This window comes from Brachycentrus maculatus, unplaced genomic scaffold, assembly GCF_059751285.1.
Source record: "Brachycentrus maculatus isolate JH-2025_06_01 unplaced genomic scaffold, ASM5975128v1 h1tg000015l, whole genome shotgun sequence".
In the NCBI taxonomy this organism is placed as follows: domain Eukaryota; kingdom Metazoa; phylum Arthropoda; class Insecta; order Trichoptera; family Brachycentridae; genus Brachycentrus; species Brachycentrus maculatus.
In genome coordinates, this window is record NW_028280769.1 from 381,703 (window position 1) to 525,881 (window position 144,179).

At 35.2% G+C, this 144,179-nt stretch overlaps 6 protein-coding genes across 19 annotated transcripts in view; 1 reads left to right on the top strand and 5 right to left on the bottom strand.

The window, feature by feature from the left end:
• Positions 1-307: 307 nt before the first annotated feature.
• LOC148313314 (uncharacterized) lies at positions 308-46,496 on the bottom strand. 4 transcript variants are annotated; one of them, XM_088264642.1, is made up of 14 exons: positions 46,322-46,468; positions 21,321-22,447; positions 21,012-21,287; positions 18,331-18,367; positions 16,186-16,308; positions 14,261-14,909; positions 12,371-12,493; positions 11,718-11,843; positions 9,452-9,589; positions 7,665-7,923; positions 5,388-5,530; positions 2,915-2,981; positions 2,513-2,685; positions 308-931 (listed from the first exon to the last, which is right to left on the bottom strand). In XM_088264642.1, the coding sequence occupies exons 2-14, from the start codon at positions 22,236-22,238 to the stop codon at positions 412-414; spliced, it is 3,552 nt and encodes a 1,183-aa protein (XP_088120768.1). In that variant the 5' UTR covers positions 22,239-22,447; positions 46,322-46,468; the 3' UTR covers positions 308-411. The 4 variants fall into 4 exon arrangements, with proteins under 4 accessions (XP_088120768.1, XP_088120771.1, XP_088120749.1 ...); XM_088264645.1 differs by having other exon boundaries at positions 308-928; positions 46,322-46,461; XM_088264623.1 differs by having other exon boundaries at positions 21,012-22,447; positions 46,322-46,496.
• Positions 46,497-49,015: 2,519 nt separating this feature from the next.
• On the bottom strand, positions 49,016-60,406 carry LOC148313315 (uncharacterized). Of its 3 annotated transcripts, none has more exons than XM_088263980.1 (3): positions 60,352-60,406; positions 53,470-53,534; positions 49,016-52,639 (listed from the first exon to the last, which is right to left on the bottom strand). In XM_088263980.1, exons 2-3 carry the CDS (start codon positions 53,525-53,527, stop codon positions 49,476-49,478), a joined length of 3,222 nt encoding a protein of 1,073 aa, XP_088120106.1. In that variant the 5' UTR covers positions 53,528-53,534; positions 60,352-60,406; the 3' UTR covers positions 49,016-49,475. The 3 variants fall into 3 exon arrangements, with proteins under 3 accessions (XP_088120106.1, XP_088120090.1, XP_088120097.1); XM_088263964.1 differs by lacking the exon at positions 60,352-60,406 and adding an exon at positions 56,547-57,368; XM_088263971.1 differs by lacking the exon at positions 60,352-60,406 and adding an exon at positions 56,956-57,266.
• A 122-nt stretch (positions 60,407-60,528) lies between these two features.
• On the bottom strand, positions 60,529-78,339 carry LOC148313316 (uncharacterized). Of its 8 annotated transcripts, none has more exons than XM_088263901.1 (9): positions 78,065-78,339; positions 77,668-77,755; positions 76,310-76,448; positions 74,838-74,958; positions 73,118-73,227; positions 70,738-70,831; positions 69,395-69,452; positions 65,870-66,013; positions 60,529-64,830 (listed from the first exon to the last, which is right to left on the bottom strand). In XM_088263901.1, exons 1-9 carry the CDS (start codon positions 78,170-78,172, stop codon positions 62,420-62,422), a joined length of 3,273 nt encoding a protein of 1,090 aa, XP_088120027.1. In that variant the 5' UTR covers positions 78,173-78,339; the 3' UTR covers positions 60,529-62,419. The 8 variants fall into 8 exon arrangements, with proteins under 8 accessions (XP_088120027.1, XP_088120036.1, XP_088120056.1 ...); XM_088263930.1 differs by having other exon boundaries at positions 64,695-64,830; positions 73,129-73,227; XM_088263924.1 differs by having other exon boundaries at positions 64,695-64,830; positions 70,738-70,826.
• A 186-nt stretch (positions 78,340-78,525) lies between these two features.
• Dysb (dystrobrevin binding protein dysbindin) lies at positions 78,526-85,366 on the top strand. The gene is made up of 3 exons (XM_088264658.1): positions 78,526-79,179; positions 81,349-81,510; positions 84,359-85,366. Exons 1-3 carry the CDS (start codon positions 78,663-78,665, stop codon positions 84,460-84,462), a joined length of 783 nt encoding a protein of 260 aa, XP_088120784.1. The 5' UTR covers positions 78,526-78,662; the 3' UTR covers positions 84,463-85,366.
• A 10,061-nt stretch (positions 85,367-95,427) lies between these two features.
• On the bottom strand, positions 95,428-104,904 carry LOC148313318 (kanadaptin-like). Its single transcript, XM_088263992.1, has 9 exons — positions 104,545-104,904; positions 103,923-104,055; positions 101,535-101,727; positions 100,912-101,065; positions 99,655-99,826; positions 98,699-98,847; positions 97,869-98,038; positions 96,966-97,166; positions 95,428-96,391 (listed from the first exon to the last, which is right to left on the bottom strand). Exons 1-9 carry the CDS (start codon positions 104,798-104,800, stop codon positions 95,747-95,749), a joined length of 2,073 nt encoding a protein of 690 aa, XP_088120118.1. The 5' UTR covers positions 104,801-104,904; the 3' UTR covers positions 95,428-95,746.
• Positions 104,905-111,437: 6,533 nt separating this feature from the next.
• LOC148313319 (inactive dipeptidyl peptidase 10) overlaps positions 111,438-144,179 on the bottom strand; it is a 481,738-nt gene continuing 448,996 nt past the window's right edge. For both annotated transcript variants that reach the window (XM_088264681.1, XM_088264673.1), the window contains 14 exons: positions 143,482-143,576; positions 130,732-130,859; positions 129,450-129,613; positions 127,809-128,029; positions 126,654-126,756; positions 125,999-126,120; positions 122,972-123,222; positions 121,160-121,655; positions 119,684-119,919; positions 118,183-118,303; positions 116,982-117,055; positions 115,955-116,115; positions 114,476-114,687; positions 111,438-112,656 (listed from right to left, as the gene is read on the bottom strand). In XM_088264681.1, the coding sequence (XP_088120807.1) occupies positions 112,513-112,656; positions 114,476-114,687; positions 115,955-116,115; positions 116,982-117,055; positions 118,183-118,303; positions 119,684-119,919; positions 121,160-121,655; positions 122,972-123,222; positions 125,999-126,120; positions 126,654-126,756; positions 127,809-128,029; positions 129,450-129,613; positions 130,732-130,859; positions 143,482-143,576 (2,528 nt within the window). In that variant the 3' untranslated portion in view covers positions 111,438-112,512. The remainder of the gene's footprint in view (positions 112,657-114,475; positions 114,688-115,954; positions 116,116-116,981; positions 117,056-118,182; positions 118,304-119,683; positions 119,920-121,159; positions 121,656-122,971; positions 123,223-125,998; positions 126,121-126,653; positions 126,757-127,808; positions 128,030-129,449; positions 129,614-130,731; positions 130,860-143,481; positions 143,577-144,179) is intronic.

Sequence of the window (144,179 nt, forward strand, 5' to 3'; positions counted from 1 at the left end):
TCAAACACTTTTCAAGTAACTTTCACCACACCGTTAAATAAACTAAGTTTAATCACTACACGGAACTACGTTTCACATTACTTACGTTAATCAATTCAACATATCGCCTAAATAAGTCATTAGGTATATTTATTAACAATGGCAGTAATCGGTGTTAAATTAAAAATTATTATAACAAGCGATGTTACTTTTTCACTCATGGAAGACACTCGAAGGAATGAGATTCAAAAATATCCGTTTTCTGCCACTTTTAAATAACCGCAGCTAAATTGCGATTTGAAATACAGCTATCCTGTTTTCGAACAGTTTATCAACATACGTAATTAGTTTAATTATCACTTTTTGAATTTTAATTCAACTAGAATCCGAGTTCTTACTTATTGTTTCATTATGCTTTTTTTAAGATCGCTTTTATACGGCTTGTAACTTACGACAGTTGCAGAGCCATTTTATGATTCTCGCGTTCCTTTCTACGATGCTCGGAGGTTCGCACGATCTGTAAAGCCTCGGGTCCTTAGGTCCCATGCCTTGGACCGTGTAATCTCCGTTATTCGCGATCAGATTAGAGTCCGCGATGCTTATTTCGGAAAACACCGGGCTGTCGCTGGACTCCGCGACGTCGTCCGCCAAGTACACTTTGGGGCTGCCATTTGCATTCAAGTTCACAACTTGCAAATCGTGGTTGGGCGACGACTTCTTGACGTTGTTCTGCTGGTCCATCTTGGGTTTGCTCCTCGGCGGCTTCTTGAGGGAGTTGAGAATGATCTGCTGGTAGGACTCGTCGTTGAGACCGAACTGGTCGAAGAACTTGTCCAGTTGCGACCGAGTTATTCGGTCGGGGGACTCGTTGTCTGTGCTCGAAGGGGGAGTGGTGGAGAGCGGCTTGTCCATTATGGGGAGGGTGGTCTTACCCTCGCCGCGATAATACCTGCTAACAATACACACAAAAAAAATCATCAATTTATTGGACTGGCCCAGAATTCACATTGACATATCGCTCACTACTTTCAACAACGTCATAAATAAAAAAAAAATGATTTTTCAGGAGATCGTTTTTTAAATTTAAAAATATAATAAAATATATATAAAAATAAATACTAAGCCACTTATTGAACTTTTTACTGTGCAACAGATCTTTTTAGGTAAAATCTGAATGTTTTTTCTCCATTTGTAAAATATTTAGTATATTTAAAAAAAATAATTAAACAATACCTTTTCACAGTGCAAAAACAACACTTTCTGCCCTGTAGCGGGTAAATATTAAGTTAAAAATATGCCACTTTTGCTGGGATATAGTACATTTTCTGGGCATTCCGAAAACATGCACAACTGAAAATTGTCAATTTTTTATTAATGACGTTCTTGAAAGCAGTGAGCGATATGAAATAAACAAAAATAAAATAGTACCGTGTACAAACAAACAAAAAAAAACCTTACATTGAGCAAAACTTAAAATTCAAATCATCAAAGTGTCGGGTTGTGGTCTCGTGGTTAGTGTCGCGGACTCTTAAGTCAGAGTTTCTCGGTTCGAACCCACTCTACCACAATTTGATACCTATTACTAATAATGAGCCGCTTAGGCTCACAGAAATACATATGTAGTATGAAATTGAAATATTTGTGTAAATAATAAACATACAAATATTTCTCTTTTCTTCATAAAAAAACTCTCATCTGCACCCAATGGTGCAAAGGGCACTGCATCATATAAAAGCAGTGTTATCTTGATCATTAATATATGAAGGAAAGGTGATCAGCCCTACGCCTCAAGTACCAGTCCAGGGTAATATTGAATAAATATAAGAGTGCGAAAATCACCTATATTTATTTGACACCCCCCTGGTAGCCGAGCATGCTGACCATTACACTACGCAGGCGGAAATTCTTCTCCGTCTTATTCCTCATTGCTGAGGGTTGTGACCCTTGCAGAAGCAATGACTCTTCTCCAGTTATCCCTTGACTGCGCTGCACGTAGCGCTCCAACCACTGAGGTGCCTGCTGCTGCCTTAATTTGATCGGTTTATCGTGTGGGGGATCTTCCTCTCCCTCTCTTTCTCTCCAGGCTACCGATCACAACTAGTCGTTCCAGGCAATCCTCGCTGCCATGCGCAACGTGTCCAAAGAACTGGAGAATCCGTCGGGTACAGGTATTAGCCAGAGTCAAGCCATCCAAGCGAAGTTCCTGGCAACGGACTCATTGGTGCGTCTAGCTGTCCATGGAATTCGGAGCATGCGCCTCCAACACCACATTTCGAAGGCATCAATTTTTCTCCTTTCTGCTGCTTTTATGGTCCATATTTCAGCAGCATAGAGAAAAATGGAGTGGACCAAGCTCCTGACAAGTTTCATCTTGGTGTTGTTACTCACACCCCGGTCTTTCCCGATTTTGTCTAGCTTAGACAAGGCACTTTTGGCGATAGCGATACGACGTCTGATCTCTCCTTCACGCAGGGGGAAATAAATATATCTAAATGGAACAAGTAAATTGATGTTTTTATCGGGAGTGCAGTACCTGTCGGAGATGTCAGACTTGGAGCGGATGACGGGGCGGCGCTGCTTGTAGCGCAGGCAGCGCTGGCGCCTGAAGTTGCCCAGCCCGGGGGGGCTCGCGCCCGGGTCCTCCGCAGGGGGCGCCCCGGGGGCGGGCTCCTCCGCCGCGCGGCTGTAGCGGGCCGGCACCATCTGCTGTAGAAAAAAGATAAAAAAAATTACATTTATTTGTTAAGACTGAGATATCCAGCTTGTCTCGAGCGTTCAAATCAGAATCCGTTCATCCACGCCCGATTTATTTTTAAATAATTCATATTGGATTGCATATTTTTATGACAGATTGAAAAGTTGGAGTAAGATGTAATGGCAGTGACCATGGAACGCAAAGTTGATGAAAAAAAGTGGTTAATTTTTATTTGTTTACCTGATTATAGGCTGAAGTGGAGCGATGCGGCATCATGTGCCGACTTTCTCTCGATCCGGAATCTCTTCTAAAAGAAAAGAACAAAAATATTTATATGTAAAATAACCACCCTTCTTTTGGGTTATTTTTCAAAAACTGGGTAAAATACCGTTGTTTTTTTCATATGATTACCAGATAATTTATTCAAGCAATAGAACCATTTATGACTATTTTTATATCTTTTAGTTCCCAACATGTCGCCAGATATTTTTTTGTAACAATTCTATAAAATATTTTTACAAATATATTTTAAAACATTTTGAGTGTGTCCAAATACTTGTTCACAAAATCTGGATTATCTCCAATTACAGGAGTTATTTTCATATTATTTTTTGACATCTCATCAAAGATGAAGAAGAATATGGAAGTCTGGGCATTTACAGGACTGACGACCGTCATAGGCTGGTTTAAGTGATCACTTTACACACGTGTAACATTCACAAATTCTACCCATTATTGACAACCACACTACTCAAATTCTTGGAAGCTCTGTATATATGAACCAATTTAGAAACCTTGTTACACGTGTGTAAAGTTATCAGTTAAACCAGCCTATGACGGTCGTCAGCCCCGTAATTGTCTGGTCAAATTATAAGGTTAAATAATAAAAATGAAAATGGTATTTTATGGTGTTTCTCATGTGTGTGATTATAATCCAGGATTCGGACCTCACATACTAATATAAGAGTTTCTGCTTAGTAAAAAGCTTCTTTACATCTCATCAATAGATGTCTCTAGTGAAGTTCTAGTGATTCAAGAACAAGGTTTCTAAATTGGTTCATATATACAGAGCTTCCAAGAATTTGAGTAGTGTGGTTGTCAATAATGGGTAGAATTTGTGAATGTTACACGTGTGTAAAGTGATCACTTAAACCAGCCTATGACGGTCGTCAGCCCCGTAAATGCCCAGACTTCCATATTCTTCTTCATCTTTGAAGAGATGTCAAAAAATAACATAAATATATTTTGTGTTTAATGTAATATACTTTTTTTCTTTAAACCCTTATCCGCACCCCAATGGTGCATAGAGCACTGCATCATATAACCGCAGTGTTATTTTAATTAACAAGTCCAAGGTAATATTGAATGAATATTAGAGTGAAAAAATCACTTATATTTATTTGATCCCTCCTCTGGGAATCGAACCCGGGACCTTTAGAACGGTAACCGAGCATGCTGACCATTACACTACGGAGGCGGACAAACTGTGTTGAATGTAATATACAAATCAACGTAATGTTGACATGTTCTGCAAATGAGGTAGCCAGCTACATATATTGAATTAGAGTATTTCAATTCAATTTCAATTTATTCAATAATTAATATATACATTACAAACTAATATTTAAGGCGTATAAATTAAAAAAACAAATTAAAAAGTAAGCAAGAAGACTCTTGTTAAATGTGTAGAAGAATCCCGCTTCGGAAGACTCCTTCGGACACATGGAACAGATCAATATCCAATGTGATATTGTTCAACATAGCGGTAGCTCTTCCTTCAGGCATAACCATCGGCAGGTTGGTCCTGTGTATAGGAATGTGAAACAATCTATGCCGACGCTGTCTTAGGTAACTATCGGGAACATACAGACCAATGCTCCGGATAATTTCAGGATTATCGATCATACCGCGCAACAATCGAAAAAAAGACGAAAAGGAACCTTTTTACAAAAAATAACATGCAAATTAGAAATAAAGATAGATTACATAGAAAATAATAATAAATGATATTTAATAAAAATAAAAATAAAATAATAAAAAAATACAAAACTTGGTGTAATTTTTTTTTTTTAAGTTCTGGGTATACTTGCGTTCGGGCATTAATATAGCGATAATATATAATTATATCACACTTATTTATTTTTTTACAAAAATGTTGTTAATAATAGTATATTACCACTCACCGAGATTTTTATGTCTACCGGTTTCGAGACGTACACGTCTCTTCATCGGGACAATCACTACCACAGCATGCAAACAATACCACCCTTCACCACCATAGCACCATTTACACATTTAAAACTACACAAGTGAGTTGTTATATACTAATATTATGTCCACCTCCGTAGCGCAGTGGTCAGCGCGTTTGGATACCGTGCTGGAGGTCCTGGGTTCGATTCCCAGGGGGGTCAAAATAAATATGGCCGATTTTCACTCTCATATTTATTTAATATCACCCTGGACTGGTACAAGAAGCGCAGGGCTGATCACCTTGCCTTCATGCAATTAACGATCAAGATAACACTGCGTCGCTACGATGCAGTGCCCTATGCACCATCGGGTGCAGATAAAGGTTAGAAGAAGAAAAAAAATAATAAGTGAAAATGACTAACCACAAAGTAAATGCTTTAAATATTACATTTTAATTAGTGTATTTACTGAAATGTATCTGTAAGATTAAAATAAACGAGTGACTAGAAGCAGCAATGCTCACCCGTAGAAGCCCTCCGAGCCGTAGGACCCGTACCCTTGGGGCTGTCCATCCTGGAACTGGAGCGGAGGGATGCTGGCCTGGAAGTGTATCCCCACCAGGGTCTGGCTGCGGCCTTCCTCCATTCCGGCAGCAACTCTCGTCACCTGAAACATGCCCGATATCATATAAAGGATGTTGGAAAACTATGCTTGAAAAACTGTTAATTATTGTTTCGGCATTCACTTTGTGGTAAGACATGATTACATTACAAATAAAACACTTGTTTTTTACCACTTGAGTATTATATTGTTGCGACTAGTTTCGGCTACAGATGCTTCTATCTACGGGTATGAATATAAACAGTTTATATTAGAAACCCGTAGATGGAGGCATCTGTAGCTTCCGAAACTAGTCGTAACAAAATAATGCTCAAGTGATAAAAAACAAGTTTTTTATTTGTAATGGATCAGTATCAGACGGGAGGAATATCTAATTTAACATACTCAACCTATAGAGGGCCCTATTTGTTGATGTCTGGTCCACCCTCCCATCCCCCCTTCCCTCATATTTGTATAACACAAATGGCGGTGTAGTGGTAAACAAACACTCCACACTACTACTATTACAGCTCTATAAACCGAAGACAATAAACCAAATGACGTCATAATACGTTCCATGTCGGAAATTTGATGACGTATGCGAATGCACGTTTTTCGTTTTATTCAAATATCTATAATATAATATTAACCGGATCCACGCGGCTCGCATAACCGTATATGTTTTCATAAAACATTCCCTGTACGCGGCTGACATAACCGTTTGTGTTTTTACTTTACTCCAAGTTTCGAACCTCAGTTCAACTTAGAGGGATTTTTTCATGGTGTGGAACTTTGGATAAAATAATACGTCAATCCTTGGCCTTATGACATCTGTTGAAATATCTGACTAATAATTTGTAACATCACAAGGATAAATAAAAGAACAGATCCCTGATTTTTCTTGCGGTCGGTAATTAGTCCGCGCCATAATCATGACCTATATCTGTCTCACTCTCGACGCTACGCATCGCCAGTGGGTAAGAGTGACACACGATGCGTGCTTTGATTTATTTATGTTACTATCTTATTTGTTTATACGATATATTTATATTATATTACGATATATTTCAAGAATAATGTGACACTAGTGTATTATAGAGTACCAAAAAGGCACAATGAATCCCATTGAACGTTTTTGTTTAGGAAAATAAATCCTTTCTTAACTAAATACATGATAAAAGTAATCATTTAAAAAACGGCGAAATACCGCCGCGCACGGGCGTCTGTTAGGAACAAAGTGAACGCGATTAAAAGGTTAAGTTTAAACCTTAATATTTCCCTTAGTTCTCTACAGATTTCAATAAGAATGTTATCAATAGTCTTGTGATTTTTCATATTACAAAACATGACAAAAATCTATTGAAAAACTGTACATAAAAAAACTATCTAACTAACCGTCACCTCGTTTCACCGCAAGGGTAGGCAGAGACAATATTCGCATCTTCCATATTCAAATATCTCTTCATACATACCAGCCAATTATTTCTAATCTGAAAACTAAGTTTTTCTAATACACTCCAAGTTTGCCTCGGTCTTGCTCTGCTCCTATTTCTAACATTTGCCTCAAAAAATTGTTTCACTATTTATTCTTCACTCATTCATTCCACATCCCAAACCATCTCAACACACCTTATGGAAAAATTCTGAGATGAAGATCGGCAGCAGAATCAAAATACAAAACTTGTGTGCGATTATATTATGACGTATGGGATCAATACTAGAGTGGACACCGTATGCACAGTAAACGCGCTTAGAGTGTCAGGAAATAAAAACTCTAAGAAGCATATCTGGCAAGAGTCTACGAGACAGAATAAGGAACGCCAGGATGAGGGAAGCATGCGAGATCGAAGATGTCGTTAGGTGGAGAAGGCAATGAAGGAGACAATGGTTTGCACATGTGAGGAGAGTGGAATCATACAGACTCCCCCACAGTGCACTATACGGCCAACCCCAAGGCAGACGACTGCCGGGCAGACATCATTGACATCGCAGGAGGTTAATCCCTCTTAAAAACAGGTCACAAGGCCTACACCAAGCAGAAGAAGAAGATAATGCTTACCTTGATTTTTTTTCATTATTTCATTATTTCATTATATTATTATACCATTTTAAATTTATCACATTTCAGGCTTGGATCAAACCAAGCCTGGATCTTTCCACGGATCGCTGTGTGCTGTCATATTATAGAATTTTATATTACCGTGGTTCCTTGCATGCCCCTGGCGCCGCCGAAGTTGGCGCAGATCTGCACGGTGGCATTGAGGTTCAGCTGCGGATGCGGCGCGGGGGTCGGCCCGCCCGCCTGGTACAGCAGCGGCGGGGCCAGCTCGCCCTGGCACTGCGACCTGACGGAGCCCTGGTGCGGCGTGGTCGCCCCGTCTTGGAACTGCGGCGGCGCGCTCACGCGGCACTCCAAGTGCGACGCGTCCAACTCGTACCCGTCGTAGTAAGAAGAATATCTGAAACGGCAGTCAATTACAATTCATTCAATTAAAATGTAACTTTGTTTTAAAATCACTAAAAATATTTCGTCCGCCTCCGTAGCGTAATGGTCAGCGCGCTCAGCTACCGTTCTGGAGGTCCCGGGTTCGATTCCCAGAGGGAGGTGTAATAAATATAAGTGATTTTTTCACTCTCATATTTATTCAATATTACCCTGGACTGGTACCTGAAGCGGAGGGCTAATCACCTTTCCTTTGTGTGTTAACGATCAAGATAACACTGCGTTTATATGATGCAGTGCCCTATGCACCATTGGGGTCAATTTTTAAACTGTACATTTATTACTAGGAGATGTTGCCCATCAACTCACCAAAGGTCAGATCCAAGAAACTAGCAAGTTTGTGCCTGAGGCGAATTCTTCTAACCCTTATCCATACTCCAATGGTGCATAGGGCACTGCAGCATACAAACGCAGTGTTATCTTGATCGTTTACACACGAAGGAAAGATGATCAGCCCTCCGCTTCAGTCCAGGGTAATTAATATTGAATAAACATTAGAGTGAAAAAATCACTTATATTTATTTGACCCCTCCCTGGGATTCAAGCACGGGACCTCCAGTACGGTAGCCAAGCTTGCTGACCATTGTACTACGGAGTAAACTGTACCTTTATTATTACTAGGTAATTTTGACCAAGATAGAAGGACCTACAACCTGAGGACGAGGAGAGCTGAACCCAACAGTCAACATAGATAGTAATTTCATTAATTGATTCGGCAGTCACTTTGTGGTAAAATCTATCCATTTTCAATTAATGTTTTACTTAGTAAATACCACTATTTCTTAAAATCTACTGTGACACGTGTTTCGATGCGGTGTTTGAAAATGATGCGGCATGCATCGAAACACGTGTCACAGTAGATTTTAAGAAATAGTGGTATTTACTAAGTAAAACATTAATTAAAAATTAATAGAGTTTACCACAGTGACTGCCGAATCAATTAATAAAAACACTATCCCTATTAACACTATTGGGTAACCGAAAAAATAATGGTTACAGGCACATCTCTAATATTCATCCACATTTAACCAAGAATTAACAATAAATATGGGAGTCGAACACTGGAATATATCGTTCCAAACATTTTTAATTTGTTGCCGACGGATGTTAGAGGTCAAAATAAAATGAAAATGATGCGGAATGCATTGAAACACGTATCACATTAGATTTTAAGAAATAGTGGTATTTACTAAGTAAAACATCAATTAAAAATAGATAATAAGTTGGGATGGAGCCAGAAAACAGGCTTTCCATTCCACTAGAAGAGGGTTCGGCATTTTGTGTCCTGGCTTGGTTTATGATACCAATGACCTTCACTATTTTTATCATGTATGATAACGACCTCTCGAGAGAGTTCCATATGACCCAGACTTCAATATTCTCCTTCATGTATGTTGAGATGTCAAAAATGTAAATTGGACATGCTTCTTCTAATATGTCTCTTAGAAGTGGGGTTTTAGGTCTGTTAAAAGAAGAGATCGTACCGGTGTGAGCGAGAATGTTGCGTGGAGGAGCCGCTGTCTCTCCTCTGCTGTTGAACGGGAGGCATCCTGAGGGACGGGGGCCCGCCCGAACAGTGTCCACTGGAGCCCCCAGAATCCCGGGCGTAGCTGGAGCCAGACCTGTCAAATTATTTCCAAAATTATAATCATTGCTACACTTTGCGTATGTTTTGGACTCCATTGTGTACTGATAGTTCAGTTTACGCTGATAGGGTTTTATTTGCTATAACTAGATTCAGTGCACCATTCACTCTGTACCCAGCATTCACTATCCTTTCTATATTTTTATCAAACTTTCCATCCCTGGAAATCATCTTTGAATCTACGAATCTATATTAACTTTTGACGATTTTCATCTTCTCCAAGCAGATATATCAAATATATGTGAATGGGGAAGACAAAACAAACTAATGTTTAATGTTTCTAAGTGTACGGTCACGTCTTCCACTAGGGCCCGAAAAACTCTATTTTATTGGGATTTGGGGGCGACACGAGCTTAAGTACTCTCTTATGGTAGAGAAAGTCCAAAAGAAGTTTCTGAGGTATCTCTACATGAGAGAGTACGGCTATTATCCTCGGCTCTACCCGACTGAGTTTCTCCAGGGTATGCTTGGCTACAATAGTTTAGAGACTAGAAGGAATGTGTATTTGATTACGCATTTTTATCCATTGTTGCGCGGTATGATTGATAATCCTGAAATTATCCGGAACATTGGTCTGTATGTTCCCGATAGTTACCTAAGACAGCGTCGACATAGATTAGGAAGTGAAACAATCTATGTCGATGCTATTCATATTCCTATACACAGGACCAACCTGCTGATGGTTATGCCTGTAGGAAGAGCTACCACTATGTTGAACAATATCTCATTGGATACGTTCCATGTGTCTGAAGGAGTTTTCCAAAGTTGGATTCTTCTACACTTTTAGCAATCATATTCTTGCTTATTTTCTACTTTTGTTAATGTATGCAATTTAAATTTAAGTTTATAATGTGTATGTTATCTATAAATTAAATAAATTAAATTGAAAAATTTAAATTGAAATTGAAAATAAAGTCATTAGAGACTTTCAAGTTACCGGCCCTTCGTACTTGAGTAGCAATATAGGTGCAGCACTCTAGACATACTTCACTAACTTTTAAATAAATTTTTAACAAAATTAAGTAATTATAATAATTTTGGTAGACGACCCCGGGCCAAAGAGATGGATCGATAGCTGGGGATCGATATCGCAAAAGGCTAATCCCTCTTAAAAACAGGCCACAAGGCCTACACCAAAAAGAAGGAAGATAATAATTTTATGTAATAATAATGTGTTCTTCAGTATTTGCATGCATTTTAAATGCTTTCCTACAAATGTTTTTCTTCAAATCTTGTTCCGGATTTCCCATGATTTCCGAGGTTCCACTGTATTATTTTTTATTTGTATTATTTCACTGTATTACTTATTATTACGTGCATAATCGAATGAGATTATGTATACAGTGAACCTAATGAGATATTTCTCATTCAAATCCTTATCCGCACCCCAATGGTGCATAGGGCACTGCATCATATAGAAGGAAAGGTGATCAGCCCTCCGCTTCCGGTACCAGTCCAAGGTAATATGTATTGAATAAATATAAGAGTGAAAAAATCACTTAAATTTATTTGACCCCCCCCTGGGAATCGAACCCGGGACCTCCAGTACGGTAGCCGAGTGTGCTGACCATTACGCTACGGAGGCGGACAAATGAGATATTTACACTACAGATATATGAGATTCTACTGTTTATACAGCTGTTCGAATACTAAGTCTCTGATGAGGTATCAAGAATGTATTTTGATAGCAATTCCTCCGAACAAAATCATATGTACCTATAGATAGTATGCTTACATTTTTTTTATTATACATTTATAAAACATAGTGGAATGACATGATTATTTTATTAAAATTAAACACTTGAATATACCACTTTAATGAGTTTTATTTTTATTTACGACTAGTTTCGAAAACGACAGATGTTTTCATCTTCTGGTACAAATTAAAACTAACAAACAAAAATATATTTAGGTGTATATATAGGTTAATAAATATAGGGAGGGGGTTAAGGAACAAAATCTTTTGTAAAAGGAAACATTGATAATAATGGTGACGTATTTTGAAACTAGTCGTAAATAAAATAAAACTCATTAAAGTTGTATATTCAAGTGTTTAATTTTAATAAAATTACCATACAATAATTATTACTAACAAATAGTCTAACCTGTTGTAGTAATATGTATCATCCAACGTGAGTGCGCTGGGATCACTGTTGTGGCAAGATATGGAGCGCCTGGAATGAGCGTCACTGGCTTTGCTGGAGAATACTGAAGATCTGTTGGATCGTCCGCTGAAAAATTTACTTTCTTTTATTAAAAAAATAACCTCGACTAGAAAGTAATTTCATATTTATATAACAGAACAAACAAAGGGTGACAGCATAAATATAATTCCTCTTACATGATTTCTGATGATGTTACTTTACAAAAACATCCTCGTTTTTATGAAGGATTACTATCAAGATTAATAGCTAAATTGGTAGCTACATTAGAAATTCCCTTTGGCAACCTTTCACATGAATTTTTTTATTTTATTAAATTGATGTATTATGAAGATAGAACTTATGTTAAAATAATTTAATAAAAAAAACACCTATTTGAAATATTTTTCAATTATAACAAAATTACACACAAATATCCACAGATGTCATTGCTATACAAGTTACATCATACTAACTGACAGATAGACTTTGACGTTCATTAGTGTCCATACTCCTTTGAGGAAAATTCGCACTGACGTTCTTTACGTCCATACTCCCGGACAGGTTAATTTACATACAAAGATTTTTCGAGGAATTTTTTTATGGTGTAATTTTACCTGGTAGCTTTGGAGTAGGAACTGAGAGCCTCGCTGGAGCGCATGGCGGGGTCGAGGCGTGGGATGGTAGCGTCGCACACAACACCGAGATAGTTAGTACCACCTGATGCGCCCGACAGTCTCCTAAAAAAGAAAACAGTCATTACGCAAATCAAACTAATATTTCTAAAGAGAACACTGAACTGTTGTTTAACCTTTCCCTTCCTATGCTAAAATAAAACGCGCGTCCCGGTGTTGGATAGTCACTACATAATAAAAATAAGCGGTTTTAAATTGGAAAAGTACGGACATTCATAGCTAATTCCCTTAATTAATTATAAATTAAGTCAAAAATTATAATAATTTAGATTTATTTGCTGAAAACATTAAAAACTCATCTGACAACGCTCACGAAACAAGCATAGGTCCGCTCTTGTCGGGAGCTCAAGAGCTACCGACCGCTAGCTAGAGAACATTGAGCTTTGAGCTCCTCACGCTTACACAGTGCATGTATGCAAGAGTGAGATGCGAATATAGTGTCTGGGTTCCCGCACACTCTTCACGCGCTGTTTATGTATATAATACCTCCGATGTACCCGATAAATTCTGATTATTATTAATATTATCTTTTAAATCAATGCGTAAATATGTTATGGAGGAATACCTAAAGCTTTAGCCTTGTATTTATTATATTTATAGAGATATTATGGTTATTGGAAGCAATGTGTACTAGTTAATAGATTTATATTATCCACTGACACTTCGTGATGGAATTGCATTTTTAATATATTATTAGATTAAAACCAATATTTTTAGCTTTTCCACTTTTTTTATTTGACCAGCGACCGGGTTTCGTCGTTACCGACATCATCAGACTGGTCTAATGATGTCGGTAAGACTAGTCTGATGATGTCGGTAACGACGAAACCCGGTCGCTGGTCAAATAAAAAAAGTGGAAAAGCTAAAAATATTGGTTTTAATCTAATAATATATTAATGTGTACTAGGTACACAACACCGAGAAAGGAAGGTTAATTTGATTACTCATCACTGATTTAGCGCCCTTTCACACCCATCGTCTCTAGCCCAATAAATATAATGAAGAGAAGAATTAAAAAAAATTATCGATAAAACTAGAAGGCAGAAGGATGCTAAACATATCCCTTGGGGACCGAAAAACTAATGTTTGGATAACGAAAAAGACCAAGGTAACAGATGTAGCTCAAAGAATCGCGGAATTAAAGTGGAACTGGGCAGGTCATGTGGCACGCATGTCTGAGGATAGATGGACGAAAAGGGTGCTTGACTAGAGGGCTAGAAGCGTGGGTAGGCCCCAGACAAGATGGTCCGATGACATTAAGGGAGTTGCAGGCCTGCACTGGAAGAGAGTCGCGGCCAACGGACAACTGTGGAAGTCCAAGGTCTTAGTTTAATACTGGACACAAGAAAAAAGCTGAGGTAAGTAAAAAGAAATATTGATAAAAGTAAGAATAATTTCAGTACGTAAATTAGTTATGGGATGAAAAAATTAAGAGTAAGGGCGTTTGTCCACTACAAGGAATTACACGGACAGTCACGACAGACACGTTACAGTCCGGCACGTCAGTTAGCGTTTTAAAACGACGATTGGCTTGGATTGGCATGTGCTTTTGTCCATATTTTTTCAGATCGGTGCTCTTGATCGGTGCGCGAACACATTGCGTGTAAATTCGATCACGCTTAACTGTCGTAATCGCTCAAAACCAGACTGCCAGACAGTCAAATTCCGGGTAGTGGACAATCGGCCTAACTTTGACTGCAAATTACTTGGGATGAAAAAAACAAAGAATAGAAATGATAAGAGAAAAACATCTCATGGATAGTAAGCAGAGGATGTGAAAAAACTAGTCACACTTGAAGCGTTGCAACTGACCTTTCTTCTTCAGTATAGTGCTCCGCCTGCTTGTGAAGATCCGGTAACGACTTATGACTGTTGATATTAATGGCGTAGCTATTATCGGGAGCCGCCTTCATCGTGTGTGAATGTGAATTGGAGCGGACATATCGGTAGTTGGATCTCTCCGTGATGGCGTATTCCGCGGGCGGGCTAATTGTGCTGAAATCCTCAATCAAGTCCGTATCGTCGTAATACTCCGATTTCGGATCCAAAACGCCGTAGTCAGAACCATCGTAGGCATCGACAACTGACAAGATTTGCCGTGCGTCAATTTTCTCAGGACTTGAGAACGGGCTGCCGATTGAGAAACTGTTTGAGAACACGTTTGCCGGATCGGAACGCGACGGTTTCGGGACGACGAATGAATCCGGGAAGAATATCCTGTTGTCTCCGGAGCTCGAGGGTCTGTTGAGGCTCTTGGAAGGGAAGGTCACCGAGTTTGACGTTCTCGAGTGTTCCGGGTCCGATTTGACCTGGCCCTTGGAGCCAGAAGTTCCCGACGAGGAGTTGCCGGAGAAGGTGCCCGAGTTGTAGTGAGATCTGGTGGCTGAGGACGGGTGCGATGGTATCTCCCACTCGCAGCAGTCCCTCGGAGCTCGCTTCTCCGTGTAGTAAGAGCCTGGAGCTGAAACAAAACACTAGCTCTATAAGACATAATCTACATCGATGAAGAAGAAGCTGGAGCCAGACAAGTATAGAAGTAAAAATAGGCAGTTATACATTCAGAAAGTGTGAGTTCAACGTACCATCCCAACAAAATGAATGATAAACAAGTGTGGATGAGTATTGGAGATGTGCCTGTAACTGTTATTTTTTCCGTTACCCAATTGGGATAGTCTTTGTTGTTTTTTCTCAGTATATATATTTTTTCCAGTTAGAAATTTTAATGCAAAATTATAAAATATAAATATGAGGAGGTAAAAATACACAATATACAACCAAATGTGTGTACTGAATGGCGTAATTAGCTTTCAGTGATCGAATCCAAAAACCAAATTAATTAACAACATATTTTAAAGAAGTGTCGGGTTGTGGTCCCGTGGTTAGTGTCGCGGACTCTTAAGTCAGAGTTTCTCGGTTCGAACCCACTCTACCACAATTTGAAACCTATTTCTATTAAAAAGCCGCTTAGGCTCACAGAAATAGTATGAAATTGGAATATTTGTGTAAATAATAAAAATACAAATATTTGTCTTTTTTTTTTAAATTCTTTTTCTTTTTAGGACTAAGTCCTGTCATTCTCCGGTCCGCTCCTGGGAGGTGGAAGACCAGCTATCTCTCCATCGTTTAGGTGGTCTTCCTGGGGGTCTGATCCCGCTTATGCTGCTGTCCGCTGCTATCCTCACCACCCGATCCGAACTCGCTCTTCCCACATGATTTCTCCAGAAACGTCTTCTTTCTCTTCCCCATCTCACAACATCTTCAACATCGCAGATTTTTCTTATTTCAGAGTTCCTAACTCTGTCGCGAAGTGTTAGGCCTATTCTTATGTTATTTAATTCAGCTTTTTAATTTGATCACCTATCAGTAATTTTGTCCGCCTCCGTAGTGTAATGGTCAGCACGCTCGGCTACCGTTCCGGAGGTCCCGGGTTCGATTCCCAAGGGGGGTAAAATAAATATAAGTGATTTTTTCACTGTAATATTTATTCAATATTACCATGGACTGGTACCTGAAGCGGAGGGCTGATCACCTTTCCTTCATGTGTAAACGATCAAACACTGCGTTTATATGACACAGTGCCCTATGCACCATTGGGGTGCGGATAAGGGTTTTATTATTATTATCAGTAATGAGTACGCATAATTACATTACTGCGCATTGACTAGTCTGATGATGATGATAATAACGTGATTAACAAGTGCCTTTTTTAATTTGAAATAAAATAGAATAAATCTTACCATTTCTAGATTCGTGCATAGAATCGTTGGGTGATTGCATACTAGTGGAACCGAGTAACCGACGCAGTTGATTCTGTAGTGGCTCTCCTCCTCCTCTTCTATGACGTCCTGACAATGTTGCATCTAAAAAAATTAAAATATATTAAAATGTGAATTCTAGGTTTGTCTCCAATTATTTATTGAGTTATTTCTATTGATATATGCATGGAAGTTTGGGTATTTACAGGGCTTACGACCTATCATAGATTGGTTTGAATGATCACTTTATACACAAGTAGCATTCACCATTCTACCTATGACTGACAACCACACTACTCAAATTTCAGTAAATATGAAAATATGATTTAAATCATATTTTCATATGGTGTACGGAGTGCGTGGAAGTTTTTGGCATCGTAAGGGAAGGCTAATCAACTATAACCTAACTATGAGTATTTCAATGTTTTAGAATTTAGTACATAAACCCTGATGATGACAAGGTTCTTGTCGAAACCGGTTGGATGATGTGTACTAATAAAAAGTGGTTAAAGTTGTTTTATTTTATAAAGTTTATAAAATGTGCCACAAAGTATCTGCGAAAAACATTCAAGATAAGAAACATTCTTTATTCAGACAGTATTGTTAAGAAAATACATAGTTTTTGTGCTGCAATAACCAAGAGATAATTAACATTCAAATTTTAATGCTTTAAAGTGAGACAGAAAGTCTTCTGAATGCTATTGTTAAATTTAATGCACTGCACACTGAGACAGTAAAAAAGAAATGTAAGTTAATTAGCATTTTCACATAGTTTTTAATGTGTTGACTTTCTAGTAATGGAGTAATATGAGAGGCATTTATGTTTATTGAAATAAAAATATAATTCAGTTGCTAGTTTCATATTAACACATTTGCAACGGATGACTCTTGACATGTTGATCGCCAATAGGATTTTCAGAAAATGTACAAAAAAAATTGTCATGTACAGTGAAACCTGTTAGATTGAACACCTTCTCTGAATGAACACCTTTCTACATTATATACGTTGAACACACACAAATCTATTTTCTCACTAATTCACCTTTTCTGAATGAACTTTTATACTTTGAACATTGAACATTAAAAATAGTATTTATCATTGAATTACACACTGTTAGAATGAACATTAAATAATTTAAGATAAGCTAAATATTGGTAAATTCTTTGTCCCACTTTACTTTTTTTATTCTTTCACCTTTGGTTATTGATAAAAAAGTATATTCACAAAAATCTACCTGGTAATATAGTCTGCCTACTTGGTTTGCTTGGTTTGATAGTGTAATTGTGTCCGTTTTTAGCATTCCTGGTACCGTTGGATTCCTCTCTATAATTTTTTATTTACCTGTTAAATTGAACACATTGAACGTTTTTTTCAGTGCACTAGTGGTGTTCAATCTAACAGGTTTCACTGTATGTCCAACTCAACCACATTATTGCGTAAAATGTACCAATAAAATACAACATTCTGAGTGTGTCCAAATACTTGTTCACAAATCTGGATTATCTCCAATTATAGGAGTTATTAATGCATCCTATAATTGGAGATAATCCAGATTTGTGAACAAGTATTTGGACACACTCAAAATGTTGTAAATAAATTAACTGGTCAAATTATAAGCTTAAATAATAAAAACGAAAATGATATTTTCTGGCGTTTCTCATGTATGTGATTTTGATTAAAAGTTTTTGATTCCAGGATTCGGACCTCACATACTAATATAAGAGTTTCTGCTCAATAAAAAGCTTCTTTTTATCTCACCAATAGATGTCTCTAGTGAAGTTCTAGTGATTCAAGAACAATGTTTCAAAATTGGTTCATATATATAGAACTTCCATGAATTTGAGTAGTGTGGTTGTCAATAATGGGTGGAATTGGTGAATGTTAAACGTGTGTAAAGTGATCACTTAAACTAGCCTACGGCAGTCGTCAGCCCCGTAAATGCTCAGACTTCCATATTCTTCTTCGTCTTTGATGAGATGTCAAAGAGTAATATCAATAAAATATATTTTTAATTTTTGAACCGAGTATTACTGGATAAGAATGGAAGACCATTTGTCACATGAACTCCTATAGTTTTCACTCAATATCTGTAGCAATTAAAAACAGAAAGAGATATATATACTCACAGTGAGCTCCTGTGGAACTGTTCATGGCGGAAGTGACCTGAAAATATAATTTTTTTAAACATTAGAAAAGTATTTAGTGACTTATGTTTTAAACATTTTAAGATTCTTTGGTTTTTTATTTGAATCGGCTATTGAACAAAAAATATTGTATCATTATTATTACTGGTAAATGCTTTAAAGTCAAATCAAAACCATTGATTTTAACCCTAGAATACAAAACTATCGTAAAAATTACGATGGTAAATTGACGATTCCTGGAGTCGTTCCCGCACAGTACCTTCTAAATGTAGCTTTAAATTTTTGTCATTATTGCGTGATCTCCTAAACCCAAAGAATGTTACTTTTACTTTTAAAATAATAAAAGTTTTTGATTATCTTATTCTTTCCTCTTATATTGCTATGTCGTATTTTTTACGAATGTTTAGGAACAACGTCACTTGTAGGATAGTTTAGTAATCTAGGGTTATTTAAACAACAGAAACAAAATTGTTCCTGGTTTGGTCCCGTGGTTAGTATCGCAAACTCTTGAGTCAGCGTTTCTCGGCTTGAACCCACTCTACCACAATTTGACTGTTAAAAAACTTTAAGTATGCGTTGAAAATTTCAGGATATAATTTTTTTAAAGAAATTGGCTTTCCATTTTTCAGGTATATAGGAAGTTCGTTTTAGGCAAGTTTTACTGTATTAGTATGATTGATCTCAGTGGCCATAATTTTTTTTCCAAAATGAAACCTAACAGAATCATTTTTTATTTATTGTTTCGGCATTAACTTTGTGGTAAGACATGTTACAATAATTAAAGAAAACACTTCGTTTTTTACCACTTGAGTTTTATTATAGACTACATGTTTCAGAAGTTAAACTTCCATCATTCAGGTCTGTATAATAACATATTATACAGACCTGAATGATGGAAGTTTAACTTCTGAAACATGTAGTCTATAATAAAACTTAAGTGGTAAAAAACAAGTGTTTTCTTTAATTATTGTAGAATCATTTTTATTGAAAAGATAAATATTTGTGTTTTTACTATTTTCAATACTTCAATTTAGTACTGTTTCTAATAATGAGCCACTTAGGCTCACAGAAATGCCTAAGCAAGTGTGAAATTGATGTATTTTTGTAAATAATAAAAACACAAATATTTCTCTATTTAATAAAAATGTTTCTGTTAGGTCTCATTTTTAAAAAAAATGATGGCCGCTGAGATTAATCATACTAATAATAATAATAAACCCTTATCCGCACCCCAATGATGCATAGGGCACTGTGTCATATAAACGCAGTGTTATCTTGATCGTTTACACATGAAGGAAAGGTGATAAGGCCTCCGCTTCAGGTACCAGTCCATGGTAATATTGAATAAATATTACAGTGAATAAATCACTTATATTTATTTTACCCCCCTTGGGAATCGAACCCGGGACCTCCAGAACGGTAGCCGAGCGTGCTGACCATTACACTACAGAGGCGGACTTGTCTACATACCTGGAAAATGGAAAACAAATATCTTTGAAAAAATTTTGTTATTTCCTAAAATTTTCAACCCATACTTTTTTTAACAGTCATAAGACAATATGCGTAACAACAAATGAGCTGCTTTAAATGGATGGTTATTAAAAATTTGTTTTGAAATAATATGGTGCCACCTCCGCAATACATAAATATAAACCCACGACAACACAATGGGCTTGTTAATGATTTCATCATTATATTTTATTTTACAACATTTTGAGTGTGTCCAAATACTTAATGTAATACTTAATATCACTCAAAATGTTGTAAATAAATTATCTGGTCAAATTATAAGCTTAATAATAAAAATGAAAATGGTATTTTCTGGCGTTTCTCATGTGTGTGATTATAATCCGGGATTCGGATCTCACATACTAATATAAGAGTTTCTGCTTAATAAAAAGCTTCTTTACATCTCACCAATAGATGTCTCTAGTGAAGTTTTAGTGATTCATGAACAAGGTTTCTAAATTAGTTCATATATATAGAACTTCCAAGAATTTGAGTAGTGTGGTTGTCAATAATGGGTGGAATTGGTGAATGTTACACGTGTGTAAAGTGATCACTTAAACCAGCCTATGACGGTCGTAAGCCCCGTAAATGCCCAGACTTCCATATTCTTCTTCATGTTTGATGAGATGTCAAAAAATAATATTTTATTTTCGTGCAATAAGTAATGATTGCTGTTGTATTGGTACATTTTGACTGCAATGACGCGATAATTTGTTTTGTATTTTATTACAATATTATTTCAATCTTGAGTACACTGAACTCCCTTTTTACAATATTTCAAAATAACAATAAGGTCAACAAAAAAATTCAACATTCTTTCTGAGATTTTTTTGTCTACCGGTTTTGAGACATATCCGTCTCTTCGTCAGGACAATCACTACATCAGCATGCAAATAATACTACACGTCACTACCAAAGCACTATAAGAGCGGTATTTATCAAGCAAAGCTTGAATTAAAAATGGATAGGTATTACCACAAAGTGATTGCCGAATTTATTTATGATATGATTTTATTTTAAATAAAAAAAATTGTTACATACTTTTGATTATTATTTTGTTTGCAAAAAAAATAAGACTTGACACTGGCAGAAACATTCTTTCACTGGGTGATTGCTAAATAAAAAAAAGGAAGAAGAAAAAGTAGGTCTCTTACCCTAAGAGGCAATTCCTGCTTCCTGTCCAAAACAGTCTCCGACTTGACATAGAAGGCCTTGGATTCCGCCAGCAGCTCCACGGCGGACTTCCTCTTGCTGTTGGCGTTGGCAGAGAGAGCTGCCGCTCCGTAGCTTCTGGCCAGGGAGCCGTCTCTCCCCAGCGAGCCGATCATCTGCTGCTGGCCCGCCATCTGCTGCGGCCCTGCGAACTGCTGGGGCCCTGCGAACTGCCGGTCCGTCAACTGCTGCGGCCCTGCCGCCTGCCGGCCCGCCACCTGCTGCGGCCCTGCCGCCTGCCAGCCCGCCACCTGCTGCGGCCCCGCAACCTGCCGCGGCCCCGCAACCTGCCGGCCCGCCAGCCCCGAGCCGGCCCTGCGCGGCAGCTTCAGGCTCGAGAAGATGGAGCTCCTCAGTCGGCGCACCGACGAGGCGACGGGCGAACGGTCATCGGCGCTTGAGAAAGGAGGCGAGTCGGGAGAGTCGTAGTCGCTCTTGCTCAGATAGGCTCCGATATCTTCTATGAAGTCAATCGACTCGGGTTGCCTTCTTTCTTCAAAGCTGCGTCGGAATTTGGGCAGAAGCTTGTCGATCACCGCATCCTCCGCAGACACACGACTCAGTAGCTCTACCTTCTCGCGAGAGACTCTTCTAGCTGCACTTTCCCCGGACTGTTTGACCTGAGAATCCGCGCGAAGCTCAAACTTTTTCCTAGCCTCTTCGCATCTGTTCTTCAACTTGGATCTCAGGGCGCTCGAAATCCTCCCTTCGCACGCGCTGACATCCTCCTTCCCGACGTTTTTCGGCGGCAAATTGGTGCACGTGGTCTGAAACTCGAAACGCTTCGAGTGATTATCTCCCGGATTCGCAAGACCGGGTTTGTCTGGTATGATTTTGAACTTGAGCGACCTTTTGGTCGACTGTTGTTCCTCGCTTTGGCTGTCTAGGTTTTTGGGTAATTTTACTGTAGGAATATCAAGCTTGGCTCTCGGGAGCGAAACGCATCGGTCGACATTCTGGTACGGAAGACTCACGGCCTTCCTCTCTTCGTAGCTCGTCTTCCTTTCTTCATAGTCTAGCTTGTCCCGGGCGGGCTGTCTGGGATGATCCCGGGAGCGGAAGACGGGCAGCTCAGAGTAGGAGTAGCTGAAGTCCTCTTCGAACCTTTCCGCCTGCTGCAGGTTAGTCCTGAAGATCGGCGGGATGAAGGAGGAGAGCGTGGCCGCCATGTTGGTTCAATATCGCGCGGTTCGGGAGAATCATCTGGCCAATTTGGAGACAGATCGACGGACTGGAAGTAGCTGTCTGAGATAGCCCGCGATCGCCTGAGATTTCAAGGTTAGGTCGTCTGTTGAACGGGTTCACCATATCGCCCGATTGTCCCGTGACAATGCCTAGTACAAACGCATCCCACCCAGCCTCTCGTCGGACGAAAATTCTGAAACAAAAATCGGGTTAGTTAGCTTTTTTTTGACTCGGGCAAAAACTCGCCTACAAAGAAAATTAATTAAAGGCCGGCGACGGTAGGTCTCGCTGTTGTGATGCGACCGATCCATTGTGCCTTTGAGGAGTTACGCTGAAGAGAGTCACAAACAAAGGACAATCGCGACGTGATTAACAAAAGGCGTATGGAGGTATTAAAATGACGATAATAACACGATGTTTATCAAACAAAACGTTACAATGAGTTTTTGTTTAGCAGTAGACGAGATAATGGTGAAACGAAGAAGAAATTGCTACTTTGCACAAAAAACATCGCGCTTTGATGTTTTCACTCATGACAGGTCAAAAGCCCCATAAATACCAATACCTCCATATTCTTCCTCATCTATTTTGAGATGTCAAAGTGGAGAAACCCAGGTTTTGGACACACGATTTAACACAGAAAAACTGTTTATTTGTTAGTTATATGTTAGACTTAGGTACGTTTAATAAAAATCTAATGAAGGCAGTAAAAAAGGTTTTATCACACAACCCACATTTGTAAATAATCGATTTTTATATTATTTTAATTCCCGTCGGCTTACCTTACACAGGTGTCGTATGGGCGAGTTGTTTTATATGTACAGTAGAAGCCGATTATAACGCTCATTTATATATAATGCGGGTTTTTTGTTATAACCTCTAAGACTATATTTTTTAAAAAACCACATATTTATTTCGAAGAAAAACTTATTTTTCAATACAAAAACGGTTTTAAAAAAACAATTACGTCAAATGTTACCTGGGTTTAAAGAAAAATTAGTTGCTATTTAACAAAAACTAGTCCTTAATTCTTATTTAAGAAAGAAGGGTGGATGACCAAATATTTCCAACATGCGTTGTAGCGGGTACGCCGAGTTGAAGAGACGAGCGGATGATACAGACGGGTGGAGACTGACCATGAAAGAAGCGAACCAATCATCACAAAGATGAAGAAGATAATTGAAAGTGAATAATAGAAAAATGGCGCAAGGACTTGAACACAGATTTTTTGAGTCTACTAAGTTGTATTTTATTAACAAAAAACACATAAAAAATTATACTGTGACAATTGTTTCGCCTTGTTAGGGCATTATCAAACGAATGTGAAGATCAAATGGACTACGGTCCTTATGTAGCTATACAATTCTAAGTGACAGTTTTAACACGTGCAGCAATAATTTATGGGAGATAACAGTAGCTAATGGGAGATGTAGGTACTTATGTACCCTTATATTTATTTTCTGGGAAAGGAAGAATTTATTGACATGGCCATATTTTAGAGAATTAATATTTTAAAGCTTAATACAATTGTTGGTAATATTATTTTTAAGAATTTTTATATGTAGATGTAATTATTAGTTTATCAATGACGCATCATGCAAGCGTTTACATAGAGAGAGATGATGTACAGTAATAGTCTATTTAAATATATTTAGCAGTAGTGAAGACCTAAGGTTAGTTTGTTCATTAAGTAGTGGGGGATGTAGGTATGTACCCTTATATTTATTTTCCCCTATTTATTATCAAAAAAAAAAACTGTGTTTGATTTAAAATTAATACATGCATTCAAGGATTTTTGTACAGAATTATGAGTTCGTATCTGAGAGGATACGGTAATCGTGCGTAACTAGTATAAAGTGGAAGTAATTGATATAGCTGCTATTTGACTAGGTTAATTTGCTTCTAGGATATGTTGTGTAATCTGAGGTCATAAAATACATTCCAGCCAATCAAACGCTCGCTAAAAATATTTATCTCGAAAAAAATCGGCGTACGTCATTATAACCCGATCAAGGAATAACCTACTTATAACTAACTTTATTTAACATCTCATCAAAGATGAAGAAGAATATGGAAGTCTGACGACCGTCATTTTTACTTAATTTTTTTGTTACAAGATTTCAAATCAAGACTAAAAAATGTTGACCTAAAATATTTTTTTAAATTCAGTTAATTGATTCGGCAATCACTTTGTGGTGATATCTATCAATTTTTAATTTAAGTTTTACTTGCTAAATAACAGTTCTCTGTTTGCCTCAGAAAATATCACATTACACAATTCGCTCACTCCTTTCAAGAACGTCATTAATCAAAAACCTTGATTTTTCAGGAGAACTTTTTTAGTTTAAAAATAAAACACAATTTATTAAAAATAAATATCAAGCCACTTATTGAACTTTTTACTGTGTAACAGATCTTTTTAGGTAAAACCTGAGGGATTTTTCTCCACTTGAAAAATATTTCGTACATTTAAAAAAAATATTAAACAACGCCTTTTCTTCAAAATGCAAAAACAACATTTTCTGCCCTATAGCGGGTAAATATTAAGTTAAAAATATGCCACTTTTTCTGGGATATAGTACATTTTCCTGGCATTCCGAAAACATATACAACTGAAAATTGACGATTTTTGATTTATGACGTTCTTGAAAGGAGTGAGCGAATTGTAATGTGTTTTTGTGTACTACAAATGCACGCATGGTGTTGTGTGGAGGACTACAATTTTTATTGTATAATTCCCATCGCTACAATGGTGCCAGATAGAGAAATTTTTCCCGCAGTATCGAGTATATAGCCATTTTAAAGACTTATTTTTTGACATCTTATCAAAGATGAAGAAGAATATGGAAGTCTGGACATTTACGGGGCTGACGACCGTCATAGGCTGGTTTAAGTGATCACTTTACACACGTGTAACATTCACCAATTCTACCCATTATTGACAACCACACAACTCAAATTCTTGGAAGTTCTATATATATATGCACCAATTTAGAAACCTTGTTCTTGAATCACTAGAACTTACAATGATTAAAGAAAACACTTCGTTTTTTACCACTTGAGTTTTATTATAGACTACGTGTTATAGAAGTTAAACTTCCATCATTCAGGTCGGTATAATAACTAAAATATAAAATTGTTCTATAAATAAGGAGAGGGGAAAGTAAGGAGAAGGGGTTAGTCAAGGGACGGAATTTGAAAACAAAGGAAAAATGGAAAGCAATGGTGAAGAATTTTGAAACAATATATTATTTAATAAATTATCATTAGAATTCAGTTTTTTTGTATTTCTAAATTTTCAAGATAATTCATAATTTGGCCTTTATATGGAACAAGGTGTAATAATTTTAATTTATGAGAGTGAAATGAGTGATTAGTATCTATTATGTGATTTGCAAATTCCGAAAAATAATTACTAACAAGATTTTTTTTTTAATTATCGCCTTATTTATAGAACAGTTTTATATTTTATATTTTAGTTATTATACAGACCTGAATGATGGTAGTTTAACTTCTGAAACATGTAGTCTATAATAAAACTCAAGTGGTAAAAAACGAAGTGTTTTCTTTAATCATTGTAACATGTCTTACCACAAAGTTAATGCCGAAACAATAAATAAAACACTAGAACTTCACTGGAGACATCTATTGGTGAGATGTAAAGAAGCTTTTTTTTCTATTTATAACTAATTAACTAACTAAGCATCACGCCCATGAATGCTCCATCAATGGTAGGATCATTGAAATGATCTATGACCCTTGATTTGTGTGAACCTTGACTTAGCAATTTGGATGAAGAAATGGAGTAGCTATTTCAAATATTAGACCTACTGGCGCTGAAATTTATAAAAGCCGACAAGCTCAGGAGTCACATTAAATAAAAGCGAGTGTTTTTGTCTAGAATTTTCACTCATGAATTACATGAAATTATTTAATAATTAATAAAACCCTTATCCGCACCCCAATGGTGCATAGGGCACCGCGTCATATAAACGCAGTGTTATCTTGATCGTTTACACATGAAGGAAAGGTGATCAGCCCTCCGCTTCAGGTACCAGTCCAGGGTAATATTGAATAAATATGACAGTGAAAAAATCACTTATATTTATTTTACCCCCCTTGGGAATCGAACCCGGGACCTCCAGAACGGTAGCCGAGCGTGCTGACCATTACACTACGGAGGCGGACCAAAATTGTATGAAATTATAGTAACTTTAAACATAAAGAGTAAATCCACTCACAAGTAGGCATAGGCTATGAAACTTTTAAAGTTGAATCCTGAGTAGGGACATGATAAACGGTGTTGCATAAGCCGTAGCTAGATTTCAGAATCACTTGGACGTTAGGTAATTCAAAAAAAAATGTCACATTAAATAATTTTCGCCGCAAAAAAAGTTTCATTAGAGTATTTACGTATTTTTTTTTAAATTAATGTAATTTTTTACTTGTCTGTAATAGAATAATAAGTTTTATTTTAAATGAAAGGTATCTGGATCTTTAGTTTTGGTATACCGCGAATTTTCCTTATGATGAAAAGTGCACCCTGACTCCAAAAAGGTTCAGAGCCACTGTCTTGACAGTGCATGACTGACATTCTTGTAATTGACGATTAAGATAACACTGCTGAGATACGATACAGTGCCCTATGCACCATTGGATGAGTAAAGGGTTTAGAGAAAGATTCTTGGTGGTTGGCCACAGCCGATTAATCCCTACCTATCCTGAGCACCGCAGAAATTAAATGTATATGGAAAATAATAAATAGGTTAACCAATAGAACGTCATAAATCAAAAACCGACAATTTTCAGCTGTGCATGTTTTCGGAATGCCAAGAAAATATACTATATCCCAGCAAAAGCGGCATATTTTTAACTTAATATTTACCCGCTACAGGGCAGAAAGTGTTGTTTTTGCATTTTTAAGAAAATGTATTGTTTAATTATTTTTTTAAATAAACTAAATATTTTTCAAATGGAAAAAAAAACATTCAGGTTTTACCTAAAAAGATCTGTTGCACAGTAAAAAGTTCAATAAGTGGCGTGATATTTATTTGTAATACTTTGTATTATATTTTTAGACTTTAAAAACGTTCTCCTGAATAATCAAGTTTTTTATTATTTATGACGTTCTTGAAAGGAGTGAGCGATATGTGCGACGTTGGTAAACTTTCAGAGCGTGGCTTGTATGTAATATAGAAGGCACTGGGTCTCCCAAAATGGGTAAGATGCCGAATTCACCGATCCGCTAAGCCTTGTAATTTCAGATGATAATAATGTACAAATAATTGCTGTATTCCACGGTCAGCAGTCACAGCTACATAAAACATCAAGTTTTGTATTTTAAACAATATATTACAATATTTCAATAACTTTACATACTGTATAAAAGTATCAGATACTTTACTGTCCAAAATGTATCTGATACTTTTATAAATCATGACGTCGTATCCAGCGTTTTTCGCTAGAGTATCGGATTTTGGTACCGTAGAACGGGGCTACTTGAACTTTGATGTGTTACTTGAGCCCAGTACAAAGAAGAGATTTAAATCTGTGTTTGGTCTAAAATAATGAACGCATCGTGACAATTAGTGTCACCTGTCAGGGAAACAACGAATCATGTCGATACGTTCATTATTGTAGACCAAATACAGATGAATTTTTTTTTTGTACTGGGCTCAAGTAACACATCAAAGTTCAAGTAGCCCTACGGTAGAAGTTCAACGGTAGCCAATTCGTTAAAATTTTGAAACAACGTTGCATTTTTATATGCCTGTGACATTGCTAATTGATTTTTTAACCTCTAAGCTGCTCGATTTCGAGTTCAAACTTTCCGTCCCGTGCTGTATTATTTTACATTACAATATTTTTGACAAAAAAAACATATTTTTGTCTATTTTTTGTAGTAAAACTTTCGGATATCCATCATAGATGTTCACAGTACACAATGCACTTTACTTATTATGTTTTTATGGTGTATTTGCACAAAAATATTAACATTTACGGACTCACCGCCTAAAGTATGGCGGCTTTATAGAAGACGCGGCTGTCGTATATGCGGACCACGAGCCGACCGGAAGTATTCACGATAAAGTTGACACTTAATTAAAATAATTTTGATATTTTATGACAATAAATCAAAGAGAACTAATTTATCCATGCCTCGAACCAAATTTAAGTGCAAAAAATTATCCATAGGTGTTGATATAAGTACGTAAAGTTGAAAAACGACTATGCATGCGATCCGCAGTCAACGGTACTTCTATAAAAAACGACAATAGATGCGATCCGCAGCTTACGGGTTAAAGTCACATTGTAACGTACTACATTAACCGTAACACGCCGGTGCAATTTTTATGAGTGAAGCATAAAAAAATATCTAATTCAAAAGGTTTTCCCGCGTTTGGCGGCCATTTTCGTACGTGCACATTTTCGCTGACTATTAGAAACTCATTTTGAACAGTTTAAAGGCCCAATATAAATAAATCGCAACTTTTTTTAAACCCTGAAAACATTGTATGTAATTGAATTTGTTTCTTTACAATACAAATACAACGTTTTTGTATTGAATTTTTTTTTCTTCTCGAAATAAATATGTATATGGTTTTGAAAATAAGAGTTATTAAAAGGTAATGAGTTTAAAAAAATCATATATTTTTTTTTCAATTCATATTCTAAATAAAGTCGAATTCCAAAATAATCGATAAATTCTTGTTTTTAATTGCGTACGGATACACGACCAGCTCTTAGCTCAGCCATTTGCATTCTGAATTTGATTGTCTGAGATCCCAAACGATCAAATTCAGAACGTGACCGGCCGCGCCAGAGTCCAGACGTGTTTCCGCGCCAATTTTGATTTAGATTTTTTTTAGAATACCTATATATTGAAAAAAAACTACTTACCTTTCAATAATTCTTCTTTTCAAGACCTTATATTTATTTTGAAGATTTTTTTTTCAAAATAAAAACGATATTTTAAGGATAAAATTCAAATCCAATTGAAAGACAAGTGTTTTATTTTTATATTTAAATCATTAATAAAATAATGTTTTCCTTTATCTACTACTACCACCACTACTACCGTTTCCCCGCAGGGGTAGGCAGAGAGGATGGAACGCCACACTCTTCTGTCCTGACATACACTCCTCGCCTCCTTCACATCCATACATCTAGTCACACATGCCCCGCGATTACGCAGACTTTTGACACCACCAGATTTTGGATTCTGATTGATCTGATCGTGCCAAATATTTTTCGGCCGTCTTCGTTCTGTACTCCCGCTCACATTGTTTTCCTTTATAAAACTGCATTAATTTTTCGTTTCGCAGAGCTAATTTCAATATAGGGGAATATGAATAAATTGGTTGTTTTTTAAAGATGGCGGCTGTTATGTCTGCCAAGCGATGCGTTGTGAATTCATAACAGCATTGCGCAATGACAATAACGGGTGATTTACAGTACCGCCGTTAATTAACTGACCATAACAATGGAGAAAATTAATATATTAACATAACTTCTATTAAATAAAGACGGTAACGGGATAATGAAATGGATTAGTGCATGTTATAAAGGCTTGGAACCACCATTTTCTTCAGACTGTAATTCGCACTTTTATTGTCCTTTTTAGAAAGTCGAGGGACTCTTCATTTGCTTGCAATATGTTGTCCAGCCTTGGTTCGAGATGCCTTCCCATGGCCATAAATCGGTACAGCATTTTATGATTCTCTACCCTAAAGCAAGAGGGTTTTTAACATAGTCTAATTTGGTATTTCGTGAGAGTCGGGTGTAACATAACTTAACAGAGCTGTTTGGAAGCACATGAGTATTGACTGCCGTATTGTTGTTTTTAAATAAACAAATATATAAATAGTCAATACCGTGTTATTATTTAATACTCGCTTCAGTCCAACCTGCCTCCTGACAAAAAGGGGACTAAAGTGTCCTGTTTAATAGGGACGTCAACAAGTGCGCGCGACGCGTCCGTCATACTATTACAAGACATGATTTTTTTGCTTGCAATTAAGGTACAATAAAATGTATATTATTTCAAAAAAATATCCCACAAGGGTTTATTTTGGGTTATAATAAATTACATTTCATTTTAGGTTATAATAAAGGGCACATGGAAAGAATACAATACATATCAGAAACTCTAATAAAAATAATAAAAAAATGCTTAATAAAAAGCTTCTTTACATCTCACCAATAGATGTCTCTAGTGAAGTTCTAGTGATTCAAGAACAAGGTTTCTAAATTGGTTCATATATATTGAGCTTCCGAGAATTCGAGTAGTGTGGTTGTCAATAATGGGTAGAGTTGGTAAATGTTACACGTGTGTAAAGTGATTACTTAAGCGGAAACTCTTTTATTAGTATGTGAGGTCCGAATCCTAGTGTGGTTGTCAATAATGAGTAGAATTGGTGAATGTTACACGTGTGTAAAATGATCACTTAAACCAGCCTATGACGGTTGTCAGCCCCGTAAATGACCAGACTTCCATATTCTTCTTCATCTTTGATAAGATGTCAAAAAATAATATGAAATTATTATTTTTCACAACATTTTGAGTGTGTCTAAATACTAATTCACAATTCAGGGTTTTCTCCACAATTTGTATAATAATTTGTTTTGTAAAAGGCACAATTTGGTTTGTAAGACGTCCAATTTCGTTTATAAAACGTTTAATTTCAAGTGAAAAACTTGTATGAAGAACGAGACAGCACGATGATTAGTACGTCGTATACCTGAATACAGAATACGGCGCTGCCGCGGAGGCGTTCGCATGATCGCGGCCCAGTTGTTCTACACGCCTGAGCATTCTGGTATTTTGATTGGGACGATTGATAAAATACATCGCGGGAGATTTAAAAGGAAAGTAGCCAATAAATCAATTGAAAAATATTTGATACTCATTGACGTTCATTACTCATTGCATTACGGGCATCCTATCGTGTGTAGTGACCTCGATGGCGTGCACATGTCTTGATCTTTTCCGCAGAGAACTATAATTGTTCTGCGTTGCTGGGTTGATAATAATAATAAATATGGCCAATTTATACAGCGCCATTTTCGTGAAAAATCAACTCAAGGACGTATTTTTTATAAAAAGGAAAAGAGAAATATTTGTGTTTTTATTACATATTTACAAAAATACTTTAATTTAATTCTATTTCTGTGAGCCTAAGCGGCTCATTATTAGAAATAGGTATCAAATTGTAATAGAGTGGGTTCGAACCGAGAAACTCTGACTCAAGAGTCCGCGACACTAACCACGAGACCACAACCCGACACTTTACAACTTATAATTTACGTATTTGATGTTTTTACATTTTTCTCTAAATCCAGGTGACATTTTACGTAATTAATTTTGTTGTTAAAACACTATTTTCGCATTGAAAAAATAATTTCTTCGAAATAATTATATGGTTTTGAAAAGAGTTATTGAAAGGTAACGAGTCAAAAAATATATTTATTCTAAAAAAACAAAAAATATCCCATATACATTCCTTTATTAAAAATCGGGCGTGAACAGACATGTGGCCTCTCCGGTGGAATGAATTCCGTGTTTGCGAATATCCCCTTAAGTCAAAATACAAGAATGGGTAAGAAATCAAGAGTTAATATTGTAAAATAGTTTTTATTTGGAATTTGTTGTGGGTGTATATATTATATTATGTTTTAAAAAATATGTAAAAAAAACTCTTTTTACACACTTTAAAACTAACTAATATTTTTCGTAATAAAAGTAATAAAACTAACTAACCATCACGCCGCTTCCCCGCAGGGGTAGGCAGAGAGAATAGAGCGCCACACCACTCTGTCCTTGCAAACATTCTTCGCCTCTTCCACGTTCATGCATCATACATACCCGCCGAAAAGTAATAAGAATATTAATTTCATTAATTGATTCAGCAGTCGCTTTTTTGTAATATCTATCCATTTTTAATTTAAAGTTTTACTTAATAAATACCACTATTTCTTAAATTCTATTGTATTTGTATTTCTTAAAATCTCACGGTGTTTGAAAATGATGCGGAATGCATCGAAACACGTGTCACAATAGATTTTACGAAACAGTGGTATTTACCAAGTAAAACTTAACTTAAAAATAGAAGAAGATTATATTTAGTTAGTTTTTATTTTTAGATACCTCATAAGTATACCCTTTCGAAGTGTAATTTCGGTTTCAAAATACCGGTGGGAGTGTGTGTATGTGTGTGTGTGTAATCTTAGAGCAGTGGTTGTCAAACTTTTTAACCAAAGAGCCAAATAAACACATTACAACGATCAAATTATTACTGAGAATCAAATCTGTTAGCATTTCTTCTTCAAACCCTTATCTGCACCCCAATGGTACATAGGCCACTGCGTCACATAAATGCAGTGTTATCTTGATCGTTTAAGCGAGTGTTTTTGCCTAGAATTTTCACTCTTGAATTACATGAAATTATAGTTACTTTAAACATAAAGAGTAAATCCACTCACGACTAGGCATAGGCTATGAAACTGAAAAAGTTGAAGCCCAAGTAGGGTCATGATAAGCGGTGTTGCATAAGCCGTAGCCAGATTTCAGAGTCACTTGGACGTTAGGTAGTTTAAAAAAATTATCGTTTACACATGAAGGAAAGGTGATCAACCCTCCGCTTCAGGTACCAGTCCAGGGTTATATTGAATAAATATTAGATAAAAAATCACGTATATTTATTTCAACCCCCCCTCCCGGGAATCGAACCCGGGACCTCCAGAACGGTATCTGAGCGTGCTGACCATTACACTACGGAGGCGGACAAATTACACACAAATATCCCCAGATGTCATTGCTATACAAGTTACAAGTTTCTAGTACACCTTAATTATTATTCAAGACCTTTTTTTTGACATCTCAAAATGGATGAAGAATATGGATGTCTGGGCATTTACAGGGCTTACGACCGTCATAGCCTTGGTTTAGTGATCACTTTACACACGTGTAACATTCACCAAATCTACCCATGATTGACAACCACACTACTCAAATTTTTGGAACTCAAAACATATGTACATGGTTCCATGATCGAGTTCACAACAGCCATCTATGATTGGATCTACAAATTAGTAAAGAAAAAAATAATCTCTGATAAAAAAATATCTTGTACCAAGAAAATACTTAATATAAAATACTAGGTAAATTTAAACATTCAATTAAATTATTGTACATTAAAAATTAGCTCCTAAAATAATTCCAAACCGTTTTGCTACTCAATTTTGGCTCTTTTGGTCCAAGAGGTTGCTTACCCCTGGCCTAGAGTAATGTGTGAGATGTCGGGTACTTACCGTGTTGGACTTTAGAGATCCCGGAAGAGCTGCGAGTGCCAGATATATCACACGCTCAAGACTGACTCCAAATAGTTACAAAGTAAAATTTCTAACATAGGGCGTTTGTCCACTATACGGAATCACACGAAATTTCAACAGCCTCCCTTTAGAAATTAAAAATATAAAGGACACAACACTCTAAAAATAAAAACGAACGCTACAAACATATACAGACTATACAATAGAAAACTAAACAAGATAACTCCCTCGTACCGCATAAATATATATGTTTCCCAGTAATATTTTTTTAGTGTATAACATGATCAAGAAGAAAAAAAAAAACAAAAACAAAGCCCCTCTCCAAGCACAAGAGCTCAGACTATTTTTTGGAGAGGCTCAGCGCAACTAATTTTATAAGCAACATTTTGAGTGTGTCCAAATACTTGTTCACAAAATCTGGATTATCTCCAATTAGAGGAGTTATTTTCATATTTTTTTTGACATCTCATCAAAGATGAAGAAGAATATGGAAGTCATAGATCGCAAATATTTTCATCTCACCAATAGATGTCTCTAGTGAAGTTCTAGTGATTCAAGAACAATGTTTCAAAATTGGTTCACATATATAGAACTTCCGAGAATTTGAGTAGTGTGGTTGTCAATAATAGGTAGAATTAGTGAATGTTACACGTGTGTAAAGTGATCACTTAAACCAGTCTATGACGGTCGTCAGCCCCGTAAATGCCCAGACTTCCATATTCTTCTTCATCTTTGATGAGGTGTCAAAAAAAATTATAAGATTGTATTAAGTAGGAATGTATAGAAATTGTATTAAATTGCATTTCAAAAAATAAATGTATAGTATGTTGAATTCGATATCGAAATCGCGTATTAGTAATTAATAAAGACATTGTTTACTGAGTTCCACATAATTTAGTATCAAACAGCTGCTAAACATGTAAACGCTCAGATCATCTGGGTGAGAAAAAACACACATCATATAGATCATGAGAACAGGGGCAATTCTCTTTCAAAAACTACAGGCTGTTCGCAAATAATATATTAAATTCCTTCTTCTTTTTTGCTTCTTATAGACAGGAGGATCTGTCTGTTTCGTTATCCATCTCTCGCAATGTGGCTAATATTAAACACATGACCAGTCCTGGGTAATATTAAACAAATATTTGTTTTCACCCCCCTGCGAATCGAGCCCGGGACATCCAGCACGGAAGTTAAACACGCCAACCATTACACCACGGAGGGAGACAGAAGAGAAGAAGTCTAATTTATTTATCATATGTACATGTGTTTTATCACTCAAATATTCATTCAATATTACCCTAGACTTGTACCTGAAGTGGAGGGCTGACCACTTTTCTTTCATTTGTTAACGATCAAGATAACACTGCGTTTATATGATGCAGTGCCCTATGCACCATTGGGGTGCGGGTAAGGGTTTGATTTTGATTTTGATTGTACATAAAGGATGTCGGGTTGTGTCAGGTTGTGGTCCCGTGGTTAGTGCCGCGGACTCTTGAGTCAGAGTTTATCAGTTCGAACCCACGCTTCCACAATTTGATACCTATTTCTAATAATGAGCCGCTTAGGCTCACAGAAATAGTACGAAATTGAAATATTTTTGTAAATTAAAAAAACACAAATATTTCTCTTTATCATTTAAAAAATAAAATCATAAAAAATAAAATAACAACTTTGTACTTTTATGGATGAATTTTATTAGAACAGCAATCGGTTTTCGTCGTAACCGACATCATCAGACTATGTATATATATATTTACAATTTCAAATTTACAATGGATTTTCCCGTGCCTTGGGCACAAGAATATAAATATACAAAGTGATAATCAGTTGTTTTTTTTTCAGAATATTTTGTGTGTGTCAAATACTTGTTCACAAATCAGGATTATCTCCAATTAAAAGTTATTTTTTATTTTTGTTGTTTTTTTTATTATTAAATATGCATTGTATTTTCTGGTAACCCTATGCAATTATTCATATTATTTCTCACAATTTCACTAGAGAGTTGATATTCCTACCGTCTCATTAAACATTAATTACGCTTTTTAAATACACTGCCGCTAACAATGGGTGTAGTCTTGGGAGATCGTTTATTGGGTCTCCGGGGCGACCGTTAGCGACCTTAAACCTGATATAAATCATTTTAATGCACTTAGAGCGTAATATCCTATTACCGGCCTATATAGGCCGGATTAAGGGTCGTCTACCCTACGGCACATATAGGACGATCGTGGCAAAAACATATCGAATTGATATACGATATCGATTTCACAAATATTGAAGGACTGAATGCAGTCGAAGTGCGAATGTATGAGGAGATGCATGAACGTGGAAGAGGCGAATAATGTTTGCAAAAACTGTGCAGTATGGCGTTCTATTCCCTCTGTCTACCCCTGCGGGGCGTGATGATTAGTTAGTTAGTATAAAGTATATAAGTTTATTTTACAGATACCTCAACAGATCTAACAAGGTTTTTTTAGGAAGAAAATATGTAAGACTAGACAGTTTTATAGGATTTATGGCCTATCATTCCACGATTTACGCGATTACAAAGAAGTACTTCTCCAAGCAAAAGAGTTTAGTCACTTTTTGGAGAGCCTCAGCGCAACTAAAATTATTATATTGTATTATGTAGAAATGTATAGAAATTGTAAAAAAAAATCAAATACCTAAGTACTTATTTAGAAATTTAAAAAATAAATAAACAAAAATTCATGGTGGTATATCATCCGTTTGATGAATAGTCCAGTGTCTGATAACCGATAGAATGAATTAATAAACCGATAAAAAGAATCAAATACCCACTAGTCACAACTCTACAATAATTGAGTATACAAGAAGCATCAGTCAATACACAGAAATCCCTTTTTTACAAACCGCTTGAGATCTGCCCAAGCTCCTTTGCCTAACCGTCAAAATATTTAGAATTTTGTTTCAGTAGATAGTGTTTTAGTAATGTATTTTACTCTAATGTATGGAAGTGAAACATGGAGTTGGCAAAAGAAGGATGAAAGTAGACTGAATGCAGTCGAAATGCGATCTCTCAGAAGAATGTGCGACAAAACGATGTGTGATAGATGTGCGAATAGTGAAATAAGGAAGGAATGCAAAGCTGAGATAAGCATTATCGATAAAATTAAGAAAGGTGTGATGAGATGGTTTGGACATGTGGAACGAATGAGTGACGAAAGAACGGTAAAACAAATTTATGAGGCGAATGTTAGTGGGAAAAGAAGCAGAGGAAGACCGAGAAAAACATGGCATGATCAGGTATGCCAAATACTTGAAAGTGGTCAGGTTAGGAGTCGTAACAATCGGCGGGTATGTATGAGGAGATGCACGAACGTGGAAGAGGCGAAGAATGTTTGCAAGGACAGAGTGGTGTGGCGCTCTATTCTCTCTGCCTACCCCTGCAGGGAAGCGGCGTGATGGTTAGTTAGTTTTTTTTGTGTTTTAGTATTAATCAGTCTAGATAAAGAGGTGGTTAGCTTCGAAACTGGTAGACATTATAATTAAGTTATAATAAAAAAGGTATATTTAAATTATAAAATGGAAAATAACAAAGTTAGTGCTTCAAATATAAATTAGATTTTAAAATGTCTTTTTATTTATTGTTTTGGCATTGACTTTGTGGTAAGACATGTTACAATGATTAAAGAAAACACTTGTTTTTTACCAATTGAGTTTTATTATAGACTACATGTTTCAGAAGTTAAACTTCCATCATTCAGGTCTGTATAATAATAGAACAATTTTATATTTTATATTTTAGTTACTATACAGACGTGAATGATGGAAGTTTAACTTCTGAAACATGTAGTCTATAATAAAACTCAAGTGGTAAAAAACAAGTGTTTTCTTTAATCATTAAAATATCTTATAAATACAGATTAAATACAGATTCTAAAATATTTTTAAAATTGCAGTGTCGGGTTGTGGTCCCGTGGTTAGTGTCGCGGACTCTTGAGTCAGAGTTTCTCGGTTCGAACCCACTCTACCACAATTTGATACCTATTTCTAATAATGAGCCGCTTAGGCTCACAGGAATGGCATGAAATTGAAGTATTTTTGTAAATAATAAATACAAAAAATATTTCTATTTAAAAAAAAGCTAGATCCAAAAAAAGATAAAAATATGGAACATTTATTTAACGATGCTTAATTATAAATTTTAATTTGTTACATCCCTCGTATGTACTTTCTGTTCAGTACTATGCGCAGAGAGGTATGTGAAAGGAGGCTAGCTGAATCATTTTTATTACCTTTGATTTTTAAAAAAAAAAACTAACTAACTAACCATCACGCCGCTTCCCCGCAGGGGTAGGCAGAGAGAATCGAACGCCACATCACTCTGTCTTTGCAAACATTCTTTGCCTCTTCTACATCATGCATCTCTTTATACATACCCGACGATTATTACGACTCCTGACCCGGCCGCTTTCAAGTATTTGACATACCTGATTGTGCCAAGTTTTCCTCGGTCGTCCTCTGCTTCTTTTTCCAACTACATTCGCCTCATAAATTTGTTTAACCGTTCTTTCTTCACTCATACGCTCCACATGTCCAAACCATCTGAACACACCTTTCTTAATTTTATCGATAATGCTTATCTCAGCCTTACATTCTTTCCTTATTTCATCATTCGAACATCTATCAAACATCGTTTTGCCACACATTCGTCTGAGGGATCGCATTTCGACTGCATTCAGTCTGCTTTCATCCTTCTTTTGCCAACTCCATGCTTCGCTTCCATACATAAGGGTTGGAACCAGAACTCCATTGTGTACTGCCAGTTTAGCTTCCGCTGATAGATTTTTATTTGCTAAAACTGATTTTAGTGCACCATTCACTCTGTTCCCAGCATTCACTTTTAGCATTTTTTTTAAGTATTTCAAAAATAAAATTAAGAATGCCGAGTTGGGAGAGAAACACCAGTTTACGGAAACGATTAGGATCTCCTGCAGTATTCTGGCATACCATATAGTATTACACATAGTAAACACCGCGCACGCTTCCACGTTATATATAGACAATTGGTCAATTAAGAGCGCCGGCTACAGAGTTCGCTGGCGTGACAATGTCGGGCCTAGAGTGGCATCCATCACTGTCCGTCGGGGACAAATCTCGCGCACCAATTATGATTTAAGGGTAAATCAATCTATATTAATACTTATCTTTATTTCGTCATACACATAATTACAGTCAAACCTCGATATAACGGACTAATGGATCAATTTCATGATGTGTTATTACTGGCCAAACTGGCAGTGCACAACGGAGTCCTGGTTCCAACTCTAATGTATGGAAGTGAAACATGGAGTTGGCAAAAGAAGGATGAAAGTAGACTGAATGCAGTCGAAATGCGATCTCTCAGAAGAATGTGCGACAAAACGATGTATGATAGATGTAAGAATAGTGATATAAGGAAGGAATGCAAAGCTGAGATAAGCATTATCGATAAAATTAAGAAAGGTGTGTTGAGATGGTTTGGACATGTAGAACGAATGAGTGAGGAAAAAACGGTAAAACAAATTTATGAGGCGAATGTTAGCGGGAAAAGAAGCAGAGGAAGACCGAGAAAAACATGGCACGATCAGGTATGCCAAATACTTGAAAGTGGTCAGGTTAGGAGTCGTAACAATCGGCGGGTATGTATGAGGAGATGCATGAACGTGGAAGAGGCGAAGAATGTTTGCAAGGACAGAGTGGTGTGGCGCTCTATTCTCTCTGCCTACCCCTGCGGTGAAGCGGCGTGATGGTTAGTTAGTTAGTTAGTTATTACTGGCTTATAAATTAATATGAAAACTCACAAAACTATCGGTAACATTCTTATTGAAATCTGTAGAGAACTAAAGGAGATATGAAGGTTTGAACTTTAGATATTTTAATAAAACGAAAAACGGACACCGCTTTACGTCATTAAATTTTACGTCATCGGGTGTGTTATGGGGCGTATCCCAAAATGTCTCTGATTTATACAGCCATAATAAAAGTGGTGTGGATTGTTTGTTTACCACTACACTACCATTTGCGTTATAATTATTAACGGGGGGTGGGAGGGTGGACCATAGACATCAACAAATAGAGCCGCCAATAATTTAGCAGTGTCACCAATATTAAAAACGTCCACCGTTTATGTGTGCCATTCATTACCAACTTACGAAAACAACGTTTTTACGAAGGCAAATTTTCCAAAAGAAAATGATGAATGAAAATATTGATTATATCGGGTGTTATAAACACAAAAAGAGGCTAATACAATACTCTATAGGTTGATTATGTTAAATCCCGTCTGCAAATAATCCATTGGGGGGAGGGGGTGTCCGTTAAGGCCCAGTCACAACTTAATTATCTCTAAATCCAGATGGCATAATAAGTTTAAAAAATCTTAAAACACCGTCTGTGCATTGAAAAATAAGTTTTTAAATAAATAAATATTTCTGTTTTTATTATTTACAAAAAAAATAAAAAATCTGTCCGCCTCCGTAGTGTAATGGTCAGCATCCTCGGCTACCGTTCTGGAGGTCCCGGGTTCGATTCCCAAGGGGGGTAAAATAAATAGAAGTGATTTTTTCACTGTCATATTTATTCAATATTATCCTGGATTGGTACCTGAAGCGGAGGGCTGATCACCTTTCCTTCATGTGTAAACGATCAAGATAACACTGCGTTTATATGACGCAGTGCCCTATGCACCATTGTGGTGCGGATAAGGGTTTTATTTATTATTATTATTATTTACAAAAAAAATCAATTTCATACTACTTTTTTAAACAAAAAAGGTCCCGGAACTCATGAAAAATATTTAAATATTCATTACAATAACATATTTTATAATTTTGACGAATTATATAAATAAAGATTGTAATAACGTAAGCACAAACATTGTTTCGTCTAATTGATTTTGAAAATTAAAAAGAAAAAATCCGTGGAAAATAGGTGCCGGAACGCCGTTTCGCGTTACATACAAAAAAGAGCCCTGTAAATATGTATCAAATTGTGGTAGAGTGGGTTCGAGCCGAGAAACTTTGACTCAAGAGTCCGCGACACTAACCACGGGACCACAACCTGACACTAGCTTCTTCTCAAGTTGAGACACCTATACAGGCTATACACCATAGTCTTCTTCATCTTTTTGTAGATCCCAAGGATCTGTTTGTGCCTCCGCCTGTCGCTCTTACGATGTTGATTCCCAGCTGTCTTTGCACCTATTCGAAGGTCTGCCTGGTGGTCTGCGTCCTTCAGGGTTTCCTTGGAGGGCGATACGTGGAAGTCTGTCTTCTGACATTTTGTTAACATGCTCATTCCAGTATCGCCTTCGTTGTCGTCCCGACCTCACGATATCCTCCGTCTTATACAAAAAAAAATCTATGTTTTCTTGAATGTTTTCCGCACATACTTTGTGGCACATTTTATAAACTTTATAAAATGAAATAACTTTGTTATAACCACTTTTTTACTAATACAATTTAACCTACCGGTTTCAACAAGAACCTTGTCATCATCGGGGTTTATATTAATTCAAAAACATTAAAATACTCTCACGAAAAAACTTGCACACACTCCGTAAAAATCCCAAATGGTATTTTTTTAAATAACATTTAGGATTTTTACGGAGTGTGTGGAAGTTTTTTGGTGAGAGTATTTTATTGTTTTTGAATTAATATAAACCCTGATGATGACAAGGTTCTTGTTGAAACCGGTAGGTTAAATTGTATTAATAAAGAAGGGGTTATAACAAAGTTATTTCATATTGTTTTTTAATATCTCATCAAAGATGAAGAAGAATATGGAAGTCTGGGCATTTACGGGGCTTACGACCGTCATAGGCTGGTTTAAGTGATCACTTTACACACGTGTAACATTCACCAATTCTACCCATTATTGACAACCACACTACTCAAATTCTTGGAAGTTCTATATATATGAACCAATTTAGAAACCTTGTTCATGAATCACTAGAACTTCACTAGAGACATCTATTGGTGAGATGTAAAGAAGCTTTTTACTAAGCAGAAACTCTTATATTAGTATGTGAGATCCGAATCCTGAATTATAATCACACACATGAGAAACGCCAGAAAATACCATTTTCATTTTTATTATTAAGCTTATAATTTGACCAGATAATTTTTTTACAACATTTTGAGTGTGTCCAAATACTTGTTCACAAAATCTGGATTATCTCCGATTACAGGAGTCATTTTCATATTATTTTTAGATATCAAAAAATAATATGAAAATAACTCCTGTAATTGGAGATAATCCAGATTTTGTGAACAAGTATTTGGACACACTCAAAATGTTGTAAAGTTATTTCATTTTATAAAATTACTATGTCTTACACATAGTAATTTTCTTATCTCTGCATACGTAAGTAAGAACTTGTATGTAGGTTATTCATACATACATGCATTTTGAGTAAATAGACGTAAATACATATTGCAAAACACCTAAGATACATAAGTGATGATAACGTTAAATAAAATCAGAAAAAACTCGTGACTTTTATTAGTTTTTAAGTGGTATTACACAAAGTGAACGATGAATGATAAGGAGAGAGTATTATACATATTTTTCACTTGAAATTGAACATTTATAAACCAAATTGTTGTTGTTGAACCCTTATCCGCACCCCAATGGTGCATAGGGCACTGTGTCATATAAACGTGGTGTTATCTTGATCGTTTACACATGAAGGAAAGGTGATCAGCCCTCCGCTTCAGGTACCAGTCCAGGGTAATATTGAATAAATATGACAGTGAAAAAATCAATTATATTTAAAAATTTTACCCCCCTTGGGAATCGAACCCGGGACCTCCAGAACGGTAGCCGAGCGTGCTGACCATTACACTACGGAGGCGGACAATAAACCAAATTGGACGCCTTAAAATCAAATTAAACGTTTAACAAATCCAATTGTACGTTTTACTAAACATATAAGATGTTATATCGTATTTTTTTTAAAATGTATTCAAAATAGTGCGCATGATTCAAAGCAATATTGAAAATCTTGTCTGAAAACTTGAGTACACATCACGCGCACAGACTATGACAGCGCGCCGCACAGGTTTGGCAACATGCACTTGCTAGTCTTAAGAATAACATAAGTGGGCAGGTATTCACACTGACGGTATATATAGTACTAATATGAATATATATTATTTTTAAATACTAACTTTTTTATAAAATAAAATATAACGTCAAATTCGTTTTGTAAGGCGTCCAATTTAAAGTGAAAACCTGTATTACCATACCACAAAGTAAACAATTATTTATCATACAAAATATATATTATACCAAATATTATATTATACAAAATATATATTGTCCGCCTCCGTAGTGTAATGGTCAGCGCGCTCGGCTACCGTTCTGGGGGTCCCGGGTTCGATTCCCAGAGGGGGGTCTAATAAATATAAGTGATTTTTTCACTCTAATATTTATTCAATACTACCCTGGACCGGTACCTGAAGCGGAGGGCTGATCACCTTTCCTTCATGTGTAAACGATCGAGACAACACCGCGTTTATATGAAGCAGTGCCCTATGCACCACTGGGGTGCGGATAAGGGTTTTATTATTATTATTATTATTAAATGTGAAAAAAAAAACATATATTTTTTTTATATTTTAATAGTTAAAAAATAGTTGCCAAAACAATTTTTGTACATACTAATACTGGTATTAATTTTTAAAAATTAAAAAAAAAGTACCCATTGATATTCTCATTTTTAATGTCGAGTTGTAGTAAATACATATCACAGGTAGGGGAAGGTTGGGATGACGAATCATATAAAAAAATAATCCACGGGTTTTAATTGATGAAAATAATTATTGACCATAATGAAACAACATTAGACAAGGATAATTATAAAACTTTCGATCTTCTCACTGGATCGACCAGTTTGCGTGCTGCTAGACTGATTTTGAAAGTGACACGACAATATCGTATGAAACGTATGAATGTAGTTTTGTATCAGCCGGCTGTTCAATTAAGGCACAATATTCGTCAAATTGGAAATTAATTTTCTCTAAATCCAGGTAACATTTGACGTGATTTTTTTATTTAAGCACCGTTTTTGCATCGAAAAACAAAGGTTTTCTTCGAATTTTTTTTTACAAAATACATATTTAAATAATACAAAATAGTTGGTAAATATACAATACATTTCAAATATAACGTTTCTACCTCTCTAATAAAGTAGATACTTGTGTTTACAGAGGGAATTCGTTTTCCTTTTTTTTTATTATACACAAAGTAAATTAAAAATAAAAAAATATTCCTTGGTATGGAGTCTAGGTGAGGGTGAGGTGAGGGTCTTATGTTTTTATTTTATTTTAGTTTTAAAGGTTTGATAATTTTTTTATAGATTTTACCTTTTCCGGAAGTTTATTTTTAAAATAAATATGACAGTGGAAAAATCACTTATATTTATTTTATCCCCCTTGGGAATCGAACCCGGGTCCTCCAGAACGGTAGCCGAGCGTGCTGACCATTACACTACGGAGGCGGACAATATTTATTCAATATTACCCTGGACTGGTACCTGAAGCGGAGGGCTGATCACCTTTCCTTCATGTGTAAACGATCAAGATAACACTGCGTTTATATGACGCAGTGCCCTATGCACCATTGGGGTGCGGATAAGGGTTTTATTTTTTTTTTAAATTACCTACGTACGTTTAGTGGTTTAACGCTGCTGTTGTTGTACATATCACTCACTCCTTTCAAGAATGTCATAAATCAAAAATCGTCATTTTCAGTTGTGCATGTTTTCGGAATGCCCAGAAAATGTACTATATCCCAGCAAAAGCGGCATATTTTTAACTTAATATTTACCCGCTACAGGGCAGAAAGTGTTGATTTTGCATTTTGAAGAAAATGTATTGTTTAATTTTTTTTTTAATATATTAAATATTTTTCAAACGGAGAAAAAAAAACCTTCAGGTTTTACCTAAAAAGATCTGTTGCACAGTAAAAAGTTTAATAAGTGGCTTGATATTTATTTTTTAATACATTTTATTATATTCTGAAAACTTTAAAATCGATCTGAAAAATCAAGTTTTTTTATATATGACGTTGTTGAAAGGAGTGATTCCTGATGAGTAATTTTCATTACTCATTTTGGGACATGGGATTAAGGTTAATAAGACTAAAACAAGACACATATAACAAAAAATACTTAAAAAATAAATTACTATCAATCTCTTCACTAGCCCATGACAGGTCGTAATCCAAGTATATCCCATACTTCCATATTCTTCTTCATCTTTGTTGATATGTCAAAAAAAATGTCAAATTGTAAAAATGCATTTTCCATATGAAAACCATGTGAAAACTTTTTTTACAATAAGTAACAGTTAATGAAGAAAATACAAAATATTTTCTCTTTATCATTATATTGAAGCTACCACAGTAGTTTTAAGAAGTACATTTTGAAGTTACATATTTCGATAACACTATAAAATTAGGAAAAAAACAGCTATCGTGAAGTTATTTCGAGAACGATTGAAATAAAACATTGGATATTTTTAATTCATCTCGATAATAATCGAAAATGAAGTCATGAAGAAACCAAATTATAAGTTTTATAAATAATTTTTTAACGATGTATTACCCAAATATTTTAAGATAAAATAGTGTTAAACAAAAATTTTCATGAACATATTACTAGAAACAAAGATAAAATAAGACTGCCATTGTTGAAAAAAACCTTGTCGCAAAATTGTTTAATGTATAAGGGTTTGAAAATGTATGATGAGATGCCTGAACGTATGAAAAAAATAAAACTAAGAAGATATAAATATATATACTCTTTTCATTCTTCATACATTCAAGCATCTCATCATACATTTTCAAACTCTTATACAATAAACAATTTTGCAATATGATGTTAATTCAGTGTAAATAATAATTTGTATAAGTTGTAATATAAGCTAACTAAACAAACAAAAAATTTTTTTTTTTTTATTATTAGATTAAAACCAATATTTTTAGCTTTTCCACTTTTTTATATCACCAGTCTGATGATGTCGGTAACGACGAAACCCGGTCGCTGGTCAAATAAAAAAGTGGAAAAGCTAAAAATATTGGTTTTAATCTAATAATAAATTAAAAATGCAATTCCATCACGAAGTGTCAGTGGATAATATAAATCTATTAAACAAAAAAATTAAAAATTAAAAAGTGAATTTTCAAGTAATGGTTGCAATACTATTACGATGAACTTATAAAATCCATGTTGATGTAACTCGGCATCTGCCTACGTAATTCTGGTTTAGCAAGGTAATATCGACAAAATTATTAAACCAGCCGACACACAATATAGCTGCATGGCAGTCGGTTAGATGTACAGGTGTTAAAATAATGCAGTGTGTCGGGAGAATGTGGGGAATTGCATCACGTTGAACAACCAAATTCATCAACTTCGATTAGGTGGAAAAATAATGACCCCACAACTGTACTTGACATAACATAATGTTTGTGCATAAACAAACTGCACCCACGGATACAATAAACGTTTAAAACAACAATAAAAGATAACTGGTATATTTCGACGTAATTCACAAATTCGAGGTGGACAATATCGATTTAAATCACAGTTTCTGTCATAATATGTCATAAAATAACGATAATCACGACCCATTAATATTGGTAAATTAATCGATAGCAAAAAACGGCGAACGGCAGACGTACACAAAGTGCGGGAACGTCTTGTTATAATAATAAAACCTACCTTATTCGTAGAGGTGATCCAACTTTTTTAAATGAAAAACTTGCGCTTTATTTTTTCTGTCCAGTTTTCACAACACAGTCAAACGTAACGTCCCTCGCACATCACACACGAAACCGCGATCCGGCCATATTTTCTATTACAGCTGATATTTTGGCAAGCCTTCTCGGCGCACTTCACTCCAGTGCTTTTCCACGGCGAACACATCCTCCCGAAACAAAGCCTTTTTCGTATAGTGGTAATTTTTGCGACAGATGTCGTTGCTGGAAGGAATCTACTATATTTTGGTTGGAGTCTTGGATAAATTGTTTTTTCTTTTCTTTTTATAGTTAAATCGTCTTTTGAATGTTCCTCGGCGATACTTTGGATAGAAAAAATTAAGCAAGATACAACTCATGTTCCTAAAATATAAAGAGTAATACTTTAAAAATTTTATAGATTCCTTAGTATCAAGATATATAAATAAATTAGGGAATCTATTAACTTTCATGTGGTGATTGTTCCACATTCTATATGGATAAAACAAGGCGTAATTTCAAATCGTAGAAATGTTTAATTAATAAGTTATTTTTTCGAATTTGCTAAACAAATTAAAATTAAATTGACAATAATAGTACTAAAAAGCAAATCCATGGAATTTAGAGAATTTGAATATCAGAAAATCATCAAAACAACTTTGCAGGAGGAGATTCATGAATGGTGGCGTTCTATTCTCTCTGCCTACACCTGCGGAAGCAGCGTGATGGTTAGTTAGTTAGTATTAAAACGACTTTTTTTTCCAAATGTTCTTAGCAACAGGAGCAAATTTAGTCATAGCTCTAAATTTACTAGCAGTTGTACAACAATAGACACAGTTGTGTATTGTTTTGTACCAACTGTATTTACAAAATACCCAGTCATGGCTTGTTTGTGCCCTAAAAGTTCACACCACATTCCCGGGTTTGGTATAGAAACTTTTGCCAAGATTTGCTGCGTCCTACGCCTTATCTCTTCATTCCTCACAAAGTCAAACCACGACACGTCTTAAATTTTTCGCAATAACCTTTTCTCAAAGCTAAGTACTAGCTATATTTATTTCGTCAATTTATAGATTTGGTGTTTAATTTGAAGAACTCGTTTTAATTTATATATGAAATGTTAAAATCAAACACTTTTTTTTTTGGGTCTACTAAGTTGTATTTTATTGTTAAAAAAACGCATAAAAATAAATTTTACGACAATGGTTTCGCATTGTTATGGCATTTTCAAACTAATGTATTGTGACATTTACAAACATTCGTTTAAAAATACCATAACAAGGCGAAATAATTGTCACAAAATTTATTATTGTTTATTTAACAAAAAAATAAAACTTAGTAGACTCAAAAAATCAGCGATTGATTTTAACATTTAATGTATTATGATAATAAATATGCATTTTTATTTAAAAAATCCTCTGCTTCTAACCCTTATCCGCACCCTATGGTGCATAGGGCACTGCATCATACAGAAGTAGTTTGATTGTTAAATACATAAAAGGAAGGAGATAAGCCTTGCTCTTTGGGTGCAAGTCTAGGGTAATATCAAATATTACAGTGAAAAATTACTTTTTTTATATTTTGAACCCCCTGGGAATCGAACCCGAGACCTCCAGCGCAGTAGCCAACGTGCTGACCACTATACTACGGAGGCAAACCTTAAATCTTACTTGGTCAAAGCTTACTTTTAAAGCTTACTCTTTAATTTAAAAAAATAATAAGAAAAGTAAAACACATTTCAGATAGATATTTTTTACCCCTGCGGACCGCTGGCGACGGGATTTGATAATTATCTACATATGTAATATATTATTAGATTAAAACCAATATTTTTAGCTTTTCCACTTTATTTTTATTTGACCAGCGACCGGGTTTCGTCGTTACCGACATCATCAGACTGGTGGGAGGCTATACAAATTGTTATGTTATATATAAAACAAGGCAGGAGTTGATAACCATGATTTGATATAATTTTTTTGAGAAATTAATTTAATTTGAGTGAATTTAAGTATTGTATGATATTAAAAATATTTTTATAATATAATATTTTTAATATCATACAATACTTAAATTCACTCAAATTAAATTAATTTCTCAATAAAATTATATCAAATCATGGTTATCAACTCCTGCCTTGTTTTATATATAACATAACAATTTGTATAGCCTCCCACCAGTCTGATGATGTCGGTTACGACGAAACCCGGTCGCTGGTCAAATAAAAATAAAGCGGAAAAGCTAAAAATATTGGTTTTAATCTAATACTATATTAAAAATGCAATTCCATCACGAAGTGTCAGTGGATAATATTTATCTACATTTGGTTAAGACCTTAACAAAGAGATTGGTATATAATATTCTTATAAAAAAATTGGATAATTCCTTATTTTCTGACATTGAAATGATGCCGCCTCAAAAGGTAAATATACCCTTCCCGTCTTAAAGCATCAATTGACCGAATGGGTAGAAATACCTTTCTCGTCCGAAGTGTGTTAGAATCTATTATGACGCGTGCTTCGATGAATCGTTAGCACAGACCGTATGTGAAGCTTAGCCTAAAAAGAGTCTTGCCATATGGATGTTGAAGGATGAGGAAAGGGTAGGAACTGTTTCTTATTTTTAATCAGTGTAAAAACCCTACCCGTGTTCCCACTGACAAAAATAAATATAAAAATTAAATATAAATGTTTTTTTTTATTCGTTTATAATATTTTTTCAATATATCTTCACTGGATAAATATATATGTAATTTGCGACAAATATTATTTTCACGGAGAGAAATATTCCTATAAGTTGACTCAGTTTTTAAATTTCAAACATCTTCGAAAATACTCTTTTTTTTAATGCAAACAAGGTTGTTTTAATAATAGAAAATCTCTTAAAAAATATCTTATTTTTAAATATCCATCAAATTCGTCTTGACAGTTTGTCGTACACAGATTGTCACATATAAAGTTTTGTTCAAAACTATGAAGAACAAAAAAAAATTAAAACGCTTTACGAACAGTTTAATTGATAAAATGCAAAAACAAAACAATCATAGTCACTTCGTATATCTGGCGTGGAACTGTATTTCCCGTAAAACAAAATTAGTTCTAATTGTACAACCTAAGTAGAAAGATCACTTTTTTTAGCCGCTTTTAACACTTGGGTAGGGGTTTCACTGGACCCAGGCTCAAGAGGCCCCCGGCGCCCAGAGCCTGGAGTGAACTGTTCAGGGTCCCGTTCATAGCGTTCTGCACCGAAACTATGGGAATACCGAAGCAGCCGTTTCCCTGTTCCCTATTCGCTAAAGGAATGAAGTTGAAGATCCCCAAACTGCTGAGCTTTCTCAGGTTGGACTGCTGCGAGAAGTCCACCACGGGCAGCCCCATCTCCGACACGGAGTTGTGGAAGAGCCTCTTGTGCTCGTGCAGCTGCTGGAAGGTCGGGTAGGACACGGGGCAGCTGTCGCACTTGGCCGGCTTGCCCCCCGAGTGGTCGTACGTGTCCTCGGGGATGCTGAAGCTGGACGCGGCGGGCTTCTTGGTGATGCTGATGGCGCTGCCCAGGTTGGGGATGTGCACGGGCGGCGGCGAGGGCGACTTGGGCCTGGCCGTGATGCGGATCCCGCGCTGCGCCAGCAGACTGGCCACGGCGCCTGCGTCCTTGGACGCCGGCGGCGGCGTGGGCGGCCGCACGCGCGTCTTGGTCACCGTCAGCCCGCTGCCCAGCTGCACGGGCTCCTTGGACCCCTTGATGCTCCCGATCAAGGGCAGCCCGTCCCGCTGCTGCTGCATGGACATGACCTGGCAGTCCTCGTTGTCGTGCCGGTCCGGCAGCAGCATGTCCAGCCGCTTCTTGGTGGGCGTGCCCGGGGTCCCGTTGGGCGGCGCCGGGCGCTTCATCGGCGCGCGGATCATGTTGGGCTTGCCCCCGCGGATGGCCTGGCCCTGCACCTGCACCCCCGGCCGGATGGAGGGGCGCAGGCCGGGCCGCGGGCCGCCGCCGCGGGCGCCCCTCATGCCGCCGCCGCGCCCCATCTTAATGGGCCCGCGCGGCTGCTGCAGGGAGGTGGCCAGGCGCGAGCCCGGCGCTTGCTGCAGCTTCTGCCCCGGACTGGGAGACTGGGAGTTCTGTATCCGGATCCCGCCCATCTTGCCCGGACTCTGGTGGCCGCTCTGGTCGTGCATCGTAGCGGGCATCTGCCCGGGAGCGGAGGCGGGGACCCCCTGGGGTTGACCGAACTGGTTCTGTCCGTAGGGGGCCTGAGATCCGTACTGGGAGGGCATGTATGCAGGGGGCTGCTGGCCGGGGGGGTAGGAGCCGGGGGGGTAAGGGCCGGAGGGCTGTTGGCCAAAGGGAGGTATCGGCTTTCCCCCCATGACCCCGTAGCCGGGCACGGCCCCGTAAGGTGGTTGATTGGGCGGGTATTGGCCGTAGGCTCCCTGAGGAGCGTTGGGATTGTAGCCGGGGTAGCCCGGGGCCGCGGGCTGCATGCCCGGGTACTGCGCGGGAGGCTGCTGCGGGGGAATGTAGCCCTGGTTAGGAGGAAACGCCTGAAAATTGACGGTGATATTCTGTTGATGCGAAAATCGACTATTCGCCCCGCCGCCGGAATTGGCCAGCTTCCCCACTGTCTCCGCCAACTGCTTGAAGGGATTGGAGCCAAAATTGTTGAGAAACCCACCAGACGGTCCGAAGGAGGGAAGGAGAGCGTTACTAGAACCCCCCGCCAGAATTATTTCGTTGGAGTGCCCGGTGGCTCTCCGATGGCTCTCCAGCAACCTTATATCTGAATATTTAGTATTGCACACTTCGCAAGTATGCTGGGGGCCTAGCGTATCCAGAGAAATATATTCGCTGGTGCCGAGATCTGATTTCCCGTCGTTTCTGTGACTAGCGAGTAAACTCTCGAAGATGGCGTCCGTGTTTTTATCTGACATCATGGACTCGAGAGATTTTGACGGGGCGTTCCAATTGAAGTTGTGCTGTTTCTCCGTGGAGAGATGGGGCGACGGAGTGGTCGAATCAGACGGAGGCCTCAGCAGCGACGGCGGTCTTGACATATTACCCGACTGGGTGGAATTGGGTGTACTGGGCAGTTCCGTGATCTGAGCTTTTCCGGGGGGTGGTAATATGATGGGTTTCTTATCTACGGGTACGGCCGGTGTAGAGTCCACAAACATGATATCGTCGTTGTCCGAATCGTCACCATTGATTTCGATAATGGCGACACTAGAATCTGGTTCCTTTTTCGGGATGACTATGGGCTTGGGGATAGACGGTTCGGCGGCCTTCTTGGCTTCCTCGAGAGCGAACGATTTGACTTTCAATTGATCTCCTGGACTAGCGGGTGAACAAGGTCCGGAGCCAATTTCATTTTTGATCCTAGATTGCATGTTGGCCATACTGGATAGGGGATTGACAATGGAAGGAGGAGCGGAAGGGTAATTCGATACGACGGGCTCCGTTTTAATTTGGCACTGCTCCAATATACCATCTTTAATATCCAGGGTATCCCAATCTGATATGGTTTTTTTCTGGGCATGGTTACTCGGGGCATTGAGGGTGTTGGAAGGAGGAGGAGGAGGCGCATTCGCAGCTGTCATACTGTAAGTAGGAACGGCCACCGGTTCTTTCTTGATTTCCGTGTGACTGTTCACAACTTGGAAGTCGTCCTTTCCCGCCGAAGACTGTTTAATAGTGAACTTCAAAGATCCAGAAGTGGCGATTTTTTCCATTGTCGGAACGGGTTCGCTCGCTTTACCTGCAGAGTCGTTTCCAGCTACCACCTGCTCCGTCTGCTGTTTCTTTATAATGATGTTCTTCAAATTGGCAATATTTATTTTGTTGATAATGGCCGTGGGGCCTTCTAGGGTTTTCTTGATGCTGATGCCAGCGCCTAGGTTTTTCATTATGGTCGAAGAGTCCCCTACATTTCCCTTCACAGGAATCTCTGTCTCCTGATCATCCTCTTCGTCCGACCAGTCCTCTTGGTTATCCTCTTCGTCTTCATCGTCCGAAGGTAGCTTCTCCAAGAGGACCTTTGGCTGTTTGACGTGCTGTATCAGATGGGTGTTCAATTCCCATCGGTCCTCGAAGTCTTGGTTGCACTTGTTGCAGTGCGGCGGTTTGACGGGAGTCTGGTTGATGATCAGCCCGGGGATTACGAGCTTTGTCGGCGCAGTGATGACGGGCGTATGCTGCGACTGCGAGACTCTTTTCAATATAGATGAAATATTCGAGGGGAAATTCTGAGGAGTATCTTCTTCTTCATCTGGTTCCTCATTTTCTTCCTCTTCCAGTTCAAGGTGTTCCTCATCTGTAATGGATAAACAACCATAATTGAAACTTTGCACAAAATAAACGTTAAAGGCGAACTTTGAACAGAAGGTTGGAATCAACTGGCGATACCTAGATAGTATAATTTATATTTGAAGCAATAACTTTGTGATTTTCAATTTCAAAATTAAAATATGACTTTGTTTTAAAATCTAAAAAAAAGAATAAAAAAACTAACTAAACATCACGCCGCTTTGCCGCAGGGGAAGGCAGAGAGAATGTAACGCCACACCACTCTGTCTTTGCAAACATTCTTCGCCTCTTCTACATTCATGCATCTCCTCATACATACTCGACGATTATTACGACTCCTGACCCGGCCGCTTTTAAGTATTTGACATTCCTGATTGTGCCATGTTTTCCTCAATCTTCCACTGCTTCTTTTCCCAACTACATTCGCTTCATAAATTTGTTTAACCGTTCTTTCCTCACTCATACGTTCCACATGTCCAAACCATCTCAACATACCTATCTTAATTTTATCGATAATGCTTATCTCAGCCTTGCATTCTTTCCTTATTTCATCATTCAAACATCAAACATCGTTTTGCCACACATTCGTCTGAGGGATCGCATTTCGACTGCATTCATTCTGCTTTCAAATAAATATTTTATTATAACATAATTATAATGTCTACCGGTTTCGAACTAACCGCTTCTTTATCAAGACTGATTAATACTAGTATTAATCAGTCTTGATAAAGAAGCGGTTAGCTTCGAATCCGGTAGGCATTATAATTAAGTTATAATAAAATATTTATAATGATTTTGAAACAAAGTTATATTTTGATTGAATGAGAGACCAATTACCTGAGGGAATTTCAGGAAAAGACTGGTTCGATGATGAGTCTTCCGTAATTTTAGGCATATCGATTCTGGAAATAAAACAAAAACAGAATTAGAAATATAACTCAAACGATTGATGAATAATTTCATTAATTGATTCGGCAGTCACTTTGAGGTAAAATCTATCCATTTTTAATTTATGTTTTACTTGTTAAATACCACTATTTCTTTAAATCAGTTGTGACAACTGTTTCGATGCATTCCGCATCATTTTCAAACACCGTATGTGATGCTAATTCTACATTTTAGAGCTGTGTCCTTGGGACGTTGAAGGTTGAAGAGGGGGTAGGAGTTCATTATTTTCATTTATTTCTTATTTCTTATCAGTGGGAACATAGACAACAGGAGGGAGGCTTTAGTCATTGTCATATTGTTATTTATGGGTTTATTATTAGTATTTACCAAGTAAAACTTAAACTGAAAATAGGTTTATGGCACATTTTTATAGATTTCAATAAACTAAAATCATGATAAAGTGAGACTATCAATAGCACGCCATGGTGTTTGTGATAGAGTAACTATAAATACTAAGTATTTGGCTAGTGTGTCGTTGCTGTCGCGGGACCGATGGCATGGAGTGCTCTTGTACCAGCAGTTAGAAAAAGCAAAAATGAGATGATGTTTAATATTTTTCTTTTGCCCTTAATTTTATCATGTTTTTAATATATCCACCTCCATAGCTTCTTGGTTGCGGCGTTTGGCTGCCGTACTGGAGGTCCCGGGTTCGATTCCCAGGGGGGTCACAAAAAATACAAATAATTTTTAACCCAAACATTTATTTAACACACTATAGATGGGAAAGGTATTTCTACCCGTTCGGTTGATTGATGCTTACGAACGGGAAGGGTATTTTTTACCTTCTGCGCCAACCTCATTTCAAAGTCAGAAAATAAGGAAATACATTTTTTTTTTAAAGAAAAATATTTGTGTTTTTATTATTTACACAAATATTTCAATTTCATACTATTTCTATGAGCCTGAGCGGCTCATTATTAGAAAAAGGTATCAAGTTGTGGTAGGGTGGGTTCATACCGAGAAACTCTAACTTTAAGTGTCCGCGACACTAACCACGGGACCATAACCCGACATTGCTTTATTGTTTTTGTATGAATATTATCTAACAATCTCTTTGTTATAAGGTCTTAACTATATGTACATAATTATCAAATCACATATTTGTCTCTTCTTAACATTTAATGATTTTAACCCTTCATTGCATGACTTTTTTATTTAAAATAATTAACTAACTAACTAACTAACTAACTAACTAACTAACCATCACGCCGCTTCCCCGCAGGGGTAGGCAGAGAGAATCGAACGCCACACCACTCTGTCTTTGCAAACATTCTTTGCCTCTTCTACGTTCATGCATCTTCTCATACATACCCGACGATTATTACGACTCCTGACCCGGCCGCTTTCAAGTATTTGACATACTTGATTGTGCCAAGTTTTCCTCGGTCGTCCTCTGCTTCTTTTTCCAACTACATTTGCTCCATAAATTTGTTTAACCGTTCTTTCTTCACTCATACGCTCCAAATGTCCAAACCATCTCAACACACCTTTCTTAATTTTATCGATAATGCTTATCTCAGCCTTACATTCTTTCCTTATTTCATCATTCGAACATCTTTCAAACATCGTTTTGCCACACATTCGTCTGAGGGATCGCATTTCGACTGCATTCAGTCTGCTTTCATCCTTCTTTTGCCAACTCCATGCTTCGCTTCCATACATAAGGGTTGGAACCAGAACTCCATTGTGTACTGCCAGTTTAGCTTAAGCTGATAGATTTTTATTTGCTAAAACTGATTTTAGTGCACCATTCACTCTGTTCCCAGCAATAAAATAATTATAAAAAACTATTGTATCTTACTCTAAACATTAGAGGAAAAAAAATTAAAAAATAATAAAAAACTTTTAGCACTGAACAAACAAGAAAATACTTATGTATCAAATTTGCAACATCCAATGGTTATCCTTATGAGATATTGATATATGTTTTATAACTAGCTTTTGGCTATGTAACAAATTTGATACACGATGCAGCGAAGGGTTAATTTTGGATCGTTTACCTCGTACCTACCAATATAACAACGTTAGTGTTTTGTTAGCTTTTGCAGGCAGAAATTAGATATGCATAGGGCACTGAATCGTACTGACAGTGCCATCTTGATTGCATGATCGGTCCTACGCTTCGAGCGGTCTAATACTTCATCTACCCTTATCCGCACCCAATGGAGCAAAGGGCACTGCAACATACTGACGCAGGGATATCTCGATCGTTAATCGCATTTTTTTAAACCCCCCCCTGGGAATCGAACCCCGGACCTCCAGCATGGTTGCTAAACACACTGACCATTACACCATGGAGACGGACAATCTAGTTATTTCATCATTTTTAATTATTTATATATATTTACATATGTGGGTGTGTGTATGTGTGTGTGTGAGTGTATTTGTGGGTATGTTTTTTTAAAGTAAATTCTAAGTAACATATTTTGATATATAGTTTTTTTTAAATATATGTACAATGGGAGTAGGTTACAGAGCTACACCACGTAGATAAATCATTAACTTCTGTATGGAATTCTAGCCCAAGATATAAAAATATTTTAAGAAAAAGTGTATGGGAATAAATACGTAAACAATAATGCAAATTGTCACATAAAATTCCGAGAAATTATATTCCACTTTTTTTGGAGATATAACACTTGCATTTTTCCACTGCGAGATATTAATATCCTATTTTTTTATATATTCTTTAGTAGGTTCCATTTTCTTGTATCCGATTAAAACTAGAAGTCGGTCATCATGACATAGTGTCGTGCCAATTCGCCTTTTAACAGCGCACAAATAGCCAAATTTTGTTTGATAACATGTCTTATGTTTTCAAAAACACTGACAAAATAGATTACTAATAATGAAGATGTTTTCTTCGAAATATTATACCATAACATACAACCAAAATAAACGTTTTCATGCGCACGCTGTCACCTCATAGAAAGATATTTCCGTCAAAACAAAACATTGATACTCACAAGCATTATAATACAATCCAACCAAACAAATTGTGACCACCAATTTTTGACTGGAGTAATTCGAAATTCAAGAGCGTCCTAGAGTCGTTTAAACATCTTTGGGAACTTAAAACCACAGTTTCACAATTTCACTGGCGTATTTTATCAACTCACAAACCACATTTCATTGCCGTGTCTTTTAGCAATGTTTTATTTCTCAAAAAAAAAATGCATCATTTTTGTTCGACGCTTTTCGCTAGGTACACTAAACGTCAGATTGCCGGCTTAAATTTGCGCGAAGCATTCCCGACGCGCCATTTCACCAACTTAAAATTGAATCTCAAAATGGAGCGGAGTAGTTTGAGGTTTCAAAAAACAAAACAAATGTCAGTTCAACTTGAAAATGTAAAATGGCTTCCCAAGTACCTACTGTCATGTAAAGTCGGTCTTTCGACCGCGTAGGTACGCGGTGCGGTGCAACAGTTTTCGGTTGAATTTTTAATTTCAACTCAGATGCACTGTTCGAAACGCTAGTTTAGTATTGTATATACGTGTATTTACATATACAATTCGCTAAACTTAATGTAACCGGTTCCCGAGACATTCAAGGACTATGCCGCGATTACCACAACGAACGGGCTTGTCTGGGTATGAGTGGTATGGGTTTATGGCAGTCCGTTGACACGGGCTGGATCTAGATGGTTGTCTCTTTCTAACGCGTGTAATCCGACGCAAACAGAGTGAGAACACTACACGTTGGAAATGTCAAATGACACGGTGCTATAAATTTACCGAGCTCAACCAAATGCTTGCCAAGTGCTACCAAGCTAGTAAAATAGGGGGCGACTGAAATAATAATGACATGCGAATGTTCTAACTATATCGCTTGCTGTCTAGCTTTAACGTTCTCTAGCGGAATGCTTGTGCTTGTACAATGCGTAATACAGCTACGTACACAGTTTTGCCCGGCTACGTACGTTTGAATACAAGGCGATAACGAGTTATTTTTAACGGATAACCATCGATCTACTGTGCGTTTTACAATACAAAAAACAAAAACAAAAAACTCTTAACCAATTCCAATTTCAAATTTACAATATTGAATTGTAAATTTAAAAGTACATTTGTAATAAAAATAAATCAACACTTCATTTAAAAATCTCTTCACATAATAATTCAACAAACCCGTTATTTGTGGATAAACAAGACATAGTATGTGATTGATGCAGTGTTATCTTGATCTTTATATACAAAAGCAAGTTGATCTATATTCTAGGTGTTAGTCTATTAGAATAGAGAAAATTATCAATTTTCACATTAACAGATTAATCCAGTCGGGAATCGAACCCGGCACCTTGTGAATTGTAGTCGAACGCACTAATATTTATGTTAATGAGCGGGGTAAATGATACAACAATAAATATTTAATAATAATATCTTTATTGGATTTTTGATGTCATGTAAATGTAAATTATTGTACAATTATGTGCCAAGTCATTGATTCCATGAAATACAAAGCTGTAGGTAGGTATAATATGTTGCAATTATTTCAGAATGTTGACACTAGTTACAGCATGTTGTCACAAGAACAAACAGTGTAATGTAATTAGCGCTGACGCGCTAAAATTTACGCGTTTTTATTTACGTATTATTAGTATGTACGATAGAGAAAGTATTTTATCACCAGGTATATTACGTATGTTATCAGAATGATTAATAATAATAATAAAGAGCGTAAATAGCTAAAACGGGCAAGGGGCAAGTCGGCAAGTCCATTTTGAACCGCGCCCACGCCCGGATATAGCTGTCACGTATACAATATATGTATAACAGGTAATAAAATCGCTAATGTCATCAAATTTCTCAAACTAATCATAAAACAAACACTTAAAAGCGAATATGATCATACTATTTTTCATTAACTCAAGTATTATTTTTGATTATCTGTATTTTTCAACTAAACCATCAGTTATAAGGTCAACTATCAGTTAATCTAATGCGCTATCAGTTGATTCAACGTATTATAAGTTCTACGAATATTCCACGCCAAGCATGGATCGATAAAACGTTTTAAGGCCTACTTAGTTTACAACGTCACGCATCAAAAAGTCGAAATTGTAATATTGATTCACATTTTCGCATGAAAATACTGAAATGTACCTTGCGACTTTAGCTGTACAAATTGCTCGCGCCTCAAACTGTGTATGAGCAAAACAAAGATTAGAGAAAATGGAATCGTCCAGAGAGCTGAGTTTGACTTGAGTGGTGGTGGGAATAATGAAAAACATGAGTGGTCGTGTTGTATAATGGTTGGATATAAAAAGAGAATGCGTTAGTACAGTAAGCGAAGCGGAAAGCGGGTCTAAAAAAAACATGGAAGCGCTCGGATGCAAAACTCAATTATTTTTCCTACTTCCTTTTATTGTTATCTACCTAATATTTTGTAGAAATATGTATGATAAATATACATATACTTAATAAAAATATGGAAGTCTGGGCATTTACGGGGTTGACGACCGTCATAGGCTGGTTTAAGTGATCACTTTACACACGTGTAACATTCACCAATTCCACCCATCATTGACAACCACACCACTCAAATTCTTGGAAGCTCTATATATATATATATATATATATCTATATATATATATATATATATATATATATATATATATATATATATATATATATATATATATATATATATATATATATATAGGGTCCGCCATCTAAAGTTTTTTTTTTCAACTAGTGCTTATTTCGTGAATGGTAACACTTAGCTCATGTCTGATTTGACAGATAATTAGTTTTATCCTTCCGCTGAGCGAATATGGTTGTGTATACGCTTGAACAACGCTGGGAAATATTGCGACATTACTTTGAAAATCATGGTAATGTTGCAGAATGTGTGCGAAAATTGCGTACGGTTTTTGGAAGAAGAGAAGCACCGTCAGCTCCGTATGTTCGTTATCTTGTGAAAAAAGTGAAAGAAACTGGCATCCTCATCGATAAACCAAAGCGTGAAAAGCCAAAAACAGTGCGTACACCCGAGAATATCGATGTTGTGGCAGAAAGTGTGCGTGAAGCGCCATCAACATCAATTCACCGTCGTTCTCAACAATTGAACATTTCGGAGACATCATTGAGACGAATTTTGCATAAAGACCTTGGTATGACGCCATACAAAGTCCAATTGGTTCAGGAGTTGAAGCCAACTGACCATCCAATGCGTTTTCGCTTCGCTGAGTGGGCCTGCGATCGACTTACAGAAGATGCCGATTTTGCCAAAAAAATCATCTTTTCGGATGAAGCTCATTTTGATCTTGGCGGGTATGTAAACAAGCAAAATTGTCGTATTTGGGGCACAGAAATCCCGCACGCATACATTGAAAAGCCGGTACACCCAAAACGAGTCACTGTTTGGTGCGGATTTTGGTCCAGAGGCATAATTGGGCCATTTTTCTTTGAAAATGAGCAAGGAGTGGCCGTTACAGTCAATGGCGATCGTTATCGGGCCATGTTGAACGGATTTTTGTTCACAAAAATTGAAGAGGAGGATATTGGCAACATTTGGTTTCAACAGGACGGCGCTACGTGCCACACAGCCGAAGCTACACTCGATGTTTTGCGCCCTGTTTTAAAAAAAAAAAGTTATTTGGCGGACCCTTTATATATATTTGAACCAATTTTGAAACATTGTTCCCGAATCACTAGAACTTCACTAGAGACATCTATTGGTGAGATGAAAATAAGCTATTTATTATTTTAGTATTTTACTAATACATAAATTTGTTTAAATTTTATTCTTTATTTATTTATATGGTACCTCAAGCCAGCCCCTCATTTAAAAACAAATGCTCTCGGGTCTGCGGCAATTACTCTTCAAGGAGTAGCAGCACATTTAAATGTAAGTGTACGGTTGCAAAGATAAGTCTGTACGCATATAATCTAGATCATACTAGTATATATTATCTAGATATACTAGTATATAACCTTTGACCTAGATCACACAGACGTCACTGCCAACCTCTGATTTCGAGCGATTTAGTAAGGTGAAACTGACCGGAGCATTTCGTCGTAACGTAACACGTTACGATGCGATCATTCAGGCAGTCAGTACACCGAATCGAGCGCTCCATCCATAGTTTTGCTCGGTGATGCTCGTCGCGAGCGATGTTACGACGTTATGTTACGACGAAATGCTCCGGTCAGTCTTCACCTTAACGTCGCGGCGAGCATCAGCGAGCATCCGAAACTATGGATGGAGCGCTCGGTTCGCTGTACTGACTATACGAATGCTCGCATCGTAAAGCCGCTTGTGCACTACACGGAATTTTACCGTCCGGCAGTCCGGTTTTGAAAAAATGAAAGCGACTACGACAGTTTACGCGCAACGTGTTCACGCACCGTTCAAGAGCATCGATCCGAAGAAAAATGGAAAAAAGCACTAGCCAATCTAAGCCAATCATCCGTTTTATATGCTAACTGACGCGCCGGACGGTAAAATTCCGTGCAATTCCGTGTGTGCAACAAACGCCTTAACGTGTTACGTTACGACGAAATGGCTCCGGTCAGTCCCTACCATTAGAATAGCACTAAACTTGTGGTAGAGTGACGTATAACCTACAAATGTTTGACTAGGAGTTTTATTTTCTTCTTACTTTTTGACATCTAATACGATATGCATACGATACTAATAATGAAAAGTCAATGACAATTATACAAAAAAAAATGGAAATGTTCGTTTGTTCAAACTCTTAATCTCCTAAAGTAATTCACCGGTTGCTTTGAAAATTTGACACGTCTTGTCAAATCATGTGACATGTTAATTATTTAACAGTTATTTTCACCCCAATGGCAGCGCTCTCTGTTGGACAAACAGAGAGCGCTGCCATTAAAAGCATTGTGAAATGCTTGTGGGCAATTTAACCAGACTGAGTCACAACACGTGGTTGGGTAAGGCTAGTTAATTTATATAAATTGGATAATAATTATGATCTTTATTCTCATTCAAGCTTTTTGCTTCTTCTTCTATGCGTGTCATGTCATGATGTTGTTGACTATGTTGACTATCATCACTTGAGAGTAATGTATTTGTCTTGGGCAGCTCTAAACAGCACCCCGGCGGTTCTTATCCCTGTCCAATCTCGTACATTCTGGAGATTCAAGATGCTTATGATATCTAATTGGATTCCTTTTGATTATACTCCTAATGTCATCATGAATGATACATTTAAAGTCGGCTTAGATGAAAACCGCCATTATCTTTTTTGTTTATTATACGTGTTGCCAGAGGCGTGCATTCTACATAGGCAGAAAAGCAGTGCCTACCCTGGATTACTCGCGTTCCATATAGAAAAACAACCAGTACTTACTATGCCTTATCCTTACCCAACCCTACTGCTTACCCTGATTAAAACTCTGTGCACGCCACTGCGTGTTGCATTTTTACACCAACGGAATGATTCTAAATAATCTTCCAAATTAATCTGTGTGTGATCCATATAAAATGCAGAGAAGCTTAAGTGCACATCCATGCTTGGTTTTAGCCAGATTTATAAAATAAAAAATTAAGATACCAGGAAAACAACCAAACTAGAAGATATGTAAAGTTGATGGATAATTTGGGAGAGTAAAAGAGGTGTCGTGTAAACCCCAAAGGAGATGGTCCGACGACATAGTCGCTGTGGGAGGTAAAAACTGGCTGCAAGCAGCAACTAAGAGACCTATATCCAGCAGTGGAGGTCAGAGAGCTCATGAAGAAGTAAGAACAACATCCATATAAAATTCTTGTAGGTATTACAGATAATTTAATCAAGAAATAAAAATATAAATGAAAGATGTAATGTTTTATTAGGATACTACAATAAACGTCTCTTATGTAAAACTACTCATTACTTTTTCTTCTTTGACCCTTCACATTTTTCAATTCTAGGAGATGTCGGAATAGGGGAATGAGGATTTTTAATTTGTTTGTTTGTCAACTTTGTTCCCGCCTTTTTGAAATGTTTGGATTTTTTGTTTACATTCGTATTGCCCTGTTTATTGTTTGTGGTCGAATAAATTACAACGCTGTCTATGGTCTTGGGTGTTTGGGGAACACTTTTTGAAGGTTTTTCATTTGTAGCATTTTCATAATTCTTTAATTTCTGCTGTGAGCTGCATTCCCCGCAACTTGTGTTGCTATTACTCGTTCCGCTGTATTGTTCTATAGCTTGCCTTTCTAGCTCTTCAAACTTGCGGTTTAAACTCTCATCAGATACTTTGTATTGCTCCAAAGCCTCTCTTTCCAGTTTCTCAAAATGGGCATCAGTCGAACCAATCGTTTCTACTGAAGAACAAAGAGACTGATTGCCCGGTATGGAATATACAGTCTTTATTTGTGTATCCTCTTTCGATGCCTTATTCATGATGTTCGTATCTGATTCTTGGGCTAGGAATAATGGTGAAAATGTATCACAGCTTGATGAACTCACAGCGTGGTGTTCGACTGCATTACTGTTACTTAGAACGGCACTGTATAATCTTCTTCTACTTGTAACAGCGGGTACTTCCATGACAGCGGGACCCGGTGGTTTCTTTTTACGAGTTGCGGGAAAATTACATTGATTCGAGTTCTTGGCTGGTATGTGATCGACTGAAGAAAATTTATTGCACTTTATTATTTCTGTTTCCTTTGATGGACTTAGGGATGACGGTTTATGTGACTCGTTACCTCCGACGGAAATGCTGCACTTAGCTTTCGGCGAGTTATTTAGAGATGGTTGCTCTACATCGCTGACTATTGAAGATCGACAATCTAAAACTGGAGATTCACTCTTTCTCGGGGATTGGTTGGGTTTGGGTGAACGTTTGGGTGAAATATCTGCGCAGTTGTTGAAGGAATCATCTCTACTAAAAGTAGTCGGTGAGTTTGGGGTCTTTCTTAACAACGTTATAGGTTTAATGACAGCGTTATTGTCCATCTCACTTTTCACATCTTTACTATCTTTCTTTCTTCTCCTAGAATACGAGGGAGAATTAGTTTTCTTTTCCGTACAAGAAGCCCCACTTTCGTTTGAAAATGATTTAGTTTGCGCTTTTGAATTGTAATTTTTTTCATAGGGAATTTGGTCCCGTCTTTTTGATAATGAATTGTTACTGCCAAAGGATGAATTTCTAGACAATTTATTTTGTTTCCCAAAAGGTTTTTGATAATTTGTTTGATTACTTGTAGCATTGGAATAGTCATTGCATTGTCTTTCTAAAACGTGACAATCTTTACTTGTTTTTTCAGCTTGCAAATCCACAGATTGCGATGAAAGTTTAATGTTTTCTAAAGACCGAGTTTTGGATGAATCTTTCAATTTGTTCTTTTTACTATTAGTTAGTAAAATGAGATTATTATTTTGAATACCGGTTTGGTTCTTAACATTGTTGAATGAAGCAGACTGAGGTATTTTCGGCTGGCGACCCATATAAGTATCTACAGGTTTCTGATAAACCGGAATGGATTTCTGATGAGCCGGCACAACCTGGTTATTCAGAATCGGAAAAATAGGATGGACCAGTTGAGGTGTCGTTTTATGAATGTCACCTTGTTTTTGTGCATTTACATCATACTCATTTTCATTACTTACAGTCATTTGATTTTGACTGCAGCAAATTATGGTTTGCTGGTAAAGACTAACTAAATTGTTATAGTACAGTTTCTGTTGTAAGATTTCTGGAGTTATCGAATTTTTGGGAGATGGCATATGTGGCCTTTGAACGTTTACTGCTGCGGAAACTGCGGGTGATGGAAATGTGGCGGCGTTTTTCACGATACTCATGGCTTTGAGTAGATTATTTTGCGACAGAGCCTTTGGGAACAGTTCGTACAACCCAGATCTTATCGCATTCTGGTGGCGTTTGGTAACCTGAGGATCTGGATAGAATTCCGGGGCTTCGACATTCAGCAAATTGCTCTTCAGCGCACTTTGTATCCGCGGGGCTTTATGTTTGTGCCGACTTTGAATGATTTTTCTCGATTGAGAGTGTATGGGTGTGGGTTTTTTCTGTTTGTTGTGCTGATCGTTATTGGAATATACATTCTTCATGTGGGTTTTGAAGTTTTGTAGGGATTTCTCTAAAACTAAAGAAAGACCGGGCGTAATGGGAAATATGGGTGTTTGAACTTTTCCTTTGTTATCAAACAGCAAGTATTGGTTGAGTCTCCAAGCATTTTGCACCGATTTTCCGTACACCTTCGTGAACAGTATTTTCTCTTCGTCAGTTTCAAGGGAAGGATTGTACAGAGCGTTGTTGATTCCAGATTTAATGAAATCTGCAAAAAAGGGTGGGTTTGCTGTGGGTGGGTGCTAATTTTAAAACTAACATATCGTGGGTGTACTGGCATAAAACGTTAACTCGAAAATATGCAATTGATGCTTAATGATGCATATTATAAAGTTTTCAACTTTCTATAAACTGGCAATACACTAAGTAGTTTGAAATGTCATATATATGATCACATATTTATGTGGTTTTACAAGTAAATTCAACTTTAAGTTTATTAGCGGGTATTTTATTCAGGCTAAAAGCTTTAAATACCAGGGATTGTTAAAACAGGGATTTTAGAGTTAATTTTTTTGCCAGTATACCCACGATATAATGATATTAAAAAAAAAAAACAAGACGAATGTGTCCATAACTATAACAATAAAAATACACCAAGGAGTTTTGTGGAGCAGTCAAAAGAAAAGACAGGTTTAAAAAAAACTTATCTTCGAATAGAGCATGATGAATGTGCTGCACAGATAAAAGTTTCACTTTTAAAAATTAGAATAAACATACATATTATTTAATTCTTATAGTACATATTTGCAAACTTTTTTCATTTTCATAATTTTGATATATTTTTTTTTTGTTTAAATCAAATATTTGTTTGCAACATTTTGAGTGTGTCCAAATACTTGTTCACAAAATCTGGATTATCTCCAATTACAGGAGATATTTTCATATTATTTTTTGACATCTCATCAAAAAAATGTAAAAAGTTGTAAAGTGATCACTTAAACCAGCCTACGACGGTCGTCAGCTCCGTAAATTCTCAGACTTCTGTATTCTTTTTCATCTTTGATGGGATGTCAAAAAATAATACAAATATTTGTAGTTTATATTAGCACTTTTAATGTATTTTTTTATCTGATATATATTGTATTCTTGCCAGCGCCCTTTATTAAAGGCTAAAATAAAATATTTACCCACACAGGCCACGCTTTTGTGGGATCTTTTTTTGTATTAATATTATTTTTTTGTACTTGTAATTTTAATATATTGTGAAATGCAAAAGAATTTAAAATAAAGAGAAAAAATCCACTTACCAGTGCCATTGTGTCCTAGTTCGATATTTTCATAGGTAAAGAATGAAAATGAAATATTAATAGTGAGGTTAGAAAGATGATGAGGCAGTTTCAGTTCCGGGTACACAGAGTCCAGCTGTAACAGAAGTCCGGGGATGTTCCTGCCTACAAACAATGTGATCAAATATTACATATCCCACCAATTAAGGGTCCAGTAAAAAGACCTCTCGCATTCAGAGAAGACACTGTGTGAGTTGTGATAAGGATGCATCGGCGCATATGGATAGCAGCATAGGTGCCAATTTTAGTAGGCTCAATGGCGTAGGGATGTGAGCATCACGCATCATGAGTATATTTGTAATAGTGGTTCTGTAAATACTACTCAGCAACCATTCATTCGCATTCAGTTCTAACTTGACCGATATGATTCCGTTCCAGATAAAAAACAATTCAAGTTTAGCCATCAAACTTTAGAATAACAGGTTTTTCACTAAATACGAAATCGCAATGCCAACCTTGGACTGTAACAACTCCGGAAAATGTAGCATATGTGAGAGGGTCCATCTAGCAATCTCCAAAGCATTATGTATTCTCCTATCAGACAATCCCAGGCAGCTGCTCTGGGATTGTCTCATAGGAGTATAAGAAGAATCCAGAAGAGAGATTATCACATTCACACATACAAAATGGTGGTTGCCTTAGAAATAACTGAAATATATTTTTAAACTCGCTGAGCTGTGAGGGAGGTCTTTTTGCCAGACCATGTATATCCATTTCTTAATATATGGTTTCGAACATTTTGAATTAGTTGCCGACGGAGGTGAGAGGTCAAAATAAAATATGTAACAAAGGCAAAATAAAGGAATGGGATCAAGAGTTAATTCTATACAAATTAATTTTGATATTTCTTTCTCTCTTTTTTTGTCTGTATACATATTAGGTTAAAATATAAAAAAAAACAATAAAAAACCTATGTAAAGAAACTCCAACGACAAGACACACAAGGTGGCTTAGTGGCTGCAAAAAAAGTTAATTATGTTTGTAATTTTTTCAATGAATGTATACAGTATATGTATTTATATGTCGCTTACCCCTTTCAACATACCAAAAAATCAGTCATATTAAAAAAAACTTGATTTTTCAGGAGATCGTTTTAAAAGTTTAAAAATATAATAAAATGTATTAAAAATAAATATCAAGCCACTTATTGAACTTTTTACTGTGCAACAGATCTTTTTAGGTAAAACCTGAATGTTTTTTCTCCATTTGAAAAATATTTAGTACATTAAAAAAATAATTAAACAATGCCTTTTCTTCAAAATGCAAAACAACACTTTCTGCCCTGTAGAGGGTAAATATTAAGTTAAAAATATGCCGCTTTTGCTAGGATATAGTACATTTTCTGGGCATTCCGAAAACATGCACAAGTGAAAATTGACAATTTTTTACATTTGACGTTGTTGAAAGGAGTGAGCGATATGTATTTATATGTATGTTGTGTAGTTAACAAATAAATGTTTAAAAAAATGCACAAATACCGTATTAAACCCTCGAGGAACTATTAACAAGATAATCTTGACAGATTAATAACAGAAAATGTGGCAACTCGCATTTGGTTAGTCGTTTGTAAATACAGGGTGGCGCAAAATTAATCACCCTATTAGAAGATATTATAATTTTTTACAAATCGTGTCATCTGCCAATCGTATTTGGCATTTCGCTCACTCCTTTCAAGAACGTCATAAATCAAAAATCGTCAATTTTCAGTTGTGCGTGTTTTTGGAATGCCCAGAAAATGTACTATATGCCAGCAAAAGCGGCATATTTTTAACATAATATTTACCCGCTACAGGGCAGAAAGTGTTGTTTTTGCATTTTGAAAAAAAGGTATTGTTTAATTATTTTTTTAAATAAACTAAATATTTTACAAATGGAGAAAAAACCTTCAGGTTTCACCTAAAAAAATCTGTTGCACAGTAAAACGTTCAGTAAGTGGCTTGATATTTATTTTTAATACATTGTTTTATATTTTTAAACTTTAAAAACGTTCTCCTGAAAAATCAAGTTTGTTGATTTATGACGTTCTTGAAAGGAGTGAGCGATTTGTAAACAAGACAGCTGCAGAATACAAACGGATTCATAAAACGGGCATTAATATTTATCAGCACTGGCGGCAGCCACTTGACACATATCATCTTATCTACTTGACAGAAAAAATTGTAAAAGTTCAAATAAAGATTTCCACACTTCAAAATCATTTTTTTTATTTATTAAAAAAAAAACTAAACTAACTAACTAACCATCACGCTGCTTCGCCGCAGGGGTAGGCAGAGAGAATAGAACGCTACACCACTCTGTCTTTGCAAACATTCTTCGCCTTTTTCACGTTCATGCATCTCCTCATACATACGCACTTCGACTGCATTCAGGCTTTCAGTATTTGTTAAATCGATATCGTATATCAATTTGACATGTTTTTGCCATGATAATTCTATGTGTTGTGCATGCATCTCCTCATACATACTCACCGATTATTTCAAACCTGACCGCTTTCAAGTATTTGGCATACCTGATCGTGCCAAGTTTTTCTCGGTCTTCCTCTGCACCTTTTTCGAACCACATTCGCCTCATAAATTTGTTTCGCCATTCTTTCCTCGCTCATTCGTTCCACATGTCCAAACCAAAAACACAATTGGATGATTTATTTTGCGCCACCCTGAATTTGTTTGTTTACTACAGCTCGGCTGTCCAAATTTAAAACACAGTAAGGGACATTTTTTTTGTAGTAGGTTTTTTTTGCATTTATGGACTAAGTAGACTCTACTTAGTCCAAAAATGCAAAAAAAACCTAGTACAAAAAAATGTCCCTTACTGTGTTTTAAATTTGGACAGCCGAGCTGTCTAGTTCACAAATAACAAATTTGATTGACGTATGACGCCACCATTTGCAAAAAATGTGACATCTTCCCATAGAGTGATAAATTTTTATGCCACCCTGTGTATACATGATTAAGAAGTAAATATGAAAGTTTATGGGCAGAAAAATTAATAATACAAAGGGCATAAAGTAATTATTTAAACCATCAGAAATGATAGTCCTTTGAAACTTCTTTTATATTTTCTTATTATATATTGTCTTATCTTATTGTCTTGCCTTATCTTAAAAAAACCTCATTAGATCTGTTGAGATAATAATAATAATAAATAAAACCCTTATCCGCACCCCAATGGTGCATAGGGCACTGCGTCATATAAACGCAGTGTTATCTTGATGGTTTACACATGAAGGAAAGGTGATCAGCCCTTCGCTTCAGGTACCAGTCCAGGGTAATATTGAATAAATATGACTGTGAAAAAATCACTTATATTTATTTTACCCCCCTTTGGAATCGACCCCGGGACCTCTAGAACGGTAGCCGAGCGTGCTGACCATTACACTACGGAGGCGGACATAAGAGACGGACGGAGGCGGACTGTTGAGATATCTGTAAAAAAAGCTAACATATTTAATTCCATGTTATTTTTTAAACAGAATCATTAAAATACCTTGTCTTGTAGTTTGCAATGTGGCTAAATCGTTTTCTTTGCCTTCTGATTTGAAAATCTGAAACACAGAATCGTAATGTTTTATGTTAGTGGCCTTGTAAGCATTTTAAATTTAAGTTTTGCTTGGTAAATACCACTATTTACCGGTATTTACCAAGTAAAACTCAAGTGTTGAGGTGTGTGTATAGAGCTGTGACAGCCTACCCAAATATTTCTTACCTAAATAATTAATAATAATAATAATAATAATAAAACCCTTATCCGCACCCCAATGGTGCATAGGGCACTGTGTCTTTTAAACACAGTGTTATCATGATCGTTTTACACATGAAGGAAAGGTGATCAGTCCTCCGCTTCAGGTACCAGTCCATGGTAATATTGAATAAATATTACAGTGAAAAAATTACTTATATTTATTTTTAATTAACTAAATATTTATTGAGTTGTCGATATAACATATTCTCCTTCTCACCCTTATCCACAATAAAAGGTACATAGGGCACTATCAGCAACGACGTAGTGTTATATTGATTGTTAATTATAATATAAGGCGATGCGTCCTGCGTTTCAGATACCAGTCCTGGGCAGTATTAAATAAATATTACTATGAAAAATCACTCATATTTATTTTGAATCTCATGGTAATCAAAGACTTCCAGCACCCTAGCTAGACATACTAAGCACTAGCTAACAAAGGTATGACGTAAAATTTATATCTTCTTCTTCCTGTGCCGTGTCAGATCCCGCCGACGTTGGCAATCACTCTGGAGAAGGCTTCTCTGTCTTGCATGACCCGGAACAGCCTTGGACCTTGGACCCACATGTCTCATCCCAGTCGAATCCCTTATAATGCGCAGCCAAGATGTTTGCCTTCTGCCGGTACCACACTACTTTTCAATTTTACCCATTAGTATCGTTTGAAGCAAACTGTACCTCTGTCCCTGTAGGAGGTACCTAGTGAATTTTGACAATGGATATAATTTGATATAACCCTTAACAAATTATGTGTAGAGCTCCTCAGATGTCACTACAAGTTCTATCTTGAATTATAAATGCCAACGCAACATTGTTCTTGATACTTCTCGTAGAATTTGTTTGTACTGAGGTTCATATCTGGGTTACGTTTGCAAAATTATAATGATGGAAAAATAGAAGGACGCCGAGGACCTGGCAGAAACCGAACATCGTGGCTTCACAACATTCGCGACTGGACTGGGACAAGAGGAGTGGAGTGGCCGCCAAGCTTTTCCCATAGTGATCGCCAACGTTGGGGTGACCTTACAAGGCACACACAGAAAAAGAAGGAGGTTCATCCACGGCCTCTGCTAAACTGTATAACTTACCTTTTTTGTGTTGCTTTGCACAATCTTCACACCCGGCCGCGTGCGTGAGAGGGCGGGGGACACTTCTGGCGAGTCTCTGTAGATCCCATCTGGACTGATTAACATAACTTGTCAAAATTATCATTAATTATTATTATGCATTGTAAACTTACTATCTATAACAGCTAGTATTACAATAAGGTTTTATTATTTTAAAAAAAATTCATAATTTGTAAAGAAAAGGGTATTTTAAGTGTCGGGTTGTGGTCCCGTGGTAAGTGTCGCGGATTCTCGAGCCAAGAGTTTCTGGGTTCAAACCCACTCTACCACAATTTGATACCTTTTTTTAATAATGAACCGCTTGGGCTCATAGAAATACATAGTATGATACTGAAGCATTTTTGTAAATAATAAAAACTCAAATATTTCTATGGTTAATGTTAAAATAAAACACTGATTTTTAGAGTCAACTAAATTGTATTTAAATGTTAAAAACAGATCAAAATATCAAAGTGAAAAAAAGTTAACATTTAAAATATAATTTAAAATGGAGTTCTGCAAATTAAACGCCAAGTCTATAAACAAATATTTCTCTTTTAAAAATAAAAAATAAAAAATCCTTAAATAAATACTCGCCAGCCGTACGCTGAATTATACCAGAAGGATTATGTCCCTATTAAAGATACCTTCACTGAAGAAGAAGTGGATATCCAAGGACATATGGTTGAGGTGGAAACCACCATCATAGTTTAGAGCATCGATGCTGAACTCGCGGCTGGCGGGCCGCATGCGGCTGCCAAGATTTTATGTGCAGCCCCATCCATGATTTTCAAGGGATGGGTTGTACAGAGAAAGAATTGGGCATAGTAAATTTCGTACATTCGTCTCAACTCTGCCTCACAAATAGTAACATCAGAAAAGGATTGTCATTATGGTCCACATCAGATCTAGTATAAGAGTGTTGCTATTGCACACGCAAGGTTTTTTCCAAAAACAAATATTTGACAGACAAAAGTACGCGTGCAAATAATTTTGTTGTGTTGAACAGTATGCTGATAAGCGATATGTATTATTATTATTTTGTTTTAGTTTATAATTTTTAAATCTCAAAATTGTTTTCCAAAGGGCGGGGGGTTGATTTTTTCACCATACTAGTATAGTGTTGCAGCTCGCGTAACTTAAAAAATATATTGATATTAGTAATGTTAGTAAATAACCACTCACCGACTACTTCTGTCTACCGGTTTCGAGACGTACCCGTCTCTTCGTCAGGACATACACTACAATTTAACAATCATGCGAACAACACTACACCACACCCACTTAGTACTATTCACATACACTATCACTACACATGCAAAACATGCAGAGCGAGTTGTTAGTCCCACCATGCTTTTGGGAAACTAAATAATAAAGTAAAAAATGTAATATAAATATACGCAGGTTGGAAACTATATTAGGATTCAAAGAGAAGGGGGTAGGTTCTGGGAAGTGGGAGGAGTTGAGTTAGGAGCTGATCGGTTCAATGTTACGTCGAATAAAGGGCTGTATGGAAAATTTATTTGGTTATTTATTAATTGGATGTTATTTTTAATGGATTTTCTAATGTGAAACATTTCCATATTATTTAATTTTAGCCCTTTATCATTTGTGTGTAGTATTTTTACCCCTGTTTCTTTATTAAATTCGTTCCAATTCCAATTTGATAGAGTCCAATCACGAATTTAATAAAGAAACAGGGGTAAAAATACTACACACAAATGATAAAGGGCTAAAATTAAATAATATGGAAATGTTTCACATTAGAAAATCCATTAAAAATAACATCCAATTAATAAATAACCAAATAAATTTTCCATACAGCCCTTTATTCGACGTAACATTGAACCGATCAGCTCCTAACTCAACTCCTCCCACTTCCCAGAACCTACCCCCTTCTCTTTGAATCCTAATATAGTTTCCAACCTGCGTATATTTATATTACATTTTTTACTTTATTATTTAGTTTCCCAAAAGCATGGTGGGACTAACAACTCGCTCTGCATGTTTTGCATGTGTAGTGATAGTGTATGTGAATAGTACTAAGTGGGTGTGGTGTAGTGTTGTTCGCATGATTGTTAAATTGTAGTGTATGTCCTGACGAAGAGACGGGTACGTCTCGAAACCGGTAGACAGAAGTAGTCGGTGAGTGGTTATTTACTAACATTACTAATATCAATTAAAATGTTTGACCACAAAGTAAATGCTTTGTATATAAATAATATAAAAAATTTATGTTTGGGGTCCAAAGAAAAAAAAGGTTGAGTACCATTGGTTAAGAAGGTAAACCTTAATCTAGTGTACACTTTGTATTATTATCCCAATTTATAAAAAAAAGACAATAATAATAGGTAACATATACTTTTCTGGTACCGCTAATGAAGAGCTGACAATGCACGGATCCACAAACGCATCAGATTGGACGCAAGTCTCGCCATTTTTGCCAGTCAGCTTTTGATACCAGTAATCAACCTGAAAAATAAATGTTAGTAAAATAAAATACATTTTTTTGTACATTTCCCTTCAAAGTAATTAAATGATGCAACAATAATTAAATTAGAAAATGTTTAAAATATAATATAATTATTAATTCCTTGTTTTCAATATTCATCCTTGTTTACTTACAGATAAGTATTTTTCAAACCAATAACATACTTAAAAAGAAAAAAACATTATTTATTATAAAGTATACAAAATGTAATATTCTCTCTCTTCTCCATCTTGTTCCTCATTACTGAGGGTTATGACCCTTGTGGAAGCAATGATTCTTCTCCAGTTATCCCTTGACTATGCTGCACGTAGCGCTCCAACCACCGAGGTGCCTGCTGCCGCCTTAACTTGATCGGTCCTCCCTCTCTTCCCCTCCAGGCTATCGATCACAACCAGTCGTTCCAGGCTATCCTCGTTGCCATGCGCAACGTGTCCAAAGAACTGAAGAATCTGTCATGGCCAGAGTCGAGCCATACAAAGGTGTATTATAAATATAAAATAACTCACTAAACAAACTAACATTACTAATAAAACTAACCCCACTGACAGGAATACTAATATTTTAAAATCAAATGTAAAATGTGTTAATAAAAAATAACTCGACACTGGCTAGAGCACTCTAGATGGGTGAAAAGACATAAAAAAGAAGAATAGGAATAACTGTGGGTAGTTATTTATCCGAAAATGATTCAAGTGATTATAACTAAACAGTTAATTATAAAAAATCTTTCCATGGATGACAACTCGCTCACTCCTTTCAACGTCACATATTAAAAATCGTCAAATTCCAATTGTGCATCTTTTCGGAATGCCCAGAAAATGTACTAAATTTGAGCAAAAGCGGCATATTTTTAACTTAATATTTACCCGCTTTAGGGCGAAAAGTATTGTTTTTGCAGTTTAATTATTTTTTTTTTAAATATACTAAATATTTTTCAAAAGGAGAAAAAACATTCAGGTTTTACCTAAAAAGATCTGTTGCACAGTAAAAAGTTCAATAAGTGGCTTGATATTTATTTTGAATACATTTTATTATATTTTTAAACTTTGAAAACGATCTCCTGAAAAGTCATGTTTTTTATATATCGCTCACTCCTTTCAAGAACGTCATAAATCAAAAAACTTGATTTTTCAGGAGAACGTTTTTAAAGTTCAAACATAAAATACAATGTTTTAAAAATAAATATCAAGCCACTTATTCAACTTTTTATTGTGCAATAGATCCTTTTAGGTAAAACCTGAATATTTTTTCTCCATTTGAAAAATATTTACTTTATTTAAAAAAATAATTAAACAATACCTTTTCTTCAAAATGCAAAAATAACACTTTCTGCCCTGTAGCGGGTAAATATTAAGTTAAAAATATGCCGCTTTTGCTGGGATATAGTATATTTTCTGGCCATTACGAAAACATGCACAACTCAAAATTGACGATTTTTGATTTATGACGTTCTTGAAAGGAGTGAGCGATATGACGTTGTTGAAAGGAGTGAGCGAACTGTGGAAAATTTGTTATTCGAAAATGATTCTAGTAAATATGACAGCAACCCATTTAATGTCTGTCAAATTAAAATGTGAAATATTTTTTTCACCTCTGGCAACATCCAGCATTCAAGATTGTCATCATCATCATCAGCATCGTCATAAACTGCATCAATCGGTAGTTTCGCTATAAATGATGACTCTCCATTATCCAAAGTATAACAGCTCTCCCTTTAATAAAGTATACAATGCTTATATATGGATATTAGTGAGTTATGATACTGGGATATATATCCAAATGAGACCCGCAGAGAAAATTGTAGAACTATAGCAAGAAGAGCTGTAAGTGGCTTACTGTGACTAACCATTCTCTATCTCTTTTGATCGGTTTTTAGAAGAGCTACAGATGGCTGTAACAATGGAGTTAAACAATTTTTCTTTGAAAGATAAGTTTTGTGTCTCAGAAGTCGTTTTTCTACTACTTTGAAAGGAGTATATCTTATAAATTAAGAATTGAAATAATATATACGCCTTTTATATATTATTTTGAAAGGAGTAACTCGCAAAGCGTCTATTTTAGAGGCTTGTCTGTAGGTAGGATAGTAAGGATAGGGAGGGTAAATGTGAAAAATACATCACAAACACCCAGACCAATTAAAAATAAATCATTCTTGAATTCATTTTGCAATTGGCGGGAATTGAACCGGCCACATCAGTTTCGCAGTCTAATGTTTACCTAACTGTGCCTGTCTTCAAATTGATATATTTTTTTTATTAACATAAATTTTATTAATTTATTTAAATCATAATTTTAAACATATTTTACAAAAAAAATATTTTACAAAGACCCACCAAGCCACCTTGTGTGTCTTGTCGGTGGAGTTCTTTTTGAATACATTTTTTTTTGTTTTTAACCATTTCAACCTAATATACACACAAAAAAGAGAGAAAAATTTAGAATAAATACAAATTATTAATTTTTTTAGAAAAATGTTAATAATAATATGAAATGTTAATAACCACTTACCGTGGTTATATACTAATATTATTAACATTTTTGTAAAAAAAAATAAGTAAAAATGACTAACCACTAAGTAAATGCTTTAAATATTAATAATATTGAGAATAATATATACAATTTACGATTTTCATAAAATTAACTCTTGATTCATTCCATTTTTTTCCATTCCCATTCCTGTATTTTGCATTTGTTCCAAATTTTATTTTGACCTCTAACATCCGTCGGCAACAAATTAAAAATGTTCAAAATTAAATGTATTTTAATATTTGAGGCCATTATTGAACAATATTTCTTTGAATGATAGGTTTTGTGTCTCTGAAGAGGTTTTTTCTACTTTTTCAAATAGAGTATTTCTTTTAAATTTATAATTGAAAGAATGTATACACCTCCAATTGATGTTTCAATACTTGAGGTGTATATATTTAGACTTAAAGGGAATGTATATATTGCTTGTTAAATAAAAATAAACTGAATAACAGAATCGAAGAGATCTTTGCGTGACCTAATCAAAAAGATGAAAAGTAATGTGCTACCTAAAAAAATTATGCCAATAGAACCCACCGTTCTTCATTGTAATAAAAATTTCCATAAAAGCGAGCAAGCCTAGACTCTGGAATAACATCGCAGACAGCGAGCTTCCTTTCGCAACAATGATTCTCGGTGCATTCATTGGAAGCACTTTGGTCTCTCACTGGGTTATCTGGAAAATAAAAGAAATTATCATAGTCAACAGTATGACCTTAGAAATTTTATTTCTAGAAAACAAGTATTAATTTATTACTAAAATAAATTATTGTAATCACTAGCCGCTGAAGAGCTGATTAGTGCTGACATTATGACCCTAAAAGTAGATAAAAAGTGAGTGTTGCTAAAATTAACTTTTCTTGAATGTTTTCCGCAGATACTTTGTGGCACATTTTAAACTTTATAAAATTAAACAACTTTGTTTTAACCACTTTTTTATTATTAGTACACTTAACCAATCGGTTTCGACAAGAACCTTGTCATCATGAGGGTTTATTAAATTCTAAAACATAAAAATAACATTTAGGAGTAAAAGAATGTAATTAACTATGAGAATTTAATAAACCCTGATGATGACAAGGTTCTTGTCGAAACCGGTCAGTTAAAGTGTACTAATAATAAAAAAGTGGTTAGAACAAAGTTGTTTAATTTTATAAAATTAACTTCTTTAAGAAAATGCTTTTTGTTTTATTTTTTAATAAAGACAAATATTTGTTTTTTTTTTTACAAAAATTCTTAAATTTCATACTATTTCTGTGAGCCTAAGCGGCTCATTTTTAGAAATAGGTGTCAAATTGTGGTAGAGCGGGTTTGAACCCAGAAACTCTGATTCAAGAGTCTGCAACACTAACCACAATGCTGACATTTCACTTATCTACATAAATATAGCATTCATAAATAGCCTTACAGATTGTCATATATAACTGTTTAAAATTTTCCATTAAAATATAGTTGGTGTAATAATATTTATGTGACCCCCCCCTGGGCATCGAATCCGGGACCTCCAGAGCAGTAGCCGGGCATGCTAACCATTACACTACGGAGGCGGACAAAAAAAATGTGATTTTTTCACTCCAACATTTATTCAATATTACCCTGGACTGGTACCTGAAGCGGAGGGCTGATCACCTTTCCTTCATGTGATCATTCACAAGATCATGTGTAACAATGATCAAGATAACACTGCGTTTATATGATGCAGTGCCCTATGCACCATTGGGGTGCGGATAAGGGTTTGAATGAAAGAATTATATTAATCTCAACATAGATGAAGAAGAATATGGTTGTTTAGATATTTACAGGGCGATATACAGATTTAGATTGGTATATACGTAGAACGATTTGCCTGGAAATGGTTGATATTATATTATAAATATGGAATATAACTTTCATACGCGATTTTTCATGTTGTTCAGTCGAAACATTTTGTTCTCGTAACTGCCTTGCATTCAACTCTTGGATTCTTTTTTGTGACCATAGTCTCTGAAAATTGTAGTTTTGAGAAAAATAAGCAGTGTTTTAATTTTTTTATTGACATATTTATATAATATAATTTAATAGTTACTAATATGGTAAGCTACTCAATAATTTGTTAATAAAGAATTTCCTAACTACATTCATAAAAATTGAAGGCATAATTTTACGCCAATTATGACAGCAATGAGGAAAACAACTGATTTCTGTCAAATTTATTTGTACGTTTTTGTAAGTTTCCCTTTATGTGTCACCTACTGAGGCTATTTATATGATATTAAAATAAATATATTCTAATGATCTACGTAAGGAAAATACCTGATTTGCAGTGATAAACTCGTCATTTGATTGTGGAGCCCAAGCTACATTTGCATACAGCTCTACCTCTCCCCAGGCTCTTAATAAACTTTCTTCTTCCTGGTTCATTCAGTACGAGAAGAGTAAATATTGATTTATTACTCTTGTTAAAATCTTTTATGAAGCTTTTATATTTTAGGGTATTAAAAAAATATAATAAGTCCCTCTAAAAGTAAGAAAAGTAATTTTTTAGCTACGGAGAGCTATGGAAAAGAATGAAAGCTCGACATTGTTCTTTTCAATGATGGTTTTTAGTGCAGTTCCAAACATTATTTTCATAAAATTTTGGCGGTATTCTTAAAAATATTTAATAAATAAAATAAAAAATAAGTAGGAACTCTTGCATAGAGTTCCAATTATCAATTTGGTTGATAAAAATTTTTTTCGTAGCCATATTTATGTTAAAGAAAATATGAACATGTGACAATGACAGTTATTGACAGATAATAACAAACGCGATATCTGCGTTTGGTTTGACCCATATTTTATGTTATTTTTATCATATTATTTCGCTTGTTTATATATAAAGTGTACTTAAAAGTTTATTTGATCTATTACAATGTTCGACAGCTTTAGAGACAAGCTTTATTCAGTGGTTCAGGACGGTATCAACAATAGTATTAACTTAAACAACACCGTGCGTCGGAAAATATCAAAGGTCCAGAAATCGTCGAAAAATTCACCGCAAAGTGAGTTCTCGCTCCCGGAAACCGTTGATTACTCTACGGGAGCGGATTTGTTGGAGAAATATCAGAAAGAATGGACCCAGCTTCACGAAACTTCCGAGGAAAACGCCAGGCAAGCGGAGCGCATAGACGCCATGATGCTGGGAATTCATAAAAACGTCAAGAAGCGCCTGGAAGACGTCTCCAATATAAACGCCTCACTGGCGAGTTTGCCCAAAGTGATAAATGCCGTAGATGATTGTTTCGGTCGATTGAAGGTTCTCGGTGAACAGTTCGAAGTTGTCGAAAAGGAATTGATACATTTAGAAGCAGTGGTGGACAGATGTGATTTCGAACAGAGAAAAATGGAGCACAAGTTTCAACTGCATATGTACAAGGAGAAAAAATTGTGTTGGTTCAGTTCTTACAATATTCCAAATTGACAGTTGTATTTAAAATGTTCAATTTTTCATCATTTTATCATTACATTTTGTATAAATCGTGGTATTAGAAAAAAACTAGTTTTGGTTCAGTTCTTACAATATTTCAAATTGACAGTTATATTTTTAACATTACATTTTTCATAATTTTATCATTACATTTTGTATAAATTGTGGTATTAGAATATAAGTGTTCTATTTACAACAAAAAAATAAGAGGATATGGTAACAATGCATTGAACTTTGAGGGTCTTATTGAAATTTTATATATTTTTAACACATTGTTGTCGAGACACATATAAAAATATTTTTTGTTATTATTTTTTGACATCTCATCAAATATGAAGAAGAATATGGAAGTCTGGGCATTTACGGGGCTGACGACCGTCATAGGCTGGTTTCAGTGATCACTTTACACACGTGTAACATTCACTAATTCTACCCATTATTGACAACCACACTAATCAAATTCTTGGAAGCTCTATATATATGAACCAATTTTGAAACATTACTCTTGAATCACTAGTGAAGTTCTTTCTAGAAATTTTTTTCTAGGTTATTTTAGTCTGATGTCGGTTGTCTTGCGTGTTACATTATTGTTTTGTTTGTCATTTTTATTTGTATTTTATTTTATGCTTTGGGAAAATAATGATAGTGACAAAGGAATGTTTGCAGACAATTTATCAGATTGTTCTTTCAACAATGATGGTGAATTATTAATGGAAAATGAATCTAATAGTGATGATGAGAGGACACATCGATACTAAAACAATTTTTATAATTATAATTTATATTTGAAGCACTAACTTTGTGATTTTCCATTATAAAATAATCACTTATTTGATAAAAATGAAGCTCTAAATATATTACACACACGCAAAAAAGAACTTAAATTAGATTACTTAGAAATATTAGAAATTAAAAAGGCAATTAATAATAATTTACAACTAATAAATACACAAGTAAATGATTTTGCTAAAAGTCCGTTATTAAATATGTTTCCAATCACTCATCATCCTTGCTCCCTTTTGACTGTGACTGCTAATCAACACAAAAAATAAAGCCACTTGAGATCTACCCAAGCTTCTTTGCCTAATTTTGAATTTTGTTAAGAAGATAGTGTTTTAGTGTTAATCAGTCTTGATAAAGAAGCGGTTAGCTTCGAAACCGGTAGAAATTATAATTAAGTTATAATAAAATATTAATAGTGATTTTAAAACAAAGCCACAAGCCGCCTGACAACAATGTGTTAACACACTATGGCCGGGAAAGGTATTTCTACCCATTCGGTCGATTGATGCTTAAGGATGGGAAGGATATTTTTACCTTCTGCGCCGGCCTTATTTCAAAGTCAGAATAGAAGGAATTACATATTCAATGTTTTTATATGAATATTATGTACCAATCTCTTTGTTAAGGTCTTAACTATATGTACATAATTATAAAATCCCGTCGCTAGTGGTCTGCAGGCGTAAAAAACACCCGTCTGAAGTGTGTTAATATACTTTATTTCCATACATTTTTTTTGCAAATAGAACATTACATTCTCACACTATGAAATATCAATATTTATTACTTTATGATTAACTATTTTGTGAACGCCACACCACTCTGTCTTTGCAAATATTCTTCGCCTCTTCTACATGCATGCATCATATTACATTGTGATTATATTATTAATAAGATCTTTACAGTTTGGACTTTTTGATTTTTTACATAAACATATTGCTCACTCCTTTCAACAACGTCATGAATAAAAAAACTTAATTTTTCAGGAGATCGTTTTTAAAGTTTTAAAATACAATACAATGTTTTAAAAATAAATATCAAGCCACTTATTGAACTTTTTACTGTGCAACAGATCTTTTTAGGTTAAACCTGGTTGTTTTTTCTCCATTTGAAAAATATTTAGTATGTTTAAAAAAATAATTACACAATACCTTTTCTTCAAAATGCAAAAACAACACCTTCTGCCTTGTAGCGGGTATATATTAAGTTGAAAATATGCTGCTTTTGCTAAGATATAGTATATTTCCTGGGGATTCTGAAAACATGCACAGCTGAAAATTGACAATTTTTTGATATATGACGTTGTTGAAAGGAGTGAGCGGCACCTAATAATTTTTGTTTCTTCCTACAGCCGCTTTAGAAGTGTGCAGAGTCAAGTTATCAGAACAGCAGGCTGAAGAGGCTCGCAAGATGGAGTCCAGACAGAGGAGGCTGTTGCAAGAGAGGCAGCTGGAGGCGGCCAATGCGTTCCAGCAAGACATCACTCTCTACAAGACGCAAGGAGAACTTCCCAGTAAATATTAACATATTATAAATCATATTCTATTTTTGCAATTATCGATATCTATTCACGTAACAAATCTGTGTTTGGGTATTTTCCAGCCAAATTTGGCAAGAATGAGGGCAATTTTAGATTTTGATGCGCAAAATCTATTAAAAAATATATTCGCATTGAATATATTATTTTCCTTAGAACCACAATGGTATAAATAATGTACTATTATTTTTATTTCTTTGATGTCTTAAATTAATATAAATTACGCTAACCATAAAGGAGATTTTTTTGGTATAAAAAATATACTATTATTTTTATTTCTTTGATGTCTTAAATTAATATAAATTACGCTCACCATAAAGGAGATTTTTTTTGGTATAAATAATATACTATTATTTTTATTTCTTTGATGTCTTAAATTAATATAAATTACGCTAACCATAAAGGAGATTTTTTTTGGTACAAATAATATACTATTATTTTTATTTCTTTGATGTCTTAAATTAATATAAATTACGCTAACCATAAAGGAGATTTTTTTTGGTATAAATAATATACTATTATTTTTATTTCTTTGATGTCTTAAATTAATATAAATTACGCTAACCATAAAGGAGATCTTTTTTGGTATAAATAATATACTATTATTTTTATTTCTTTGATGTCTTAAATTAATATAAATTACGCTTCCATAAAGGAGATTTTTTTTTGGTATAAATAATATACTATTATTTTTATTTCTTTGATGTCTTAAATTAATATAAATTACGCTAACCATAAAGGAGATTTTTTTTTTCATCCTAAGATAACGTCCGGTACCTTTACAACATGTTAAAGTTTATTTATTTATATATTTTTTATTCCAAACCTTGAGGTGAAGTATGCAGGTTCATATCGCTCACTCCTTTCAAGAACATCATAAATCAAAAATCGTCAATTTTCAGTTATGCATGTTTTCGAAACGCCCAGAAAATGCAATATATCCCAGCCAAAGCGGCATATTTTTAACTTAATATTTTCCCGCTGCAGGGCAGAAAGTGTTGTTTTTGCATTTTGAAGAAAAGGTATTGTTTAATTATTTTTTTTAATAAACTAAATATTTTTCAAATGGAGAAAAAACCTACAGGTTTTACTTAAAAAGATCTGTTGCACAGTAAAAAGTTTGATAAGTGGCTTGATATTTATTTTTAATACATTTTATTATATTATTAAACTTTAAAAACGTTCTCCTGAAAAATCAAGTTTTTTGATTTATGACGTTCTTGAAAGGAGTGAGCGATATGGCAAATACATTATATAGTATAAAAGACCGAAATAAATAGAAATAAACTAAAAATTAAATAAAAAATTAAGTTTGTGATATCAGATTTAATTTAATTAGTTGTCCAAGAAAATTCTCCTTGCCTATTACGTATTTAGTTTATATGTCTTAAAAATGAAATTGAATGTGTATAGTTAATATTTTTTTATTTATTTTATTTCTTTATTTCATAGATACACACATTTTTTTTACTATATGTATTACGGCTCTTTAGGTAAAGGTTAAGTAATAAATGAATATGGTTCCCTTAAAACAATACAATACTTACAACAATACAATAGACACAATAGATACAATATTTTCAATCAATCAAGATTTGTCACATAGCTCATTTTTTTGTCTTATTCGTCTTGTCATATTTTATAAATAAGACGCCACTAAATCCGATAAATCTTTATGTCCTATTGCCTCATCAATTTTCGTTAGCTGAATACCTTATTTTGTACATTCTGTTTCCAATTTAATCTCTCTTATTGAAAAATTGGACATACCCGCACTAAATGAAAGACATTTTGTGATGACATTCACAAATAGAGTTTTGTCAAATTTTAAAGTGGAAGAGATATTCTCGAAATGCTCTATGACCCATCGGGAGGTTTACGTTATTTATTTACAACATGTTGTAAATAAATTATCTGGTCAAATTATAAGCTTTAATAATAAAAATGAAAATGATATTTTCTGGCGTTTCTCATGTCGCTCACTCCTTTCAAGAACGTCATAAATCAAAAAACTTGATTTTTCAGGAGAACGTTTTTAAAGTTTAAAAATATAATACAATCTATTAAAAATAAATATCAAGCCACTTATTGAAGTTTTTACTGTGCAACAGATCTTTTTGGGTAAAACCTGAAGGTTTTTTCTCCATTTGAAAAATATTAAATATATTTTTTAAAATAATTAAAACATACCTTTTCTTCAAAATGCAAAAATAACACTTTCTGCCCTGTAGCGGGTAAATATTAAGTTGAAAATATGCTGCTTTTGCTGGGATATAGTACATTTTCTGGGCATTCCGAAAACATGTACGACTGAAAATTGACGATTTTTAATTTATTACGTTCTTGAAAGGAGTGAGCGATGTGTGTGATTATAATCCAGGATTCGGACCTCACATACCAATAAAAGAGTTTCTGCTCAAAAAAAAAGATTCTTTTCATCTCACCTATAGATGTCTCTAGTGAAGCTCTAGTGATTGAAGAACAATGTTTCAAAATTGGTTTATATATAGAGAACTTTTAAGAATTTAGGTAGTGTGGTTGTCAATAATGGGTAGAATTGGTTACACATGTGTAAAGTGATCACAAAAACCAGCCTATGACGACCGTCGGCCCCGTAAATGCCCAGACTTCCATATTCTTCTTCATCTTTGATGAGATGTCAAAAAAAATTTAGTAATGATGGTTTACATTATACTGATCCCAAGACCTGTCTAATTTAACCATAGGAAAAATTGGGATGGTGTGCCAATGTCTTAATTATGTTTAGCGCCAAGTAGGATTATAATATTAAACTCTCTGATTGATGGTCTTTTGTGTGTTCTAGGAAAATTATCATTTACCAAGCAAAATAGTAAACAAACATCCTTGGAAGAAATAACACTAGAAACGGAGGATACTGCAGAGTTGGACGATTTCCTCAGCAAATAAAACTTCTGCATTAGTCATCAAACATTCTTCATATTATTTCTTCATTTGGCATTTACTTTGTGACATAAGATGATGATTTACACATAAAAATAAAACACGCGTAAAAGATCACTATTGAACTAGTGTTTTTTTAAGGTGTACATATTACAGAAAGTGAACAATGAATGATAAGGAGAGAGTTATATCACTTTTGAGTTTATTAACCTTCCCCTCCCGGTGATATGTACTTACTACAACTTGACTTTTCAAATGAAAATATCAATATAAAATATAATAGATACGGGCTCACAATTTTTGTATTCCTCCGTGAAATAATTATGTATCACATAAAATGATTAAAATATAAAGTAATTCATTTGCAGCGATGGAAATAATTTATGAAAAAATTGGGGATAAAATCACCAATACACAAACGTTTCTGTGTGTGCGCGTATGGCGTGCCTTGTAAGTATATGTGCACGTCGTAACGTATGTGTTTACTCCGCCAGCTGGTAGCAGTGCGCAGATCAATTTACGCAGCGGTTGTGTCGCTACGCTAGCTATATTGCGGCTACTTGCGATGTTTTTTTCCCCTTTTTTTATTATTACCAAAGCTAAAATTTAGGAATATTCACATTCTTCCCGTTTTTAAACCACATTTTCATATGGTGTTTAAAATACATATCACCGGTGTACGCGGAAGTTTTTAGCACCGTAAGGGAAGGGTTAATGGAAACACAACTAGTTTTGAGAACTACGTATGTTCTATCGAAGTTGATAATATAAAAACTTGTTGTCTACGTTGATAAACTCAAAAGTGGTCTTATACAAGTGTTTTATTTTTATATTTAAATTAGATTCTTCATAAAATCACAGTCCGTGAATTATTCTTATTGGATTCTTGTTGGATGATTAAGGAGTACAAATAAAAATAAAAATGGAAATGCCTCATTTTGAGGTCTTGAAGTCTTGTTCCCACCCAGTGGTGTATAAGGCACTGTGCTTAACCTGAAGTTAGATGATATTTAAATCAGCAAAATTAGGTAAGAATATTATTTAAAATTAGGAAAATCACCTCAGCTTGTGTTATCATACTACAAGCTTAGTACTCTCTTTAGAGAAAATCATAACCTTAAATGTCATTATTTAAAGTTCTAAAATTGTATAAGAAATTTCAGAAAATATAAGAATGAAGAAATACTGTGGGTGATTGCATATGGGCAGAAATTCAGCTCAGGAATGCTGAATGAGGAAAGCTCAGCTTCTTCTCGCAAACTGTTCTAAATATTCAGTCAGGCGTTGCCGTATTATTTGGTAACATAACTAGAAGGATATTCTATGCCCTGTTTCATTCGTCTTCTGCTTCTAATCCTTATTCGCACTCGGTGGTGCATAGGGCACTGCATTCTATAGAAGCAGTGTCACCTTGGTCGTTAACCACATGAAAAAAGGTGGTCAGTCCTCATAGTCTTTTTAAATTTTCGATTTCAACTGTTTCCTCTCTGATTCCAAATGAAATGTTTCACATTCTGTCAGAATATCATAGTCATAACATAGTCAGAATGTTTGCAAAAGCAGTAATAAATTTTATGCTTTCTGAATAAAGTTTCTACATTTCTGAACTGGGATTCTGTCCATATCCGGCCGTTTAAAAAAATATTTTTGTAACTACATGTATACACCTCTTGCAATCTTAAAATTCATGAAACATGCTTATTTATTTCAATAATACCTGATACATAAGTGGCCTTATTCTATAATGATCGGAATTGTTAAATGATAGTTAATAATTTTATCTTTGTTATTTCCATAATAATTAGTAAATACTTTGATATGTCACTACACGAAACTCTCAAAACGGGACTATTATGTGAACACCTGATATTGCTCACTCCTTTCAAGAATCATAAATCAAAAACCAACAATTTTCAGTTGTGCATGTTTTCGGAATGCCCAGAAAATGTACTATACCCCAGCAAAAGAAGCATATTTTTAACTTAATATTTACCCGCTACAGTACAGAAAGTGTTGTGTTTGCATTTTGAAGAAAAGGTATTGTTTAATAATTTTTTTAAATATACCAACTATTTTTTAAATGGAGAAAAACCCTCAGGTTTTACTTAAAAAGATCTGTTCCACAGTAAAAGTTCAAAAGGTGGCTTGTATTTATTTTTAATACATTGTATTATATTTTTAAACTTTAAAAACATTCTCCTGAAAAATCAAGTTTTTTTAAATATGACATTCTTGAAAGGAGTGAGCGATATGTGAAATTTGTTTTATAATTCATGGCAGCCATCTTTGTTAGCGGTGCATGTCTTGTCATGTCAATATGTGTTCTCTGCTAGCATCTAATGAATGATATTTTTTGCATTCATTTAATCTTTTGTATGATCACCCCGGTGAAGAAATAGCTCAAACTGATTTTACCGTATGATTTATGAGGTAGTTAAATATATTCTCGCAGGGTGGCTCTACGTGTATGGACTGTAGTTGACTCAGTCACCCAATGTCAGTATTATTTATTTTCATGTCTCCAACATATCGTAGTCGTACAGGAGAAAGTGACCAACTAACAAAACGTCAAATGTTCAGGAGGGCTATTTAACCGTTTTTACACTTTTGTCATCAATGCTTAGTTAGTCATTTTTAACAAGTCAATATATTATACTTCCAAGTTGAAAACCGCTTTGGGATTTTTTTCCAGGTCAACATTAAGCTAGTAAGATGTCAAATAGTCAATAATCACGTTTTTGTAAAAAATGCACTTGGTCATTTTCTCCTGTATGAGGACGATATCTTAAAACATTATTTTTGGGAAACGCTTAAAAGTGTCTTTTACATACTGTTGGTAGAGAGCGGTAGACGCTTGTAAGCGTTCTATATGCTTGCTTTTGGTAGAGCGCGAGAGACGCCAAAAAACATTGTACTGATCGGAATTGGGTTTGCGGTTACTTGTTTTGTATACTGAGGGTCAGGCGGCAGTCGACAGAATGTCCGAGTATAATTAGGGTCGGGGTTGATGAAAAAACCACACAACCATAATGTTTTAATAATATCTTCTTCTCTTCTTTATCTTCTGCTTGGTGTAGGCCTTGTGGCCTGTTGAAGAGTGATTAGCCTCCTGTGATGTTGATTCCCAGCATGTGTTAATATCATATATTTGAAATAAAAAAACCTGCTCTTTTTCCAAATAAAATCTTTATTGAAATTCACTAGTAAAGGTTGATATAATTAATAAGAGATGTTATAATTGCGCCGTGTGATAGAAGTGTTTAAGTATTTGAGCATCTGTGTTGCTCTGGATTTTCATACAAAACCGGAAGAGTTTCACGTATTGATATATTAAAGTATTTGATTTAAGTATTATATATATATATATATATATATATATATATATATATATATATATATATATATATATATATATATATATATATATATATATATATATATATATATATATATATATATATATATATATATATATATATATATATATATATATATATATATATATATATATATATATATATATATATATATATATATATATATATATATATATATATATATATATATATATATATATATATATATATATATATATATATATATATATATATATATATATATATATATATATATATATATATATATATATATATATATATATATATATATATATATATATATATATATATATATATATATATATATATGTATAGAGAAAGTATGCATATCAAATTGTTTATTTATAAGAAATTTCTTTAAATTAAAAAATATATAGTTGTACGCTGTAAAAAGAATGATATTGGAGGTGTATAATTGAAATGAGTCTTTGATTTCATTAACTTTGAAAACTGTCTACAAAAATTATGTGACTTTTTAAGGTACTTATGTTGTTACTTCTATGTATATATGTATTAATTATATTATTTATTGATTTGGCATTAACTTTGTGGCAAAACATAAAAATTAAATATAAAATACCACTCTTGAGTTTGTAAATGCATACACTTTCAAGAATCACAAATCGCTCACTCCTTTCAAGAACGTCATAAATCAAAATTCGTCAATTTTCAGTTGTGCGTGTTTTCGGAATGCCCAGAAAATGTACTATATCTCAGCAAAAGAGGCATATTTTTGAGTTAATATTTACCCGCTACAGGGCAGAAAATGTTGTTTTTGCATTTTGAAGAAAAGGTATTGTTTTATTATTTTTTTAAATAAACTAAATATTTTTCAAATGGAGAAAAAACCTTCAGGTTTTACCTAAAAAGATCTGTGGCATAGTAAAAAGTTCAATAAGTGGCTTAATAATTATTTTTTATTCATAGTGTTATATTTTTAAACTTTAAAAACGTTCTCCTGAAAAATCAAGTTTTTTGATTTATGACGTTCTTGAAAGGAGTGAGCGAGATGTTCTCATCAGCAGGTTAAAATACAAAAACCAGTTGTGTCTACATAAAAACACTTAAATGTGGTCTCACATGAGTGTTTTTTTTTTAATGAAACATGCAATATTGCTTTATTTTAAAAGATAATTGTGAATTAAACTTTAAAATGTAGTTCAAATACCAAATTTAATTGAAAAAAGTTTTTTAGGGATATATGATTTTATTGCCAGTGTTAGACTATTGCATATAGTAAAAATAATGTATCAATTCATCTCATTAAGCCTGGGAATCTGTGTAATAATTTTTCTCTATGTAAAATACATTAAAGATGTGACTAATGTGTAACTTTTGCTTTGTTGGCTACCCAATGGGGATGGTGTTCTTTACCTTTTCTTAGTTTATGTCTATCCAGCTTAAGTTTTTAATGTCGAACCCTCATATATATTGGGAGCTAGAAATACGCAATACGCAACCAAATTTGTGCACTAATTGGTGTGATTAGTTTAAATGATCGAATCCAAAATTACTTCTTCAAAAGAATTTGTTATTTAATTAGTCTTCTTCTTCTTCTTCTTATTATAGGCCTTGCGGCCTGTTTTTAAGAGGGATTCCTCCTGCGACGTCGATTCCCAGCTATCGGCCCATCTCTTTGGTGGTCTGCCCGGGAGTCGTCCACCATGGGGTTGGCCGTACAATGCGATGTGGGGGAGTCTGGATGGTTCCATTCTCCTCACATGCGCATACCATTGTCTCCTTCGTTGCCTTCCCCACCTAACGACATCTTCGATCTCGCATATTTCCCTGATCTTGGCATTTTTTATAATTTTTATATTTAATTAGTATTTTAAAAAATTTATCGCCCAAATCTGTAATACATACATATTTACACTTACGGTATTTCTAATAAATAAAATATATTATTATAATATATTCATTTTGTTATATTCTAAAATTAGGAATTTCATTTGTAATTGTGTACATTCCTACTGTACATATATTATGTTTTAAAGAGCTAGGCTCTCGTCTATGCAGCAGTTTCCACCGCTCTCTGTCCCAAGCCAGTTTTTAAAATCGAATACAATTTTATTTATTGTTTCGGCATTCACTTTGTGGAGGGACAAGATTAAATTGTAAATAAAAACACTTGAATACTATATTTATTTTTGACGACTAATTTCGGAAGCTACAAATGCTTCCATCTAAGGCATGGGCGGCCAACATTTTCAGCAGCCGGGCCAGAATTTAGAAATCAGATTTCTTATCCGGCCGTAAAACAGAATTTCTTTTATTATTCAAAGGAAACGTGAAATATATTGTTTTTTTTAAAGAAACATGACAAAAATGTGAATCAAACATATTAATAAGATAAGATTTAGACAATACAAAAAATATATTTATATATTTTTTTAATTTGTGAAACATCTTATTTTGTTTGTCAGAACTAATTGCATCAATGTTGATGCGTTATCGATTGATGTTGTTGCTACACGCAAACAGTTTTCTAAATGCTCATCAGTGATTTTTGTTCTCATTTGAGATTTAATATGCTTCATTTGACTAGTATCATATGGCTATATCTAGCTTTTACATAGCATTTTGACTTTGGGTCGCTCTAGCACTCAGTTATAGCAGCTTGTATTCTTATCAATGTGTATTTAAAAGTAGATCGCAAAATGTGATTGTTTGTTAACACGAATATACCATAGAAGAAATTGTCACGATAGTGAGATACTTCCATATACGGGATGTGATACGAACTACGCACGATGGAATGTGGTGGTTTTATGTACACTTAAAGAAAAAATGTGAGAAATGTTCCGCGGGCCACATAAAGACACCCGGCGGGCCGCGGGTTGGCCACCCTTGATCTAAGGGTTTGAATATAAACTATTATTTAAATTAAAACCCGTAGATGGAAGCATCTGTAGCTTCCAAAACAAGTCGCCAAAAATAAATACAATACTCAAGTGGTACAAAACAAATGTTTTTATTTACAATTTTTTCTTTATACTTGCCTTTCCTTTAACAGCTTCTTTTTGGTCTTCCTTTTCCTCTTTCATGGTAGATTGATTATTAACTAACTGACTAACCATCACGCTGCTTCCCAGTAGGCAGAGAGAAAAGAATCCAACTCTGTCTGTTAGCAAATGTTCTCCTCCTCTTCCACATTTATGCATCTCCTCATACGGGTATGTACCCGACGATTATTCTTACCTTCAGGTTCTTCTTCTCCGTCTTATTCCTCATTGCTGAGGGTTGTGACCCTTGCAGAAGCAATGAATCTTCTCTGGTTATCCCTTGACTGCGCTGCACGTAGCGCTGCAACCACTGAGGTACCTGCTGCTGCCTTAATTTGATCGGTCCATCGTGTGGGGGATCTTCCTCTCCCTCTCTTTCCCTCCAGGCTACCGATCACAACTAGTCGTTCCAGGCTATCCTCGTTGCCACGCGCAACGTGTGCAACCTTCAGGTTATAACAATTTAAAACTGACTTGCCGGATGGTAAAATTCTTTGTAATTCCGCGTAGTGGACAAACGCTCAAAGTGAATGATACTGCAATTATCCAACTATACGCTCAAAATAACATTTTTAGTGTTAATTTTGGCTTTGCTGTCAAATTTGCTGTTAATTTTGTAAAAGCCATTGTATTTTTTGTTTAAAATGATCATAATTTATCCACTTTTCGTCCGCTATCACAAGTTGACCAGTTTTTGTACGATCCACTGTCCGTTTCAAAATACATCATTTCTGGTCTACGTAATATAATTATTTTATTCTGTACCTTCCATTTCTGCCTTGATATCTTGATTCTGCTATCAATTTGTCATTATCGCTGACAGCTTTCTTGAGAAAGTTCATCCATGCCATGTCAATTAGATTATGATTATAAAATCATAAGATTTCGATGTGCCCTACGTAAAGTGCTCTAACTACATGTTTGTCAATTTTGAGATGTTTGGTGTATGTTATCAACTGACCATTATATCTACAAATATAAACAAACAAAAAATATATATAAAATAAATAACGCCTAGTTTTCAGCCGTATAAGACGCTATCTACATTGAATTTTCGAAATGAACTAAACTCCTAAACGCTAACCACTTAACTTCGACAAAGCATAAAGTTTTAAAACGATTTAATACATTATTTTATCGTGTTTTTGAATGTATAATACTAGTTTAGATGTTAGAAAAATCTTCTAAGCTCTCTCCTGTAAAGTAACAGATTTGCAGATTGAGTACTTTACGTAATAGGGCTGTCGATATATTAGTTTTTAAAATTTTAATAATGTTAAATTTATAAAGAGATTTTAAGAGATTCAGGGTTTGCATAGGTGATATAATTATTGTTAAAAAAAAAACAGTATATAAATTTATATCAATAAAATTATTTCGAAAAAGACGTTTTGATTATTATCATCCAATTTTTTTTTACCTTTATTGATATGTTCCCAGACACTTTTGTGTGTGGGAGTCCCTTAATTTTTAGTGCTTTTACACAAACATCATGGCCATATAGAAGTCTGGGTATTTACAAGGCTTAAGACCTGTCATAGTCTGGTTAAGCGATCACTTTATACACATGCAACATTCACCATACTACTACTCAAATTTTTGGAACTCACTCTGCTTCTCCACAGGGGTAGGCAGAGTGGATAGAACGCCACATCAATCTGTCTTTGCAAACAATCTTCACCTCTTCCGCATTCATGCCTCTCATATGTATGACGGAATGCATCGAGGGGTATGTACCCGCCGATTATTTTGACCACTTTTCACACAGTATTTGAAATATTTGATCATGCCAAGTTTTCTTCGGTCTTCCTCTGCTTACATTACCAACCACATTGCCTCATCCTTTTTTTTACAAATATTAAAAAGTAAATAATAATAAAACACAATGTCTTAGTAAAAAGTGTATTTATTTACTCATTATTGTACAACAAATATTTACATACTTAAAATTATTTACATTCATATTTTATTTGCTTTTCATGGGTAAGGTCATAGAATAGATTAGTACCTTGCTTTCATTTAATTTACCATCAAGATAACACTGCCTTAATCGGGTGTAGCACCCTACGTGTGCGAATATGGGTCAGTATAAGAAATGCATTGACAAAAGTCACTAATTGACTCAAATTTGTTGCAGGGTAATAAATATCAGAGTTAAAAATCACTTATACTTATTTTGAGCTCCCCGGGAATCGAACCCAAGACTTCCAGTATGGCAGCCAGCCAATCACGCTAACCGCTAAACTACAAAAAAGAAATTGACGGAATGGTGATGGACATTTGATGATGACTTTTGTCACACACAGATTTTTGTATTACACATAAATATGTAAAACTATTATTTATTGTAACTGCAGACAGTTGGTAGAATTCCATATTGAATTGCTGGGTAATATATCGCTCACTCCTTTAACAATGTCATATATCAAAAATTGTCAATTTTCAGTTGTGCATGTTTTCGGAATGCCCAAAATATGTACTATATCCCAGAAAAAGCGGCATATTTTTAACATAATATTTACCCGCTACAGGGCAGAAAGAGTTCTTTTTGCATTTTGAATAAAAGGTATTGTTCAATTATTTTTTTAAATATACATACTAAATATTTTTCAAATGGAGAAAAAACCTCCAGGTTTTACCTTAAAAGATCTGTTGCACAGCAAAAAGTTCAATAAGTGGCTTGATATTTATTTTTAATACATCGTATTATATTTTTAAACTTTAAAAACAATCTCCTGAAAAATCAAGTTTTTTTTATATATATGATGTTGAAAGGAGTAAGCGATATCCAAAATTAAACACGGTTGTTGGATTGAATTCTACTTTTATTTACATATATATGATAATATGTGACACATTTCGTCTTATGAAGTGTTTGATAATGTCTTAAGAAGACAAAATGCGTCACATATTATCATATATTTTAAATATTTAAAATCCTTATCTGCACCCCAATGGTGCATAGGGCACTGTGTCTTATAAACGCAGTGTTATCATGATCGTTTTACACATGAAGGAAAGGTGATCAGCCCTCCGCTTCAGGTACCAGTCCATGGTAATATTGAATAAATATTAGTGAAAAATTCGCTTATATTTATTTTTACCCCCCTTGGGAATCGAACCCGGGACCTCCAGAACGGTAGCCGATTATCATATATATATGTAAATTAAAGTAGAATTCAATCCAATAACCGTGTTTAATTTTGGATGTATTACCCGACAGTTTATTATTTATTAATTTGTCTGATTATGGATTTGCGGAATAATAAATTTTAAATATAAATCAGTTATTCAATTAGCACACTTCGGACAAGAAAGTGACAAAAGACACTTTTGCGGTGTTACCTTGATCGTTAAATTATATGAAGGCAAGGTTAAGGAAAGACGTATGTGAAGGAGTTTAGTTAGGTTGAAGGATATTATTGTTAAATGAGTAAGGAAATGGCTGTGGAAGGTGGGAAAAAGAGAACAACAGTAATGGCTAGGGCACTCGGGGTTGCATACCCGCACGCCTACTAGCTAGTAAAGCTTTGTCACTGCTAATTTGCAAGAGTCCCTCAAGGGTATATTATTACAGATGAAAACACATACATCAACAAGTTATATAATATTATAAAACCATATTAAATAAAAAAATTCTATGTGCCATTCGTATGCTGCAATTGTGACAAGGTGATCAGTCTTGCGCTTCAGATACCCCTTCGGGGTAACATGATAGAATGAAAAAAAACACTCATAATATCGACTGTTGGTAACATACCGAAACAGTAATCTATATGCCAGTTTTAAAAATTAAAAAATTACTCAGTGTCTGCCGCTTGGCGGCTTGCGAGACACATAACGAACAGTCTTTTGTTGACCTGATGATGGAATGGTTATTCCCAAACTGGTGGTCGTGAGTTCTTAACCTTTCCGGGAGTATGGACGTAAAAGAATGTCAGTGCGAATTTTCCTCAAAGGAGTATCGGCGTTAATGAATGTCGAAGTCCATCTGTCATTGTTATACAAGTTACATCATATTAACTGTAATATGATGTAACTTGTATAATAATAATAACATCTGTGGATATTTGTATGTAATTTTGTCATATTTTGAAAATATTTTGAGAAAAATATTTCATAATCAAATTTTTTTCATAATTTGGTGTTTTTTAATTTTTTTTTGTTTTTTACATAATTTCTATTATCATATTATCGAGAATCTTTTGGTAACTTTAAAAATTTAACGCAATCAATTAATATTTTAATAATAAGTTTAATATAATTTATAATTAAATAATATTATTTAATCAACTTGACATTGGAAAAAGTAATAAATTCTATATGCGACGCCATTGTATATTAAAAAAAAAAATACAGATTCCATGAAAATATTTTTTTTTCATGTAAAAAGAACCCACTCCCTATAGAAAGTCGGACATCAATTATTGTACTCCCGGAAAGGTTAAGTGGTTTTTTACAAATGATGAATGATGATTATTATATCGCTCACTCTTGTCAACAACGTCATATATCAAAAATCATAAATTTTCAGTTGTGCATGTTTTCGGAATGCCCAGAAAATGTACTATATCCCAGCCAAAGTGCCATATTTTTAAACTTATTATTTACCCGCTACAGGGCAGAAAGTGTTGTTTTTGCATTTTGAAGAAAAGGTATTGTTTAATTATTTTTTTAAATATGCTAAATATTTTCCGAATGGAGAAAAAACATTCAGGTTTTACCTAAAAAGATCTGTTGCGCAGTAAAAAGTTCAATGAGTGGCTTCGTATTTATTTTTAATACATTTGATTATATTTTTGAACTTTAAAATCGATCTCCTGAAAAATCAAGTTTTTTGATATATGACGTTGAAAGGAGTGAGCGATGTGTATTATAAAAAATGTGCTAATATTCATTTTCATCCGTGATCTCCGGCAAATCTCGGTCCGTGTTTTGTTCAAAATAATTTTCGGGTACCGAGTAATTTGAGGGGGGCCTCATCGGTCCGTAAACTTTAACGCTAGCGTCTTTTGCGGCTGCAGGACTACTTTCTTCAGGAGTAGGTGAGTCACCGCGACTCGAATTTACCAATGATGAATCACAATGACTCGCATTGCCTGATGTTGAATCGCCATGACTCGCGTTGCCTGATGTTGAAACACCATGACTCGCATTGCCTGGTGTTGAATCACCATGACTAACGTTAGCCAATAATGAATCACCGCGGTTTGCAGGAGACTTATCATCACTGCTGATATTAAAGTCAGAATTTAAACCCTTAGAATCTAAAGCGCCCTCTTCATCCGAGTCAACCTCCTCGACGAATTCTTCACTCTGGTCCCCGGCCACCTTCGTGGGAACCTTGTACGGCGTCTTCTCTCTGTTTTTCAGCTTTATCCTCTTGCCGATGATGACCGAAGAGCTGGTCTTCTTGACCAGAGGCGTCTGGACGGGCTCCGGGGCAACCAGGGCGGGGAGATCGGCCGGTTTCGCAATGTCGGCGAGTCGCCCCGTTTTCGTAAGTTCCATTTTCAACTTCTGAATCTCCATCTGGAATGACAATAAACAAAGCCATTTTAAAGAAGTGTCAATAGAAACAAAGTATCTTTGATATACATACAAAACTCTTCATATACAGAGCTCTTCAGCTCCTCATACGTTGAATAGCTCATGTCCTCGTACAAGTCGCAAAGATATTCAGGGCGTGGGTATCTTTTGGCATTTATTCCCTATATTAAAGGTGCTATTATAAGTCCATATAACTCAATAATTTTTTTTTTTTAAATTACTGTATTTTTTTTTTTAAATTAATTTTTAAAAGAAATAACCCGCAAAGCCCCTATTAGGAGTCTTGTCTGCAGGTAGGATAGTAAGAATATAGGGAAGGTAAATGTGAAAAATACATTACAAACACCCAGACCGATTGAAATTAGATCTTTCTTGAATTCATTTTGCTAATTATAATTAATTAATTAATTTTGTTAATTTTTGATATATTGGTGTCGCTTTGTTCTTTTCGCCCTTACAACTTTGTAATTTTTTTAAAATAAATAATTGACTTTCATTTGCGCGTTTCCGTCTTCCTCATCACAAGTGTTCCAGTACCAATAGACGAAACACCCACCTTGGTCTTGGATATCTCCGCCTTGTCGGCCGCGCTCTGCTTGTGCAGTCCCTTCATGTACCGGTCCAGGGCGTCCTCCTCCGCCTCTGCCTCGTCGTCACCACCCGCGGCCCCCTTGGCCCCCTTGCCCGCCCCGCGCAGCAGCGCCAGCCGGCCCTCCAAGACCGATATTTCGCTCTTCAAGGTTCCGCACTTCTCCACCTGCAAGCCGTCGGACAATCAATCAAGAGGAACATCGAATGATAGAAAAATTTAGATAGAACAGAGCTCTAAAAGAGGCAGATACGTCTCGAAACCGGTAAACATAAAAATCTCGGTGAGTGGTTATATACTTATATTACTAACATTTTTGTAAAAAATATAAATGTAAAAATGACTAACCACAAAGTGAATGCTTTAAATATTAATAATATTGAGAATACGTAAAATATTGATTGGATTAAAGTTTCGTACTGATATTTCTTGGTGGAACTGCATTTTATAGAATATTTATTCTATAGAACAAGCATGTCAACCGCATACGGCCCACGAGTATTTATTTTGCGGCCCGCGGTTATATTTTTCATTTATTTTAATTCTTCATTGAAATCATATTTTTGTATGGGAACATGTGATATTCTTTTACAAAATCATTAAGTTGGATCTATTGTACCTCATGTGACTGTCTTTGATGATAAATTATTCACTTAAAGTTATATAAAAATGAAAATGAGATTTTTGAGTTTTTTGATGTGGCCCGCCGGTGTGCCCAATACACCTTAAGCGGCCCTTGGAGCCTTTTGCGTTTGACACCTCTGCTATGGAATATTTATTATAACTAAATTTTTCTATGGTGTATATATTTTAGCATTTGGTGTGCCGCGGTATTCTATGAAAAACATTGCAGAGTGCTGATGTACTCACCAGCTGTGCGTAGGTGAGCGCCGCGCTGGTCTGGGCGCTGCCGTCCTCCTGCTGCCGCATCCTGGTCTGCCTCTTCCGCTCCACGGCTCCCGTCCGGTCCAGGAAGGTGTCCTCGTCCGAGTCGTAGTAGTCCTCCTCCTTCCAGTCCTTGCCCTTGCGCTTGCGGGACTCTGCAACAAAATGCAATTATAAATAATAAAATAATGCTTTTAATGTATTTATATTATTGATATCAATTAAAATAAAATGTATACCCACACACACACAGGCCTTCCCTTGTGGGATCTTTTTTTGTATAATATTATTTATTATAATATTTTTGTACTTGTAATTATATTATATTGTAAAAATAAAGAAAAAAAGGGGTAGTGTGCTGTTTTTTAAAGAGCTAAATTAACTCTTAATTTAATTTTTACCTTTATTTTTATTCCTCCGCCTCCGTAGTGTAATGGTCAGCACGCTCGGCTACCGTCCTGGAGGTCCCGGGTTCGTCTTCTTTTTAATGGCTTTTCACCTATCTTGGGTGTTATAGCCATTCCCATTATGGGTCTTGAAATTGTCAGGATAGTGAAATACTCTCATATATGGGATATGATACGATCTACGCACGATGGTATGTTCTTTTGGTGGTTTTGTGTACACTAAAGGAAAAAATGTGCAATTTGCTCCGCGGGCTGCAAGTAGACACCCGGCGGGCCGTGGGTTGGCCACCCTTGATCAAAACTATATTTACACAATTATCAAATCCGCAGGCGTAAAAAACCCTTCCAAAACGTGTTTTAAATTAAAGAAGAAATTAAAAAAGTGTTGGTTTAGATTTGACATCTCACCGTGCTTGGCTTGTCGCAGGAGACCGTGCCTGTCGATGATCCGGCACGCTTCCAGAGCGCACTGCACCACGGCGTCCTTTTTTTTCCCCTTGTGGATCACCTCCGCGACTATCGGCCGCCCGCGGGAGTCTTCGATGGGCAACTCCACCCTGAAATCGAGTTACACATTGCAATAAAGTCTTTTAACAGATACTTTTATATTTAAAAAATATTAATAATATTAGTAGTGGTTACATAATGAGATTTTTATGTCTACCAGTTTCGAGACGTCCCCGTATTTTCGTCAGGACAATCACAACCACAGCATGCAAACAATACTACCCGACACGACCATACACTTGAAACTACAGAAAATGTTTATCACATACGATTTTGGTCGTCCCGAGGACCAATATGCACTACAGGTTGCAGAATAAAAAAATTTAAAGGTAAAAAATGACTAACCACAAAGTAAATGCTTTAAATATTAATAATACTGAGAATATTTTAACAGATATCGCTCACTCCTTTCAACAACGTCATATACAAAAAATTGTCAATTTTCAGTTGTGCGTGTTTTCAGAATGCCCAGAATATGTACTATATCCCAGCAAAAGCGGCATATTTTTACCTTAATATTTACCCGCTACAGGGCAGAAAGTGTTGTTTTTGCATTTTGAAGAAAAGGTATTGTTTAATAATTTTTTTAAATATACCAAATATTTTTCAAATGGAGAAAAAACTTTCACGTTTTACCTAAAAAGATCTGTTGTACACTAAAAAGTTCAATAAGTGGCTTGATAATTATTTTTAATATATTGTATTATATTTTTAAACTTTAAAAACATTCTCCTGAAAAATCAAGTTGTTTGATTTATGACGTTCTTGAAAAGAGTGAGCGAATTGTGAAATTGTTTGTTTTTCTAGTTGCTTTTATTGTTTTTATTTTAGAACTTTTATTTTGGGGGCACACTTACCGGCACACAAACTGCCCGGGGCCCCTCTCTTGGCAGTCATACTCCAGTGGAACGCCCTCCCGCTCCAGGTAGCCGCGCAGCGTCTTCTTGGGGTCATCCAGGTACAGCTCCTCGTTGGTGGACACCGCAAACGGGTTATCTGATAGGTCCGGTTCGTCCTCTGCATCGTCCGCTGAAAACGACAACACAAAATATAGGTCCACCGGAAATATCAACACACTATCTGCGGGCGGATTCGCGCTCATAATAGAGATAAACATCTTTTAAAAAGAAGTGATAATAACATTTAACCATACTGTATACATCGATATGAGATCAAAAGATGCCGCAAAAGTCATCCGTAAAAATAACTTACACGCAATTTACGATGAGTCGAGTGAAAAGGTAAAATTACCCTTCCCGCCCAACACCACCTGTCGAGTGAAAGGGTAAAATTACCCTTCCCGCAGATAGTCTGTTGATATGTAATTTATGTTTTTTTTAGAACAGTTTTACAGAGCGTCATCTATGCTTGTCGTCATGGTTGTGTCATATTGTGCACGTTTCTAAAGTTCTGATTTGTCAATAATATTCTACCTCTATACCTCCTTCCTTAAATTCCCTTTTTCCTTTGCCCTCCCTATCTTTTGTAATTTATATCTTTTTTTAAAATTATTTTTTGACATCTCATCAAAGATGAAGAAGAATATGGAAGTCTGGGCATTTACGGGGCTGACGACCGTCATAGGCTGGTTAAAGTGATCCCTTTACACATGTGTAAAATTTACCAATTCTACCCATTATTGACAACCACACTACTCAAATTCTTGGAAGTTCTATATATATGAACCAATTTAGAAACCTTGTTCTTGAATCACTAGAACTTCACTAGAGACATCTATTGGTGAGATGTAAAGAAGCTTAATACTAAGCAGAAACTCTTATATTAGCATGTGAGGTCCGAATCCTGGATTAAAATCACATACATGAGAAACGCCAGAAAATATCATTTTCATTTTATTATCAAAAATAATATGAAAAATAACTCCTATAATTGGAGATAATCCAGATTTGTGACCAAGCATTTGAACACACTCAAAATGTTGTAAAATTACCCATATTTATTGTTAATTCTTGGGACTATCAATCCTTCGTTGTGTGTAAATCGTGTATCATGGTTGTGTACTAGAAGATTTCGATATTTTTGTCTAGACTGTTGTTCAACAGCCAACCTTCATCATGGAGAAGAACGAAAAGAAGTAGTCAAATGATTCTCACCCATCCCCCAAGAGATGCCTTCCTGCATGTCCTCGCTCTGTGGCTTGGCTCCGTCCTGCTTGGCCTTAATCATCTCCAACTTCCGAGCCAACCTCTGTTGTTTCATTTCCGTAAGTGTCAACTCCGATTCTTCTTCTGTATCATCTTCAGGACCCTATAAGAGATATACTTTATTTATTTTTCATAATTTTATTGTCCGCCTCCGTAGTGTAATGGTCAGCACGCTCGGCTACCGTTCTGGAGGTCCCGGGTTCGATTCCCAGGGGGGGTCAAATAAATATAAGTGATTTTTTCACTCTAATATTTATTCAATATTACCCTAGACTGGAACCTGAAGCGGAGGGCTGATAACTTTTCCTTCGTGTTAACGATCAAGATAACAATGTGTTTATATAATGCAGTACCCTATGCACCATTGGGGTGCGGATAAGGGTTTGAATCGAATTATTTTTCATCAAACACATCATTACAAATTACAATTTACGCAGAGTGAACACCATTGAAATGCGCTCACTCAGACGAAAGTGTGGAAAATCATTGTATGACATAATATATTTATATGTATATTTATTTATATTTTTATTAATAAAATTGAAATTGAAAAAATTCAATTGAAATGGTACCTGCAGGATATATTGTCTCGTGCTGCAGCCGAGTTTGACTAGATGACCCACCATGATCTTGACATAGTGATTAGGCTTGATGCGGACCTTGTTGACAAAAGTACCGTGGGAACTTCCCAGATCATACATGTAAAAGCCGCAGGGTCTGTCGTCGTCTGTCATGCGTGCCTTGTACTGCATGACAGCGTGGTGTCTAAACAAGAACGGAAAACAAAATCATTCAACATTCGTTTGAAAATGCCATTGCCAGGCGAAACAATTCGCTCACTCTTTTCAACAACGTCATGTATCAAAAATTGTCAATTTTCAGTTATGCATGTTTTAGGAATGCCCAGAAAATGTACTGTATCCCAGCAAAAGCGGCATATTTTAAACTTAATATTTACCCGCCACAGGGCACAAAGTGTTGTTTTTTGCATTTGAAGAAAAGGTATTGTTTAATAACTTTTTTGATATATTCTAAATATTTTTCAAATGGAGGAAAACATTCAGGTTTGACCTAAAAAGATCTGTTGCACAGTAGAAAGTTCAATACGTAGCTTGATATTTATTTTTAGTACGTTTTATTTTATCTTTAAACTTTAAAAACGATCTCCTGAAAAATCAAGTTTTTTGATACATGACGTTGTTTGAAGGAGTGAGCACATTGGCACAAAATTGATTTTCACATGTTTTTTCAACAATAAAATACAACTTTTTAAAATATTTTTACTATAACCCTTATCCGCACCTAATGGTGCATAGGGCACTGCATCAAATTGACGCAGTGTTATCTTGATCATTACTTACATGAAGGCAAGGTGATCACTCTTGTGCTTCAGGAACCAATCCAGGGTAATAGTAAATAAATATTTCAGTATTAAATCGCTAATATTTATTTTCACTCCCCCCCTGGGAATCGAACCCGGGACCTCCAGCACGGTAGCTAAACACGTTGACCGTTACACCACGGAGGCGGACAAATTACACCACGGAGGCGGACACAACTTAGTAGACTCAAAAAGTTAGTCTTTGATTTTTAATATTTAATACAGAAAACAAAATCATTACTAAATTACAAAATGCAGCGGTCTTTATCACATGTTTGATATCTCAGCATACATGAAGAATATGTAAGTCTGGGTTGAGTTATTCCTTTAAAAAAGAAATATTATGCAATGTAAGCTGATAGTTAAAGCAGGCAAGGTCAGTCCTGCGCTCAGGTACTAGTCCAGGGTAATATTAACCCTTTGAATCCTGAAGCGCTCATTGTACAAGTACCCTAACCCTGAGCTCCTGAGTAATTTTTGACCAAAAAATTATATTTGACTAAAAACAATATATTTATATTTATTATATTTGTCCGCCTCAGTGTAATGGTCAGCACGCTCGGCTACCGTTCTGGAGGTCCCGGGTTCGATTCCCAAGGGGGGTAAAATAAATATAAGTGATTTTTTCACTGTCATATTTATTCAAAATTACCCTGGACTGGTACCTGAAGCGGAGGGCTGATCACCTTTCCTTCATGTGTAAACGATCAAGATAACACTGCGTTTATATGACGCAGTGCCCTATGCACCATTGGGGTGCGAATAAGGGTTTTATTATATATTTTATTATTAAAAATGAAATTTCGATACTAAATTAATCAAAATTAATCTGAATTCATGTTTAAACATGTTCTCCCCCCTCTCACACTCGCGATGACGTCGCAATAATTCAAAAGTATCGTCTCGGTTTTTTCTTCGCAGGCCGGTATTCCAGGCCGTAGGGTAATGAGGATAGATGTTGTGGCCGGTATTCCGGCCATTAGGGCATATCGCTCACTCCTTTCAAGAACGTCATAAATCAAAAAACTTGATTTTTCAGGAGAATGTTTTTAAAGGTTTTAAACATATAATACAATGTATTAAAAATAAATATCAAACCACTCATTGAACTTTTTACTGTGCAACAGATTTTTTAAAGTAAAACCTGAAGGTTTTTTCTCCATTTGAAACATATTCAGTATATTTAAAAAAAATAATTGAACACCTTTTCTTCAAAATGCAAAAACAACACTTTCTGCCCTGTGGCGGGTAAATATTAAATTAAAAATATGCCTATTTTTCTGGGATATAGTACATTTTCTGGGCATCCCGAAAACATGCACAACTGAAAAATTATGATTTTTGATTTATGACGTTCTTGAAAGGAGTGAGCGATATGCATTACTAAATAAAGCCGGTTTACTGGCCTCTAAGGTTCAAAGAGGTAAAGTGAAGAATACTTGTATTTTTCTGAACCCCCTGGGAATCGAGCCCGTTACTTCCACCATGGTAGTCAAACGCAGTAACCACTACACTACGCAGGCGTACAAAATGTGAAAGCGAGAGTAATCGCTCCAGAATCATAAAGATAAATAAGTACCTCGATATGGTGGGATGGGCCATCACAATGTCATTCACACAGAGTCTCCCAAACACGTGGAAAGGCTTCATAGTCAGATCTATCGTTTCCATAATAGTGCCGGACTTCAGCACTTCAAAGCAGTAACCAGATTCTAAAAAAAAATAAATTAAAATGTCAATTCATAGCCCCCTATACACAAATATCAGATTGGAAGGCAAATCTTTTGATACCCGATATGGTAAATAACAAAAATATCATACAACATTTTGAGTGTGTCCAAATATTTATCTGGATTATCTTAAATTAGGGGTTATTTTTTACATAATTTTTTATAACATAGATAAAGAATATGGAAGTCTGGATATTACAGGGCTTACGACCGTCATAAGCTGGTTTAAATGATCACTTTACACACGTGCAATATAAGGTTAACAGCGACTGAGGAATGTGCCGAAATTGTGACAGTCAGAAATCGTATTTTCACCATTTATAAGTGAATATATGTTCCATAAAATAACGCTGCTGAGTCGAACGAATGGGGAAAAGTGATTTTTCATTCAGAATTCACGCGAATTAGCGTTTTTTTTTCTTTATACATCCCTCTCAAAAATGTAACCTTAGGCATTTGATTTAATCATACCTGGCGGCGGAAGACCAGACCATTTTGGCTCTTTATAAGGAAGAGGGATGCTTCTCTCTTTCAGTAGCTGTGACGGGACGAGCAGATCCTTAGCTTTTTGTTTATCATTTTTGTCTCCAGACGTCTGAGCCGTTTCCTCGCCGCTCGGTCGCGCCAGTTTACGCGGAACTTTACCGATTTTTCCAATGAAAATAGGTTTTTTGAACTCCACGAACTCTTCAGGCGGCTTCGCGTCGGACAACTTATCCGCCTCCATGTTCAGGGTGGGAAGTAACTACTAAAATTTACAACGATTCGAAAAATTACGTTTTCACGCGTCGAAAACATCCGATTTCGTACATCAAAATTTTCACATTTGACATTTTGACAATTTTTTATTGAGTGTTGCCAGCCTAGATAAGAAAATCGGAGATGAGAGAAAATTAGGTAGATTAAGTTCCTACCAGCGTCGGCAACAAAAAAAATCAACTTCAGCTAGAGGCGGGTAAGATTCAATCATGAAGCTCAAAAGATCCACCTCAGTGAATCTGTATTATTTAAGTGAACAGATCTTAAGTAAAACATTTGATCAATAATCAGAAAATTCGCGCAGCGTGGGAAAGAATTATTTAATAAATTGCGCACCAAGGAGCTAAATAAATTCGCTTTTGTTGTCGTAATACCTCTTCTTTTACAAAATTACTTGTGAACATAAGAACTAACTTACAGAAGTATGAGAATGGGTATGCAACCCCGAGTGTCTAGTCATCGTTGGTATTCTCATTTCCCATCAATTATCCGTTCTCCATTCCATTTCCCATTACTTTGATCTTGAGAAGTACACAAGTAAAGACTTACGCAAACTGTATTCTATCAAATATACATAATCCACTTCCATATTTTAAAATCATATAAAGATTGTCGTCCTGATGCAGTCTGATCCTATGCACTACTTGGTGTGGAAGAAAAATAAAATCATCAATTATAATTGATAAAACACCAAATTTATGCAAATAGGGGCATTAATAAAATAGCGGATTAACATTAAAAACATCTTTATATTATCTAATATACATTATACTTTATACTGGAACATACAGGAATCAATATTTACTATAGTATAACACATATAACGACACACTTTATACATTCATAATTTACAAATTACTATCTTGTTTATTTTATTACAAAGCTACACATTAAATAAAACAATTTTAAAGTAATCATAAGCATCATTTAGAGAATTATTTAGTAACTTCATTGATTTTTTTGTAGTAATTACTAATATGAACAATAACTATTGCATTTTCAACATACAAGCAAGTAAAATAAATACATCAATATACCAATATAAACACATGTTTTAAAAATATTTTCTTTTATATTTGCATTACTAATACGAAACCCAAATCACATCAAGGATTTTTTTTAAAAGTTCCCTACTATCTTGGAGAGTATGGATAAATCTTTGTCCAAACCAAATTAGTCCCAGTAATTTTAAAAATAGGACTTCTGACTTATACACAATAGCTGTGTCAAGTTCCACAAGCTAGTTTGAGCACAGTTTTACATTTTTTAAAACGTCACTTTCATCATCTGTACCCCTCATATATATTCCATTCATAAATTCAAGAATCAAGAGCGCAGGTTTGATTATCTTGCCATTATACAAATGATGATAAAGATAACACCGTGTCAATCCCATGCGGTGCCCCATGCACCATCTGGGAGTGGTTAGGCATCAAAGAAAGAAGAAATTATATCTGTGGACTTCTTTGGAAGTTAACTAACTAACGGAGCTGACTAATCATCATGCCTCTTCCGAAGGGGTAGACAGAGAGAATAGTACGCCACACCAACAATCTTCGCCTCTTCCACATTCATACGTATCTTCATACATACTGACCTGACTAATCAATATTAAACTAACCATAATTTTTAAGTTCGTTGAAGTTATTTTTGTATTTTTGTAATAGTGTCATTATAAATAATATCCAAGATGGTTTGATAAAACTGATCTATTTGTAATGTTTAATTGTGAGAATTGATTACATTATTATTAACAAAATAAGTGACCATGGTACACGATTTACCCACAACGAAGGTTTTATAGTCCCAAGAATTAACAAATAAGTCTGCGTAATCGGAGGGCATGTATGACTAGATGTATGGATGTGAAGGAGGCGAGGAGTGTGTGTCAGTACAGAAGAGTGTGGCGTTCCATCTTCTCCGCCTACCCCTGCGGAGAAACGGCGTGATGGTAGTAGTAGTAGTAGTAGGAATTAACAATAAATATGGGAGTCCAACACTGCAATATATCATTCCAAACATTTTTAATTTGTTGCCGACGGAGGTTAGAGGTCAAAATAAAATATGGAACAAAGGCAAAATAAAGGAATGGGTAAACGATCAAGAGTTAATTTGATGAACATTTAAAAATAGTTTATATTCTTCATTTTCTCTCCCTTTTTTGTGTGGTTAAAATGGGTAAAAACATTAAAAATGTGTGTAAACAGAACTCCACCAACAAGACACACAAGGTGGCTTGGTGGGTCGCTGCAAAAAATATTTTAAATATGTTTAAAATTCTCTCCGTACCATCCATTGTTTACTTTGTGGTATTATAATAATAAAACCCTTATCCGCACCCCAATGGTGCATAGGGCACTGTGTCATATTAACGCAGTGTTATCTTGATCGTTTACACATGAAGGAAAGGTGATCAGCCCTCCGCTTCAGGTACCAGTCCATGGTAATATTGAATAAATATTACAGTGAAAAAATCACTTATATTTATTTTACCCCCCTTGGGAATCGAACCCGGGACCTCCAGAACGGTAGCCGAGCGTGCTGACCATTACACTACGGATGGCGGTACATCCACTGTTTACTTTGTGGTATTACACAAAGTAAACAGTGGATGGTAAGGAGAGTGTTTTATTACCATACCACAAAGTTATCAATGCTTTTAATGTACAAAATATGTTTAAAATTGTTCTTGAAATAAATGCAAGTAAAAAAAAAATAATAAAAAAATTAAGTAAATTTATCTGAAAAAGGAGTTCCATACTGTTCCCTTTTGGGAGTTATTCTGATTGGGCGGTAAGCTTCATCCATACTCTTCGAAAGGTTATTACAATGCAGATTTATTTATTCGTGAAATTTTAATTTATATTTTAAGTGCGGCGCTTATCAATGAAGTCAGCAAATTCTACAATTTGAGTATTTTACACAGATAGAAATTATATTGGTAACAGGCACATTTATGAAATTAAGTGTGTTTGTAGTAGCACGCTTTAAAAAAATACATAAAATTTGAAAATAATTAAGCGGTTGGTTGGAAGACACAATAATTTTAAAAGTAGCTTTCTATGCATTATAAAAATAAAATAAAATATAAAATATTCTCATATAAAATTATATACTATATTAATGATCAACAAAAACATGTTCAGGAAAAAGTTTATTAGGTGATTTCGATAAATTGTAGTGATACACCAAACACAGGTTCGGCAAATACCCGATGATCCAGATTTGTGAACAAGTATTTGGACACACTCAAAATGTTATAGAATTGTTTTGTTTAAGTACATCGCAGATAGCGTCTATTATGGTACATATATTATAATATAGATTTTTATTTTATTTTGAAAAATATGTCTTTTATGGAATATGTTTTCTTCTAACCCTCATTTACACCCAATGGTGCATAGGGCACTGCATCAAACCCACAAAATATTAATCTGATCGTAATTAACATAAAATCAAAGTAATCAGTGAAAAATAAAATAAATATTAGACGGTTGTTTTATCGTAATTATCACAGAATAACAAAACATGGCAGTCAAAGCAAGATTCAAATACCTAAGAATATTTTTGAATTACATCATAACTTAAGTAAATTAAAATGGATTCCAAGAATTAAACATGATTTAACATCTATTTGCCCGACTGTTTGCCCAGTACTGCGACACAATGAAACCAGATCAATCCAAAATCATGCAATTCATCAATTTAAGAATATTAAACTAGAATATATTTAAACTGAATAATATCACACCGAGTTAAATAAATTTTAGATTTAAGCTTAGGTCTAAATTTAAAGATACAATTTTGGTGTTACATTATACCAATATTTTAAAATGTAATTTAGTTATAGCTAGTTACAGAGTAAACTATAAAAACCTAATTTAGCTACATGGTAAGGAATTATGTCAAAAAACATACATGTAATGATATTTTTACAAATATATGGCAAATTTCTTTTTCTCAACATATTTTAACATTAAAACTAATTGAAAGACCTCATATATATATATATATATATATATAAATATAAATATATAAATATATATATATATATATATATATATATATATATATATATATATATATATATATATATATATATATATATATATATATATATATATATATATATATATATATATATATTTATAAATATATAGATAATTATATATATATATATATATACTATATATATATATATATATATATATATATATATATATATATATATATATATATATATATATATATATATATATATATATATATATATATATATATATATATATACATATATATATATATATATATATATATATATATATATATATATATATATATATATATATATATATATATATATACATATATATATATGTATATATATATATATATATATATATATATATATATATATATATATATATATATATATATATATATATATATATATGTATATATATTTATATATATATATATATATATATATATATATATATATATATGTATAAATATATATACATATCCCATGTAACGCGATGGAACGGCGTTATTTCTACCCGTTCGGTCAATTAATGCTTACGGATGAGAAGGGTATTTTTATCTTCTGCGCCGGCATCATTTCAAAGTCAGAAAGAAGGAATTACATGTTTAATGTTTTTTTTGTGAATATTATGTACCAATCTCTTTGTTAAGGTCTATATGTACATAATTATCAAATCCCGTTGCCAGCGGACCACAGGCGTAAAAACACCCTACCTTAGTGTGTTAACAGTATTTATACACAATGGCAAGAAAGAATTTCAATATTATAAACTGTTTATAAATTTGTAGATTACATTTGATATAACAATAGATTGTGTACGTAAATTTTTATTGATCGGGCCTCGAAATGCGCCGGAATCAATTTGACTAGTTGAAATATTTATTCCGTTAATACAATTTCCTATTTCAATAGCTATTTTTACCATAAGTTAAACACACAATGTCGCTGAGATATGTTTCAAGCCTAATGCACTACGTGCCCTTTTTAAGTTAAATCTTTTAATTTGATATTGTGTCTTTATTTTGCATGTTATTAAGGCTCAGCATTCATTAAGTTACAGCTTATTATTCTCTAAATCCAGGCAACATTTTACATAACTGTTTTTTTCTTAAAACACCGTTCTTGCATTTAAAAAATAAGTTTTTCTTCGAAATGATTATATGGTTTTGAAAAGAAAAGAATTATGGAAAGGTCTGGAGTTAAAGAAAAATTATAAATATATTTTTGATAAATATATATTAAAAAAAAAAAAAAAAAAAATCCAATACACTTAAAAATTTGGGCGCGGGAGATAATGTGACCTCTCCGGTGGTCTCAGGTGGAATGAATGCGACTTAACGAATGCTGGGCCTAAATTGTCTGAAAAATGCTCATTTTAATTTGGCACTGAATCTGCCATAAGGTTTATTTAAATAAGTAATTTTCTGGTAATTTTGATGCAATAGTAAAAAGGTGCACAGAAACAACTCTAAATGATCCTTTTACTGAATTGTTACATCATTTTTTATACAGTGCACTTAAAACCATTTCAGTAGACCGATTTATTAATTTGTTTATATATCCATAGAGAAGTTGTCAGTTAAACCGCTGGTCAGCCATTTGTCAAAGCAAAAGTATATGGCCCATCTGTATGTCAGGGTGGTCTAAAGTTTTGTTGCTTCACAGTTAACTAATAACGCTGTGGTAACTAATAACCATCTGTTAAGTGAAAAGGGTCAGATACCTATACGCATGCTCTCCGTGCAATTAAACGAAGGTTTAACATATCGCTCACTCCTTTCAACAACGTCATATAACAAAAATCATCGACTTTCAGTTGTGCATGTTTTCGGAATGCCCAGAAAATTTACTATATCCCAGCAAAAGCGGCAATTTTTAACTTAATATTTACCCGCTTCAGGGCAGAAGGTGATGTGTTTGCATTATGAAAAAAAAGGTATTGTTTAATTTTTTTTATATAAACTAAATATTTTTCAAATGCAGAAAAACATTCAGGTTTTACCTAAAAAGATCTGTTGCACAGTAAAAAGATTAATAAGTGGCTTGATATTTATTTTTAAAACATTTTATTATATTCTTACACATTAAAAACGATTTCCTAAAAAATCAAAATTTTTGAAATATGACGTTGAAAGGAGTGAGCAATATTAAAAATAATATGTTACAAAATTAAAATGTAATTAAAAAAAAAAAAAAAAAAAAAAAAAAAAAAAAAAAAAAAAAAAAAAAAAAAAAAAAAGTACAAAATACATAATAAGTGCTAAAATTTATGGAATTATAGGATTTAAAAATAGCACATAATTATAGTTACACAAAATGTACAGGTGCTATACTTAAATTCTTAAAAATCACAATCTCTTTATTTAAAAATATACTAATGATCTCATGAAATATATTACAGTAATATTATTTACATAAATTTAATAAACTTTTGCTACATTAATATATTTTTGTTCTAGAAGATTTCACAAAAATACATATTTCCATTTATATTGTTAACATCAAGTATTAATATAAATTATATCAAGGTATAATCCATTGAGATTTTGTTTTCAACTAATTTTTTTTCGCACAATCAAATAGAAAACTTTGTTTTAACCACTTTTTTACATTCACAGCTTCATACTGTTTTTGGATGACTCTATATGTAGCTTAAAAGTTGTCATCTGGAGTTGACGTATTCGCTGCGCAATGCTCAATAAAAGATTTTTTAAAATCATATTTTCATATGGTGTACGGAGTGCGTGGAAGTTTTTGATATCGTAAGGGAAGGGTAATTAATTATAACCTAACTATGAGTATTTCAATGTTTTAGAATTTGTACATGAACCCTGAGGATGACAAGGTTCTTGTCGAGACCGGTTGGAAAAAGTGTACCAATAAATAGTGGTTATAACAATGTTGTTTTATTTTATAAAGTGAATAAAGAATATTTATTTTAATTGGTTTGGGTGTCTGTGATGTATTTTTCATATCTATCCTCCAAATAATTCATTTAAACATTTGCTGTTAAATATTCACTAATTCTTTCACACTCAATTTTTTTTTAAGTAAGTACCAGCAGTATTTTTCATTCAGAATATTTCCCCCCAAATGACATGGATTTGTAGTAGTTCTATATTCGAATCCACTTGACAATCTTTAATAATTTTATTTAAGTACTTATTCTATGATACACAGTTAAAACACTTGCAAATTTTCATAGTTTCAGATCTCGGACGGTTTTAAATTCCTCCATCTTGATTTTTTTAGTGTCCACAACATTGCATAACAATTAAACATTGAACAGTTTTTTTTAAATACTTGGTTTTAACATCCAGAGTTAAATTTTCCGTATCAACAAAATAATAAACATCAATTATGCTGTTATTAAAAAAAAATCTTTACATTACAAAAAACGTTGGCAGCAAACTAGTTGATAAAATATTTTGCTGTCAGATTTTATAAAAAATGAATGAAAATCAAGTGAGTTGATCTTTGATCAAATCAATTCATGTATTTTATTTTCAAACACAGTTCAAACTTGTGAAATTCCATATGTTTTCTTAAACTGAAATTCCATATGTTTGCTAAAAGAACTTGGATACACTGTTATTATATTGTTTTTTAAGACAGTGACATATCGTTGTAGAGGTTCACTGTTTGAATGTGAAAAAGCTTGTTCCAAGATCCCAATCATTCAAGTCTAGAGGCCCAAAACAGTCATCGAAGAAGGCTTCAATATTTTTATAAAGATGGAGTTGGCTGCCGCTGAATTCATGATCTTCATCGGGATAAACCTAGAAAAATAAATAAACCATAAAAATGTTATTTTATTCTTAATATTATTAATATTTAAAGCATTTACATTGTGGTTAGTCATTTTTACTTGCACTTTGACCTCGGCTCACATGTTTAACCTCGGCTCGTTACGCATGTTTGTGCTGAAACCTTTAGAGCGTGTTGGTCTTCAGGTCGACCAAAAATCGCATGTGTAAAACATTTTGTGTAGTTTTAAGTGTGTAAATAGTGCTATGTTAGTGAAGGGTAGTATTGTTTGCATGCTGTGGTAGTGATTGTACTGAGAAAGAGACAGGTACGTCTCGAATCCGGTAGACATAAAAATCTCGTTGAATGGTTATATACTAATATTGTTAACATTTTTGTAAAAATATATAATTAATAATGTTATTTGTTGTTTCGGAGTTCACTTTGTAGTAAGACATGATTAAATTGTAAATAAAACACTAGTTTTTTTACCACTTGGGTATAATATTTTATGTCCGCCTCCGTAGTGTAATGGTCAGCACGCTCGGCTACCGTTCTGGAGGTCCCGGGTTCGATTCCCAGGGGGGGGGTTAAATAAATACAAGTGATTTTTTCACTCTAATATATATTCAATACCTTGGACTGGTTTCTGAAGCGGAGAGCTGATTACCTTTCCTTCATTTGTAAACGATCAAGATAACACTGCGTTTATATGACGCAGTGCCCTGTGCATCATTGGGGGTGCGGAAAGAGGTTTTATTTTTTTTATATATAATACTTTTATGACTAGTTTTGGAAGCTACAAATACTTCCATCTAAGGGTTTGAATATGAATTGAGTTTATATTTAAACCCGTAAATGAAAGCATTTGTAGCTTCCTAAACAAGTCGTAAAAATATAATACTCAAGTGGTAACAAACAAGTGTTTTATTTATAATTTGACAATAATAAAATGGTAGTAATTCTTAATCTCCTGATTGATTTTAAATCAAAACTGCAAAAACAGGGGATTGAATTAAATAATGATTTCTTTTAAAAATTCATTATTTCATATTATTTTTTGACATTTGATCAAAGATGAAGAAGAATATGGAAGTCTGGGCATTTATGGGGCTTACGTCCGTCATAGGCTGGTTTATGTGATAACTTTACACACGTGTAACATCCACCAATTCTACCCCCATAATTGCCCAGACTTCCATATTCTTCTACATCTGTGTTGAGATTTCAAAAATAATATGAAAAATAATTGGAGACATTCCAGTTTTGTGAACAAGTATTTGGACATACTCAAAATGTTGTAGTCATTATTTAATTCAATCCCTCTATCTGCAGTTTTGATTTCAAATTTAACAGGAGATTAAGAATAACTACCATTGTTAAATTATAGATTTCTGACAGAAAAGCCTGGAGACTGTTTGTGGACTCCATATGCTCCACGTAGGGAGCGGATATGGTTTAATAATAATAAATATATATAATAAATTATAAATATCTCATCTGAAGACTCCATTAAACTAGAAAGAACACTAAGAAGTTGGCAGTCATCACAAAAGTCTGCGTTTTATATGCTGCACAAAAGGAACTACCTCAGTGTTCCGCAAACGTTTTCTATTCAAGGTACACCTACCAAAGTAAGAAATTTCACAGGTGCATACTTACCATATTATGGTAACATATTTAAAGTATTATGTTGAATGCAAAATGTGAGCCTACTTAAGTGAGAACAGGCAATCAAAATTTGGAGCAATTGTGTTATTTTCACAAAACTAGAATTACTCTGCGCCACACCAACTAATCACCACGTACACCATTGTGCTGTGGCACACACGCGGCGGGACAATGATCTACCTGATGCCTGAACATGACCCCCTGCCGTACGAGCGCCCTGGCCAGAGCGAGAGAGTGCTGTGCGGGGGCCGTGACATCGGCCAGTGCGGTGGCCAGTAGCACGGACCGGCCGGCCAGGTTCCCCGCTCGCCGTGTGAGATCGGCCGCCTCGTACCCTCGGTAGTTTCCTGAAGGGGTGCCCGACCCCAGGTAGCGCTCCGTGAAGAATGTGTCTGGGAAGATAATTAAAAATTACCTCAAAAGTTCTGACCTTTGTCTGGACTAAGACTTTGTCTGTTACCGGATATATATTAAACATGTTCAGTGCCTTAAAAGAAAAGCTATTTCAACGCGAGTTTTTTTTTGTTTCCAGTAGTAATAAGTGTCTTTATTACCAATTTAAATCTTTTTAAAAATATATTTGCCCATTTATACCTTTCACACAGATCCGTGTATCCAACTCTCGCCAGCAGAGCATGCAATAGACTGACACGTTTGTATGTTGATGTGGGCGATCATGAATCCATGTAGTGGGCACCATGCGCTAGACGCATGATACACGGATCCATGTAGTAGGCATGCAAAGTGTTAAAGCTATCCTTGATCTGATACAGAAGCATCTAGACTTCCTGACAGACATTCTCTTACAAAACAATTTTTTTTATATTTTGTTTTATGAACCAAGTTGCAAAATTTAGAGAAAATGTGAAACAAAATTGTTTCCCGATTTTACTGTGAATTTACATTTAAAAGCTTTCAATATACCTGTCACTGCCAATCTAAATAAATACAAGTTTGTAAAACCACCACTAAATTTTCTATAAGTGGCCCGGTGTAAGCAGTGAAAGGGATTAGTAATAAGTTAGTTCTGTAAGTCAGCTAGATCCTATAGCGACCCGGATTACCTAATATATATACTATTATATCAGATCATTGATGTGTTGTAACTTGATGATTAACACTTTAACCACTGCCAACAAAACGTTGCCATCCTATTTTAGCCGTGCGTTATTGACTGCGTATACCTTGTTGGCATCCTTGTCAATACACAACTTTGCTTTTAAGAAATATTATCTAATATTTATGCAACGAAATTTCATTATTTGATGGCAGAATTTACTTATTTTTTATTATTTAAATATCAATTAATGATCGGAATGTAAACAAAATCCACATTTTAGACAGATGACAGTCATTTTGAAATGGTTAGAATCAAAGTTTGTGTTTAATTTATTGCATACAAATTAAATATAACCATTCATTAGTCTAGCTCATTGCACATAATAATTTGAAGGTGGAGACTGATTTCATTTGCATTTTGTCGTAACATAACGTCGTAACGTCGCTCGCGGCGAGCGCTCCGACTATGGATGGAGCGCTTGGCTTGCTGTACTAACTATACGAATGCTCGCATCGTAACATTTTATATTAAGACGAAATGGCTCCGGTCAGTCCCCACCATAAGAGCATTTTTTTATGGTTTTTCCTAGAGAAACTTACTATGGTAAGCCCATGTCACAATGGGAGCCAGGGCTACAGAACATTTGGTTAGGTTCACAGAGTCTTGCGATGTCATCATTCCCGCCACGTGGCCCCCGTATCCTGAGCCCCATACGCAAATCTTCCCTGCATCAACAATCTTCAAGTTGTCACGAAGATATCTGCAAACAGAGAGAGAAATTACACTTTCTCTTCTATTTCATGTTTTCTTAAAATACTAATCTTGGAATACATAAATAAAAATGTGAATGTTTATTTGTTCAGAATTTTAATTCATTGTTTGCAGGAAACGCTTAAAAGGGTCTTTTAATACTGTTGGTAGAATGCGGGAGACACTTATAAGCGTTCTATTTTATTACTTTCGGTAGAGCGCGAGAGGCGCCAAAAATATTATACAGATCGAAATTGGGTTTGCGGTTACTTGTGATTAGTATACTGAGGGTTGGGCGGCAGACTGTCCGAGTATAATTAGGGTCGGGGTTGATGAGAAATCCGCCCGACAACAATGGGTTAAACCTTCAAAATTTATTCACTGATTATTTTGAAATTTTATTAATACGCATGTTTTTATATATCTGTATAAATAAAAATACAAATGTCAGTTTGTTTAAATTCTGAAATCTTAAGCTATTAACTAATTGCTATGAAATTTTGCCTGCGTTGCATTCCATTACGTATGTGTTTTGATATATACCTACGACAAGTAAAAATCTGCCGTTTTTAAAAATAGTTTTTTTTACCGCAATGGCAGCGCTATCCGTTGAACGTAACATCAACACACGCAACACTAATCATTGCTCATGGTGGAGAGCGTGCTTCTTGACAACTGCTGTCACTTGGTATTTTTATTTGTTTTCAGTTGCATTGTTATTTCATGGATTTTAAATATTTCTACGCCTCACAAGTACTGTGAATAAAAATATTAAAAATATGTGCGTTGTATTTTGTTTCTTTTCCATTTAACCAGACTGAGCTACAGCAACACATAGCCGGGTACAGCTAGTGGTGAGATAAAATTCGTACTTACGTTAAAACAGCTATTTGGTCTTCAACTTCAACAGTTCCAAGTCGGTGATAGATTTCTTTCCTCATGTTGTCTCCCTAGAATAGTCAAAGATAAAAAAACATAAAAATATGAAGAAAAAAAAATTCTTTTAATTGTTTAATTTAAAAAGTATTCCAATGACAAAAAAGTGTGCGATAGAGAAAAACTAAGATGGCGCCGTTAAGTCAGTTTTGTGAAGGATACTAATAATACTTAAGTAGAATCAACATTTGTAATAATTATTTTAATAAGCTTTGTGTTTCATAAGCATTGTGAAATGAAACATTAGAGAGATGTGTGCTTTCTCTTTTCTTTCTTTTTTATTTAACCAGACTGAGCCCGGGTGCAGCTAGTAAATAATAAATGAAATGTTACAGTCGAGCTGCGTGGTGTAAATATTTCAATAAATTTGAAACACAGTTATCCACATCTTATCACTTTGAGCCACATCTGTGACCTTGGGCTTTTCCCTTATCCAAACATTTGGTTTTTGGTCCCCAAGGGATATGTTTAGCATCCTTCTATCCAGTGCTCTTTGTGTTACCCGGAATTTATAAATGATTCACTTTGTTAGGGTATATTTCTCGAATCCATATCGCTCACTCCTTTCAAGAACGTCATAAATTAAAAAGCTTGATTTTTCAGGAAAACATTTTTAAAGTTTAAAAATATAATACAATGTATTAAAAATAAATATCAAGCCACTTATTGAACTTTTTACTGTGCAACAGATCTTTTTAAGTAAAACCTGAAGGTTTTTTCACCGTTTCAAAAATATTTAGTACATTTAAAAAAATAATTAAACAATACCTTTTCTTCGAAATGCAAAAACAACACTTTCTGCCCTGTAGTGGGTAAATATTAAGTTAAAATTATGCCGCTTTTGCTGGGATATAGTACATTTTCTGGGCATTCCGAAAACATGCACAACTGAAAATGGACGTTTTTTGATTTATGATATTCTTGAAAGGAGTGAGCGATATGTGAGCCTGTTCTAAGCCTCCAGTCAAGCACCTTTTTCATCCATCTATCTTCAGACATACGTGCCACATGACCTGCCCAGTTCCAGTTTGGGAGTCAATGCATTGTATATTAGACTCTTATTTTCTAAGTGTCCAACAGTATTTAATGATTTCTACATACATTTAAGATGTGATATTAATGTCATTTCTGTTGTTTATACCTGGAAACCTGATCCCCTGCCATCTATCTGTGCCACTATGAAGTTCTTAGTGCTGGAGAGATACCAAGCCCAGTCTACTTGGAATTTTTCAGAGACTAGTTGAGATCCTGGAGATGCATCACTGGAAGAACAATTAAATATCATTGTATCAGTAACAAAACAACCATTACTAAAAAAGCATTTAACATCATTGGAAACATTGATTGAATTAATGAATGGGTTTGGGGTGTGAAGAAAATCAGTAAAAATAACAAATTTTCCAAGAGAATTTCTACATATCTATCTTATTTATGGTAGGAGTAGGATCAATTTGGTGTATCCAGGTTCGGATCTTGCATACCAATAAAAGGGTCTCAGCTTAATAAAAGCTTTCTACATCCAATCATAGATGGTCGCTGTGAACTCGATCATTGAACGTCATGAAATTGTTCATATCATATACATACATGTGTATCAGTTCCACAATTTTGAGTAGTGTGGTTTTCAATCATGGGTAGAATAGTGAATTTTACATGTGTGTAAAGTAGTCACTTAATTATGGCAAGCCCTGTAAATACCCAGACATCCATATTCTTCTTCATCTACAGAGATGTCAAAAATGTAAATAAAACTGTTATATGGGAAATAAAATGAAGGAACAATGAGAATAGCAGAAATGTCTGAACTTGGAGTTGCAATCCATTCTCGTAAGTTGTAGACTGCTAGTATGTCCGCCTCCTTAATGTTGTGTTGAGAACGTTCGACTACCATACTGGGGGTCTTGGGTTTGATTCCCAGTCAAATAAATAAGTGATTTTTTTATTATATTATTTATTCAATTGGAATTAATACGGGTAGGCAGTAAAGGCAGGTAGTAAGGTAAGCTAGGTACTAATTAGTAAGTTAAGGCAGGTACTGGTTACATTTTTATGCCACGCGGGTAAGTTAAGATAGGCACTGCTTTACTGCCTATATGGAATTCCCGCCCTTGCCTGGACAATAGTGCCTGAAGCCAAGGGGTAATCACCTTTCCTTCTTGTGTTGACGATCAAGATAACACAGCGTTTATATGATGCAGTGCTCCATGGAGGGTTTGAAAAAGAAGAATATATCGTAGTCATACAGGAGAAAGTGACCAAGTGCATTGTTTTAGTAAAACGTGATCATTGACTATTTGATATCTTACTAGCTTAATATTGCCCTGAAAAAATCCCAAAGGATTTTAAACTTGGAAGTATAATATATTGAATTGGTAAAAATGACTAACTGCATTGATGTTTATTTTCTTGCCAAGCAAAAGTGACTTAAATGAACATTTTACCTCCCATTTTACCTACCCTCCTGAACATTTTACGTTTTGGTAGTTGGTCACTTTCTCCTGTACGACTACGATATATATATATATATATATATATATATATATATATATATATATATATATATATATATATATATATATATATATTTAAGTCTCTTGAAGGGAAATCTTAAAGTTGAAAGGATAAAATTAAGTGTGACTTACACTTGCAATATGAGTGGGAACGGCATCTCCTCATACTCCCTCAGCCCGGGGGGCAGGTACAGGCGGACCTGGGCGTGGTAGCCGTGCAGTACCTCCACTTGGAAGGAGCGCAGCTGCGGAGCCGCCAGGGCCGCCACGCGCTCCCTCAGCAAGCCCCCTGGATGAAGAATCCCGACCCTCGAGTTGGTCAGCGTCTCTGCCAGATATACAGACGGTGCTTCTGGCCCCAGACATTCCTGGTGGACAAGAACACACATTTGGGAGAAGAACAATTAGGCAAAATAAGATTTGACAGAATGAAAGATATCTAGAGGGAGATCGAAAAATTCATGGATGCTGCAAAGAGAAACATGGTTCGAAGACATGGCCTAGGTGACTTTGTCCATGGCAGAAGGACCTACAACCTGAGGATGAGGAGAGCTGACTACAGCAGTTTACAAAGATGATAAGTTGGGATGTAGCCAGAAGAATAATGAAAGTCAGTAGTGTTTTTCAAAAAAATATCTATATAAATTAAGGTATATTTATAAAGATATTTTTTGTCTCAATAACCGCTATCATATCTCAGTCGGAACTGACAGATAGGACTGCCATCTGTAGAAAACTAGAATTTTGTAAAGTGAATAGCTTTCCTTTTCTGACCATAGGTGAGAGTTTTTGAGGTTTATTTTTTCACCTATTTTGGTTATAGGCTTTGAAATGCCCAGACCTAGGTTTTTATGATTTTTAAATACGCCACACCACTGTCTTAATGTGCAAATAATCTTTGATTCTTCCGCATTCATGCATATCCTCATACATACCTGCCAATTATTCACATTCCTAATCTGACCACATTAAAATATTTGACATAATTGATCATGCCCAGTTTTCCTCAGTCTCCCTACATTCTACATTTTTAATTACATTCGCCTCATAAATTTGTTTTACCATTCTTTCCTCACTCATTCATTTCACATGCCCAAACCATCTCAACACACCTTTCTTAATTTTATCAATAATGCTTATCTCATCCTTGCGTTCTTTCTTACATATTTCTTACTATATTCCTATAAAACATAAATGAATATGAATTATAGATTAGTGCCTGTAAGTAGAATCAGTTGTTGGAGCTAAATATTACGTTGTTATACAGGCAGTTGTTAGGCACGCTCTCATTAAGGTTACCTTTGCATTCTTTCCTTATTTCACCGTTCAAACATCTATCATACATATATTAACATATTTCCCACTATATTCCTATAAAATATAAATCAATGTAAATCAAAGATTAATTTAATGAGTACCTGTACGTAGAATCTGTTGTTGGAGCTAAATATGAAGTTGTTATAGAGGCTATTATTCGTCACACTCTCATTGAGATTCTTTCCTTATTACATACGTCATTCGAACATCCATCATACATATATTACATATTTCTAACTTCATTCCTATAAAATATTAATCAATAAAAATTATAGATTATTTAATGAGTACCTGTACGTAAAATCGGTTGTTGGAGCTAAATATGACGTTGTTATAGAGACAGTTGTTCGGCACACTCTCATTGAGATAGAAGACTCCATTTCTCTTCCCGGCTACATTCAGATGAGCATAAGATTTTGCTGGACCATTCATGGATGCAGTCACTTTGAGTGTCGCCTCGGTAGCCCTCGAAGCGGCCACCGTATCTGTCACATTGAGGTCTTCGTACATCTCTCCTGAAGTGGTTGAGAAGGCCTCGTCTGCTTCGACTTGGGTGGTAGCCGGTTGGTCTTCGATTGTGGTGACAAAGTTCTGCGCGAGCCCGGCTTCGGTTGGGCAGGTAAGGCATTGCATGGTCGACATGTCGGACCACAGATTGGTCCCTTGGTTCTCTCCCTGCGTATAGTATGTCCGGGATCCGTCGTCGTCGGGAGGTTTGGTCGCCTGCAGCTTTATCCGGTAGAGATGTCGCTGCCCGGGTTTTTTCTCGGGTGTTGCCAGGAAATATCTGAAAAGGAATCAAAATAATTCCACGAAAATGTGTTACCAGCCGCGTTTTATCTGGATACTATACCACATGTAAAAACCTATCAATCTTAACTGGGAGAACATAAGTCCTAGTTCCAACCCTAATGCAATAAAGCATAGACTTGGCTTAAGAAGGGTGAAAGTAGACTGAGTGCAGTTGAAATGCGATCCCTCAAGACAAATGTGCGGCAAAACGATGTACGACAGATGTTCAAATGGTGAAATATAGAATTAATGCAAAGGTGAGATAAGCATTATTGATAAAATTAAGAAAGGTGTTTTGAGATGGTTTGGATATGAAAATCAAATAAGAAGTAAAGAAAAAATAGTCAAATAAATTTATGAAGCGAATGTGGTTGGTAATAGAAGCAGAGGAAGACTGAGGAAAACTGGTCTTCCTTTGCTTCTATTACCAACAAAAAAAAAGTATTTCAAATACTTGGGCATGGACAGGAGTTGGAGGGTATATACGAGGAGATGCATAAATATGGAAAAGATGAAGATTGTATGCAAAGACAGATTGGTGTGGCGTCTGATTCTCTCTCCCCACCCCTACGATGTTAGTTAGTTTTTATTTATAAATATATGTATGTACATATATGTAAGACGCACAGAACATGATCATATTGTAAACCAGGTAATCGCCGTGGATCTTCGTCAAAAGACAATTAGAGGAAGACCAAAGAATTCATGGATGCCACAGAAAGATAACATGATTCGAACGCATGGCCTAGGTGACGTTGTCCAGGATACAAACAATTGCTAAGATGCACTACCCTGTCTGGCAGCGAGGGTGATTCTACTCTCGGTGATCCAGAGACCGACAATGTATCAGGGCCAGCTTGCGGGATTCCGGGGCAAGCAAAGTGAGGCAGAGGAAACAAATTCGTTGAAGGTCCTACAACTTGAGGACGAAGAGAGCTGACCCCAACAGTCTACAAAGACATAAGTTATGATGAAGCCAGGAAGAATAAGATGTATATATCATAGTCATTTAGGAGAACGTGACCAAGTGCATTTATAAAAAAAAACGTGATCATTGACTATTTGATATCTTACTTAGCTTAATATTGCCCTGAAAAAATCCCAAAGGATTTTAAACTTGGATGTATAATAGATTGACTTGTTAAAAATGACTAACTGCATTGATGTTTATTTTCTTGCTGAGCAAAAGTGACTTAAATGACCCTCGTGAGCATTTTACATTTTGGTAGTTGGTCACTTTCTCCTGTAGGACTACGATATGTATGTATTCGTACGTATACGACAGACTTATAATTATGATATGGAACGTACACATAGCCGTTGTCCTCGTCCCAGGCCTTGAGGGCGGTGACCTCGAAGCGGCCCATGGTGACGGGCGCGCTGCGGCCCTGCTCGCCCACGTGCACGACGTGGCAGTAGCCCCCCGCGTCGCCGTCGCGCACCGAGGCCAGCGTGAGCAGCCCCTGGCCCTGCCGCGAGTACAGGAACGGGGGCCCCGGCCGCAGCGCCGGCTCCCCGCCCAGCGTGGACCACATGCCGGACTGGGCACGCTCGCTGTATATCTGGAATTGAAACAACGACATTAAGCGTGAACTCTTAAATATACAAACTCAAGATGCCATGAGTGAGTTTTTTTTATTCATCATTTAAATGTTAAATCAATCACTAATTTTTTGAGTCTACTAAGTTATATTTTATTGTTGAAAAAATATGTAAACGTCGATTTTTGACAATTGTTTCGCCTAGTTATGGCTTTTTCAAATGAATGTCAATCAAACATGCCATAACTAGGCGAAACAACTGTCACAAAATTGATTTTCATGTGTTTTTTCAACAATAAAGTACAACTTAGTAGAGTCGAAAAATTGGTGTTTGATTTAACATTTCATACATAAATTAAAATGGAGTTCTTTAAATTAAAAGCCAAATATATTAATAAATGAGTTTTTAAAAACTTATTATAGTTTTATATCATAGTCAATGTAATAAGCAACATATCGTGGGTATACTGACAGAGAAATTTAACTCTAAAATCCCTGATGGATAAATAATCCCTGTTATTTGAATCTTTTAGCCTGAATAAAACACTCGCTATTAAACAGAAAGTTAAATATACTTGTAAAACCACATATATCGCTCACTCCTTTCAAGAACGTCATAAATAAAAAAACTTGATTTTTCAGGAGAAGGAGGTACAGCTCCTCGTCCACCAACGAGGAGCTGTACCTGGATGACCCCAAGAAGACGCTGCGCGGCTACCTGGAGCGGGAGGGCGTTCCACTGGAGTACTACTGCCAAGAGAGGGGCCCCGGGCAGTTTGTGTGCCGGTAAGTGTACCCCCAAAATAAAAGTTTTAAAATAAAAACAATAAAGGCAACTAGAAAAACAAACAATTTAACAATTCGCTCACTCCTTTCAAGAACGTCATAAATCAAACAACTTGATTTTTCAGGAGAACGTTTTTAAAGTTTAATAATATAATATGTACAATGTATTAAAAATAAATATCAAGCCACTTACTGAACTTTTTACTGTGTAACAGATATTTTTAGGTAAACCTGAAGGTTTTTTCTCCATTTGAAAAATATTTAGTAAATTTAAAAAAATAATAATACAATACCTTTTCTTCAAAATGCTAAAATAACGCTTTCTGCCCTGTAGCGGGTAAATATGAAGTTAAAAATATGCCTCTTTTGCTGGGATATAGTACATTTTCTGGGCGTTCCGAAAACATGCACAACTGAAAATTGACGATTTTTGATTTATGACGTTCTTGAAAGGAGTGAGCGATATATGACATTTCAAACTACTTAGTGTATTTTGCCAGTTTATAGAACGTTGAAAACTTGAAAATATGCATCATTAAGTCAAATTGCATATTTTCTAGTCAACGTCTTTTGCCAGTACACCTACGATATATTAATCAAAGAAAAAATGCACAAAAAGAGTTAAATTAAAAAAATAAAAATCATATTATTTATTGATTCGGCATTAACTTTGTGGAATGATATATTGATTATTTAAAAAAAATTAAACACTTGAATATGCCACTTAATGAGTTTTATTTATAAATACAACTGTTTCGAAAACTTACAGACGTTTTCATCTTCTGGTAAAATATATAAATCTGGTTATATATAAATTAAACTCATTTAGTGGTATATTCAAGTGTTTAATTATTAAAAAATAATAATAAAAATCAATTATATCAGCTACAAACATAAACAATAAATAATAAGTGTAAGTCCCTCTCCAAGCAAAAGAGAGTAGTCTCTTTATTGGAGAGAATAGCGTAGTTAATTTTAAGATTGTAAAGAAGAACTGTCTAGAAAATGAATGAAATTATAAAAAAACTCACTGTACTATTTACAAAAAATAAATAAAAAAATCAAAAATAAATAAATGCTTTTTATAATTTTTTTAACTCCTTATCTTTTGATAACCCTTTTCTCTTCAAAACCGTATATTTATTTTGAAGAAAAACTTATTTTAACTAACTAACTAACTAACTAACCATCACGCTGCTTCCCCGCAGGGGTGGGCAGAGAGAATAGAGCGCCACACCACTCTGTCCTTGCAAACATTCTTCGCCTCTTCCACGTTCAAGCATCTCCTCATACATACCCGCCGATTGTTACGACTACTAACCTGACCACTTTCAAGTATTTGGCATACCTGATCGTGCCATGTTTTTCTCGGTCTTCCTCTGCTTCTTTTCCCGCTAACATTCGCCTCATAAATTTGTTTTACCGTTCTTTCCTCACTCATTCGTTCTACATGTCCAAACCATCTCAACACACCTTTCTTAATTTTATCCATAATGCTTATCTCAGCTTTGCATTCCTTCCTTATTTCACTATTCGTACATCTATCATAAGTACATCGATTTGTCGCACATTCTTCTGAGAGATCGCATTTCGACTGCATTCAGTCTACTTTCATCCTTCTTTTGCCAACTCCATGTTTCACTTCCATACATTAGAGTTGGAACCAGGACTCCGTTGTGCACTGCCAGTTTAGCTTCCGCTGATAGGTTTTTATTTGCTATAACTGATTTCAGTGCACCATTCACTTTGTTCCCAGCATTCACTCTCCTTTCTAAGTCTTTATCAAACAACTACAAAAAACAACAAAACAAACAAAAAACTAAACAACAAAAAACTTATTTTTCTATACAAAAATGGTGTTTTTAGTAAAATTACGTTAAATATTACCTGGCTTTAAAGAAAATAAGGTTGCAGGCTTTTGATTATTCCGCCTAAAGGCCCAGTAATCAGTAGACCGCAACTGAATTCTAAACTGTATATATTACAAAAGGAAAATTAATTCTTTACTTACATCTTGGCAATTGAATTGAGGCGTTTTGCAGATGCTGATGATGGAGTAGTTCTGCATTCTGTTGAGGAACAGCACTGCCACCTGTCGTTCTGCCACCCAAGCTGTGTACATCACATAGCTGTCTGGAAACCACAGAAGACAATGACTTTTGAGTACTTGCACTTAAGAGTTGAATTTCCACTGCAGAAAATGGTCACCAACAAATGGAAATAAGACTGCCCGAACACGGTATTTCTAGGCTTTCTGTCAAGCATGTAAAAGGTGCTTGTCTGGAGGCCTAGAACAGGACACAGAAGCGTGGGTAGGCCCCAGACAAGATGGTCTGATGACATTAAGGGAGTGGCGGGCCTGCACTGGAAGAGAGTCGCGACAACTGTAGAAGTCCAAGAGAGAGGCATTTGTTCAATACTGGACACAAAAAGAAGGCCGAAGTAAGTAAGTAAGCATACTTAAGATTTCAAGACTGAAATCGATCGCTTTGAATAAATGAATCTTTGATACTGAGCCAGTGTTTTTATCATCCTCTCAATTTCCTGTGACTCTGGTACCATACTCTGGTAGAAGAAACACTCGGGCTAGACTAACTGATTTAGTTTAATGAATTTGAGTTACATGTTTCAAGTCAGAAGAACAAAAATGATATGTTTAAACATACCTGGTTCAACATTAGAACTGGGCTGAATGGCATGAGGAAACAGGTACTTGGGTGTCTTGAGATTTACTGTGTAGATTGTCACATCTGGATTCTCTGTATTTGCCTGAAAAATAAAAGATTAACTTGAAAAAATGTTTTATTTAATGTATCTATTTATGAAGTATGAGAAATGAGGACATGTGGAGATTTTTTTTTTGAATTACCAAATGTCCAAGTGACTCTGAAATCTAGCTACGGCTAATGCAACACCGTTTATCATGTCCCTACTCAAGCTTCAACTTTATAAGTTTCATAGCCTATGCCTACTTGTGAGTGGATTTACTGTTTTTGTTTAAAGTTATTATAGTTTCATGTAATTCATGAGTGAAAATTCTAGGCAAAAACACTTGTTACATGTGGAGAAGAATACAGAAGCTCCTTATATAGAACGTCCGGGAAAAATTGAACGGGTCCGATACCTTGCGGAAAACCCGCTTGCACATCGCGGGTGTAAACTGTGCTCCTTTGTGTTAAGCTTAGGCTATGATTTTTCTCTGTGTTAATCTAACCATGATGCTGTGTGAAAAAACTGAAAATAAAGAATTGATATGAAGTCTTATTCCTCATAACTGAGGGTTGTGACCCTTGTGGAAGCAATGAATCTTCTCCAGTTATCCCTTGACTGCGCTGTACGTAGCGCTCCAACCACCGAGGTGCCTGCTGCTGCCTTAACTTGATCGGTCCATCGTGTGGGGATCTTCCTCTCCTTGTCTTCCCCTCCAGGCTATCGATTACAACCAGTCGATTCAGGCTTAATTACCACGCGCAACGCGTTCAAAGAACTGAAGAATCCGTCGTGTACAGACATTGGCCAGAGTCAAGCCATCTAAGCGTAGTTTCGGACTAATGGACTCGTTGGTGGGTCTAGTTTTCCATGAAATACAGGGCATGGGCGTCGAACACCACATTTCAAAAGCAATTGAATTTTTCTCCTTACCGCTGCTTTTATGGTGCATGTTTCAGCAGCATAGAGAAAAATGGAGTGGACTAAACTCCTGACAAGCTTTATCATGGTGTTGTTACTCACACCCCGGTCTTTCTAGATTTTTTTCTAGCTAAGACATATGAAGTCTAGGTCTTGTAAAAAGCCAAGAAGAAGATGGTATGATTTATTACCTTGGGATACCGAACGCTCCTGATTTCAGGGTACTTGAGTTGATCCTGCTGGTTAGATCCACCGTACCAAGCCCAGCGGTGTTCTCCAACGCGGGTGTCATTGTACGTGGCGTACATCAGGTACTGCCCATCTGCGCTGAACCACAGAGCGTGGTCTGTCCGCAATATCTCAGTCTCGTACAGATGGTCTGGCACTCCGTTAAATATCACACCGGGCTTGCCTAGGAATGGAGGTATTATTCATGATTAGTACAGTAAGTGCCGTCAGTGAATAAAACTAGGAGAGAAAACACTCAATGCAATATTAACTCTTACCACTCTGTAGGCCAGACATTCTGGCCCGTATGATTCTAGTAGGCAGCTCCATGGGCCACAATGTCTGGCCCGGCGCAGGTATAACATTAATCACTGATTTCTCTATCACCCAAGTATATTCTACCAAAAAATATTTCAGATAAATACAGTTAATCTTAATTAACACAGTCATACGAATTGCCAGACAGAGTGTCCCAAAATTAAAGAACCAAAATATTTATTTTAATGGTAGCTAACCCTTATCCGCACCCAATGGTGCATAGGGCGCTGCATCGTATAGAAGCAGTGTTATTTTAATGGTTAAAAATACACAAAAGGGATCAGCCTTGCGCTTCAGGTACCAGTCCAGGGTATTAATCAATAATTATTAGACCGAAAAATTACTGATATTTATTTTGACCCTCTTGGGAAACGAACCCGGGATCTCCAGCATGGTAGCCTACCGCGCTTACCGCTACACAACGGAGGCGGTAAAAACTATTATTATTCAGCTAATATAATTCAAGGCCATACAAAAATTTTGTACATGTTTTGAAATTTTTCGCATAAATTTATACTCGCAATCAAATTGTGAGAAATTTCATTTGCCGATTTTTTCTAACAAGGTTGCTCCGCAGGGCCCGCGCAATCGATTTAGATTTAAAATTTTCTACATATCAATTTTTGATTCAACCACCCTACCTTCGGATTATTTTCTGGGGTTATTCTGTAGAATTTTTTTCTGCAGAATTATCTTTTTTTATGCAAACATGTTTTTTATGCCATAATAACGGATTTTCAGGACGGAACTGATGTCCTTTTTTTTTACAACATTTTGAGTGTGTCTAAATACTTGTTCACAAAATCTGGATTATCTCCACTTATTATTTTCATATTATTTTTTGACATCTCATCAATTCATCTCACCAATAGATGTCTCTAGTGAAGTTCTAGTGATTCAAGAATAATGTTTCAAAATTGATTCATATACATAGAACTTCCAGGAATTTGAGTAGTGTGGTTGTCAATAATGGGTAGAATTGGTAAATTACATGTGTGTAAAGTGATCACTTAAACCAGCCTATGACGGTCGTCAGCCCCGTGAATGCCCAGACTTCCATATTCTTCTTCATCTTTGATGAGATGTGAATAAATAATATGATGTACTTTTCGCTAGCGTGTTCCTTCTCTCTGTCTCGAATTAAATATTTCTGGCACAGGGTTAGCGCAAATTGCGGAAAAACGACGCGTATCACGTACGTTCGTATGTGTAGGGTGGTTAATTGAAAATTTATTTTTGAAATTACAGCCGTTCTGCATAATGTGCAAAGTATATTGTTTTTAAACCTGTGCTTGTTATTCTGCATACGAGAGGCTTGAGCACTCTCGGCTTGTAGTAGATGTCGTTATCGTGGACAAACACCACTGCATTCCCATCCGGAGACCACTCGGCGTGTTGGAGGAGGGGAGCGTCTCGATCGTCTTCAATCGGAGACAGCGGAAATCTTGTTCTATAGTGAATTTTTTTTTATTTTTTATTTATTTCATAAAATAAATGTTACAAAGTAAAATAAAACTAAAATTATAGATTGTAAAGGATGATTGATGATTGTTATTACATATTTACTGTAAGTTATTATCTTTTTTGTACTCATTATTTTTTTAAAGTTATTTCATGTAGGATTTCATGAGGAACAGGCACCGTGTAACATAGTTGTGTACTAAAAATTAAGATATGTGTGCTGGGATTATTTAAGCATGTGAATCGAATGAGTGAAGATAGAACAGTAAAATCAATTTATGAGGTGAATGTAGTAGAAAAGAATAGGTATTGAAGCAGAGGAAGGCCAAGGAAAACATAAAAAATACATATCTATATTTTATCTTTGAATTCATTAATTATACAAAATAAAGCAATGAGAGTGGTGCTCAAGAGAAATACATATAATAATATAGAAAAAATGAGAAAATAACTAAACTGGTTATTTATAAAATTAAATACGCTGGTCTTTTTATATAAATTAAAAAAAAATACCAGAATATTTAAAGGATAAAATAGTGTTAAACAATTTTTTTATGAACATATTAATACAAATAAGGATAGAATAAGACTGCCATTGACAAAATTGTTTAATGTATAAGGGTTTAAAAATGTATGATGTATGTTTGAAAATGTATGCCTGAATGTATGAAGAATGAAAAGAGTCTAAGAATTTAAAAATAAATGTTTTATTTACTGTAAAAAGATGTAAATATATAAATATGATATTAATTAAAAAAATAAAATAATAAAACCCTTATCCGCACCCCAATGATGCATAGGGCACTACGTCATATAAACGCAGTGTTATCTTGATCATTTACACATGAAGGAAAGGTGATCAGCCCTCCGCTTCAGGTACCAGTCCAGGGTAGTATTGAATAAATATGACAGTGAAAAAATCACTTATATTTATTTTAACCCCCTTGGGAATCGAAACCGGGACCTCCAGAACGGTAGCCGAGCGTGCTGACCATTACACTACGGAGGCATGATATTAATTAAGTGTAAATAATAGTTTATATTAGTGTAATATGAGCTAATTGAAGAAATATAAAAAGAATATTTTTTAAAAATGTAAATCCATACCTAGTTGCTATTTCGTACACATGGTATCTAGCTAGCGTTGTGTACTGGAATACTTTTTTCACGTCTGATATGAGAAGAACGTATTTCAGGTTACTTGACACCTTGAAGTCAACTGCATCTAGTTGTCTCTGGAAAATATCAAACAAAATTAGTATTTCATATAAAAAATAAAAAAATAAAATCAAAAAACTTAAAAGTAGCTCACAAGTTGTCATTCGGAGTTGACGTATTCGCCACGCAATGCACAATAAAAACGACATTTAGGAGTTTTTTAATTCAAATTTTTTAAATCATATTTTTAAACCATATTATCATATGGTGTATGGAGCGCGTGGAAGTTTTTGGTAAGGGAAGGGTTTTTAACTATGAGTATTTCAATGTTTTAGAATTTAGTACATAAACCCTGATGATGGCAAGGTTCTTGTCGAAACCGGTTGGATAATGTTTACCAATAAAAAGTGGTTAAAACAAAATTGTTTTATTTTATAAAGTTAGAAAAAAAGTATTTATTTATTTAGGGTAAACAGTTTATTTATTGGCCACATAAGGTGAATCTTTCATTCGCACGTATTTGAACGCAACGTAGTGTCAAAAATTCAAGGCAATCCGTGAATTACTTTAAAAGATATTTTGAACAAACACATACTTACATTTTATTAATATAGATATTTTATAAAATGAAAACAGCTATAAAAAATACCTTACATCCGCTATATATAAATTTCATTTTGGAAAACCACATATTATAATGTAATGATTAATACAATCGTTTTTCTCCTTCAAACTTTCATTCGCACCCGATGGTGCATAGGGCATTGCATTATATAAACGCAGTGCTATCTTGATCATATGAAGGAAAGATGATCAGCCCTCCGCTTCAGGTACCAGCCCAGGGTAATATTGAATAAATATTAGAGTGAATAAATCTTTTTCATCCTCTTCGAAACCTTATCCGCACCCCGATGGTGCATAGGGCACTGCATCATAGAAACGCTGTGTTATCTTGATCGTTAACATATGAAGGAAAGGTGATCAGAAAGGTGACCATTACAGGGTAATATTGAACAAATATTGGCGTGAAAAAATCTCTTATATTTATTTGACCCCCCCCTGGGAATCGAACCCGAGACATCCAGCACGGTAGCCGAGCGTGCTGATCGTTAAATTGCCGAGGCGGACGAATTACTTTAAGAGATTGAATATTTTTAACAAACGAACATAAACATTTTATAATTAAAACAATGTTACATTTTAATTATGAAATGGAAAATCACAAAGTAAGTGCTTCAAATATAAATTATATAAACATTTTATTTATAAATATATTGTACTATAAAAGTACAGCTTTAAAGAATGCCCTACTTTTGTTATTTATAAATTTTATAATGGAAAACAACGTCACAATTTAAAATTAAACGAATTACACCACAAGATTCATATTTTGTTTTTTACAATCATAAATCACTATAAAAGTCTTCTCCAATGCCTACTATATTTTTTTACAGACAGCGCATAATTTTTAGATTCATGACGAACGAATCACTGAAACGTGTAATCCGATTTCGATATAAACTGATTTGACAGAAATGATATTAGTTTCTGCAAAAATCCGCCTCGGAAAACTGCCAGGTATTTGATATATCATATAACTCAGTCGGCTGTGAAACCAAATTTAGTAAGTACTGATTTTGGTGATATATTCAGCCACACATATATGAATGGGTGCCTCAGTGCAATACCTCTCTAGTCACTTAATACAAAAACGATATACACACATCGCTCACTCCTTTCAAGAACGTCATAAATCAAAAAACTTGATTTTTCAGGAGAACGTTTTTAAAGTTTAAAAATATAACACAATGTATTAAAAATAAATATCAAGCCACTTATTGAACTTTTTACAGTGCAATAGATCTTTTTAGGTAAAACCTAAAGGTTTTGTCTTCATTTGAAAAATATTTAGTTTATTTAAAAAATATATTAAACAATACCTTTTCTTGAAAATACAAAAACAATATTTTCTGCCCTATAGCGGGTAAATATTTAGTTAAAAATATGCCGCTTTTGCTGGGATATAGTACATTTTCTGGGCATTCCGAAAACATGCGCAGCTGAAAATTGACGATTTTTGATTTATGACGTTCTTGAAAGGAGTGAGCGACATGTGAAGATTCAATTTTCAGTTCAAATTCATCGAAATGATGTATTTTCTTATCAATTATTTAAAAAATTAAACACTTGTGTAATACCACATAATGAGTTTTGTTTCATTACTCATGACTAGTTTCGAAAACCATAGATGTTTTCTTCTACAGGTGAATAATAATAATAAACCTAACGAGCAAAAAAATATTCAGGTTTAAATTTTAGGTCATAAGTTTTACTATTCCCTTGTAGATAAAAACATCTGTAGTTTTTGAAATTAGTCGTGTGTAATGAAATAAAAGTCATCAAGTTGTATTATCTAAGTGAAAATTATTTTTCGGTAATTAAAAAAAAAATTAACATGTCATTCCACGAAGTTAATGCTGAATCAATAAATGATATATTTTAATATCAGCGGATATCCGAAATTCCGAAAAATCCGAACAAGATTTTGAATAAAAACATATGTAGGAAAACGTTTTTATTTTAAAATACGCAAAGACTGAATAACGCATTTATTATTTTATGATTATTATTTTTTGAAAATAAAGTTACATTTTTATACAATTTCTATATATTTTTACTTATTACAATCTTATAATTTTAGTTGCGCTGAGCCTCTCCAAAGATAGGACTTTTTTATTTTATTTTTAAATCACATATAATTATTATATAAAACCTAAGTTTGTTTAAAAAATGTGAACTAATTAACTAATCACCACGTAGTGCCATATGGACCATAATTTTGAGGTGCCATATGCACCATCTAAGTACGGATATGGTCCCAAGAAAAAAGAATTTATGATAATTTGTCGAAATTCATACCTTGAAAATACCCCTCAAATTAACTTATAAGAAAAAAAACGTATCGCTCACTCCTTTCAAGAACGTCATATATCAAAAATCGTCAAGTTACAGTTATGCATGTTTTCGGAATGCCCAAAAAATGTACTATATCCCAGCAAAAGAGGCATATTTTTAACTTAATATTTACTTGCTACCGGGCAGAAAGTGTTTTTTTTGCGTTTTGAAGAAAAGGTATTGTTTATTTATGTTTTAAATATAGGTACTTAATATTTTTCAAATGGAAAAAAAACATTCAGGTTTTCCCTAAAAAGATCTGTTGCACAGTAAAAAGTTCAATAAGTGGCTTGATTTTTTTTTAATGTATTGTATTATATTTTTAAACTTTGAAAACGATCTCCTGAAAAATCAAGTTTTTTTATTTTATGACGTTGTTGAAAGGAGTGAGCGATATGTTTGTTTTTAATTAGATTATTATGTTTTCAAACATTTTTCGCTCTCTTTTATATTTTTCAGTTGGTAGAATTGCACCATTTAAAAAAAATGTATTATTTAGGTACTTACCTAATTAAAATCGAACAAATAAGTTCAAATCACAAAACCTACAAAGTTTTATCGCGTTCTATTATTTGTCTTTCCCGCCTTTCGGATAGTTTCCTTTTTTGGCGGGAGATGTCACCAGCAGTTGGAAAAATCCTCCATTTTATCGGAAACGAGTCGAGCTTATGCCTAATTGGGCGAATCGACGCCGTTAAATCCAGATTATTAATCCTCGGTTTAACTACCAACTGGGGGTGAGAAAATAACGAATCTCCGGAGATAACCGACGGTCAAAGGTTATTATTTCATTACGAACAAGGTTTCGAACGGCTCATTGTATTGTTTTATAATTCCAGACGCATGGGAAATTTCGTATATAAATTTTAAATAGGAAATGGCAATTGAAAACGCTTAATTATTAATAGAATCTATTTTAGAAAGCTACTTAAAGAAAATCAAGATAAATTTTCCGACTAACTTGGGCGATTCTCAAAGTTTGTTTTCGTTTGAACCTCCTTTTTATCGAATAATGTTTAAATACACTATTGGGACTATTCTCTATCACAAACATAAATATTGTAATGGGTGACCAAAAGATTTTATATAGTATTTTATATAAAGTAAGAACTTAAAAAAAATCATTTAAGTACTACGTGTGTTACTGCTAACGGTACCGGAACACTTGTCATTGGGAAGACGAAAACGCGCAAATGAAGATAATCATTTATTTATTGAAAAATCACAAAGTTTAAAGAACATAGGGTCACAAATATATCAAAAATTACAAAACACAAGGGGCGAGAAGAACAAAGAGACACCAATATAAAAACAGAGCGAGCGCGGCGTATACACGTTTCGAATCTTATTTAATCTGAGCACACAAATATTTGTCCGCCACCCCTTAAATACTATTTTAAAGGCGTTGCACGGGGTGGGGACAGTATTTGTAACATTTAAAACTTACTGAACAGCGTCTCTTTGTTCTTCTCGCGTACATTTATTAATACTATTTTTAATACATAATTATTCTGTAAAATACACAAATTTTGGCCGAAACACTCCCCTCCGTGAAACCAATCGGTTTCACCAAACGGTTCCCTTACTGAAATTCACTCGAGTGTTATCAATAAACATTTCAAAATATGTAGGTGACAGATAACACAAAAAATAAATCACATTATCATTAACAAAAAATTTTAAAATAATGCCTTCCTTCACAAATAAGGGTCCGTATACACGATAAATCAACTTCAGGGAGGCTCTTTTCTCTGAATACTTGTCAAAAAATATATCTCCTGTTTCTAGAGCTAAATATGTGGATAAACAAAAGTCATAAATTATACTAATACTGATGGATATATCGAGACGTTTTAAATTTCGTCGCCAATTCTGACGTTTTCATGGCTGACGTCGCCCTTTTTAGGGCTAAAGAAAACATACTTCACTTGAATTATAGGTCCAGTGTTATTTGACGCGCCACGTGTCACATGACACGTTATCTCCCCGATTCATAGAATAACAAACGAAACCCATTTCGCCCTTTTAACTAAATGCAGGCCTCGTCAACCAAAGTGGATGGCCAGATGTGACATGAAAATACACATTGAACCAACAAAATATATCTGTAAAGTATAAACATTTTTATGAATTTTACCAATCAAAATTATTAATAAAGATACGTAATCAAACAATATTACCAATTCTGTTTTTAAACAAAACCAATTTTATCAATGGCTACTCAGTGCGAGATTTGAGTTTCGTTTCACCGTTATATATGCATTTTATGTAATTACAAAAACTTGATTGGCCTTGATAACCCAAACACGATTTAAAATACATTCCGATGAACCCGATCATACAAAAAATACATTCGTCTTACATGACCGCGGGCCGCGAGTTGGCCACCCTTGCTTTAAGGGATCTGTTATTTGTTTTAAGTCAACATAAATCGTCATCACACTCTTAAATTTAGACCTTTTTTCTTATCTCTATATTATTTTAAAATATTATTGAAATACAATTCAGGATAAAAAAATAAAAAAAAAACTTTGCTTTTACTTTAAGGAAATTTATGAAGGTATTTATTGGTATAATACTTTGCCGAGTGGAATTTTTACCTACTTAAGTATCCTTTCCCATATTTCAATGAGGTTAATGGCGCGCTGAGTAACTAATCGATATCATTTACAGTCATCTATATTTCGCACAGTTTTGTAATTCTATAATATGATTTTAAAACAAATTTTATACCGATTAACAAATGTAACATTACTAAAGTGACTTTACTTAGTCGATCAAATTTTATAAGAGTAAACACGGTCAGCGCTTCTAGTGGCTGCCCGGATGACGGCAGCGGCACAGCTTGTCGCTCCATCGGCGGCATTATAAATCTCCGCCCCAGCGGTGGCGGCACAGTTTCCTTTCCAAACGGAGGCGAAGGCGGTGGCACATTTTTCTGCCCATTCAGTGGCAGCAAAGGTTGCGGCTCCATGGGCGGCCTTACACATTTATCCCCCGAGGGCGGCATTACAAAATGCGGCTCCGAGGTCGGCATTACACATTGCGGTCCCAAGGACGGCAATACAGGTTGCGGCCAGGAGGGCGGCATTATAAATTTCCGCCCAAGCGGTGGCGGCTTTAAACATTGCTCCCCCGAGGGCGGCAATAAACACTGCTCCCCCGAGGGCTGAATTACACATTGCGCCCCCGATGGGGGCATTACACTTTGCGGCCCCGATGACGGCACTACACATTGCTCCCCCGAGGGCGGCATTACAAAATGCGGCCCCGAGATCGGCATTACACATTGCGGTCCCAAGGACGGCAATACAGGTTGCGGCCAGGAGGGCGGCATTATAAATTTCCGCCCAAGCGGTGGCGGCATTACACATTGCTCCCCCGAGGGCGGCATTAAACATTGCTCCCCCGAGGGCTGAATTACACATTGCGCCCCCGATGGGGGCATTACACTTTGCGGCCCCGATGGCGGCACTACACATTGCTCCCCCGAGGACGGCATTACAAAATGCGGCCCCGAGGTCAGCTTAACACATTGCGGTCCCAAGGACGGCAATACAGGTTGCGGCCAGGAGGGCGGCATTATAAATTTCCGCCCCAGATCAGGCGGCACAAGTTGCTGCCCACTTGCTGGCAGCACATAGTATTCAGACAGCACAGGTTGCCGCCCTAGCGGCGGCGAAGGCAGCAGGACAGGTTCCCGCTCCATTGGTGGCACCACAAGTTGCTGTCCACTCGGTGACAGCACAGGTTGCCGCCCTAGCGGCGGCGAAGGCAGCGGGACAGGTTCCCGCTCCATTGGTGGCACCACAAGTTGCTGTCCACTCGGTGACAGCACAGGTTGCCGCCCTAGCGGCGGCGAAGGCAGCGGGACAGGTTCCCGCTCCATTGGTGGCACCACAAGTTGCTGTCCACTCGGTGACAGCACAGGTTGCCGCCCTAGCGGCGGCGAAGGCAGCGGAACTGTTTTCCGCCCCATTGGTGGTGCCACAAGTTGCTGCCCACTCGCTGGCAGCAGCGGGTACTCAGACGGCAGCAGTAGATGGTTCACAGATATCAGCGGCGAAGGTTGCACAGACCGCGGCGGGGACTGACCTGAGCTGCACAGATCCGCCCGTTGTGAAATTTGATGCAGGGCAGATCGTTCAGATGTTCTTGATGACACTTTCATCAAAAGTTGACAGTGAAGTTCTTCCGCTTCCAATGCCTTTTCTTCTGCCGCCACTCGTGCATTTTCAACATCCGCCCTTTCTTTTGCGAGTCTTGCTCTCTGCCTGGCGATCCTCACTTTACCCGCAGAATACTCCATTCGCGCCTTCATGGACCACGCACTCCAACATATGCTGGTGGTCACTGAAGTAGTCCTATTGGCTTCCATAGTGTTCCAGATCCGGCTCGAAGGCCCAATTTGTTACTGCTAACGGTACCGGAACACTTGTCATTGGGAAGACGAAAACGCGCAAATGAAGATAATCATTTATTTATTGAAAAATCACAAAGTTTAAAGAACATAGGGTCACAAATATATCAAAAATTACAAAACACAAGGGGCGAGAAGAACAAAGAGACACCAATATAAAAACAGAGCGAGCGCGGCGTATACACGTTTCGAATCTTATTTAATCTGAGCACACAAATATTTGTCCGCCACCCCTTAAATACTATTTTAAAGGCGTTGCACGGGGTGGGGACAGTATATGTAACATTTAAAACTTACTGAACAGCGTCTCTTTGTTCTTCTCGCGTACATTTATTAATACTATTTTTAATACATAATTATTCTGTAAAATACACAAATTTTGGCCGAAACAACGTGTGACCAAGAGATTATTTATTGTATTTTATAAAAAGTTTGAATTAAAAAAATCATATAAGTACTACACATACCGTCAGTGTGAACCTACCCACATTATTTGTTCTTTAGACTGGCAAGTGCGTTGGTCGCCAAGTTGGCAAGCCTGCGCGGCGCGCTGTCATAGTCTGCGCGCGCGATGTATACTCAAGTTTTCAGACAAGATTTTCAATACTACTTTGAATCATGAGTACTACTTCGGATATTTTAAAAATATTCTACTTTTTTTGAAATACAATATGACGAATATTTTTTTTAAATATTGATAGCTCAACATAGATGAAGAAGAAAATGGAAGTCTGGGTATTTGCAAGGCCTACGAGATATCATAGGCTGGTTTAAGTAATTACTCTATACGTGTAACATTCACCAATTCTACCCATGATTGACAAACACACCACTCAAATTCTTGTAACTTCTAATTATATCGATCAATTTTAAAACTAACTGTTTGAATCAACTAAAATTTCATTTAGGATTATATTCATATACACAAGAAACGCTAGAAAATACCTTTTTCGTTTTTATTTTTACCTTAGACATTTTTTTTTGAATTACCTAACGTAAGTGACTCTGAAATCTAACTACGGCTTATGCAACACCGCTTATCATGACCCTACTCAGGCTTCAAGATATTATCTTGGACACACTCAAAATGTTGTAAGTGAATTTTGTCTTTTTCGAAATGCAGAGTTATTCGAATATTTTCTGTGATCCTTAAAATAGCGCGACCCACAGATTGAAAAACCTCATTTGCGTCACAGTTTTCTCATTTTTTGAGATGAATTCCAATTGAATTGTCAAGAGTATACGTAAAATACGAAGACTTAAATTCGTTTACGAATTTCTTAATTAATTTTCTTAATTAAAGCAAGTTTTTACGAAATTATAAGCACCGTCTCTTTTAATATCAAAATTATTTATAGACAGTTGGAATGAGATGAAATTCAGGTACATACAGTTCAATTAATACGTAAACTGACGTAAAAAATAATAAATTTTGGTTTATGACGCCAGTCAACGTATGAAAGGAAAAAGGTTTATGACGATTCCCGAAATTAAGACGAAATAAAGATGTTTGCAAAGACAGGGTGATATGGTGACATCATAGCGAGTGTTTTTGCCTAGAACTTTCACTCATAAATTACATGAAATTATAGTAACTTTAAACAAAAAGGGTAAATCCACTCACGAGTAGGCATAGGCTATGAAACTTAAGAAAGAAGAAAGAGTTGAAGCTTGAGTAGGGTCATGATAAGCGGTGTTGCATAAGCCGTAGCTAGATTTCAGAGCCACTTGGACGTTAAGTAATTAAAAAAAAAGCAGGGTGATATGGCGTTCTTTTCTCTCTGAGAATACTTACCCCTGAGGGGAAGCGGTGTGATGGCTAGTTATTTAGTTTATCCTATAAATTGCAACATAATTATATTTTTACTATTTTCATTTTTTAACTATTTATTTGGCAGACACCCAGTGAAAGGATGTTTCTGCCAGTGTCAAGTTTTATTTTTATTTACAAACAAAGAAATAATAGAAAATAATAAAAACAATTAATGCAAAATTTATAGTTTAAATAAAACCCAGGTAACATTCAATGCAATAAATTTTTTTATTGCTTAATATACCATTTTTGTACTGAAAAAAAAACTTTTTCTTCGAAATAAATACATGGTTTTGAAAAGAAAAGAGCAATTGAAAGGTAAGGCAAATTTTAGATATTTTTTACTATGAGGTAAAAGAATCTCGCATCTCTTATATCACTGCGACTATTTTAGGACTATTGTGACCTCCCCTATGTTATAGCTCACTCTCAAGACAAGGAGTTAAAAGAATATATAATTAATATATTTAATTTTTTTAAAAAATAAATGATTAACTAACCGTCAGAATATTATGATTTTTGTTGAAGTAGATAGTGTTTTAGTATTAATCAGTCTTGATAAAGAAGCGCTTAGTTTCGAAACTGAAAGACATGATAGTTAAGTTAAAATCAAATATTTATGGTGATTTTAAAACAAAGTTAAATTTTAATTATAAAATGGAATACCACAAAGTTAGTGCTTCAAATATAAATAAAAAAAATATTTATAGTTTTTTCAACATATGCCCAAAAAAATTGAATTTTAATTTATATTCCCAAAAATAAAAATCCCCTTGGAAACACGTCTGACCCCTAGCGCGGACGTTCGAATTCTGAATTTGAAGGTCCGAGATCTTTGCCTTCAGGCAAACGCGACGAAGGAGCTGAAGACATCACAAAAGAAGCTTTGTAGGACTGTTTCCAAAAGTGGGAACACCGTTGGGATAAGTGTGTGCGTCGGGGAGGTCATTAAAAGCTGTCCCACCACATCCCCAGATCTGATACAGAAGCATCTAGGCTTCCTGACAGATCTGCTCATGCAGAGATTTTTTTTTTAACTAAGTTGCGAAATTTATTAAGAATGTGAAACAATATAAAATTGTATACCGATTGCGTCGGGGAGGTGAATACTTTGAAGTGGACCCATAAATGTGACTTCTAAATAAAGCACACTTTGTTTTATGACGTCAATCTACGTATTAATTGAACAGCCTACGTACCTTCTGGGAAAAACAAAAATCATGAGAGTTTTATTTAAAAAAAATAATAATTATAAAAAAATGCACGACGAAGTCTCTACTAGCAATATTCAGTAAGCCCATTTTCAAACTTATGTTTTTCAGAATATATATTGGATTTTGTTTTGTTTTATAGAATGTATATTAATTATTCTTAATATTTACTAACTTTTTACTTTTCAATAACTCTTTTTCAATTATTTTGATGAAAAACTTATTTTTTCAATGCAAAAACGGTTTTGTAAAACAAAAAATCGATTACGTCAAGAGTCACCTGGGTTAAACAAAAATTATGTTACATATAGTCCATTGTTTGATTCGACATCGGTTAAGCACGATTCGTCAGTATCCAATTCGAACCCCGCCCACTCCTTTCATCCTACGAGTATATAAGTTGATTCGATTACAGGTCTAATTTTATTGCACGTTTAACCTCGGCTCGTAACGCATGTCTGTATTGAAAACTATAGTGCATGTTGGTCTTCGGGTCGACCAAAAATCGCATGTGGTAGACATTTTGTGTAGTTTTGAGTGTGTAAATGGTGCCATGGTGGTGAAGGGTAGTATTGTTTGCATGCTGTGTTAGTGATTGTCCTGACGAAGAGACGGGTACGTCTCGAAACCGGTAGACGTAAAAATCTCGGTGAGTGGTTATATACTAATTTTATGAACATTTTTGTAAAAAAATAAATAAGTAAAAATGACTAACCACAAAGTAAATGCTTTAAATATTAATAATATTGAGAATAAAAAATATGTTTAGATTAATCGAATACTGGGCCTTGAATACCGATATTACATTAAAAAAGAAAAGTTTTTTAACGTATGGGTCCGAATGAAAGCCAAGAGTATTGTTTTTTGACATTTCAAGATAGCTGAAGAAAAATATGGAAGTCTGGTCATTTACGAGGCTTATGAATGTCATAGGCAGGTTTAAAGTATCACTTTACACACGTGTAACATTAATTCTACCCATGATTGACAACCACACTAATAAATTTTTGGAACTTCTAAATATATTGTCCGCCTCCGTAGTGTAATGGTCAACACGCTCGGCTACCGTTCTGGAGGTCCCGGGTTCGATTCCCAGGGGGGAGTCAAATAAAAATTAGTGATTTTTTTTTGTAATATTTATTTATTTTAGTAATATTTATTCCATATTACCCTGGACTGGTACCTGAAGTGGAGGGCTGATCAACTTTCCTTCATGTGTTAACGATCAAGATAACACTGCATTTGTATTATGCAGTGCCCTATGCACCATTGGGGTGCGGATAAGGGTTTGAAGAAGAAGAAGAAATATATTGTTCAAATTCGAAATATAGTGCTTGAATCACTAGTATTTCACTAGAGACGTCTATGGTGAGATCAGCTAAGCTTTTTATTCAGCAGAAACGCTTTCATTTGTATGTGAGGTCCGAATACTGGATTTTAATTCAAGAGTTTCAATACCGGACCTGGGAAAATAGCGGGAGCTTTTATGTTAGTTAGAGAATAGTCACCTGTGTTTACTAATGTGTTTAAAATTGACCATTTGTTAGTCTTCATTATACGGAACACCATTGTGCTATACGCTAATATTTACTTTGTCCGTCTTGTCTGTAGAAATGGCCTTCAAGATAATGAATGTTTCGAGCACATAGGTCATTAACATACGATCGAATACATAACGTTTTCTTGTTATCGGAATAAAATAGAGTTTTCCGTTAGTACCACCGAAAACGTGTAATATCCTATGACTGCCTGTTATATTACATGTCTGCCTCCACAGTGTAATGGTCAGCACGCTCTGCAACCGTACTGGAGGTCTCGGGTTCGATTCCCAGGGGAAATCAAATGAACTCTTGTAATGAGTCTTATTGTTCGAATCAATTTTACAATACAAGGAAAAGGAAGAAGAAAATATAATAGAAAACTTTTGGATGTATCACGTTTTTCTATTTTTTTTTTGTCATTTGTCCGCCTCTGTAGTGAAATGGTCAGCACGCTCTGCTGCCGTACTGAAGGTCCTGGGCTCGATTCCCAGGGGGGAGATCAAATAACAATACGAGATTTTTCACTCTAATATTTATTTAATATTACCCTGGACTGGTACCTGAAGCGGAGGACACCTTTCTTCATCAAGATAATACTGAATTTATATGATGCAGTGCCCTATGCACTATCGGACGATGGTTTGAAGAAGATGAAGTTAAAAACATAAAAATATGTTTTTCAACCTGTGCATAACTTTACGAGGTTTTAAGTAATACTTTATTTGAGAAAGTAATTATTTATATGTATTGTGTACTTACAAAGGTTGAATTTGTCATTAGTAGTCTAGTTGTTAGGTTGTCTGCATTCATCACGGCGAGGCCTCCGAATCGATCCCGAAACACGAGTTCAGTATCTGAAAAAAAAAACAAATTTAGTAAAACATATTTTATGAATTTCCTATCAGACACTCTTTTTTAATATAAGTTTCTCAACTTAGATTAAATATATACCATTTTTTTTAAATATGAATGAAGATGGAAGTTTGAGAATCCCAGGGTTTACGACCTGGCATTTGGCTGGCTTTATATATATATATATATGTATATATATATATATAAATATATATTATATATATATATATTTATATATATATATATATATATATATATATATATATATATATATATTTATATATATATATATATATATATATATATATATATATATATATATATATTTATATATATATATATATATATTTATATATATATATATATATATATATATATATATATATATATATGTATATATATATATATAAATATATATATATATACATATATATATATATATATATATATATATATATATATATATATATATATATATATATAAATAAATATATACGTTTTACATTAATATTCTTACATAATTATTTATATAATTAAATTCATTTCATAGACATTTATACTCATAAAATATTTTATACTCGTTACGCTGTGCCTATCCAAAAAAG

Excerpts from the sequence above, each read along its gene's own strand:
- LOC148313315 (XM_088263980.1), bottom strand. The coding sequence starts at position 53,527 with ATGCCTAAAATTACGGAAGACTCATCATCGAACCAGTCTTTTCCTGAA. Across the intron at positions 52,640-53,469 it reads TTTTCCTGAAATTCCCTCAG|ATGAGGAACACCTTGAACTG; the intron begins GTAATTGGTCTC and ends TATCCATTACAG.
- LOC148313316 (XM_088263901.1), bottom strand. The coding sequence starts at position 78,172 with ATGAACCAGGAAGAAGAAAGTTTATTAAGAGCCTGGGGAGAGGTAGAG. Across the intron at positions 77,756-78,064 it reads AGTTTATCACTGCAAATCAG|AGACTATGGTCACAAAAAAG; the intron begins GTATTTTCCTTA and ends TACAATTTTCAG. Across the intron at positions 69,453-70,737 it reads TGCAAAGCAACACAAAAAAG|ATTTTCAAATCAGAAGGCAA; the intron begins GTAAGTTATACA and ends TCTGTGTTTCAG.
- LOC148313314 (XM_088264623.1), bottom strand. The coding sequence starts at position 22,238 with ATGGCGGCCACGCTCTCCTCCTTCATCCCGCCGATCTTCAGGACTAAC. Across the intron at positions 5,531-7,664 it reads GGGGCATGCAAGGAACCACG|GTGACGAGAGTTGCTGCCGG; the intron begins GTAATATAAAAT and ends GGCATGTTTCAG. Across the intron at positions 2,982-5,387 it reads GGCTCGGAGGGCTTCTACGG|AAGAGATTCCGGATCGAGAG; the intron begins GTGAGCATTGCT and ends CTTTTCTTTTAG.
- Dysb (XM_088264658.1), top strand. The coding sequence starts at position 78,663 with ATGTTCGACAGCTTTAGAGACAAGCTTTATTCAGTGGTTCAGGACGGT. Across the intron at positions 79,180-81,348 it reads GTACAAGGAGAAAAAATTGT|CCGCTTTAGAAGTGTGCAGA; the intron begins GTTGGTTCAGTT and ends TTCTTCCTACAG. Across the intron at positions 81,511-84,358 it reads GACGCAAGGAGAACTTCCCA|GAAAATTATCATTTACCAAG; the intron begins GTAAATATTAAC and ends TGTGTGTTCTAG.
- LOC148313318 (XM_088263992.1), bottom strand. The coding sequence starts at position 104,800 with ATGGAGGCGGATAAGTTGTCCGACGCGAAGCCGCCTGAAGAGTTCGTG. Across the intron at positions 104,056-104,544 it reads GTCTGGTCTTCCGCCGCCAG|AATCTGGTTACTGCTTTGAA; the intron begins GTATGATTAAAT and ends ATTTTTTTTTAG. Across the intron at positions 97,167-97,868 it reads CGCTCACCTACGCACAGCTG|GTGGAGAAGTGCGGAACCTT; the intron begins GTGAGTACATCA and ends GACGGCTTGCAG.